Genomic DNA, 144,179 nt, shown 5'->3' with positions numbered 1-144,179 from the left:
GTGCTTGGCAAGACTTGGTTTTGCAGCTTTAGTAAAGCGAGTATTGTTGTCTGTTTCGGCACATGGCATTCATTAGTGCTAAGACACAGCCAGTAATTCTACAAGAAGTCTCATCTGCTGATATAAAACTCCAGTATATTAGAATCAAGGTTTTAAATTATTATCTTTTCCAAATGTTTATTAAAAATGGGTGCAAAATGTTAAATTCTTCTTTATGCATATTTTTTTCTGATATTCCAAAGGACAATGCTTAAATCCTTGGCTTAATCCTTGAGGAGATGTTTACTATTTTTGAGAGGGAACAAAATCCTCCTTATATGATTTTACCTGGAGGAATTTATTGATGATCAGTGTGGGGGATGTTTGGCTATATGAAAGATGTAAATCTTTCTATTCATGGTCTTGCAGCATCAGTTATTGATGATGTTATAAAACTATTGGCCATTCAGGTTAAATTATATATTCAAAGGATACTGGATTCATAGAATCATATGTGTAGTATGAACTTTCCAATGCATGTTGGAAGTGCTTCTAAAGAAAAAAACTGAGAATGACAAAATCCCTTTTCAGTTTCTGAAATTAAATTTGGATTTGTAGTTTACTTTCCTAGAGTAAACAGAACCTCAGTAATTTAAGAAAATGAGATGATGTTATATGAATTCAATTGAAAGAGTTCTGGAATTTTAATATTCCTCAATAAGCTTATACTCATCTGGCAAAATACCAAGGGAGCTGTGAGTCATTTTGCAACAAAAGATTTCATGATTTTAAGTTTTCAGAACTTGATGCTATTAAAGCAAAAAGTCAATGTCAACATGTGGTTTTAGGCTTAGGACTAACCTTATAATAATTTTCTTCTAAAAAGTCAGATTTTTGAAGTACTGGCATAAGGTCGGATTTTTTGAGGTATAATACATAATAAAATTTGCATTTTTGAGGTATGTCAGTTTTAGGTATACGGTATGAATTTTGATAAATACATGCAGTTATATAAAACCACCACAATGGAGATAAGAAAACATTTCCATCACCTAAAGGGTTCCCTCATGTGCTTTTATAGTCAATACCCTCCTACTACTCCTAGTCCCTGGTAGTTACTCATTGACCTATTTTCGTTTGATAGAGCTTTACCTTTTCCAGAATGTCAAACAGTTGAAGGTATGTAGTATGTAGTTTTAGCATAATGCACTTGAGATTCATATATGTTGTTGAATGTATCAGTATATTCCATTATATGAATGTACCTTAATTTTATTCACCAGTTGCATATTTGAGTTGTTTCCAATTTTGGCATTTGTGATTGAAGTTCCTGAAAATATTTATATATTGTGTGTATGCACATATACAATCCTTTGGAGTAATTACTGAGGAGTGGGACTGCTAGGTCATATGATACATATTTCTTTGTAACAAACTGTCAAGCTCATTTCCTAAGTGCATATCTAGCAGCAATTTGTGGTGGAATTTTGCATTTCTGCCAGTAATGTAAAAGATTTATAATTGCTTCGCATTCTTGCTATTTAACACTGTCTTTTGGAGAGAAGTTTGGGATTTTGATGAAGTTCAGTTAAACTTTTCTTTTGAACTCTGCTTCATGTGTATGTAATTGAAAGTTGCAAAGATTTTGAGATTTTTGCCCCCAACCCCCACCTGCTGCTTTTTTTTTGTTTTGTTTTAAACAACACTAGGGGATCTATCCCAGGGCCTCACACACACTGGGCAAGTAAGTACTCTACCACTGATTATGCTACACCACCAGCCCTTTTGTCATGTTTTCTTTTCAAATTTTGTAGTTATATAGTGCATACCTGTAATCCCAGTGACTCAGGAGGCTAAGACAGGAGGATCTTGAGTTTAAAACCAACTTCAGTAACTTATTGAGCAACTCAGTGAGACCCAGTCTCTAAATTATTTTTAAAAAATAATATATGTTTTATATATAAAATATAAATATATATTTTATGTTAAAATAAAACATATATAATATATATATGTGTATATATGTGTGTATATATATATAAAACAGGTGAGGATGTGTCTCAGTGGTACAGTGCCCCTGGGTTCAATCCATGGTACCAAAAAAAATTTATAGTTATAAGTTTTACATTTAGACCTATAATTGCTCTTGGGTTAGTTTTTTTGTATGGTATAAGAATATGATTGAGGTTTTTTTCTTTGCATATGAGTATTCAGTTGTTTTAGCATCATATATTGAAAAGACTACTCTGTCTCCATTGAGTTGCTCAAATCTTTTCATCTTCAGTGAAAATCAATTACTGTATCAGTGTTGGTTTATTTTGGGGCATTCTGTTTCATTAGTCTGTACATTTATTTTTTCCACTAGTACTCCCCATCATAATCATGGTAACTTTATAGTAGATTTAGACCATCAGAGAATGAGTCTCTCAGATCTTTTTTGAAAGCATTTGACTGTTCTCATTTGTGTTTCCATATAAATGCTAGAATGAGCTTTTCAACTTCAAAAAAAAGTTAAAAGCTTCTGTGACTGAGATGATTGTGTTGAATATATAGATTGATAAGGGGAGAACTGACATCTTTACAATGTTGAGTCTTCTTGTTCCTGTACATGATAATTTTCTATTTATTTAGACCTTTTGACTTTCCTTGTTATTGTTTTCTAGCTACCACAATGTACATATTACTCATATTCTGTTATTTTTTTTTTTTTACATATTTCATGGTTTTGGGTGCTATTATAAATGGTGCTTTAAAAAACAACATCTTTATTTTTATTTTAAGCTTAATTTGTATTGCATTTCAAACTACTTTTTAAAAAAGGATTATTGAGAAAAAAACTAAAAATCTGTACTTGAAGTTAATTCAAGTACAGTATTTTCAAAGGGGTTATGCCAATTTTTCCTGCCATCTTATTAGTTTAACCACGTACTTGACAATATTTTATCACCATTGATTTTTTTTCTAATCTACTTTTCTCTAGTGACAAAATACTCCATAAAATTTACCATTTTAATCACTTTAACTCTATAGTTCAGTGGCAATAAGTACATTCACATTGTGATGCAGCCGTCACCACCATCTATTTCCAGGAATGTTTCTTCCCAAATCTACACTCCATGGTCAGTTATTCCCCAGTTGTTTCCCATTGCTCAATCTCCTCAGCCCCAGGCATGCTGCTTTCTGTATCCTGAAATCTTTACTACTTTAGTTACCTCATATAAGTAGAATCAAACAGTATTTACCCTTTTGTGTCCTTTTTCATTTAGCATAATTTTTTCAGAGTTCATCCAAGTGATAGCATGTATGAGACCTCCAATTTTGTTCTTCCTTTTCAAGATAATTTTAACTATTTAGGGTCCCTTGAAATTCCATCTGAATTTTAGAATTGATTTTTCTATTTCTATAAATACTGTTGTTGGACTCTTGATAGAAATTGTATTGACTCTTTAGATCGGTTTGGATAGTATTGACATCTAACCCATGAACACAGGATGTCTTTCCACTTATTTGTGTCTTCTTTAATTTCTTTTGCTATTTTGTAATTTTCAGTGTTAAAGTCTTTTGCCTCCCTGGGTAAACTTTTTCCTACGTGTTTTATTCTTTTTGATGCTAGTATAAATAGAATTGTTTTCTTAATTTTCTATTTAGGTTGTTAAGAGTGCATAGATAAGCTACAATTTTTGTGTGTTTTATAATTTAATTAATTTACAAGTTCTTTTTCTTCTTTTGTGAAATCTTTAGTGTTTCTTACATATAAAAGCATGTCATCTGTGAATAGAATTATACTTCTTCCTTTCTGGTTTGGATGTATTTTATTTGTTTTTCTTGCTAAATTGTCCTAGGTAGTACTTCTGATACTATATTGAATAGAAGTGGTGAAAGCAGGCATTTTTGCCTTTTTCCTCATCTTTCAAGCTTTTTTTTTTTTTTTTTTTTTTTTAAATCAATATTTACCTGTAGTTTTCTTGTAATGTTTTTGTCAGGTTTTGGTGTCCAGGTGATGTTAGCCTGATAAAATGTTCCTTCCTTTTCAACTTTGATGGAGTTTGGGGGACGATTGGTTTTAATTCTCTAAATATTTGGTACAATTCCCTAGTGAAGCCTTCTTTTTTGGGCTTTGTTTTGGAAGTTTGTGATTACTAATTTAACATCTTTAATAGCTAATGGGTCTCTTCAGATTTTCTGTTTCTTTATGATTCAACCTAGGTAGGTTGTGTGTTTCTAGAAATTTGTCCGTTTCATCTAAGTTTTCAAATTTGCTGGGGTACAGGTGCTCATAGTACTCTTTTAAAGCTTTATTTATCTCTGTAAGATTGGTAGTGGTGGTCCCTGTTTTATTATGATTTTAGATGTTTGAGTTGTCTCTTCTTCAGTCTAACTGTAAAGATTTGTCTATGAGTTGATCTTTTTGAAGAACAAACTCTTTAGTTTTGTTGAGTCTCTATTTTGTTTATCTCTAATAATTATTCCTTTCTTTCTTCTGCTAGTTTTGAGTTTGATTTATTCTTTTTATCCCTAGTTTCTTAAAGTGTAAAGAGGGGGTTGCTAATTTGAGATTCATCTTTTTATTTACTTTTAAAATTTTTATTGGTACATTATAATAGTGGGATTCATTGTGACATGCATTAAACATAATTTGTTCTGTTCCCCATTACCTCCCTTTTCCATTCCCTTCTCCTTCCCTGGGTCTGCTTCCTCTACTCTGAGGTTGGTCTTTTGAAATGTAAGCATTTACAGCTGTAAATTTCCCTCTTAGCATTGCTCTCATTACGTGCCATAAATTTTGGTATATGTGTTTTCATTTTTATTTGTCTCAAACTATTTTATAATTTGCCTTGTGATTTCTTCTTTGACCCATTTGGTTTTTTAATATGTGTTGTTTAATTTTCAAAATTTGTGGATTTTCCATTTTTTCTTATATCATTTTCTAGTTGATTTTACTATTTTCTTATCATTTATTTAAAATATATTTGTGTCATTTTTATTTTATTAATTATATTTCTAATATTTCTATTTTAATTTCATCCCATTGTGATCAGAAAATATGCTTAGTATAATTTTAATTTAAAAAATTTCAAGACTTGTTTAATGTCCTAACATGTTTAATCTTGGAGAATATTATTTGTACACTTCATGAAAATTTGTGTTCTTCTAGGGGTGGCGGCATATGACTGTAATCCCAGTGACTTGGGAGGCTGAGGCAGGAAGATTGCAAGTTTGAGGCCAGTCTTAGCAATTTAGCAAGGACCTGAGCAACTTAGTGAGGCCCTGTCTCAAAATAAAAAATAACAAAAAGGACTGGGGATGTGGCTCAGTGGTTAAGTGCCCCTTGGTTCAATTCCCAATACCACAAAAAAAAAAAAAAAAAAAAAAAAAATTCGTATTCTGCCTTAGTTGGGTGAAGAGTTATTTATATGTCTGTTAAGTCCCATTGATTTATGTTGTTAAGTTCTTTATGTTCTTACTGGTATTTTGTCTGACTCATTATTTTAAGTATGATATTGAAACCTCCTGTTACTATAGAGCTATTTCTACTTCTAATTCTTTGAATGTTTGTTGAATATATTTAGCTGCTCTGATGTTTGGTGAACATTATAACTGTTATATCTTCCTGGTAAATTGATTATTTTATTGCTGTGAAATGTTTTTCTTTGTTTTGTAATAGTTTTTGACTTAACGTCTGTCTTGTCTGATAGTGATACAGCCCCACAGCTCTCTTTTGGTTACTATTTGCATGGACTTTATTTTTGTGTCCTTTCACTTTCAACCTATGCATGTCCTTATATCTAAAGTGAGTTTCTTGTGGATAGAATATAGTCCATTTTGCTAGTCTGTGTCTTTTGACTGGGGAATGTTATAATTTAGATATGGTTTGTCCCCTAGAGGTTCCTCCTCTTTCTCCTCTTTTTCCTTCCTCTTTGTCCTCCTCCTCCTCCTCTTCTCTTTCTCCTTCTTTGTCATATCCTTGTCTGTCATATCCTTCTTTGTTACTTCTCCTTCCTTCCTTCTCCACACAGGGTCCTGTTATCACGGAGCTATATCGCTATCCCCAACCCCCTTTTTGGAGACAGGTCTTGCTCACTAAGTTGCTGAGGCTGGCCTTGAACTTTTGATTCTCATATCTCAGCCTTCCAAATTGCCAGGATTATAGGCACATACCACTACACTGGATCAGGACTTTCTTCTTTTATAATCATTTAATACTATGTATTTACCTCTAGGTAAAGTTTCACAAGTTTTTATGTTTTATTTTAACTTAAATTCAATTAAAATTATGTTCTAATTTGCCTTGTGATTTACTCTTTGGCCCATAGATATTTGGGGTTATTATTTTTAATTTTTTAATGTTTGGGGGATTTTCTAGGTATCTTTTTGTTATTTTTTTGTAGATTAATTTCTTTGTTGTTAGGAACATTCTTTGTATGTTTTAAATTTGCCAAGGTTTGTTTTATGGCTCAGAATGTGGTCTGTCTGTGAGAACATTCTATGCACTCTTGAAAAGAAGCTGTTTTGCTATTTTTGGATGGAATAGTCTATACATGTCAATTGGATCATGTGTATTGGTTCCATTGTTTAAGTCTTCTATGATTTTACTGAATTCTGTTTACTTTTAATTTCTGAGAGAGGATTTTTGACATCTCCAATGAAAATGTGAATTCATCCATGTTTTTCAGCTTCTAAGAATGACTTTGTGTATTGGTGTTGACTGGGGATTTAATGCAGGGCCTCAGTGCATCCTGAGTGCATGTGCCATACCACTCAGCTATATCCTCAGCCCATGAAGTTTTAGATTCATATAGTTTTGACAAGTTGTGACAAGTTGTGTTGACAAGTACATAAATATTTAAGATTAATGTTTTCTTCTTGATTGAACCCTTTATCATTATGTAATTTAATTGTTCTTATTTATCTCTGATAATATTCCTTGTTCTGAAGTTTACTTTTTTTCTGGTGTTAATGTTAATATTTTAGTTTTATTTAAATTAGTATTAACATCATACATTTTTTTTCTGTTTATTTTTAATCAGTTTCAAATTTAAAATGATTCAAATGGTTGGGTCCTGCTGATTTAATCCAGTCTGATAATTTCTATTTTCTAATTGGTATGTTTTTAAAAATATTTTTAGTCATAGATGGGCACACTGCCTTTATTTATTTTTAATGTGGTGGTGCGAAGGATCAAACCCAGGCGAGTGCCTTAACCACTGAGCTACAACCCTAGCCCAATTTCCAAGACTTCTTAGGCTGATATAATGAAGGCCATTTGGGTGCTTTGGGAGAGCCAAGCTTTCCATATCCTTGAGTTCCACTTCTGTACCCCATCCTTTGAGTTAAAGTAACCTATTGTATTTGCAATATGTGCATCTACTTGTGTTTGTTTGCAAAACAACTGGCAGTGCTCTATACTCAGTGATAGCACCTGGAACTTTTACCAACTTTTCAAGAGGTCTCTGATTGCACCGAAAAGGTTTGTGGTGCTTATCATTATATGAAATAGCCCCTGTCCCTAAGCTTGAAATTTTGTTGGTCTCTGTTCTGTCTGAGACAAACTGACAGGAGGACAATATGTAGGGCAGCTTTCTACAATCAAACTTGGAATTTAACTCCATTGCATACCTTTCTAGCTTTTTGATATTGGTAAGTATTTCATCTCTCAGTGTGTTGCAATTAGGTTTAAATTAGAAAATGCCCACAAAATATTTTAAAGATGCTTATTTCTTAGATCTGATTGATAAAGGTAGTGATAAAAAGAATAGCTATGTGAGCATAGGTGATTACTAAATTTCTTTTAATATATTCTAATTTAAAATTGTTGTTGTAGTAAAATACATATAACATAGATTTTCTCATTTTTTTTACATTATGCTTTTTTTTTAATTAAAAATCATAAATTTACATAGGGCAATGTTGTTTGATTCATTGTTATTTTTTTTCCTTTCCTCCCCACCCCTCCCACCCCTCTTTTCCCTCTATACAGTCCTTCCTTCCTCCGTTCTTACCACCCTCCTTATCCCTAAACCTAAACCTAACCCTAACCCTAACGCTAACCCCTCCTACCCCCCATTATATGTCCTCATCCATTTATCAGTGAGATCATTCGTCCTTTAGTTTTTTGGGATTGGCTTATCTGACTTAGCATGATATCCTCCAGTTTCATCCATTTGCCTGCAAATGCCATAATTTTATCATTCTTCATGGCAGAGTAATATTCCATAATATATATATATATATATATATATATATATATATATATATATATATATATATGCCACAGTTTCTTTCATCAACTGAAGGGCATCTGGGTTGGTTCCACAATCTGGCTATGGTGAATTGAGCAGCTATGAACATTGATGTGGCTGTGTCTCTGTAGTATGCTGATTTTAAGTCCTTTGGGTATAGGCCAAGGAGTGGGATAGCTGGGTCAAATGGTGGATCCATTTCAAGCTTTCTGAGGAATCTCCACACTGCTTTCCAGAGTGGCTGTACTAATTGGCAGCCCCACAAGCAATGTATGAGTGTACCTTTTTCCCCACATCCTCGCCAACACCTATTGTTGCTTGTGTTCTTGATAATCGCCATTCTAATTGGGGTGAGATGGAATCTTAGGGTAGTTTTGATTTGCATTTCTCTTATTACTAGAGATGTTGAACATTTTTTCATATATCTGTTGATTGCTTGTACATCTTCTTCTGTGAAGTGTCTGTTCATTTCCTTAGCCCATTTGTTGATTGGATTATTTGTATTCTTGGTGTAGAGTTTTTTGAGTTCTTTATAGATTCTGGAAATTAGCGCTCTATATGAGGTATGAGTGGAAAAGATATTCTCCCACTCTGTAGGTTCTCTCTTCACATTACTGATAGTTTTCTTTGCTGAGAGAAAGCTTTTTAGTTTGAATCTATCCCAGTTATTGATTCTTGCTTTTATTTCTTGTGCTATGGGAGTCCTGTTAAGGGAGTCTGATCCTAACCCAACAAGTTGAAGGTTTGGACCTACTTTTTCTTCTGTAAGATGCAAGGTCTGTGGTCTGATTCCGAGGTCCTTAATCCATTTTGAGTGAGTCTTGTGCATGGTGAGAGATAGGGGTTTAATTTCATTCTGCTGCATATGGTTTTCCAGTTTCTCAGCATCATTTGTTGAAGAGGCTATCTTTTCTCCATTGCATATTTTTGGCCCCTTTGTCTAGTATGAGAAAATTGTATTTATTTGGGTTTGTGTCCATGTCCTCCATTCTGTACCATTGATCTACCTGTCTATTTTGGTACCAATACCATGCTGTTTTTGTTACTATTGCTTTGTAGTAGAGTTGAAGATCTGGTATTGCAATACCCCCAGCTTCGCTCTTTCTACTGAGGATTGCTTTAGCTATTCTGGGTTTCTTATTCTTCCAGATGAATTTCATAATTGCTTGCTTATTTCTGTAAGGTACATCATTGGGATTTTAATTGGAATTGCATTGAATTTGTATAGCACTTCAGGTAGTATGGCCATTTTGACAATATTAATTCTTCCTATCCAAGAACATGGAAGATCTTTCCATCTTCTAGGGTTTTCTTTAATTTCTTTCTTTAGTGTTCTGTAGTTCTCTTTGTAGAGGTCTTTCACCTCTTTTGTGAGATTGATTCTCAAGTATTTTATTTTTTTTTGATGCTATTGTGAATGGGGTAGTTTTCCTAACTTCTCTTTCTGAAGGTTCATCACTTATGTATAAAAATGCGTTGGATTTATGAGCATTGATCTTGTAACCTGCTACTTTATTGAATTCACTTATGAGTTCTAAGAGTTTTTTGGTGGAATTTCCAGGTTCCTCTAGATATATAATCATGTCATCAGCGAACAGGGATAGTTTGAGTTCTTCTTTTCCAATTCATATTCCTTTAATTTCTTTGGTTTGTGTAATTGCTCTGGCTAGAGTCTCAAGAATGATGTTGAATAGAAGTGGTGAAAGAGGGCATCCCTGCCTTGATCCAGTTTTTAGGGGAAATGCTTTCAGTTTTTCACCATGTAGAATGATATTGGCCATGGGCTTAGCGTAGATGGCCTTTACAATGTTAAGGAATGTTCCCACTACCCCAATTTTTTCTGGTGTTTTGAGCATGAAGGGGTGCTGTATTTTATTGAATGCTTTTTCTGCATGTATTGAAATAATCATGTGATTCTTAACTTTTAGTCTGTTGATATGGTGAATGACATTTATTGATTTCCTGATGTTGAACCAACCTTGCATCCCTGGGATAAAACCCACGTGATCGTGGTGCATTATCTTTTTTTTTTTTTTTTTTTAAGTTTTTATTTTAATTAAAAATCATAAATTTACATAGGGCAATGTTGTTTGATTCATTTTGTTATTTTTTCCCCTTTCCCCCTCCCCTCCCTCCCCTCTTTTCTCTCTATACAGTCCTTTCTTCCTCATTCTTACCACCCTCCTTATCCCTAACCCTAAACCTAACCCTAACCCTAACAATAACCCCTCCTACCCCCCACCCCCCGTATGTCCTCATCCGCTTATCAACGAGATCATTCGTCCTTTAGTTTTTTGAGATTGGCTTATCTCACTTAGCATGATACCCTCCAATTTCATCCATTTGCCTGCGAATGCCATAATTTTGTCATTCCTCATGGCGGAGTAATATTCCATTGTATATATATGCCACAGTTTCTTTATCCATTCATCAACTGAAGGGCATCTGGGTTGGTTCCACAATCTGGCTATGGTGAATTGAGCAGCTGTGAACATTGATGTGGATGTATCTCTGTAGTATGCTGATTTTAAGTCCTTTGGGTATAGGCCAAGGAGTGGGATAGCTGGGTCAAATGGTGGTTCCATTCCAAGCTTTCTGAGGAATCTCCATACTGCTTTCCAGAGTGGCTGCACTAGTTTGCAACCCCACCAGCAATGTATGAGTGTACCTTTTTCCCCACATCCTCGCCAACGCCTATTGTTGCTTATATTCTTGATAATCGCCATTCTAATTGGGGTGAGATGAAATCTTAGGGTAGTTTTGATTTGCATTTCTCTTATTACTAGAGATGCAATATCTTTTTAATATATTTTTGTATGCGATTTGCTAAAATTTTGTTGAAAATTTTTGCGTTGATGTTCATTAAGGATATTGGTCTGAAATTTTCTTTCCTCCATGTTTCTCTGTCTGGTTTAGGTATCAGTGTGATATTGGCTTCATAGAATGAGTTTGGGAGGGTTCCCTCCTCTTCTATTTCATGGAATACTTTGAGGAGTATTGGAATGAGCTCTTCTTTAAAGGTTTTGTAGAACTCGCCTGAGAACCCATCTGGTCCCGGACTTTTCTTTGTTGATAGGCTTTTGATGACCTCTTCTATTTCATTGCTTGAAATTGTTTTATTTAAGTTGTGTATGTCCTCCTTGTTCAGTTTAGGTAATTCGTATGTCTCTAGAAACTTGTTGAAGTCTTTGAGGTTTTCTGTTTCGTTGGAGTATAGATTTTCAAAATAGCTTCTAATTATGTTTTGTATTTCACTCGTGTCTGTTGTGATATTTCCTTGTTCATTCCGAATTTTAGTAATTTGAGTTTTCTCCCTCTTTCTCTTTGTTAGTGTACCTAAGGGTTTATCGATTTTGTTTATTTTTTCAAAGAACCAACTATTTATTTTGTTAATTTTTCCGATCGTTTCTTTTGTTTCAATTTCGTTGATTTCGGCTCTGATTTTAACTATTTCCTGTCTTCTACTACTTTTGGTGTTGGTCTGCTCTTCTTTTTTTAGGGCTTTGAGCTGTAGTGTTAAGTCATTTATTTGTTGATTTCTACTTCTTTTGTTGAATGGGCCCCATGAAATAAATCTTCCTCTAAGTACTGATTTCATAGTGTCCCAGAGATTGATATAATGTGTCTTTGTTCTCGTTTACTTCTAAGAATTTTTTTATTTCCCTCCTGATGTCTTCTGTTACCCATTCATCATATAATAGTGTATTATTTAATCTCCAGATATTGGAGAAGTTTCTGTTTTTTATTCTGTCATTTATTTCTAATTTCAATTCATTATGATCTGATAGAGTACAAGATAGTATCTCTATCTTCTTGTATTTGCTAACATTAGCTTTGTGGCATAAAACATGGTCTCTTTTAGAGAAAAATCCATCTGCTGCTGAGAAGAAAGTGTATTCGTTCTTTGTTGGATGGTATATTCTATATAAGTTGGTTAAGTCTAAATTGTTGATTGTGTTATTGAGATCTATGGTTTCTTTATTCAATTTTTGTTTGAACGATCTATCCAGTGGTGAGAGAGGTGTGTTAAAATCGCCTAGTATTATTGTGTTGTGGTCTATTTGATTTCTGGAATTGAGAAGGATTTGTTTGACGTACATGGATGAGCCAATGTTCAGGGCATAGATATTTATGATTGTTATGGCTTGCTGATTTATGCTTCCCTTAAGCAGTATGTAATGTCCTTCTTTATCCCTTCTGAGTAGTTTTGGCTTGAAGTCCACATTATCTGAAATGAGGATGGATACTCCAGCTTTTTTGCTGTGTCCGTGTGCATGGTATGTTTTTTCCCATCCTTTCACCTTTATTTTTTTTAATTTTAATTTTTATTTTTTTTTACATTTTATTGTAAACAAATGGGATACATGTTGTTTCTGTGTTTGTACATGGCATAAAGGCATACCATTTGTGTAATCATAAATTTACATAGAGTAATGTTGTTTGATTCATTCTGTTATTTTTTCCCTTCCCCCCACCCCTCTCACCCCTCTTTTCCTTCTATACAGAGCTTCCTTCCTCCATACTTGCCCCCCTCCCTAACCCTAACTCTAACCCTAACAGTAACCCTTCCCTCCCCCCATTATGTGTCATCCTCCACTTATTAGCGATATCATTCTTCCTTTGGCTTTTTGAGATTGGCTTATCTCACTTAGCATGATATTCTCCAATTTCATCCATTTGCCTGCAAATGCCATAATTTTATCATTCTTTATGGCTGAGTAATATTCCATTGTATATATATACCACAGCTTCTTTATCCACTCATCAATTGAAGGGCATCTAGGTTGGTTCCACAGTCTGGCTATTGTGAATTGAGCAGCTATGAACATTGATGTGGCTGTATGTCTGTAGTATGCTGATTTTAAGTCCTTTGGGTATAGGCCAAGGAGTGGGATAGCTGGGTCAAATGGAGGGTCCATTCCAAGTTTTCTAAGGAATCTCCACACTGCTTTCCAGAGTGGCTGCACTAATTTGCAGCCCCACCAGCAGTGTATGAGTGTACCTTTCTCCCCACATCCTCGCCAACACCTGTTGTTGCTCGTATTCTTGATAATCACCATTCTAATTGGGGTGAGATGGAATCTTAGGGTGGTTTTGATTTGCATTTCTCTTATTACTAGAGATGTTGAACATTTTTCCATATGTTTGTTGATTGCTTATACATCTTCTTCTGTGAAGTGTCTATTCATTTCCTTAGCCCATTTGTCGACTGGATTATTTGAATTCTTGGAGTAGAGTTTTTTGAGTTCTTTATAGATTCTGGAGATTAGTGCTCTATCTGAAGTATGATTGGCAAAGATATTCTCCCACTCTGTAGGCTCTTTCTTCGCATTGCTGATAGTTTCCTTTGCTGAGAGAAAGCTTTTTAGTTTGAATCTATCCCAGTTATTGATTCTTGCTTTTATTTCTTGTGCTATGGGAGTCATGTTAAGGAAGTCTGGTCCTAAGCCGACATGTTGAAGATCTGGACCTACTTTTTCTTCTATAATCTGCAGGGTCTCTGGTCTGATTCCGAGGTCCTTAATCCATTTTGAGTTTAGTTTCGTGCATGGTGAGAGATATGGGTTTAGTTTCATTCTGTTGCACATGGATTTCCAGTTCTCCCAGCACCATTTGTTGAAGAGGCTATCTTTTCTCCATTGCATATTTTTGGCCCCTTTGTCTAGTATGAGAAAATTGTATTTATTTGGGTTTGTGTCCATGTCCTCTATTCTGTACCATTGATCTACCTGTCTATTTTGGTACCAATACCATGCTGTTTTTGTTACTATTGCTTTGTAGTAGAGTTGAAGATCTGGTATTGCAATACCCCCTGTTTCACTCTTCCTGCTAAGGATTGCTTTAGCTATTCTGGGTTTCTTATTCTTCCAGATGAATTTCATAATTGCTTGCTCTATTTCTGTAAGGTACATCATTGGGATTTTAATTGGAATTGCATTGAATTTGTATAGCACTTTAGGTAGTATGGCCATTTTGACAATATTAATTCTTCCTATCCAAGAACATGGAAGATCTTTCCATCTTCTAAGGTGTTCTTTAATTTCTTTCTTTAGTGTTGTATAGTTCTCATTGTAGAGGTCTTTCACAAGTATTTTATTTTTTTCGAGGCTATTGTGAATGGGGTAGTTTTCCTAACTTCTCTTTCTGAAGATTCATCACTTATGTATAAAAATGCATTGGATTTATGAGCATTGATCTTGTAACCTGCTACTTTACTGAATTCACTTATGAGTTCTAAGAGTTTTCTGGTGGAATTTCCAGGTTCCTCTAAATATATAATCATGTCATCAGCGAACAGGGATAGTTTGAGTTCTTCTTTTCCAATTTGTATCCCTTTAATTTCTTTGGTTTGTGTAATTGCTCTGGCTAGAGTCTCAAGAACGATCTTAAGGAATGTTCCCACTGTCCCTATTTTTTCTAGTGTTTTGAGCGTGAAGGGGTCCTGTATTTTATCAAATACTTTTTCTGCATCTATTGAAATAATCATGTGATTCTTGACTTTAAGTCTATTGATATGGTGAATGACATTTATTGATTTCCTGATGTTGAACCAACCTTGCATCCCTGATCCTTTCACCTTTAGTCTATGGTTATCTGTTTCTATGAGATGAGTCTCTTGCAGGCAGCATATTGTTGGATTTTTTTTTTTAATCCAATCTGCCAGTCTATGTCTTTTGATTGATGAGTTCAGGCCATTAACATTCAGGGTTATTATTGTGATATGATTTGTATTCCCAGTCATTTGACTCATTTTTGTTTTTTGACATGATTTGGTTTCTCCTTTATTTGGCTATTCCTTTAGGCTAGTTCCTCCCGTTGCTGATTTGCATCACTGTTTTTCATCTCTTCCTCATGGAATATTTTGCTGAGAATGTTCTGTAATGCCGGCTTTCTTTTTGTAAATTCCTTTAGCTTTTGTTTATCATGGAAGGATCTTATTTCATCGTCAAATCTGAAAATAAGTTTTGCTGGGTATAAGATTCTTGGTTGGCATCTGTTTTTTTTCAGGGCTTGGTAAATGTTCTTCCAGGCCCTTGTAGCTTTTAGGGTCTGGATTGAAAAATCTGCTGATATTCTTATTGGTTTCCCCCGAATGTAATTTGATTCTTTTCTCTCGTGGCCTTTAAAATTCTGTCTTTATTTTGTATGTTAGGTATTTTCATAATAATGTGCCTTGGTGTGGGTCTGTTGTAATTTTGTATATTTGGAGTCCTATAAGCCTCTTGTACTTGGTTTTCCATTTCATTCTTCAAATTTGGGAAATTTTCTGATATTATTTTATTGAATAGATTGTTCATTGCTTTGGTTTGTTTCTCTAAGCCTTCCTCAATCCCAATAATTCTTAAATTTGGCCTTTTCCTGATATCCCGTAATTCTTGTAGATTCTGTTCATGATTTCTTACCATCTTCTCTGTTTGGTCAACTTTGTTTTCAAGATTAAATATTTTTTCTTCAATATCTGAGGTTCTGTCTTCCAGGTGTTCTATCCTATTGGTTATGCTTTCTATGGAGTTTTTAACTTGGTTTATTGTTTCTTTCATTCCAAGGATTTCTGTTTGTTTTTTTTTTTCAGTGTCTCTAACTCTTTATTGAAATGATCTCTTGCTTCCCGTATTTGCTCTTTTAACTGTTGATTGGTGCAGTCATTTAATGCCTGCATTTGCTCTTTCATCTCCTCCTTCAATGCCTGCATTTGCTCTTTCATCTCCTTGTTTGCTTACCTGATTGTTTTAATTATGTACATTCTGAACTCCCTTTCTGACATATCTTCTGCTGTGCTGTCATTGAGTTTTATTGATATAGTATCTAAGTTTGTTTGAGACATTTTCTTCCCTTGTTTTCTCATATTAGTCAGATGTCAGTGGGACTCTGTGCTATTGCAGATTTCCTCTATTTGCTTATAGTGTCCCTGTAGATTTCCAGTGTATCAACCTCCCAGCCTTCAGTAGCCTGAAGTCTTGGAGTAACTTGATAATGCAGTACTTCCGAAGAAAGCTGTCCATAGCCCACTACTGGTTCCAGGGCTTGGAGCCGGCTTTGTGTGGAAAGGCTCTCACTGGGGGGCCTGCTCCGAGAAGCTGGCCGTGTGGGAGGAGCCCACTGCTGGAGTGCCCAGGGCTGCCTGGAGAAGACTCGAGCTGCCCTGCCCTCCTCTAATAAGCCCCCCGAATCTGGGCCTGCTGCCCTGGCCGGGCTTCACCAGGTGGTGGAGACTCACCCCGTGGTTCTATTTTAGTCTGAGTTTCTCAATGCCTCCCCTTCTTGAATCCTGGGTTCTAGAGTGACTGGAGATGCAGTCACCCTCTAGTCCGCCATCTTGGATCATCCCGTTGAAAAAGCCTGTGGGCCGGAGGGGGGCAGGGCCGCCTGGAGAGGTCTCTGGCTGCCCTGCTCTGGTCCCAGAGGCTGCTTGCGGGTTGGAGGTCTCCGCTGGCTTGGGGACTTGTGGCTGGCTCTGTGTAGAAAGGCTCTCACTGGGCGGTCTGCCTCGAGAAGCTAGCCTGAAAAGGCACTTCCCGCCAGAGGGAGCCGGGCTGCCAGATTTTACCATTTTTAAGTGTACAATTCAATGGTATTAAGTACATTCACAACATTGTACAGCCATTACCACTGTCCATTTCTAGAACTTTTTTAGCATCTCGAACAGAAACTCTTTTTTCATTAAATTGTAACTTACCTCCTCCTTTCCTCCTAGGCCCTAGTAACCTGTTTTACTTTCTGTCTCTGTGAGTTTGCTGGTTCTAGCCTATTCTAGGTATCTTATATTAAGTGGAATAATATGATATTTATTCTGTGTTCAACTTACTTTAATTCTTTGTATTTTTAATTTATGCATTGAATATGGTGCTATTTGTCTTTTGTACTTCAGTAATTGCTTAGAATCAAGTGTAATAGTTAAAACCCAATAGGTACTATGTTAATTTAAGATGCTGTTAATAAAATCTGGTGAATATTATATGAGAGCAGTGAATTAGTTTGTTGCCTATGTATGAGTATAAATAGGTTTACTTAATTTATAGTTTTAAAACTATTCTTATGTTACATAGAAATGCTGGAGGTATTGTGGAATTCAAAATTTGGAGGGAGAATCATTTTATAAAGGCAGAAATATGAGTTTTCTCCTGGTACTGGGGATTGAATCCAGAGACATTTTACCACATCCCCAGTCCTTTTTAAATTTTATAATTTGACATTTTACTACATCCCCAGTCCTTTTTAAATTTTGTAATTTGAGACAGGGTCTCACTAAGTTGCTTAGGGCTTCATTGAGTTGCTGAGGCTGGTCTTGAACTTGTTATCCTCCTGCCTCAGCCTCCTGAGTCACTAGGATTATAGTGTGTGCTACCATGCCCAGGCAGAAATATATTTTAAGTGACCACTTGTAGAGTATTTGCCAAAGTAAGTTAAAATTCTGATGCATTGTTTTATACACCATGTTTGACTTGAAGAACTTTATTGTATTTCTTTCTCTTTGTAGAATTCTAATTCTCAGATGGATTTAAGCACTCAGGTAACTGATGATGATATTAATGAAATAATTCAAATAGATGGGACTGGTGATACATCTTCCAATGAAGAACTAGGAAGTATAAGGGATGTAAATGAGAATGAATTTATAGGGATTATTGATGCAGGAGATCTAAAGGTGCTTGAAGAAACTGGCAGTATATCAAATGAAGATTCAACTGCAAATAGTAGTGATGATGAAGATGCTCAAATAGATGTTGTGGAAGAGGTAAGGATTGCTTTTGAGCTGAGATTTTTATTAACTTACAACATTTGTGCTTGAATATATTTGGGAACCAAGAGCAATAACAATGTTTACTATGTCTTTAGTCTTTTTAAATGAGACTTATTTGTATGCTGGGGTTTAAACTTTTAATATTTAACTATAAATCAATATTAAGTGTTTAGGAATTGTCTTCTATATTTGTAGCTCTTGATTGGAGATAGTGGAAGGTTTAGGGGATGGAAGTGGAGGTTATGAAGGCAGTCTGTGTAGAAGTATACATTATCTGTTCTAATTCTAATAAATGCAAATCTGGGTGGAATATGGTAATAAAGAAGAATATAGGAGTATTAGCTATCATTTATGGTGGACTTACATACATATCATATAATATTAAATCTTATCTGCCTTATTTAATAGTTCCAGTCCTGTGGGTCTTATTACATCAATGAGAAAATTGAGATATGGAGAATTTGAGTAACTTGTATAAGATCAGTCATGTGATTATTAAGTGGCCAAGCTGGGATTAAAACTCAGGCTATTTGACTTTAAAGTATATACAATTCTGCCTAAGTTATTAATTTCTGTATGTCTCTCTATCTTTAAAAAATTTGAAGCATCATGAAATTTCCTAATGTGATCATCTTTCATCTTTAGGATCCTTTAAATTCTGGAGATGATGTTAGTGAGCAGGATGTGCCAGACCTGTTTGACACAGATAATGTAATTGTCTGTCAGTATGATAAGGTACTGTATTCATCTTTTGGACTTTGGGTTTATTAGTTGCATTTGTAATAGGAAGATTTTTAAAATGATGGGAAATATGATAGTGAGTTACAGTTAACTGTTAAATGAATCACAAAAACAGCTATTTAATTCTGTAAAGTTTTGATGGTGCATTTTGGGTCTAATACTGTGCTGTATGGTTGCTGTGGTACTAAAAAAAGTGATAGTCCTTGTCTTAAGGAGGTGACAGTCTTATTGAAACAAGATATTTCTTAGGGAATAATAGAATGACATACAATAAGATGGCAGGCAAATCAAAAGCTAAAATATGTGACAGGTAAACCAAATGCTAAGATGAGTGTTACATAAATCAAATGAGATATGTGGCAGACTGTGAGTCCTAAAAGTGGCAAGGAAATATAAGAAATCATTTGCAGTTTGGGTTCTCCACAAATCATTCATGGGTGATGTGGAGCTTTGGAATAGGGCTTGAATGATTTATAGGATATAGGTTAGTATAAAGGGTAGGCATTCATAGTAGAATATCCTGAGAAAGGCCAAGAAATGAATAGTTGTAGTATGTACAAGGGACAGTGAAGAGATAACTTTGGCTCGAGTAAGTATTCTTTTATTGTAAGTATTGTAAATGAAACTGGGCTGGGAGACAGAGTAGGGATCATGTTGAAATATCTTGAATGCTGGTTGGAGAAGTCTAAACTTGGTCTGAAGAACATTAACCTTATTGAAAAAATTGTAATTGAATTTAGAAACTGGGCATGTTTAATGATTTGGAAAAGGCTAATGGTAAGAAAAACATGGATAGTGTGGATATGAAGTAATTGAAGTCCAGATTAAGTTAGAAGTAAGATTAAGTAAGAAGACAGTAAAGTTAGAGGTTATGATAGAATCAGTGGAATTTTGTGTTAGATGAAGGTGCATTTCAAGTTTTAAGCTGAGAAAATAAGTTGGTAACAGTTTTTCTTTCTTTTCTTTTCTTTTTTTTTACAAAAACAGCTATGATTATTAAGTAACAGAATGGTCTTTAATTCATGAATATTTGTATTTTTTAATACTTGGGATATCATTAAAATATTATAAATTCATTCGTTTAGTGTATGGTTCAGTGTTTTTTAAGTATGTTCATGGATATGTATAACCATTAGTCAATTTAAAAACCTTTTTATCTCCTCAGAAAACTCCCCATGACTTTTTTTTTTTTTTATTGTAAACAAATGGGATACATGTTGTTTCTCTGTTTGTACATGGCGTAAAGGCATACCATTTGTGTAATCATAAATTTACATAGAGCAATGTTGTTTGATTCATTCTGTTATTTTTTCCCTTCCCCCCACCCCTCCCACCCCTCTTTACCCTCTATACAGTAGTTCCTTCCTCCATACTTGCCCCCCTCCCTAACACTAACTCTAACCCTTCCCTCCCCCCCATTATGTGTCATCCTCCACTTATCAGCGATATCATTCGTCCTTTGGCTTTTTGAGATCGGCCTATCTCACTTAGCATGATATTCTCCAATTTCATCCATTTGCCTGCAAATGTCATAATTTTATCATTCTTTATGGCTGAGTAATATTCCATTGTATATATATACCACAGCTTCTTTATCCACTCATCAATTGAAGGGCATCTAGGTTGGTTCCACAGTCTGGCTATTGTGGATTGAGCAGCTATGAACATTGATGTGGCTGTATGTCTGTAGTATGCTGATTTTAGATCCTTTGGGTATAGGCCAAGGAGTGGGATAGCTGGGTCAAATGGCGGGTCCATTCCAAGTTTTCTAAGGAATCTCCACACTGCTTTCCAGAGTGGCTGCACTAATTTGCAGCCCCACCAGCAGTGTATGAGTGTACCTTTCTCCCCACATCCTCGCCAACACCTGTTGTTGCTCGTATTCTTGATAATCGCCATTCTAATTGGGGTGAGATGGAATCTTAGGGTGGTTTTGATTTGCATTTCCCTTATTACTAGAGATGTTGAACATTTTTCCATATGTTTGTTGATTGCTTGTAGATCTTCTTCTGTGAAGTGTCTATTCATTTCCTTAGCCCATTTGTTGACTGGACTACTTGAATTCTTGGAGTAGAGTTTTTTGAGTTCTTTATAGATTCTGGAGATTAGTGCTCTATCTGAAGTATGATTGGCAAAGATATTCTCCCACTCTGTAGGCTCTTTCTTCGCATTGCTGATAGTTTCCTTTGCTGAGAGAAAGCTTTTTAGTTTGAATCTATCCCAGTGGTTGATTCTAGCTTTTATTTCTTGTGCTATGGGAGTCCTGTTAAGGAAGACTGGTCCTAGACCAACAAGGTGAAGATTTGGACCTACTTTTTCTTCTATAATCTGCAGGGTCTCTGGGCTGATTCCGAGGTCCTTAATCCATTTTGAGTTTAGTTTCGTGCATGGTGAGAGATATGGGTTTAGTTTCATTCTGTTGCATATGGATTTCCAATTCTCCCAGCACCATTTGTTGAAGAGGCTATCTTTTCTCCATTGCATATTTTTGGCCCCTTTGTCTAGTATGAGAAAATTGTATTTATTTGGGTTTGTGTCCGTGTCCTCTATTCTGTACCATTGATCTACCTTTCTATTTTGGTACCAATACCATGCTGTTTTTGTTACTATTGCTTTGTAGTAGAGTTGAAGATCTGGTATTGCAATACCCCCTGTTTCACTCTTCCTGCTAAGGATTGCTTTAGCTATTCTGGGTTTCTTTTTCTTCCAGATGAATTTCATAATTGCTTGCTCTATTTCTGTAAGGTACGTCATTGGGATTTTAATTGGAATTGCATTGAATTTGTATAGCACTTTAGGTAGTATGGCCATTTTGACAATATTAATTCTTCCTATCCAAGAACATGGAAGATCTTTCCATCTTCTAAGGTGTTCTTTAATTTCTTTCTTTAGTGTTGTATAGTTCTCATTGTAGAGGTCTTTCACCTCTTTTGTGAGATTGATTCCCAAGTATTTTATTTTTTTCGAGGCTATTGTGAATGGGGTAGTTTTCCTAACTTCTCTTTCTGAAGATTCATCACTTGTGTATAAAAATGCGTTGGATTTATGGGCATTGATCTTGTAACCTGCTACTTTACTGAAATCACTTATGAGTTCTAAGAGTTTTCTGGTGGAATTTCCAGGTTCCTCTAAATATATAATAATGTCATCAGCGAACAGGGATAGTTTGAGTTCTTCTTTTCCAATTCGTATCCCTTTAATTTCTTTGGTTTGTCTAATTGCTCTGGCCAGAGTCTCGAGAACGATGTTGAATAGAAGTGGTGAAAGAGGGCATCCCTGCCTTGTTCCAGTTTTTAGGGGAAATGCTTTCAGTTTTTCACCATTTAGAATGATATTAGCCATGGGCTTAGCATAAATGGCCTTTACAATGTTAAGGAATGTTCCCACTATCCCTATTTTTTCTAGTGTTTTGAGCATGAAGGGGTGCTGTATTTTATCAAATGCTTTTTCTGCATCTATTGAAATAATCATGTGATTCTTGACTCTAAGTCTATTAATATGGTGAATTACGTTTATTGATTTCCTGATGTTGAACCAACCTTGCATCCCTGGGATGAAACCCACTTGATCATGGTGCACTATCTTTTTAATATGTTTTTGTATGCGATTTGCTAAAATTTTGTTGAGAATTTTTGCGTCGATGTTCATTAAGGATATTGGTCTGAAATTTTCTTTCCTTGATGAGTCTCTGTCTGGTTTAGGTATCAGTGTGATATTGGCTTCATAGAATGAGTTTGGGAGGGTTTCCTCCTCTTCTATTTTATGGAATACTTTGAGAAGTATTGGAATGAGCTCTTCCTTAAAGGTTTTGTAGAACTCGGCTGAGAACCCATCTGGTCCCGGACTTTTCTTTGTTGGTAGGCTTTTGATCACTTCTTCTATTTCAGTACTTGAAATTGGTCTATTTAAATTGTTTATGTCCTCCTCATTCAGTTTAGGCAATTCATATGTCTCTAGAAACCTGTTGATGTCTTCGAAATTTTCTATTTTGTTGGAGTATAGATTTTCAAAATAGCTTCTAATTATGTTTTGTATTTCCATCCTGTCTGTTGTGATATTTCCTTGTTCATTCCGAATTTTAGTGATTTGGGTTTTCTCTCGTCTTCTCTTTGTTAGTGTGGCTAAAGGTTTATCAATTTTGTTTATTTTTTCGAAGAACCAACTATTTATTTTGTCAATTTTTTGTATTGTTTCTTTTGTTTCAATTTCATTGATTTCAGCTCTGAGTTTAACTATTTCCTGTCTTCTACTACTTTTGGTGCTGTTCTGTTCTTCTTTTTCTAGGGCTTTGAGCTGTAGTGTTAGGTTGTTTATTTGTTGAGTTTTACTTCTTTTATTAAATGCGCTCCATGAAATAAATTTCCCTCTAAGTACTGCTTTCATAGTGTCCCAGAGATTTTGATATGATGTTTCTTTGTTCTCATTTACCTCTAAGAATTTTTTAATTTCCTTCCTAATATCTTCTGTTATCCATTCATCATATAATAGCATATTGTTTAATCTCCAGATGTTGGAATAGTTTCTGTGTTTTACTCTTTCATTTATTTCTAACTTCAATCCATTATGATCTGATAGAATACATGCTAGTGTCTCTATCTTCTTGTATTTGCTAACATTAGCTTTGTGGCATAATATATGGTCTATTTTAGAGAAGGATCCATGTGCTGCTGAGAAGAAAGTGTATTCACTCTTGGTTGGATGGTATATTCTATAAATGTCCGTTAAGTCTAAATTATTGATTGTGTTATTGAGATCTATGGTTTCTTTGTTCAATTTTTGTCTGGAAGATCTGTCCAGTGGTGAGAGCGGCATGTTAAAATCACCTAGTATTACTGTGTTGTGGTCTATTTGGTTTCTGAAATTGAGAAGGATTTGTTTGACATACATAGATGAGCCACTGTTTGGGGCGTAGATGTTTATGATTGTTATATCTTGCTGATTTATGCTTCCCTTAAGCAGTATGAAATGACCTTCTTTATCCCTTCTGACTAACTTTGGCTTGAAGTCCACATTATTGGAAATGAGGATGGATACTCCAGCTTTTTTGCTGAGTCCATGTGCATGGTATGTTTTTCCCCATCCTTTCACCTTTAATCTATGGGTATCTTTTTCTATGAGGTGAGTCTCTTGCAGGCAACATATTGTTGGATCTTTCTTTTTAATCCAGTCTGCCAGTCTATGTCTTTTGATTGATGAATTCAGGCCATTAACATTCAGGGTTATTATAGAGAAATGATTTGGTTTCCCGGTCATTTGGTTCATTTTTTAAATTTTGTTTATTTATTTGTTTGACACAACTTGTTTCCTCCTTTATTTGACAATTCCTTTAGGATAATTCCTCCCTTTGCTGATTTGCTTCTTTGTTTTTCATCTCTTCCTCATGGAATATTTTGTTGAGAATGTTCTGTAATGCTGGCTTTCTTTTTGTAAATTCTTTTAGCTTTTGTTTATCATGGAAGGATTTTATTTCATCGTCAAATTTGAAGGTAAGTTTTGCTGGGTATAAGATTCTTGGTTGGCATCCATTTTCTTTCAGGGCTTGAAAAATGTTGTCCCAGGACCTTCTAGCTTTTAGGGTCTGGATTGAAAAATCTGCTGATATGCGTATTGGTTTCCCCCTGAATGTAATTTGGTTCTTTTCTCTCACAGCCTTTAAAATTCTGTCTTTATTTTGTATGTTAGGTATTTTCATTATAATGTGTCTTGGTGTGGGTCTGTTGTAATTTTGTGTATTTGGAGTCCTATAAGCCTCTTTAACTTGATTTTCCATTTCATTCTTCAGATTTGGGAAATTTTCTGATATTATTTCATTGAATAGGTTGTTCATTCCTTTGGCTTGTTTCTCTAGACCTTCCTCAATCCCAATAATTCTTAAATTTGGCCTTTTCATGATATCCCATAGTTCTTGTAGATTCTGTTCATGATTTCTTACCATCTTCTCTGTTTGTTCAACTTTGTTTTCAAGGTTAAATATTTTGTCTTCAATGTCTGAGGTTCTGTCTTCCAGGTGTTCTATCCTATTGGATATGCTTTCTATGGAGTTCTTAATTTGGTTTATTGTTTCCTTCATGTCAAGGATTTCTGTTTGGTTTTTTTTCAATATCTCTAACTCTTTATTGAAATGATCTTTTGCTTCCTGTATTTGCTCTTTTAACTGTCGATTGGTGCGATCATTCAATGCTTGCATTTGCTCTTTCATCTCCTCGTTTGCTTCTCTGATCATTTTAATTATGTACATTCTGAACTCCTTTTCTGTCATTTCTTCTGCCATGCTGTCATTGGGTTTTATTGATGTAACATCTAGATTTGTTGGCATCATTTTCTTTCCTTGTTTTCTCATATTGTTCAGGTATCAGTGGACCGCTGAGATATTGCAGATTTCCTCTGTTGATTTACAATGTCCCTGAAGATTTCTATATATATCCCCTCTTAGCCTTCAGTAGGCTGAAGTCTTGGAGGAAGTTGATAATGCGGTGCTCCACAAGGAAGCTGCCTCTCTAGGAGTGGTGGCCTTCAGGTGGGGTATATTCCCTGCTAGTGGGCAGAGGTGCCTCCACTTGTTGACCAATGGTCATCCAAAGGGGACCTAGGCTGTGGGCTGAGGCAAGGCCTGTTTGGGCCTGTGTCTCTGGTTTTACCTTCCTTGTGGGGAAACCTCACCAGGCAGGGAAGACTCACCCAGTGGGGAGGTCTCGCTGGTCAGTTTCCTCCTAGAGGTTCCCCTCAATTTACAGCTACTGCCTGGGCTGGGCTGCCTTCCTCTGCAAAGTTTCCAGGGGCCCGGCCCTACCTCCTGGGCCTGGGAGCCTCACCCTTCGCAGACGAATCTCCTTAGGCTGTCCCTCCTCAGAGAATTTGCCCATAGGCCTGGAACCTTCACTCCGCCCTAAGCCTGTCTCTGTGCGGCTCTTCCACCCAGAAGCCTCCTAGATCCTGGGACCCTGTTCTGCACCTAATCGCCTGGCTGCGTGGCCCCTCCTCTGAGCAGCCACCTGTGGCCCCGAACAATCGCTCTGAGTCCCAGAGACCCGCCACAGGCCTCTTCCTCCAGACAGCCGCCCAGTATGCCGGTGCGGTCACTAGGAGTCCAAGAAACTCACTTCGTGCCTCCTCCTCCCACCAACCACCCGTAGCCCGGGGCAATCAATAACTCCGAGTCGAAGTGACCCTCCCCGTTCCTCCTCCTTCTCCAGATAACCCCCCGGGTGTTCAGGAGCAGTCCCTCTGAGTGGCTCTGAATCCACGTGACCAGCTGCACGGGTCCTCTGGGCACCGCCCGGAGCTCAGGTGCGGCCACTCAAGACCAAGCGTCCCACCACGCTTCTCCTCCAGGCAGCCCCCCTGTGTTCAGGAGCTGTCACTTTAAGACCAAACAACTCACCACTCGCCTTCTCCTCTGAGCAGCCGCCTGGAGCGCTAATGCAGTCACTGCGAGTCCAAAGGACCCGCCGCGCTCCTCCTCCTCCTTCTCCTACTCCTCCGGGCAGGCCCCGGGGTTCAGAAGTGGTCAGAGTCCAAACAGCTCGCCACGCAGCCCCTTCTCTGGCAACCGCCTATAGCTCTGGTGTAGTCACCCGAATCCAAGCGGCCGCTCCTCTTCCTCCTCGTCCTCAGGGCAGGCCCCGGTGTTCAGAAGCATCGTTCTGATTCCAAACAGCTCGCCGCGCAGCTTCTCCTCTGGCAACCGCCTGCAGCTCTGGTGCAGTCTCTCCGAATCCAAGTGGCCACGCTCCTCTCCTCCTCCTCAGGGCAGGCCCCGGTGTCCTGAGTCCACACAGTTCTCCTCGCCACTCTTCCCCTGGGCAGCCGCCAGAGCCCCAGTGGCTGCTCCGAGTCCTAGCGCTGTGCCGAGCGGCCTCCTTATGGCGCTCCCAGCTGTCCGAGTTCACTGCTCCAGCGGGGGGAGGGGCGTCTCGCCGGCAGTTCTACTTCACAAAGTTTCCTGCGTTCTGGGACCCCCGTCCCATCCGGGATGCCCCCCCAGGGGGTGAGAGTCACCCGGCTGCTTTGAGTTGGTCCCAAGCGTCTCAATATCTCCTCTTTTGAATCCTGAGTCCTGGAGCAACATGAAATGCAGCCACCCTCTAGGCCGCCATCTTGAAAACCTCCTGAATGTGTATTTTTAACAAGACTTTCAGGTGATGTGAAATCCCTTAAACTTGGAGAAGCACTTTTTTTTTTAAGTGTGTTTTATTTTACTTTGATTAACAGATGAAATTTACCTTTTAAAATGTATAGCTTAACTCTCGGAGGAAAAGTTTGAAAATATTAACATGTACAATGAAAAGGGACTAAATGAAGGCATTGGTCTACATACTGGGTGAGAATTAGTGATTTCAGAGACCTAGAAAATATCTAAGATTATTATAAAGATTAAAGTAATAAGGATAATACTGGAAAAATTAATGGTGAAATGAAACATTTTAATAGGAATGACAGTATTCTGTCCTATAAATAGAACACTTTATGTGAAACCATTTGAACAGCCTATATCTTCATCTAACAGGTTAGTTAACTTTCTTACTGTGGCTTTGTCCCTTAGATGTTAGCACAGTGATTAATTGTAAGCTATGTAGTACAGTCTCTTTCTCACTCTATGTATATTTGGTTTGGTGTTTAAATAGTGCATACACCCGGTTAAAAATCAAAACACAACTAAAAGGTATACAATGAGGTCTGGTTCCCACTCCTTCACTATTTGTGTTTCCTTCTAGTAGCTCTTCTGATCCTGACTTGACTGCAAATAAGTAGTTATATTAGTTGTTAAATGTATTTTTAGAGTTTATTTAGTGTAAGTACAAAAGGTAGCATAGACAATACTGCATTATGTACCTTTGCTTTACTATTAACAGTGTCTCTCAGTTTTTTCTACATGAGGCTTTCCTCATGCTAATATTTTAATAGTTGTAGAACATTCCATTTTAGGGTTAAAATTTATTTAATTAATTTCCTACTGATGAATATTTATGTTTTAGTCTTTTGCTTTGAATTAACCTGTAGTGAGACATTTCACGTGTCTATAAACTTATCTGTTACATAAATGTACAGAAATGGAATAAGTAGGTCCAAGACAAATGTATTTGGTTAGACATTGCCACAGTGCTCTCCAAGGGGATGTTCGAGTATATATTTCCAAAATAGTGTTTGAGAGTGATGTTTTTCCTATACCTTGCCAATAGAATGTGATAAAAGATATTTGGATCTTTATTGTTATGAAAAGTGAAAAATGATATGCTGGTAGAATTTTTAACTTTCTATGTGTTTAAGGGCCATTTATATTTAGTTTTTGTGACCTGCTTGTTCATAACTTTGTCTTTTTGGTATATGTGCTGCCCAAATCAATACAACTTTTCTTGTTTTTTCTTCTTTTCTTTTTTTTGGGGGGTGGGGTTACTGGGGGTTGAACCCAGGGTCGCTTAACTACTGAGCCACATCCCCAGTCCTTTTAATTTTTTAATTTTGAAACAGGACTTTACTCAGTTGCTTAGGGTCTCACTGAGTTGCAGAGGCTGGCTTCAAACTTGGAATCTTGCTTCAGCCTTTTGAGTTGCTGGGATTATAGGTGTGTGCCACCACACCCAGCAACTTTTGTCTTTTTTAAAACGTTGAAATATTGGTTTCCTACTCAGTGACTTCTAAGAGCTCCATATCATGTTGAGGAATGTTATTAGCTTTTTGTTATACATGGAAGTAATTTTTCCTTAATCATTTACTTTCCTTACTTTTTCTTATGTGCAGATGTTAAATTTGTCAGTCTTTAATTTTATGACTTCTAAATTTTGAGTCAAGAATAGAGCTTCTTACCTCAAGATTTTAAAGGATTCACTCATGTTTTCTTCTAGTATTTATGTGATTTCTTTTTAAATATTCAAGTCTTGATTCATTTAGTGTCTGTATTAGCTAGTACCTCTAGAGTGTTTAAAAGTTGAATAGTAGTAGATAACCTTGTCGATGTCCTGACTTTCATGGAAATGCTTTTCAGTTTTCCCCACTGTATGTCACTGATGTTTGAGCTGAGATGTGTGTGTGTGTGTGTGTATGTAGGATAAAAAATAAATGATTCATTTTTTGGAGTAAAAAACCTCTAAAATGAATGAGTATTAGCAAATGAATTTTCAACATCACTGGAAATGATCATTATTTATTACCTTAGGTCAAGTAATATGTTTTTTAGATTAATAAATACCTAATTTGAACTATATTGAATTTGTAGAAATAATGTAGTCACTTGATTAAAGCTACCCGCTGTTGCAACTGTTCTTCTGATTCTAGTCATATTTTTTGACCTGTGCTGAATTCAGGATTCTGTTATCCCTATTGTATTACAAAGGGATTTTAAAGACATGAAAGTGAAAATTTGGGAATCAAACTCAAAAAAAAACTTCACATTATTAGGGAAATTCTAAACACACAAATAGGGATTTATACTTTGCATTTTCTTTTTTTCATTTTTTTATTTTTAAAATTTATTTTGATTCATTGTAAACAAATGGGGTACAACTTGTTTGCATTTTCTTATACTTCATAAAATGCACCTGAATACCAGTCACAATATCTATTCCTGGACTTGATTATTTATAGTCAAAAACTAGGTTTAAGTATTACCTTTGATCTCAGATCATATATTTCTATGACTTTTGAATCATCACTTGTAATTTACCAAGAGGTAGCAATGATTTTATGGTTTCTTACTTCTCGAAGTAGTAGGATTTCTTACTTTTTATTTTATCTATATCTAGACTGATTTATTAAATCTGAAGAACAGCCAACAGAATCTTAACAGATTTTAGGATGTATCTTCTGACTGTGCTTGGTGCTTTATTGTGACTTTCTTTTTCACGTTGAAACACAACTTTTTCAGTTTTGATAATATTAGCTACATTCTCTCTGTTTATTCCTTTGCAGACATATTGGACTCTTTACTATTCTTGAACAGTTCAGGCATGTCCCTTGTCAGGACCTTTCTCATCTGTGCCCTTTGTTTGAAGTGACTTTGAGTCAATACCTGCCTGGCTTTATCCCTTACCTTCTTCAAGTTGTTGCTTAAGTATCACCTCAAATGTGAATCCTACCCTGACTATCCTTTTTAAGATTGTAATTCCATCTTTACATTTGTGCTTCAGTTTCCTACTTAATTTTTTGTAGCACACTTAACCTTTTAATATTCTATATAATTTACTGATGTATTAGATCTCTGTCCCCCTTTTATTAAAATGTAAATTCATCAAAGGCAGGATTTTTTCCCCTGTATTTTATATATATAATACATGAAATCATTTCTAGTAGTCCCTCTATGTCTGCAGTTTCATCCTCCATGTGTTTAATTAACTATGAATTGAAAATATTTTTAAAATTGCGTTTTTACCAAACATGCAGACTTTTTTCCATCACTATTCCATAAACAATACAGTATAATTACTAAAGAGTATTTACATTGTATTAGGCATGTAAATACTCTAGAGATAATTTAAAATATATAGGAGGATATGCATAGGTTATATGTATGTATAAAACATATGTAATTATATATAAATATATGTAAATGTATATTCACATGTATATACACACATGCACCATTTTATATAAGGAACGCAAGTATCACCAGGTTTTTATATCTGTAGAGTCTGTGGAACCAGTACCTCAGGATACACTGATATTGAGGGATGACTGTATATATGATATAATATCTCCAGTGTCTAAAATAATGCTTAATATGTAGGATCTGGCTGTATCTTCAGTGCTTCAAACAGTATCTGACATATTCACTGTGAATAACTATCTCAAGGAGGTGTTACTTTTAAAGACCTCCTATTTAGGGTTAGAATAAACCTATTTACTATTTCAAAGACATGTAAATGATTTTTTTAACTTATAAAATTAATTTAGATTATTTTTCTCCCTCCAGATTCATCGAAGCAAGAACAAATGGAAATTCTTTTTGAAAGATGGTGTTATGTGTTTTGGAGGGAGAGACTATGTATTTGCAAAAGCCATTGGTGATGCAGAGTGGTAAATCTTATGAGCTCAGTACATCAGTTTTGTAAACATCAGTGGGACTATATTACATATTGTGAAACTTCCTTTTATTTTAAATATAGTCCATCAAGAGTTCACTATATGGAATTTAATAAAATTATAATTCAGATGCAGATGCAAATATGCAATTTTATATTTATTTTGTTTCCTGATTAAAGCCCCCCCATCATCTATACCATTATAAAGCTTATTTGCCTGAGGTGTGATAAAATATAAAGAAATGTCATATTTCTTCTTTTATACTTTTATTTTATTTAGTGGGTTTTTTTTTTAATGTGATGCTGAGGATGGAGCCCAGTGCACTCTACCACTGAGCTACAACCGCAGCCCTGTCATATTTCTTTATTGAAGTCAAATTTAAATCAAATTCCAGTGCCCCTTCATATAAAGTCAGTATCAGTTGTTAGATTGGGGCTAGCATTCCTCCCACTTCTGGTGAAACCATGTTGTAAAAGGTCCTGGGGAGTCTTTTCAGTAGTGGGACATTCAAAAAGGTTTCTCTGGGTCTTCTTTCTATATTGGTCACAGGTGATATGCTGATTATGCAGGCTCACCTGGTCCCTTGGAATCAGATGTCTGTGTCATTATTTAAATATGAAAATCTCTGCCAAGGTCAGGATCCCAGGAGCTAAGGATGAACCTCTCTAGTATTATGTGGCCAGGCCATGCTTTTTCATATTCCTGGGAAATTGTGAGGGATTTGGCTAGGGCCCTGTTCTACTCCTTGGATTATCAGACTTTTTCTTAATCATGGAAGATTTTCCCTTTCTCCTTACTTTTTTCTGTTGTTCTTAGTGTAAGGCCTCTTTGCTGGTGTAAGGCCTCTTTGCTGATTCTTTCACCTTCAGAGGAATATCTTTATTTCTTTTCCCATCATTGAGTTTAGGCTTTTAAAAATCAAAGTCAAGAAGAGATGTTTTCTTTAGGAATCTTCTGCTTTGGCCTGGCAATCGCTCTTGAGATAAAGAGACCTGTCTTCAAATCAGGGAAAGAAGACAAAACATAAATCTCTCTCTTTTTTTTGGCAACAATAAAAACAAAAGTAAATTCATATTCCAGTAAGCTATTTCATTACATTCTTTTCCTTATCAGATTCAAATCTCTCAAAGAAACATTTTCCCCATCACTCTACTTCTCCAAACAGGGGAGGACACATGGTTTCCAGGTCTAGGATTCTTAACTTTGGCCTTGGATAATATTTTCTGGAAGAGTTAAAAAAAAGCAGTGCAGGAATGACTAGGTTATAGTTTACAAAAGCTCTCTACAGATAGCTGTTTCTGGCTGGACACAAGGCAAATTCCAAAATTTATCTTTTGGAAAGCAGCCCCACTTGGAGGATTTAATTTATTCAAGCACTTGTTACACTTGGAGGATTTAATTTATTCAAGCACTTGTTATAATTTACCAGAGAGGCTCAACTGTTGGGTTATCTTATCAAAATTTGGACAAATCTCTTTGGACCTTGAACAACATGGGTGGGGTGTTTTCTTTGATTTAAAGTTGGCAACTGTGTGAGGATTAGGTTAGTACCAGTGAGTAGGCTGTTTCCCTGACCAGATTCTCCACTATGTTCTCTTTATTCTCAGAATGATATGCTTTTCCCTACCATCACTGCTACTTCAGACTCTGGCTCTTGAGAATTTCTAAGAGCTGAGGGTTCTCTTCCACGGTGTTGCTTACCATGAAGTATCTACATTCTTTAGATGGAAATCAAAGTCATTTATTCTTTGTGGGGGACTCTGAAATGTACTTCCTCTTCCCTGAGTAGTATACTTTCTATTCCTTTTGTTTCCTTCTTCCCAGGCCCATATGGTTACTCTGTATTTTCTCTAGGCAAACTTTATTGTAAATTAAGTGCTAAGTTAATTGATAAGATATACTCCCTGGAAACTGGGATTTAAAATTTCACTTTGTTTCAGTGAATTTTAAGTTATATTGTATTTGTCCTCTTTATGTAGAATTATATTATTAGGAAAAAAGTCACAGTGGTCCCATTTGTGTCTCTGAATGTCTTCATGCTCCTCATCTTTTAAAAATGTAAAAAATCAATTTAAAAGTAGGCTTATCACAAAACAAAGTCCAATAATAAATGTCCTTGCATGCTAATATAACTCATGATAGTTTTGGTAGTGACTAGAAAGAAACAGGATTTCACCAAATTATTCTGGATTTGGTGCCTGTTTATTAGCTCAGAGAATCCTAAAAAGACTTCTAGTTCTTGAGAGGTTGTCTAAACCAGTGATTTTCAACTTTTTGGCCAAGATCCACACTAAGAAATGTACTTTGACACCACAAATGCACACCAACACTCAGACACAAATGAAACAAGTTTCAGAAAATTGTGCTTGCCTTTAGCATATTGGCCTTCTACATTAGCTAATACTGTTTTTTTTTTTTTTTTTTTTTAAACTTGATAATCTCAACCAAGTTGATTTCATTACTTGCAGTTAAAAACATTTTTTGGCATGCTGGCAATCATATCTTTATTATTCAATGTGAATATGATAATATAGATAATTCAATTCTTATCAAGTTCATTCAGTATTTTATTTGCATTTTTGATTAATGTGTATTAATTATGCCTATTAGTGAGGTTTAGTGTGATATTTCAATATATGTATACAGTGTGCAGTGATCAGATTCACCCTCCCTTTATCCCCAACTCCTCTACCCTGCTTTTCAGCCTCTAGTAATCACTATCTTACATTCAGGTTAACCTTTTTTTAAATTTACACATATGAAAGAAAGATTTTTAACTTGTGTGAGACAGATTTCCATCTACTTTAGAAGAGAAAATTATTCTTTGAGCCCTAAAAGTTGAGAGTGTTAATCTGAGACTTCACTTTGCTATTATATAAATTTTAGGAAGCTCTGCATCATGTCCAAGGTAAATGTTTCTTATTGTATTTTATAACAAAATACTATTTTCTATATTCTTATAAAGACAGTGTCTTGGTAAATGTTGTCTTATATCCTTTTATAGATGAAGATGTCTTTTGTAGAAGTTATAGCTTGCTGTGTTAAAGATTTGTGAAAGTATCATGTATCTAACTCCTGTGCCAGTACACTTTGAGAATTTCTCAAAGTTTTTCTCATACTCAGCATCCTATAGTGATTTCTTAACATACTTTCTATCTCCCTGTAGGTCAAGAAGATCTTGTTGATTTTACATAGAGTTAATCTCTTAGGGACTAACTAACTGACCTTGCTTCCTTTATCTATTTTATTCAATGTGCAGAATACCTCAGTCAGTGCTATAGTATGTGTAAATAATCATCTTTACAGCTCAGACTTCATATAGCATTAGGACTCTAATTCTAACTGATGTACTGAGTTTAAGTTATTAAAATCGTATTGGAAAAACAGTAACTTTAGAATGAATAGCAATAGTTCATTGGGATAATAAGCAGGGAATTTAATAGGGGATTTTATCTGACTTATACTAATAGGTTAATATGCTGTTTTTCATGTAAATATACTCTAGGCCAGGAGGGAACTTTGTGACTTATAACTAGAAAGTTAAATTATAAGTTGGAAGCCTATGGCAATAAATCTTAGGGAAAATATATTAATTAAAATTAGAGTATTTCTACCTCATGCATAGGAAATACATTCCAAGACCCCAGTGGATACTTAAAACTGCAGATAATACCAAACCCTGTATAAACTGTTTTTATCCCTATGTGTTATTCATTGTTGCCACATAATACCAAAGTTAATCTGTCCTTCCATGTTTTATGTTCTGGTGCCTCCTTTACATCACTACTCTTGCATTTTGGGGCCATCATTAAATAAAGCAAGGTTTACTTAAATATAGGCATTGCCATATCATGTCAGTCAAACTGATAACCCAGACTGCTACTAAATAACAAATGGTATGTTGGGTGTTCATTGTGAATATTCTGGATAATAGGATAATTCAAGTGTTGGGTGGGATTGAGTATGATGGTATGAGATTTCACCACAGCACACAATTTAAAACTTGTGAATTTTTATTTCTGGAATTTTCCACTTAATATTTTCTGACTGTGGTTGATGTACATAGCTGAAACCACGGAAAGTGAAAACACAGAAAAGTGGGGATGCTTTGAAGAAAAGATTATTTCTAATTATGAATACATTTATTGAAATCATTGTGAGAGTCTTAATTTACATTCTTGAATAAACTAAAACAGGCCTTTACAACAAATGTAATAAATGGAGGGCAAAACACCAACTGTTTTAAAGTTACTTTGTAAATTTCATTGAGTTATTGAGTAACCCTTTTTAGCCATTTTATAACCTACCAGTAATAATATCCAACATCATAAAAAATGCAAGGAAGAAATATAAATCCATTAAGCATCCGATTTTTTTATGATTTAGATCTGAGAAATTATACAACATAAGAATACACATACTGTCTGTGGGAACATCACATAAAGAAAATGCTTCTTAACAAGGACAGTTTAATATTTCAGTTACAAAAGTGAATCAGTTTAAAAAAAAAATCTGGGCCAGGGTTAGTAGCTCATTGGTAAATTGCCTACTTAGCATGAGTGAGACCCTGAATCCAATCCCTAATACTGAAAAAAAAAAAAAAAGAAACCAAAAAAACTCAATCAACTACTGTAAGGCTTTAGTATAGATACAGTGAGAGAAACAAAGAAGTAAAAGAGACAAGTGTATCACTAAAGAAATTTGTAACATAGGTGAAATGAAGGATGGACTTGTAAACATAATTAGTAATACCCCAGTACAGGGTAGAAGGCAAATGAGTGATACAGATGATAAGTGCTACAGAGTCCAAAGAGAGAGACTATTGTGGAATATGTATTTATTATTTATGCTCTATTTTATTGCACATAAAAGAGGTGTCTTGACTACAGGGATTAGCAAGGGAGTGGATTAAGGAGAGTTTGATAAAGAAGATAAACCTATAGATGGAACTTTAAAGGAAGTAGAATAGAGAAACAGATAACGAATGTTATCAATATGGAAAGAATGGCATGGGCACCAGTATAGGGGGAAATATACGTTCGGCATGACTAGGGAAAAGGAACTGGAACAATTTGCTATATGTGGAAAAACAACAGGAGAAAAAAAAATGAGCAGATCTGTGGTTGGATTCTATAGCTCTCTGAATGTTAGTCTAGGACCTGAAACAAATTTATAGGTACTGATACATTACTTAGGAATTTCGTGCAGTCATGTAATAAGATGAAGAAGAATTTTAGGAAGCTGTAAGGGTGAGAATGTGAACATGAGGAAGACTGGATATGAATAAAAATTGGGGAGATATGGTAGTAGTCTTGGAAGAAGGGAAGATGGCTGAGGTATGGGTGTAGTACTACGGATACAAAATTAAAACTTGGTTTGAAGACAATTCAGAGGAATAGCTGGTAATTTCTAAAGATGGAAGGATATAGGAAAGAGAAAGAGGGAGGCAGTAGATTATGACTCCATATGTTAAAACTTAAATTATAATGTAGATAAAGGTCATGTTCAAAAGGTCATGAAAAGTATTTTCAGAGTATATGTATAATGACTTTGGGCTCAAAGTATTTAAGAATGGGTAAGTTAAATTAAGATTTTCCACTAGAATAGATTTAATTTTTCATTATTTTACTTTCTGCTTTTTTAAAAAAAATTACTTAGTTGTTTTGGTTCTTGGATTTATTATGAATAAAAAGTATATATGTAGTTAAATAGCAACATGATAAGTTGGTATTCTGCCATATTGCTGAGACAAATTCTAAAACACTAGCTTACAAGAGAGAAGACTGCATCTGAATAAAGTAACTGTTAGGGAGTTGAAAAGTAAGAAACATGAAAAACACATTATAGAGAAGAGATTTTATAAAGTTTATAGTCTTTTATAATTTTTATTTGAATCACATTACACGGTAGCATAAGAATTGAAAGCAAACTTGATGTGCTGAGTTTAGTGATGTTTAGATATGTATATAATGAAATGTTGAAGAAGACCTGAAATATAGAAATAGCCCAGATATCCATTGACCTGAAAATGCAAACAATCTTATTGTCATACACTGGAATACTAATCAGCAATGAAAAGGAATGAACTGATTCAGCAGTAAGATGAATGAATAGAAAAATAGTATGTTGGGTCAAAGAAGAAATACACAAGAGTGTAAACTGTATGATTCCATCATATGAAGTTCTAGAATAGGCAGAACTAATCTATAGGAACAAAATTCAGATTCATCAGTACTTTTAAGGGAGGGGATGAACTGACTGGGGAGGGAGGTGAGAGAATTTCTGATGGTGGTATTGTTCTATGTCTTGATAGAGATGTATGCACTTTTCAGAACCTTTTAAATGGTACATTTAAGATTTGTCCATTTCACCATATGTGAATTTTACCTAAAAAACCAAAATAAATAATGAACTGCTGTGAATATGAGTGCAGAAGTTTTAGGGCTGACAAGTACTGATGTCCTCTGCAAATTAGTTTGAAATCCATAAAAAATAAACTCTTCTGTGATGTTGAAAATGTTTTGTATTTGTGCTGTTCAATATAGTAATTACTAGTCAGCTGTGCTCATAAAGCACTTGAAATGTGGTTAGTGCAACTGTGAAACTACAATTTTCATGTAACCTTAATTTAGTCACACATGAATACTGGCTAGCCAGATTGCACAGTGCAGTCTCTTGAGTGTGTCTTTCTAACTATCTGGGGAAAAAAGACCAATTACTTTAAATTTTCAATCTGTTATGCACTACTGTTTTTATAGAGTGCAATAAAAATTTAAAAAATAAAATGAGAAAATCAAAGACATGCTAAATACCATCTCAATCTTTCTTAATATTAGATTTAACAAACAAAATCATTCTGTCAAAATCATTAAAAATATCTTAGCAGCCTCTGAATTTTACATCATCACATATCAATGACAAATAATTCCCAGATTGGCAATGATCATGGATCACAATTTGAGCTAGGTAAAAGTTTCTTGACCAACATACCTAAGAATAAATAATTTCCTAAAACCAACTCTTTATATTAAAGTTACTGGTTCAGGTAATTTACTGGTTTAGGTAATTTTTTTTTCAGACTTAGGTATAATTCAATAATGCACTTACTGATGTAATTAACATTCTTTGTAGCAAGTCTTGTCTAGGACAGCTGAGTATTGACAGTGCAACGTGGACAACTTCAAGGTTGACTGAGAAGGCTTATTTGATCCAGAGAAGCCATTTTTGCAGTTGGAGGTATAAACGGAAAATTCCTTCCTTCTATAAAGTTCAGCCCGACGTTTACAGCAGCCAAATTTGCTCAGCAACAGAAAGAAATCCCTTCGGAATGCCTTTGTGAAAATTGCATATAGAAATGGGTTGGCACAAGAATTAACTGGATAAAAAAGAACCAGTAAAACTTTAGAGTTGGTTACAGTGATCAGGGGCACTTTGAAGGCAGCCGAGATGGCAAAAAAAGAGATAGGTGCCATGCAGGTAAAGTCAGTGAAGATGAGGATTGCCATTTTCTTAGCAATCTTTGTGTCTTTGTTGGTAGCCATAAGCTCTGGATTTTGAACTGCAAAATAAATTTTAATGTAGCAAGCACAAATGATGATAAAAGCTACCACATTGAGTATCAGGATGGTTAATATGTAGACTTGCGAGAGAGTGGTTTCCACATCCATGGGGAGGCAAATGCTGACCTTCATGTAATTGCTGACACCCATGAGGGGCAACACAGCAATCAGAGTTGAAAAGAGCCATCCTCCAAGCATAATTGGAATGGCATGTCTCAATCGAAGCTTCTGGTCCAGCTGAACAGCATAGGTGATGGTGTGCCATCTTTCTAGAGTGATGACTGTAAGGGTGTAGACAGAAAGTTCACTTGCAAATATTGTGAAAAAGCCCGCAGCACTGCATCCACTCCCTGTCTGCCAATCTATGGCATGATTATAGTACTGGCCTTTTGTCTGGGAATCAACTGAGGCAATAAGGAGCAGATAGAGCCCCATGCAAAAGTCTGCAAAGGAGAGATTACACATAAGAAAACGGGGCACTGTCAGTTTGTAACGACTGGTCAGGAGAACAAAAAGGACAGTCAAGTTTCCCATGATGGCCAGGATGTTAATCAGCCAAATCAGAACTCTAAGGAAGTCGTAGCCCATAATATCTTCACAGGGATTAAAAGCATCTGGTTCAGGAGCACATCGGAGTGTCTTGGGTAAGCAGAAACCATAATCATAGTCCCAGCCACTCAGTTCACTCTCAGTAAAGATGGCAGAATAACTGTAAGAACAATATTGGCTTGATATAAACTTGAGATGTTTCTGTGATTCTGAATATTGAAAAAATTCATGAACCATTCTTACTGTGTTTTTAAAGCCTAAGAAACAAAGACACAGCACCCTCAGCCTTACGTTTATTTTTAAATTATCTGATTTAATAGAGTTACTTAAAAAGGGAATGAAAAGCCAATTAGACTATATAATATATATCTATTTAACACATTGATGGAAAGACTTAAAAACTGTTTACAGAGGATGATTTTCTTTGGAAAACAAATTTAGAGACATAATATACACTTGCTAAATCTAAGATAATCTTTTCTTGGCATTTTCTTAGCTATTTATCTCATTTAGTTGTCGACCAAATTGCTACCAAGCTTTTTATAGTAGGACACAAATGAGATAGGAAGGCTTTCAGTGTTAAAATCTACTGATGGACTTGTTTGCACTCAAGTCCCTGGCTAATCAAAATGAGGAATAGAAACCAAGGACAGATTACTAAAAACCCAGGAGCAGAGGAAGAATAGTCATGGACAAAAGGAAGAAGTAGTGAAAATAGATACTTCTTAGGAATATGAGGCAAAGACTATTCCTAGTGGAGGAACAGTATTAATTCGGCCATTCCATTCCAACCACATTGTGACTCCTCAAGTTCATGTGTTCATCCTCTCTTATGGGGCAGTTACATTACTTTTCTTCTTGACATCCTTTCTTCAACTTTAGTCCTCTCCCTATTCAAGTCTGTATATACCTCCTAAAGTGACCTTTTCTAAGTGACCTCCAAGGTCTGGGTCTAAATTACTTCCTTGGTTTGGGTTCTGTCTACTGCTTCAGTTTCATTTCTGAGAAGTAGTCATGATGTACAATTCAGAGCATGGACTCTGGAGTGAGATTGCCAGGGTTCAGTCCTGGCATAGCTGCTTCCAGGCTGCAGAAACCCTAGAAAGTTAATTAATATCTCTGTGCTTCAAGTTCTTCATTTGCCAAATAGGCATAATAATCATACCTTCTTTGTTAGAGTTATGCTAAGAATTAAATGCATTAAGATATGTAGAATGATTAGAAAAATTATTGACATAATACCAGGAATACCTATAATTATCACTTGCAAATCTCCTGTGCACTTTTGATCACATGGAATTACTTGTATGTCCCTGAATGAAGCAGTTCTGTTGTTTATTCCTCTTTGTATGTGTTGTTTCTTCTTCCTGGAATTTTTTTCCTCTCTGGTGATTTCCTCCTCATGCTTAAAGCCAAGTTCCTCTATGAAGGCTTTCTTGATTCCACTCCCCAAGGAGTTTATTATCTTTCCTCTCTGCTAGGGTTGCACTTAGTACTGTTGGAGTTATTAAAACATATTGCAATGAAGGGATGATACATGTCTGTCTTAATAGTCTCTTAGTTTCGGGAAGACAGAGGACTAAGGTCTTATTTATTTCTAAAATAACAGTGTTTAGCACAGTTTTGGCTCAGTGTCCTTTCAATAAATATAGAGTGAATAAATCTAAAGCACAACAATCCTGGCTCTGGAAGGAATTGATAGGGTACAGGGACAATGAGCATATCCTGCATGATGCATGTGGGCTCAACAAATCTTTTCTTTGATCACACTCTACTAATATAATCTTGAGAACTGGAAAAATGGGTATAATTTTTCTGTGAAGGCCATTACAAATATGTATTTCACCTTGGGGTCTCTCACATTAAAATTATTTTTCTCTACTTTTCAAACTTCTTATGTTCTGTTTTATGAAGTATGTATCTAATTTAGTGAGTGGTTGAAATAATATATTTGAGGAATACAATACTAAAAAAAAAACAAAACAATAAAAAATTTGTGATCTGTGACTCCGAAAATATATGAAAATATCATGGAGACCAGTTTGGAACTAGAGAAATGCTGTTTTATACAGAAGACTGCACAGAAACCTTATCTGTTTTATTATTAAATATCTTTAAAAACAGCACACTTGTCTTCATATGACAGGCATCTACATAATTATTTTTAATCTCTAAAGAGAAAAGATGGTTATAAAGAACTATTAAAATTAGCATTAGGCCCTTACACACCATCTCACTGAACCCTCATTTTATTAGTGAGTGACTTACCCAAGGTCCCACAGAGGGACAGGAGCAGCATGGGGTCTCCACATCCACTGTCTAGAGGCCTTTCTTCTACACCTCACTATCTGTTAGTGTTTCTCAAAGTGTGGTTCTCAGACCACCTGCATCAGAATCACCAGGATGTTTGTTAATCTGCAGATTCCTAGCTTCACTCTAAGCCCTTCACTCTGGGCTCTGTCCCTAGAAATTCAAATTTCTAGAGACAGAGCCCAGAAATATGCAATTTAAGCAGGTTCTCTGGATGATTCATATAAAATAAAGGTCAAAAATCAGGTAAAAATGTTTCAACTATCACTGCCTTGATTACCTTTACTTCTAATCAAAACTATTTCAGCTGCTAGAAGAAATAATTGAAAACTTCTATAAATTCTGCCATGATTTCTGAATAAATTAAAATCAATAAAAGTTTCAACTTGTTCCCTTCCCCCTTCCTCCTTAGTCCTCTGCCCTTTCTTCTTTTGCCTTACCTGTCATATGTCCAGCAGTTTTTCTCCTTAGCAATTTGTCTTCAGACCAAATACCCACCTGCTGCTACTAACACGTGTGTGTCCAGAGAGGGCTTCTGAGGGAAGCCTGTTGCCTACTGACAAAGCCCAGCATGGAACTGTTTTTAATACTGGAGGCCATGACAAGGAATGTGAAAGGACTCACAGGGGCTTTGTAGGATCCCAGTCAGAGGAGGCAGAAAGAACAGTAGCACCACTGTTCCAGTTACAATTAAGAAATAAAGGGAAAAGGTGGGAATTTTAGGACAATGGGGTCAACTACTGCAGTGAGTACCAATCTTATCTTGGGAGAACAGATAAGGCTTAGTGACTGGCTTTAGAATTCCTAAACCCCAGAGACTGGCTGTCCGGTGAGAAGTGTGAAGTAGGGGATTTATCATTAAAAATGTTTTCACAGGGAGCCATTTAACTTAGATTATATATGAATTTTGGGTAGTTTTGGGGATGCTAGAAATTAGGGGATTTGTCTTAAAGCAGCATTAGCATAGTAAATTTGAGGTTGCATGCTTATTTGGGAAAGCTTGGGGTGGGGGCTGATGAAGATTATTGAGCATGGGTGAAAGTTTCTCTTTTCCCTACAAAACGACCCTTTGTGCCACCATCGACTGAACCCAGAAATGGTTTCCCTTTGATGAGTGAAAAGTCATGCATTTGCCAGAGTCATGTGGAAGGTGTGATATTGAGAAGAGTGGGACCAGTGGGGGAAAGGAACATGGGAGGACAGTGTCAGACCCAAATGAAAGGAAATGAAGGAGACGGAATAATATCTATCCTAGGTGTTATCACATTCTTTTGCAACTCCTATCACTCTCATGGTTCTAAAAGACAAATAATATTTACATTGTTTTTCATAGATGAGGGCACAAGTCTCAAAAAGAAATTTAGTGTTCAGTTGTCCCTTGCATTGCAGGAACATTACTGTCAAGGAGTCATATCCAATTCTGAGGAACCTTGAAGCTTAGGCCTTCCACCATACCTCCCTGATGCCGCTGTATAATTCAGAGATTGATGGGGGTGGAGGAGAGAAGAGAAAATAATAGAAATTGGCAAGGTATCTTAGAGGGGCATCTGGTTTTGTCTAAGGACACATGGGAGGACTAATAATATTTCTAAATCTCAGTAAGTGTGGCATAGGGACACTGGGATTGTCTTTTGAAGTATGCTCTTTTACAGTTGAAGGTAAGTGAAATGCCAAGGCAACCAGTATTTAAAGCAGGAAAAATGTTAAAAATTAGTAGACTAGAAATATAGCTGTCCAGTGTATGATGGTGATGACATTAAGATTAATTTAATGCTCATGAGCATAGTGGTCAAGGTAGCTTAAGTCTCTTCGATGGGAATTGGTTACTTTCAGAAGCTATGTCTGCAATCAGTTTATCTTTGTGGAATGCTGATCATGTGACTAGTGAAAATTCCTACAAATGAAACATTATTTAGACCAGCCTTTAGTGACATCCAAATACCTGCAAATAAAACTAATTTTTTAAAAATTTAATATAAATGTAGAATGAACATTTAGGTACGTTTTAAAAATAGGCTTTGTTTTGTTTGTAAAAAATAAAACATTTGAGATACCTGTACAACTGACGCTACTTGCAAAAAGAATTTTCCATTTTAAACTATTAAAAAATACATGGCAAACATCCCCTAATTCTTTTATCAAAAGAAAGTCATTGGCACTGATAATAATAAGGCCTGCACAGAGCAAGACATGGCTTCCTGAGTTTCTTTGCATGCAAATACTTACAGTGTTTCATTATTTGGTTTTCTTACTGTGCTTTCACATTGTTTGGAAAAGTTTTCAAAAATGGAAAATGAAAAATTCTGTCTGAAAGAGAAGTGAAAAAAAAAAAGTTGAACTTTTGGTCTTTAAATTAAACCTAATCATGTCTATTTATGCTTTGTTCATCCAAGTTCTTTACCTAATACACCAGGGGACATGTTCTGCACCATTGTCCTAACTGAAACACTTCCTGAGGAGAGAGTCAAGCCTTCTGAGTTGTCATTAGTGAGCCTCCAGCTTAGATTGAGTGCTTCTGAATGCTGAATGTTTTGTGTGGGCTCTGGAAATGAAAATTCTTAAAATTGTCATAGTGAATCATGAATTTTTTAACTCTTATTAAAAGCTACCTTTATGGTCTATTAAAGTTTGCTCCTTACCAACTCTCCTGTCCATATTGGTCTTGATTAACAATCATTCAGAGTTCATGGTTTTGAATTATAACAGGGACTCTTCTTGTAAGGATTTGAAGATGTTGACATGACATTAGACTTTTTTTTTTCTTATGGGCAGAAACCTATGGGGGTGCTGCCTGCTCTTCCATCTTTACCTCTAAAAAGGTTAGCTTATGGAAAGGGTTCCAAAGAACATTTGAACTTACCTAAGGGAGTTTTTACCTAGGGATGAAATGTAGGGGACATATAAAAATGAATGAAGACTTAGGGGAAAGGAGAGCAGGCTCCTAGAGCATTAGCCTTCACTGAGAAGAAAGGCAGTCCAAACTGGACATTTCTCTTATGTTATTCTTCTGCAATATGAACAAGATAATTCCTTGTAGAAATAAGTTTACAAGAAAGCAGAAAGGTGGGGGACTATGTCAGCGTTATTCGATGTACCAGATTTTCAAAAAATCAACTTGTTATTTCGGACTAGGATTATAATTCCTCAAACTTGTATCAAATTGTGTGTGTGTGTGTGTGAGACAGAGAGAGAGAGAGAGAGACAGACAGACAGACAGAGAGATGCTGGCTTTGAGTATCTGACACTTAGAGATATTTTGTGGAAACGAATCCACAGTTAACAAGAAATGTGCATATTCTTGGTCTTCAAATGTTAATACTGGGTGCTGTCCACTCCATCTTCTTTCAAGTTTTAATCATAGATACCAAGGAAGTCTTGGGGGCCATCTGCCCAGGCAGCTGTGAGTTGTCCAGGCAGAGGGATGACTCAAAGTTTGCACAAACATCTCACAGGCCCAACTTGAGGCTCTCCATCCTCACTGGCATCCAAGGCTTTAAGCTTCAGGGGCACAGAGGGAGTTAGTTAAAGCTTGTAATTCCAATCCAGACAATCTCTGTGTAACTGCGTTCCTATCTTACCCTGATGCTGACCCATAATTGTGTAATCCTCCCCCTACCAGAAATAGTCTCTTTTGTCTACTGTAGTAAAAGTTTTTAAGTTTTACAATTTGATAATTTCAGAAGGGATGTGACTTCTATCCCATGTAGTGTAGGTATCCAGAATCAGCTTTACCAAACCTCAGCATCTCTGTTTTCTCCTAACTGGACACTCACCAGCTTTGCTCACCTTCATTTCATCCTTCACCCAGCAAATCTGAGTAATCTTGCTTCAAATTCTTCATTGCTTTTTATCCTCTAAACAACTTGGACTGGCACTCAGAACCCATCATGGCCCACCTCTCCCTGACTTCTCTCCTGACTCATTTTCCTCCACATACCCGTAAGTCTTCTTATTCTACTTTTTCTGAATGACATTCATCTAGTGTCTCATGTGTTTGCACTTTTATATGACAAATTCCATCTTCTTGGCATGCTTTCCCCCACATCTGCTCTCCAAGGCTCAGCACAAATCACCTCCTTTAGGAAGCTGTCCTTAAACCCTGCTGCCATTTAGAAACTCTTCCTCTGTGCTCCCAGAGCACTCTGCTGTATTCTCAACTTTGTTATAACATCTGCTATTTTTGTGTAGATACTGGGTCACTTGTGTATTGTCCCATACTCTGAGAGTTGAACTGAGCTCTTATTCATCTTTTCATCTTCAGACCTGATCCAGTGTTTGGAACACAGTAAATGTTCAATTAATGTTCATTGAAGCTCAGTTAGTGGTGCATAACTCTGAACACAGCAAGTGTTTTGTCTTCTCAGTCTACCTATGCAAGGCATACTTAATGCATGCTGATTGATTAGTTATAAATAAGTTGATTCCAAACAAAAGCAGTAGCAGCCTGGTGTTACTCTCTCAGTGCCTTATCTAATTAATTGAGAATATTTTCATAGGCTGCAAAAATAATCCTTCAGGGGAGTGGTTTTTTTTTTTCCTCCACTGTGAGTTGTGTCCCATTAGTGGGTCATGTAAACAATAGAATGCATCAAGACTGGCAGTGAAAACAAACATGAAATAGAATGGAGTATGACAGGAAGTATCAGAATATGTAACAGATTTAAAAGTTAAATATTGCTTTTTTAATTTCAGTTACACATGTGATAAGGTGCAGTGGGTGTTGCAGTGCATTGCATAAAAGGTATTTCTCACCGTGAGTCTCAGTCAAAAAAAATCTGGAAAACAGTCCTCTAAGGAGAGAATGAAATCTTACTGCCCTGTCACCTATTCTGGAGTGAACTGAATTAATAAGATGCCCTTTACTGGACATAAACTAGCCAGGAGTGTATACCCTTTCTATTTGCATGCTAAGTTAGTCCTTAGGGAATTCAACTTTCTTTCTGAAATGAACCATGCAGTTCAGTAAGAAATAACTTAAAAAAACCCCTTCTATAGTTTTTTTGGTCCATTTTTACTAAAGAACAAGATATTAGTTAATTTTTACTCTTCTTAACCTCCTTCCCCCAATTCTTTAAAAATGATGCTTTCTAATAAGAATTAGGACTAATTGATCTTTGAGATGCCAGTGTTAACACTCTGTTTTGTAATTGCTAAAGTAGGCCATCATTCAGTTAGCCCTGAACTGGCTATGAAGGTCTTCTGGCTACAGGATCAGTCAGTGATTTAGCAGCATTTTTTCTTTTCTTTTCTTTCTTTCTTTCTTTCTTTTTTTTTTTTTGTACCAGGGATTGAATCCATGGGTGCTTAACCTCTGAACCAAATCCCCAGCCCTTTGTATTTTTTATTTTGAGACAGGGTTTCACTAGGTTGCTTAGGGTCTTGCTAAGTTGCGGAGGCTGACTTTGAACCTGTCATCCTGCCTTAGCCTCCTAAAATGCTGGGATTACAGGTGTTTGCCACCACACCTGGCTGGCAGCATTTTTGGTGAGGAAACAGGGCAGCTCATTTTCTCATGTATCTGAAAGTGACCCCACAGTTATGGAGCTGGCCTGGAAGGCAGGGAGTAAAAGGGGAGATAAATGCCCACTAGAGTTGACCATCTTGAGATCAGACTTTCTTGCCCCAGCTGGGTTGGCTTTACCTTTTGCTTTTGCTAACTTTTTTTTTTTTTAATATTTTTTCAGTTGTAGATGGACACAATATCTTTATTTTATTTATTTATTTGTATGTGGTGCTGAGAATGGAACCCAGTGCTTCACATGTGCTAGGCAAGTGCTCTCCCTCTGAACTACAACCCCAGCCCTACTTACTCTTTTGCTGGCACATTCCTAAAAGCACAGCAGTGGCTGGGGTAAGTCAGTGTGGCATCCAGGAGATTGGTGAATTTTTCTCTCGATGGCATTTTTTTTAGAGAATAGGATGATGTGGCAATTAGCGTCTGAATGGACTCCAGGCCATAGCTAGGCAGGGCCTGTAATTTGGTGGAAGAATATCCCTGAACAATAAAAAGGGAAAAAGACTTTTTATTTATTTATTTTATACATTTTATTAAAAGAATGAAACCTCCCCTCACCAGTCTGTCATTCTAAGTTCTTAGAACTCTTTTCTCCATTTTTGTTTTTCCTTTACTTCTCTTAGTTACTCTCATTAAGATCTGAATTCAAAAAAGCTGTTCTGTTTTTTTTTTCCCCTCATATGCACTCCATTATTCTTTCTAAGGTTGAGTGCAACTCCTTGTATCTGCCATACATTCATCAGCATTTATTTTTTTAATATATATTTTTGTTTGTTCTAACTACTTATACATGACAGTAGAATGCATATTGACACATCCTATATAAATGGAGTATAACTTCTTATTCGTCTGTTTGTACATGATGTAGTTTTACACAGGCCACGTAATCATATGTGCGCATAGGGTAATAGTGTCCCATTCATTCTACTATCATTTCTACCCTGATGCCCCCTCCTCTCCCTTCACTCCCCTCTGTCTAGTCCAAATTACCTGTATCACCCGCCTATGAATTAGCATTCGCATATCAGAGAAAACATTTAGCCTTTTCTTTGGGATTGGCTTACTTTTGCTTAGCATAATATTCTCCATTTCCATCCATTTACTGGCAAATGCCATAATTTCTTTCTTCTTTATGGCTGAGTAATAGTCCATTGTGTATATATTCCACAGTTTCTTTATCCATTCATCTGTTGAAAGGTACCTAGGTTGGTTCCATAGTTTAACTATTGTGAATTGAGTTGCTATAAACATTCATATGGCTGCATCACTATAGTACACTGATTTTAAGTTTCTTGGGTATAAACCTAGGAGTGGGATGACTGAGTCAAATGGTGGTTCCATTCCAAGTTTTCCTGGGAATCTCCATACTGCTTTCCATAGTGGTTGCACCAATTTCAGTCCCACCAGTAATGTACAATCATTAGCATTTCTCTCTTCCCTCTCCGAACTCTCTTCTCCTATTCTCTTTCTCCTTTTTTCCACTTAGTAGAAGTGAAGTAACTACTTGCTTTCTGAGAAAGCAGGCACATGTAGTGACATCAGCTTTTGTGCTCTCTCCTGGGGGAAATATTCAGGACCTTGATGCCTTTGACTGATCCAGCCCTGCAGGAGAGGTTTTCATGAAACGTAGGCTGGCTACCCTATTAAGAACTGCCTTGTGGCATTAACTGTCATCGACCTGGGAAAATGAATGTTCTCTAGTGGCAGGCTGAATGCGTCTGTGCAAAGTAAACAAACACTGCCATGTACGCAGAGGTGTGGGAGGAAGTCTTGGGCTTTGCAAACAACCTGAACTCTTCAGATTTACTAGACTTGAGGTCATGTCCAAGAAAATTCCAAACATGTAAAATATCAGGAAGAAGAGGAGTCAGTGGGAATTTAGCAATTCTGCTCATCTTCTAGGTACTTGCTACTGATGCCTTTGAAACTTTCAGCAGCACAGCACCCCTCTGAAGTCTGCCCCAGTACTTGGTGCCTAGTGTGTGGTAGGGGATCAATAGGTGATGGATGGAACACGAACTTGACAACATGGAATGCAACTGGCATAGGCAGCAGATTTTACCTCAGCAGCTTCAGACTTCCCACTGCTTCTATGTCCTGGTTGATTTAGATAAATCAGTGTCCTCATTCTGCTTTATAGAGTTAATATCTCAGGTGTGTTAGGGATTGAGCACAGGGCTCTTTGCAGACTTGCTGTTGTTTTTTTTTTTTTTTTTTTTTTTTTTTTTTTCCTGAGTGTATATGTTTAAAATTAGGATCTTAGAAATGGCAAGGCCTTAGTACAGAGGATTACCTCTGATAGATTTCAGTTTCAGTGACAGATTGGGGTAGGGGAATTTTGGGGGGGTGCGTAGAAAGGACCCTTCCCAATCCTGGGGTGCAATGAGAACTCTTTCTTGGGAATGATGAGACCTTGGTCTGGCTCCACTGTTCTGGAAATGACAGCATAGGCATCTGCAGTGCCCATAGTCATTCCTAAGCAACCCACCAAGCAGTTCTTCAGGACTGTCACTCAGGGCTCTTCCAATCACGCTAACTTAGTCATGTTCTGTACTGAGCCAGAGGCAGCACTCTGTCCAGTGGCTGGTGGGGGGTGTAGAATGGAGAGTATTCAGCCTGCCAGACTGGTGTGCTTTGAACATGAGACATCTAGAAAAGATCCCCTAGGCCTAGTGGCCAGAAGCTGGGAGACAACGGAGAAAGCAATAGGCAGCAGGCACAAGCTAGAGGGTGCCTTAAGCAGGTAGAAGTCACGGGGTTGAATACAGTTAGGATAGATTGCGGCAGCAGTCAGGGAACAGAAAGGATCAGGAATTTTAGTGGTAGGTGTTGGGAAGAGTCAGAGGTTGATGGGGCAGAAATTAGAATGAATAGGCCCTGGAGCTAGGAGTGGATGGCACCAGGAGTTGGTGGTCCTGGGAGCTAGGCAGTGGCAGGATAGAGAGCAGATAGCAGGTAGGTGTTTGGAGGTGTAGACTTGACAATGGGAGGAAGTAGGGAGTGGATAAGAGTTTGGGGGTTATGGTGGTAGGAAGTAGAGTCCTGTGTTGATACTGGCAGGATCTAGGATATAAAGAATAACTCAGACAGTTCATATCCTTCCTCTTATCAAAATTATGATGCCTCCCCATCTCACTCAGAGAAAGGTTAAGTCTTTTTAGTGGCTACAAGACCCTATGACCCTGCTGTTTGTCACCTCTCTTGTCTTTATGTTCCCTTACTCTCTTCTTTGCTCCCTCTACCATGCTGGCCTCCTTGTTCTTCAAACACACAAGGCAGAATCCTGCCTCAGGGCCTTTGCTCTTGCTGTTCTCCCTCCTGGAATGCTTTCCTTCCAGATACACAACTTGCTCCCTCACTCCTTTCATACATGTTTGCTCAACTGATACTTTTTTGGGTAGTCTTCCCTGGCATCCTCTTTTAAAATGGTAACTCTGCTTCTCAAGAACTTCTCCCCTGCCCACCAACTGAATTTTTCACCTTCACAACTGACACCATTCTATGAAGGAGAAAGTGTTGTTTTATTCTATGCTATTTCCCTGTTGTGTAATCCAGTGCCTGGCACATGGTTTGGACTCACAAAGGAGTTATCGAACAAATGGAAGAATGATCATAAATAAACCAAGTTGCCCTGCTTTTTAGCACTTTTTTTTTTTTTTTCATTTAAAATGACATGCTCATTTATTGCTTTGCCTCTTTGTCGTTGTCTTCCTGTGTAGCTGTAATCTCTTTAAGGTCAGGGCCCAGAGCTGTTTTGCTCACCACTGTCTCTGCATCCTGGTGCATGGTGAGCAGTACAGGGTTGTGAATGAACGGCAGCACACTAGTGGGAAGTACTGGGCTGCGCCTCTGTGGAGAGGGTGAAGTGGTCTCCCATGTCAGAGCTGTACAGTGTCTGGAACCCTGCCTCTCTGAAGCCTGCTTGCAGCTGCAGTTCTCCTCTGTAAGGATGTTTCAGGTTTTTCAAGGCTTTGCCAGGAGACTACTGATTCACTTTCTTCTTCCTCCTAGTTTTCCCCACATGTCCTTCCCCTAAACCCCTATTAACTGAGGGGTTTTGCACCATATGAGAGTGTGACACACTACATGCCAGGGGGGACAAGTCAGAACTCTGGCCTTGGATTCCATGAGTAGATCCCAGGCAGGTAGCCATCCCCTCTGCTACCACACGAGACTACCCTCCATATTTGGTGTTAACGGATGAATTATGGTTCCCGCAAATTCCTATGTTGAGGTCTTAACCCCGAGTACCTCCAAATATGATCTTATTTTGGAGGAAAGCTCTTTATTTATTTATTTTTTGGTGTTTTTTTTTTTTTTTTTGGAACTGGGAGTTGAACCCAGGGCTTGTGAATGTGAGGCAGATGCTTTGCCGCTAAGCTACATCCCATATCCCAGCCTGAGATAAGCTCTTTATAAGGTAACCCAGGTAAAATGAGGTCATTAGGCTGAGCCCCTGTGCAGCATGCCTGTGTCCTTATAAAAAGGGAACATTTGAAGTCACACACACACACACACACAACACACACACACACACCACAATGCCGTCTGAAGCTTGGAGTTATGCTGCTGCAACCAGAAAGAACTACCAGAAGCAAAGAGAGACACCTGGAGCAAATTCTTCCCTCACTGCCCTGAGAAGGAACCAAACCTTGCGACACCTTGTCTTTGGACTTCTAGATTCTAAAGCCGAGAGACTATATGTGGTGCTTTATTTTTGGCAGCCCAAATACCTTTTCAGCTGCAGAGGCTGATGCCCTGTAAACCAGGCTGGGCATGATGTGGCTGAGCACACTGCACAGGCCTGTCACAGTACATTGGGTGGGAAAGGGAAGCAACACCTCTCTACTCACAAGATACTGGGCCCTGTGGCCCCCCGGAAGGCTCCATTGTGCATCTTCTCCAGGTGTACATTTTCTTTTAGCTCCTGTGGAGAAGAAGAGTTTCCTTAGTGGAGTTAGCACCTTATGTGTACCCACATATTTGAACAGAGTGCAGAGTAGGAGTGGGGGAAGGAAAACCTGTAGGAAAAGTGGAAAAAAGACATTACTAGGCCTTGCTGAAATTGTGAAATTGCTGGTGCATGTGTTTGCCCCACCTTTTCTCTGCAGTGTCTCCCTCACTTGTCCTACAATGCAGAACTCACTCCTCCTGTCCTGGAGTTGTGAGTTTGCTACCAGATGGGTGAGGCTGCTCCAAAAGGCCAAGGCTGGAGGGTTAACATGCAGCCTGCTCTGTCAGACTAGCAGCTGCAGCGATCTTGGAGGTCTCATAGTTTTTCATAGTAATACACTGAATTTTGCAAATACTTAAAAAAAGTAGAGCCTATTCAAAGTCAACCTTTTCATTATGTAAGTTGCATTCTTTTTCTTTCAGATTTGCATTTCTCAGGGGTGAGCATGGGGGTGGGATCACAGCCTGAGGAGACAATTGCCCCATACCCTGGGTGCCAGTCTGTACTGCATAGACAACCAGGTGTGTGTGTATTATGCAAACAGCAGTGCCTAGGGCCACTACTCTGAATGCTGTGGATGAATCCCAAAACTGCCAAGGCAGTAATGACACGAAGACTGTGTCCTATAGCTCAAAGCAGCTCAGGCTAAATTAGCCAAGAGCAGCACAGCCTGGTCCTGCTGCGAGCCTTCCTGTCCGGGCTCTGATATGGGGGGGGGGGGGGGGGGGTCTCTGAGTACCAGGCTTTTTGCTGGTTGGACAAGAGACTTATAAGAGGAGGCCCTGGGCTCAGGCCTGTGAACCTTCTTTTGAGTACTTTTTTCCTTTAAGAGTTGTGTCTAAAAGAACATTTTGGAGACCTTTAATAGTAGGCACAGTGTTTATGCATCCATTGTTGGTTGTGATGACTTGTACCATGGGAATGAGTCTTCTGCATTATCATTACAGTTGACACTCAAAACAAATACAAGCAACAGCCACTCCCTCCCCTGCAGGGAGACTGGAAATCTCTGGTGAGCAGCTCACGGCTTTTACATCTCCTTCACCAACTTTCTGCATGTTTCCACATCATGTCTGCCATTAGAAACTGCAAAAGCCCCTGTATCTCATTCTCTGGATGGTGTTTCCACATGCTTCTAATCAGCCTTTTCCTCGGAACCCTCAGCCTTTTCATCAGAATGCACCTGTCAGTCTCTCAGCCTCCCATCCCCTGGGTGCACTTTCACATTCAAAGAGATGAGGTTGTCAGAGTCAATTGCTGTTTAAAATCTAAATCAAAAGAAAATTTCCCTCCTAAACCTCCATGGTTCTTCTTCCTGATTCAGTTTGTTTTAATTATGTTCAGTTATCGTTATAAATCGTTGAAATGGGGCCCAGTGAGCAGATAATCCTCATGTCAGCCAGGTCAAATTAATTGTTTGAATTTCAGGACAGAGCATTTCACATGTTTTATTAAAACTCAGATCTTTCTGTGTACTGGTAACTCTGCCTTATGTTACTTTATCAAAAAATAAATCTATTTAGCAGTGTTTTCCTGGGGGTCACTTTTTGAGGATTCTTCCAAGTAACATGACCCACCGGTGTGAGAACCAGAGACAGGATGGTATTTTGAGGCACAGTGTGAGAACCCACAAGCTGCACCAAAGCCTCCCAACTCGTGTGCTCTGAGAACGGGAGGGACAGACTGCCAGATCCCTGCAGGTGTCTGAGGTGGGCTTCTGTCTTGCTCTTCTCTTCCCTGGCCATGCTTAGTGAGTGGCTGTCTGAGCATGTTGCAGACTTCCCTATCATTGCTCTGAACAACTCTGGGCAGGCTTATATATGAGGGAGGTGTCAGAAACTGGACTGAATGTAGAGATTAAAAATGTTGTTTTGACAGTTGGAAAACTACTTCCTTTGCCCTGTTTAAACTCTTCATTGTGTCTTTGTTCTGGAAGAGATTCACACTCCTTCCCCTGGCCCCCCAGTTCTCCAGGACTTGCTTCTGCTATTTCTCCAATCTTCATCTTACTGAAGATCTTCCAGCCATAGAGGCCTCTTCTCAGTTCTTGGTACTTACCAACTTCTTTTCTTTCCCAACTCTGGCCCTTTGCATACAGTGCTTCTGCTTTCAGTAATATCCTTCTCCTCACTATTGCCACAGTGACTCTTGTTATCCTCTAGGCTTAGCCTAAATATGTTCTTAATGAGGACTTCCACAACTGCCTTATCTAAGTCGGTTACCTTCTGTACTTTCTCAGATCTCAATACTGGGTTGTTTCCTTCATAGTGTATATCACTACTTATAATAATTTTGTTTATCTACTTACCTGCATTTTTGTCTGATTCCTCTACTAGCAAAGACAATTCATGAAGGCAGGGACTGTATCCACTCTATAATTGCAGCCCTAGCACCTAACAGAATGTCTTAAGATATTGGTGGTGCTTAATAAATGTTTGTCGAATGAGTACATGAATAAAATCAATTTGTGTTCTTGGCAATCTGATCTGTGTTTTTGGTTTCTTCTTTTTTATTATATGAGGTACAGGAGTATATGGAATTTTGGTTAATTGGACAGTCCATTTGGCACCTCTGTGACAACTGAGACACTATGGAGCATATAAATACTCCTTCCTGCTGTTTACCCTGACCTCCCAAAGCAGTGCTCTGCAGGTTTTCCTCCCACCTGTCTTTGATCTTGCTCTGGCTTCTCTTCCTCATCTCTTGTTTCTCCCTAATTGCATGTGCAGTCCTCTTATTTTCTCCCTTGCCTAGGTGACATCAGTCATAGAGGACTTCAACGACCCTCTATTCAGAAGACCCCAGCATTTGTGTCTGTAGTCCTGTCCTGTCTCTTCCAGCCTTCTGTCCTTCCTGCTAATACATGAACTTTCTGTAAGCCCCCTTCTCATAGTTCCCATCTCAGAACTTTCAGTGCCTTCTCATTTCTACAGAAGAGAGTCCAAATTCTTTACTCTGCCATCCAAGGCTCTTCCTTCTTTGACCCTAACTCATTTTCACAACTTTCTACACAGTACCATTTGTTGGTTTACGAACACATCCCTTTGCTTCCTTCTTTTCTCTGGGCTGTTCTTTCTGCCTTCTGCCTGGAATGCATCTGTCTGCTGTCATTGCCTGCCCAAATTAGACCCAACTTAAAGCCCACCTCTCACCAGGCTTGCTGTAACTTCCTTTCCTCCTGTCTTTGAAATCTCAGGGGACTCACCTCTATCAGCTCAGGCACCACACTTGCTTTCTGTTTTAGCTATTACTTAGTGTACAGATTATGTACCATTTGGAAATGCCTCTTCGTTGGCTGTAAATGCCTGTGGGCCAGACTCCAGGGATTATTCATCTTTATTTCCTTTCAAAATATAGCATGTTCCTCCAAACACAGCTGATGCCTGCTAGACCTTTGTTGAGTGAATGGCAGAATGAGGCCTCTGAGACTATTGGACCAGGAGAGGCTATACATGCCTCTGATCTGTGTTTCGTAGAAACAGATTCAATTGGCCAGAGTGAATCCTTCATCAACTCCAGGGTCTTGTTAATCAACCCTTCATTAAATGAAGCCAAGAAGAAAATGAGGACAGATTCAGTCCATGATTGAAAGGAAAATTTTTTAAAAGCTACCATGTCATGAGTACTTAGTATGTACCAGACTCTCTGCTGAGCTCATAAAATATAGCCTAATTATTTATTCATCACTAATTATAAATATAATAAAAATTAAATAAAGGACATACTATATGCCAGGTACTGTGTTAAGTACTGAGGATACAAAACAAACCTTCCATTTTGTTGGGGGTATCCTCAAGTCTCTTAGCAGCTCAACTTTACTAATGAGTATACTGCAGCTTAGAGGGGCTCTGGAACTTTCTCAGGCTTATAAAGCTGATGAATAGGGGGGTTGGAGTTTGAGTTCCAGTCAGTGACCCGTAGGCCTGTTCTCTTAACCACCAAATTATATAGTATCAATGCAATAGGGCCTTTGGTTTAATATCTATAGTTAAAATAATTAGTGTATCATATAGAGTTGTGCTACTTAACTTCAACTGGCAGTGCCAGCATCTCCTGGGAGCTGGTTAAAATTGCAAATTCCCACACCTCACCTAGATCCACTGAATCAGTGCCTGTTGGGTAGGGCCCAAGGAATCTGTGTTTTGAACAATCTGCAAGTTATTCTCATGTGTGTTCAAGTTTGAGAAGCAATAGTGGTTTATAGAAATGACTTCTTTAAAAGCCTTTTTTATTCTTTCTGAATTTTGGCTTCAATCTAGCTTTTCATGTGCTCTTAGGTTTTGCTCTGCACAACTGTGTGGTGTTTGGCACCTCACCCTGTACCTGTGATGGGTCACATTTCCCCAGGGGATTGGGCATGTGCCACTCTTCTGTAAGAGGAGCCGGGGGGGGGGGGGGTTTTGAAAGTATGAAGGGGACAATGAATGGGATCATTTCTCCTGAGGCTGTTAGACTGGGGATTAGGGTGGGGTGAGTTCCCTCACCTGGGAACAGGGGCTTCCTCCTCCTGAGTATGTGGAAGACAGCTTCTCTGGGAGGGGATGTTGTGACTAATTAGGCTGGTAAATGATGTCACCCGATTTCTCTGCAGTGAGGCCTGGGGAAGAATTTCCTTCTGAATCATATATCCTCTAACACACCATCAACCTGAGCCGAGGGGGCTCGAAGGGGAAGCTGTACAATGGAGGAGGCATCAAGTAGGGTGTTGAATATTTCAGCAAACTGTCAACTTCAATGTATTGCGGGCTGCATCTGTCTTTGAAATCAGGGTGCTCTGGGGTTTCCAGACAGCCGGTTGCCTAGTAACATGTGTGAAACACTGAGGACTAGCCACTTGAAAGTTTATTTTTGCCCTGAGTTAGTTGCTGAAGATTGAATGTGATCTGGTAGCCAGAGTGATATTTCATTTTATTCATGAGTTAGGGAAATAAGCACATACTTACAGTGAAATTAGCGTCGTTCCATTGAACGCATGACTTTGTACTTCTTCAAATCCATTTCCATATAGTTTGCTGAAGGAGGGAGGAGAGAGGATTAGAAATGGGAAGGAATTGATAGAAACCCAGTTTGGAAGCACACATTCTTCCTCCTGTGACATTTATTACTGAGATAATCACTGGCATTCACAATATCTAGCTCTGTTCCTCCAACATTTTAGATTCTAAGGGCCTGCAGGGAAGAAGCTGTTCTTTGTACTTTGTTTTTTCCTCTACCTCCTCCATCCCCACCACCACTAATTTATTAAGTGTTTATTAAGTGCCAGATACTTGACCAGCCATTGTATGCCTATTTTATGATTTAATTTTCATCATCATTTCCATCATCCTGAAAAGAGAGCCAAGTGTCAGTGCTGCTGTGCAGCTTGCTTATTATGAAAGAGAAGTGGTAGCAGAGCTGGGATCTGAGACCAGAGCTGACTCAGCCTTTGGATTTGTGGCCCTGTGTGGGCTGTTGACTCTCTCGGCTGCTGAAAGCAAGGGCAGAGCAAGGCTCAAGCATTGAGCCACTTCTTCTCTTTCTTGGATGAGTATGTGGTTTTGTGGATGCCAGAGTTGGTTCTAAGGCCAAGAAGATGTAAACATCTGTAAACAGTTCTGTGAGACCCAATAGTGGACAGTGAAATCAATTTAGTTGAGTGCCATCAGCATGGTAAAAGTGAAATAGAGTAGAAGAGAACAAATGGAAATTTTTATGGTGTATTGTAAGTAGTTAGGGTAGAAATGTTTATGAAATGTCATTTTCACCATTTTTGTGGCATACACATGAGAACATGCTCAACACATATGCGTACATACATGCACACACTTCTACCCAGACTGACATAAGAGAATCCTTAGAACACAGACATTGACAAGTATGAGAACCAGAAAGGGTCTGGAGGGACTCAAGAGCACCCCCTCATTTTATAAAAAAGGAAATAGGCTCAGTGAGGGAAAATAACTTCTCTAAAGTCCACAGTTGGCAGGAATGGGACCAGAATACACTTTGTCTGGGGCCACTTTAAACACATCAGTTTTGCTGGTTGTTTTTGCCTCCCACCCCTAAATCCTGAAGGTCATCTTGCTGTCTTCCTACAAGATTGAGTTCAATGTCATATTCTTACCTTGGCTGCTCTATTTAAAATACCAATCTCCCATCCCCAGAATTCCTTATCTCCCTTCCCCAATTTATTGTTTTCATTATCTGACCTATGATGATAGTTTACTTATTTACTTCTTCCCCACTATAGCACAAACTTCATGGAAAAAATAATTTTAAATTGCTTTGCATCTAGCATATCTTCCACATTTATAATAGTGCTTGGCATCTGCAGTATTAGAATAAATATATGTTAAATGAATTGGATGAACAAGTGGGTTTATGTAAGAAGAATCTCTTACTTTTGATCATACCCAAACAAATTGGAAAGCCACTGTCTTACATGTGATATTCATATGGGTTCTTTGTGAATGATGATGTAAGAACTCGGGTGAGAAAAGACTGGGATGCAATACATGATTAAGCATCCCATGTCTGGCAAGATCTAGCCTCTTCTCCAGGGTTACTGGCAACTGGATGACCATTTTAGGGAATAGGCTTAGGGAGTGACTTGAGAAATGACTTAGACACATGCTCCGCTCCACCACTCCTACTCCAGGTGACTTCTGTCCATGGGGCCAGGGTTTTCTCTAGACTTTGTTAAACAAAATGAACAGGGATTTTTACCTTGAGCTATATATGAATGTGTATAATGTTTATGTGTGTCATATGTATATACACATATAATGTAAGTATGTTTGATTTCTTCTCTTCATATCACACCTGACAAACCAGCAAATAAATAGAGGTGGTACTCATGTTGAGGTATGACATTTGAACTACAAAATTCAGAAAATATAAATCAGATATTAAAAAATGATTCTGAAATCCTTCTCATGAGATTGAGTTCAAAGAGAGCAAGGGAGCTTATTTATTTCTTAAAATCCCCTTATATATCATAGAGGTCAAAAAAGGGAACCTGAAGGCTCAAAACATAAATGATGAAGAAATTGAAATGTTGATTATCCTGGTTTGATCAGTATACATTGTATACTAATCATGTATTGAAATATCACACTATACCCCATAAATATGTACAATTAATACATGTTAAAACAAACAAACAAACAAACAAACAAAAAACAAAAACACAAACCTGAGGCTTTACATGCTGCCTGGTACCTGGAAGGAGCTGTCCGTGGTCTGGCCGAAGCGGTAGCTTCGCCCTTCCATGGCAGGGAGAGCCTCCCTGGTTTCCCTTGCTCTCACCTCCTCTCCTCTAGGATTCCTGAGTTTACAGCTTCACATATTAACTCGTAAATATGATCTGCACTGGATTATTAAATGCCATTTTCTGATGGTTTTCCTCAACTTTTTTGAAAATTGATTTTTTAGCATCTAGGCCAGTATTTGTCAGAGCATTCTTCTGCATCCACTGAATCAGAATCACTTGAATTTATTTGTCAAAAATGCAGAATCAGGCCTATTGACTAGGGGCACTACAGACCCACTGAATTGGGGTCTGGTAGTGGTATTCAGGACTATACACATTTGTAACAAATGGTCTCACTGAGTGGCAGCCATACCAATTTGGAAAACCCTCACCATAGAATATGTCATGGTATGATGATGGTCTCATTATTTCCAGGGTGCAAATCAGATGGTCTTTTGCCCAGTATTAAGTCTAGAGTCATTGCTTTCTCTGCCTTTAAGTGATGGAACTACATTTCTAGTGAATGAAAAAAAAGTAGCTCTTCCTCTGTTTTGTGTAAAGCAAAGCCACTTGCAGTTGTCTGAATGGCCATTCCCCTTCATTTCTGTGTGCTGCTCTGATCATAGTTTTGATACATTAGGTTACCTTTTCTTGTTGGATTCATAATGTCATTGCTTTAAGTGAAGCCTCATGGTTAAGTCTACAAACATTGAGCTCAAATGCCTGGGTTTCAATTTCAGCTGTGCTATTTACAAACTGAGCTAACTTTTGGCAAGTTACTCACCTCTCTGTGTTTTAGTTTCTTAATCTTAATCTGTTTTGGAGGTTAGAGGGGTAAACATACGTAGAACACTTAGAAATAAGTTCCGGGATACAGTAAATGCTTAAGTTGGTCTTATTATAACTGTATTTTTCAGTGGTCTCCAGCCCTCTGACAGGAACAGAGGGAAAAAATTCTCCCTTTCCATTCTCTGGGCAGGATTTGCATGAACTTCAGGCAACCTGTTTAATTAAACTGTTTTTTTCTTTCTTTGGGGTAGGTGCCATTTTGTTCTTGGGTAGAGCAGACCGGGTCAGTGACTGGGGCTGCTCCAAATGTCTTCCTTCTCTGAGGGCCCTCAAGTCCCTTTTGTCTGAGCTAGTATCATGGATGCTTTTGCATTTATATAATTTTCATGTCCTTTTCTTTCTCTTTTAATAGCCCAGGTCCTGTGTGTCCCAATTTTCCAAAGACTGGCTCACTATTTCCTTTTCAGCTGCTCCTCCTCTTTGTTTTCCCAGTAGCACACAATGGCATGTGCTGCCTTGTTTTGATGAAGAGAGTGGCTTCCTCTCTTAGGAGGAATTACACATGTGAGTGGGAGCCCTTGGGCTGTCCGGCCAGCACAGTGCCTCCAGTGCTCTTTCAAAACATCCAGAGATACTTCAGATAAATTTTTTTCTAAGACCTCATGGTGTCAGAATGAAATGAGAGGGGCTCCCTTTGCCCAGAGGATTCTGTCAGGGGCATAGAAATGGAGGTTTCCCTCTCACTCCTCTATCACAAATAGCTGCCCCTTGCTTGGGAGCATTGTCTAAGTTCTCTCTTCAAATGTCAGTAATTGCAAATCAAGCAGAGTGAATGGCATCTTTTTATTCAAAATAATATTTGGGCTTTAGAAATTAATCACAGATGATATCCCACTGCTGAATGCTGCCTTATTACCAACATTATTCCCGGGGTTCTAGAAGTACTTCTGGGATGTGCGCTTCTACATTCTGCTGTAGTTTCCTTTTGGATCTTGTAGTCACCTAGTTTTGGGATGATTTCAAAGAAGGATTAATTTATGTTTGCAGGTCTTTGAGGTGTCAGAAAGTGGCCCTGTTGCAGAAGGACAATACACAGTGTCTTAGAAAACATGTCTTCTGTTTAGATATCTATAAACAAATTGAATCAAATAACGGTATGTAGCTTCTCAGGTGGCATGTTTGCTGAAGACATTCTGTGTCTGAAGTGTTCCCCAGGTATGAAGAAACTTCTCTAGTAGATGTACTGGCAGTGGTTGTGTGGCTGACTGTTGCCCTGTCATTGCTATGTGCTGCCATGATGCTAGCTCTGATTGTATGTCAAGGTGCCCCCTTTTCTTTTTCTTTTTTCTTTTTTTTTTTTTTTTTTTTTTTTTTTTGCGGTACTGGGGATTGAACTCAGGGCCTTGTGCTTGTGAGGCAAGCACTCTACCAGCTGAGCTATCTCCCCAGCCCAAGGCACCCCCTTTTCTGTGAGTGTCGGTATCTTTGTAGCAAGGAAATTCTGTCCCTGACATAGACCAGCCTCCTGTCTTTCAACAGCACTGAGTTTTCATGTTTCTCTTCACCTTAGCCAAGTTCATGCCAACTTATATGACTTTACCATATATAGTAATAAAGAAGGTGACAGGCATCAAAAAGAATGATGACAGTAATAGATTCTGATATATTGAATACATTATCTGAGAAATCCACATTCCATAGTAATATTTAAAAAGAGCAAGGGAGAGAGGGTAATAGAAACACAACAAAGGAAGCCACATTTTTGTAGACATGCTGGCTAATAAATACAGAGGAATGCTAGGATGTAAAAATTACTATTTTGTAACTTCCTTTGAAATAACCTGAGTAGTCAGCTGATGTCGAAAGATAGTTAGCCAACTGAAAATCCCACCAACTCAGGGTATCCCACTATGGTTTACTTATAAATGACAAAGGGTAAAATGTGTTCTTACAATAGAGGTCTGGCAGTCAACATCTTAAGCAAGTAGTCAACTGATGGTACGGCGTGCCTTCTTGGTTTGATGCAGTGAGAGACATATCATTCCCTTTTCAGTGCTCTGATAGAACTATCTGGACTGAATCTAGTCATGGCAATACAGTCAGATGAATTGAGACAGCCTGAGTTCCTCAGCAGGTTCAGTGTCATACAGAACAGAGAAAGAAGTGGAAGAGGTATGGAAGATGAGGTTGAGAGGACTAAGTATCAGACATAACAGCAAAAATACAATGTATAAACTTTGGATTCTAAATTTGAAAAACCTATACAAGACATTTTCACTTAAGTATGGGTTGTAGGCTAGGTGATGTCATTAAATTCTCAGTGATTTTTTAAAAAATTGTTCTAATTAGTTATATATGACATCAGAATGCATTTCAATTCATTGTACATGAATGGGGCATGACTTTTCATTTCTCTCGTTGTACATTATGCATTCATATCATTGTGTGATCACACAAGTACCTAGGGTAAAGCTGTCAATCACACTTTGACCATCTTTTCCACTCCCCCTGCCCCCTTACCTCCCCTCATGCCCCCCTACCCAATCCAAAGTTCCTCCATTCTTCCCTTGCCTTCCCCCTCATTATGTGTCAGCATCCACATATCAGAGAAAACATTTGGCTTTGGTTTTTTGGGATTGGTTTGTTTCACTTAGCATGATATTCTCCAACTCCATCCATTTACCTGCAAATGCCATAATTTCATTCTCCTTTAAAGCTGAGTAATATTCCATTTTTGTATATATATCCCAGTTTCTTTATCCATTCATCTATTGAAGGGCATCTAGGTTGATTTCATAGCTTAGCTATTGTGAATTGAGCTGCTATAAACGTTGATGTGGCTGCATCACTGTAGTATGCTGATTTTAAGTCCTTTGGATATAAACCAAGGAGTGGGATAGCTAGGTCAAATGGTACTTCCATTCCAAGTTTTCTTGGGAATCTCCATACTGCTTCCAGAGTGGTTACATTAATTTTCAGTCCCACCAGTAGTGTTTGAGTGTACCTTTTTCCCCACGTCTCACCAACCCAGTGATTTTCATAAGGATAAAGGTACTTTGTGGAGGGGGGAGTTACATGCTAACATGTAATTAAATGTCATTATGTCTATAAATTTCTCTTGGATGGTTTGGCAAAAGGGAAATGTATATGCTCTCATATAGAGACGGAGTAGCTGTGGCATGCTGGTAATAGATGATGGAATGTAGGTAAGGTGTATAGTATATTAATCATACCATTCTTTTTATTTCTTAGTGGAAAGACAAATGGAAAGTCATGTGTCTTATAAGTCATGTAATAGTTGATGAATCTAGGTGAGGTATATGTTAATCATTTTGTTCTTTCTATTTGTTAGTGGAAAGACAAATGTAAGGTCATGTGTCAGTTAAAAACTTTTAAATAAAAAATATTCAAAAGGAGATGATAGCTGGGCACAGTGGCACATGCCTGTAATCCTAGCAGCTCTGGAGGCTGAGGCAGGAGGATTGTGAGTTCAAATAAGAACTCAGTGAGATCCTGTCTCTAAATAAAATACAAAATAGGAGTGAGAATGTGGCTCAGTGGTTGAGTGCCCCTGAGTTCAATCCCTGGTACCCACCCAAAAAAGGAGATGATGAGACAGTGTTTTCAGTATGGTCTAAAATAACTGATCTGCTCTGGGTTGCTGCATACTAATTATAATAATTGGATCTGTATAAGGAGGCATTCATAATTCCATTAAATAGACAGAGATGCAGGCACAGAGATGCGGCCTGACTTGGCTAAGAATGCTTGACTGGTTAGATGCAAAGCCAGGACTAAAACCTAAGCTTCTATTTCAACACCCACAGTCTCTCTACTATGGCTTGTCATGGGTGCAGCCAGGAATCTTGCTTTGCTTTGCTAGACACCCCTTCTCCATGACTTTCCCTTGTCTTATTAGATTTCAGACGTGAATAAAGGTTGCCTCCTTTTTGAGACTGGTATGACCAATCATCCAGAATATTTTAAAGGTGGTGCAGTTAAGTGCTACTCATTTGCAGTGAGGTGGGGTGGATTTCAAGGTGGCCTCTTCAGAAGATTTAATGAAAAGCCAAAGTGGCTATAAAGGGACATAAGAGTATAATGCATAGTTTTAGCATTAGCCCCACTGAGCTTCTCCTGCATCAAGTAAAGTGTTTTGTTTTCATTAAATGAGCTCACAGTTGGTAAAGGATTTAGGTGGGGTGAGGGCAGGATAGGTTCCACTAAAAGCAAAATTTCAAATACTACTAATATTGAAAAGAGAAGGCTTGCTTTCATTATTTTCTAATTAAGGAGTTGAACTTTATAGCTGGGAAAATAAAGCTTTCCTCTTTAAGTGTAATTCCCTTTATCCAGCAGAGTGCTCCACATGATCCTTCACTCACAGAAGGACCCATTGATCTGAGAACAAGTGCCAAGCAAATGACTAATCACTCCCCTTCCAGATGAAGGACCAAGACTGAGAAGGGGGATGGAAGCACAATGCTTCACAGGCCCTCTGGGAGAGATGAATTTGAAGTCCTCATTAACTTCAGAGGTGGGGTAATTACACTGGGCTGGCATGTATTATTCCTCTTAAACTCATAACCAACACAAGTTAATGTCCCTGTAAAAGAATGCCATGCAATTCTTGTGAATACACACTGAAATGTGGTGTCTGAAAGGACTCTTTGGTTTTTTCCTCAGTTAGTTGGGGTGGCCCTGTCTTGGAGCTCAAGTTCCCTGTGGATTATCCCAGCACAGCCCTCATGTCTCTGCCCTTTCATTCCTGCTTCACTCCCTCCAGTCTCTGCATATTTACCAATGGTTCTTGATTATTTAGGATAAATTGATGGGAGTCTTGAATATTTTGATCTTTGAATAAAGGCTACTATATTGAGTGGTTTCTTCTTAATCTTTTCAGAGTTTCTTCCAAGCCTTGTGCTTTATCTTGGCACTCAAAACCCCTACAATCCCGTGTCCTTTCCACCCTAACCATTTATCTGAAAACATCTTCCATTCCTTAAGCAGGATGTTCCCATGCAGGTGTGAGCCTCACCCTGGCCATGCTCTTGCTCCTGCTATTTCCTTATTCCCCTGTCTCTGATCTCTGTAGTGGTACCACATAGCGGTAAAGAACATCCCCCCAAAATCAAAGGCCAAATGTTTTCTCTGATTAGTAGATGTCGATCCATAATGGGGGGAGGGCAAGGGAAGGATAGAGGAACTTGGATAGGACAGAGGGAAGGGAGGGGAAGGAAGGGAATCTGGGGTGAGAAAGATGGTGGAATAAGACAGACATTATTTATCCTATGTACTTGTATGATTTCATGAACAGTGTGACTCTGCATTGTGTGCAACCAGAGAAATTGAAAGTTGTGCTCCATTTGAAAAAAAAAAAGAACACGTGCCAATAAAAGCCGTAAATATTAGAATGGAGGAGGGGAGTTGGTATGCATGGGATGTATGGAATAAAAAAAGAATATGCCCTGTGGAACCAGATTGCCTGGTTCCAAATCTTGGTCTCAGATAAATAATTAAGCTCTTCATGCCTTGGTTTCCTTATCTAAAAGTGTGCCTGAAGGTCCTTACCACATAAGGTTGCTGTGGAACTTAAATGAGTTTTTAAAAGTACTTAAAACAGTCCCAGGCATTTAATAGTGCTGTATAAATATTAGCTACTTTTAATACATTTACTCATACAAATACTACTGAATCTATGAGGTACAATTCAAGTCTCAGCTTCACTATGTAGTCTTCTTGGAGTTCTCCAAACCAAGAGAAATTCTCTGAGAACTTATTTCTAAATACCACCATACACTTGGAGGGGAATATCTACTGGCTTGTATTATTCTTTTGCTATTTCATGTCCCCCCACCATCACTGAGTTTATAAGCTTCTTAATGACATGAATATTGTCATGTCTTGTGTGTTCTCAATAGAGACATTGTGAGACTCAAAAGTCATAAGGCATGTGGTCTCTCCTCCCTCAGAGTTCATGCTGTGAATACCCTGTGGAAACAGAGGATGTGGGAATGATGTATAATTCCAAATTTATTATGCAGTGGTGAGTTGGAGACAATTTATAAACAGCTGGCAGAAGCCATGGTGTTGTGAGGGAAATGGCAGGAGTTGAAAAACTGTAGAAAAATATTTCTGGGATTCCTAGTGTTCAAGAGTTGCTAGTAAGGATTTGAGTTATTTTGAAATTAGTGTTGGTTGCTGCTCTGTATCCTTTTATTGCAATATTCTGAGCTGGGGTGATGTTAGTCACAACTTTGTAACATGGTTGATTATATGTATAAATTGTAGTCATACAAAGTAAAAGTATCATACAAATGCAGTGTGCTATTGATACCAATTTTTAAGATCCATTGCTATAAAATGGAGTTAAGATATCTCTCCTCTTGCTTTTACATTTTTCTCTTCACTTCAGGGTCATTCCAATCCATATTCTCTCTCTCTCTCTCTCTCTCTCTCTCTCTCTCTCTCCTCTCTTTCGCTCTCTCTTAAGGTGAGCTTATTTATTGCCTCATCACAATCCTGCCATGGCTGTAAGCAAGGCAGAAAGAATGACAGGGATGTGTATGTGGGGAACAGAAATGAGTATGTGTCACTGGGAATATGGGTCACATGAGACATGGTGCTCAGGATGCTGCTTCTGAGTGGTGGGCAAGGGAGAGTGTCCTATGTGGAGATGGATGGCAGGGTTCTAGAGTAAAGGAAGTCACTGTAAAAGGGATGGCACTTAGTACAGTACCTCTCAAATTATGATTACATGTGACTTTCTTGGGATCCTGTGAAAATACAGATTTTGAATCAATTGGTCTGGATGGGTCTGAGAGTCTGTATTTCTAACCAGCTCTCAGATGATGCTGAAGATGCTGGTTTATGGACCATACTTTAAATAGCAGGTCCTTAGGAAACACCATGAAAAGGAGAGGGCCTGTGAGCCTGGTAACCTAAGAGTGCTTGTCAAATGAAATGGCATAATTTTTAAGCATCATGGAATGGAGGGCCTGGGCATTGATGGTGTGCTTCAAAAATAAAGTAAGAAGGATCCAAGGGTAGGTGAAAAATCAGAGGGAAAGAACAAGGTCCATTGATGAACTACTCTACCTACTTGAAGAGTATCCTTCCAAACTCTGCTCAGTTGAAACCTGGAAATTTCTCTGCTTTCTTTTAACCAGGGCAGCCATACCCCTCTAGGCTGTGTATTCCCAGCCTCCGAGCATTCCACTGATTCAGTGAACAATTTTACCACTTGGAAATTTAGTTCTGTAAATCTTCAGGACCCATTTGATTAATTTTAAACCAAAGTGATTTGTTAGTTGTCCTATGAACATATAACCCAAAGCAGTCCTACACCCTCCCTGGACCCTTGGCATTTTAGGTTGAGAAGGATGTCACCAGTCAGTGAAGAATGTGTTAAAACATGAGAAAGAGCTCACCTCAAGCCAGAAGTGAGAATATCAGGAGGCTGTGTAGCAGAATGAGTTTCTGGGAGTTTACTCACAGTGTTATGGATTCGTTATTCATCCCTTGGAAAGCATTTCCTGGTATGGTGGTTATGTATAAGTTATCACAAATTTCCCTTGAGGAAATAAATGAGAAATATTACTTTCCAAATTTTAGCCGCAAATAGGAAACTGTTACACATAGCAATCAGCCTGGTACTTACAGAATGAAATTAAATTCCAAGGAGAAGATCTTCGTAACATCTGGAAGCATTCGAATGCCTGTGTTACAGATGCTCCTGTGATTCAGGGCAGATGGTGATGTGGGCAGACAGATTTCCATCTACTTTAGAAGAGAAAATTATTCTTTGAGCCCTAAAAGTTGAGAGTGTTAATCTGAGACTTCACTTTGCTATTATATAAATTTTAGGAAGCTCTGCATCATGTCCAAGGTAAATGTTTCTTATTGTATTTTATAACAAAATACTATTTTCTATATTCTTATAAAGACAGTGTCTTGGTAAATGTTGTCTTATATCCTTTTATAGATGAAGATGTCTTTTGTAGAAGTTATAGCTTGCTGTGTTAAAGATTTGTGAAAGTATCATGTATCTAACTCCTGTGCCAGTACACTTTGAGAATTTCTCAAAGTTTTTCTCATACTCAGCATCCTATAGTGATTTCTTAACATACTTTCTATCTCCCTGTAGGTCAAGAAGATCTTGTTGATTTTACATAGAGTTAATCTCTTAGGGACTAACTAACTGACCTTGCTTCCTTTATCTATTTTATTCAATGTGCAGAATACCTCAGTCAGTGCTATAGTATGTGTAAATAATCATCTTTACAGCTCAGACTTCATATAGCATTAGGACTCTAATTCTAACTGATGTACTGAGTTTAAGTTATTAAAATTGTATTGGAAAACAGTAACTTTAGAATGAATAGCAATAGTTCATTGGGATAATAAGCAGGGAATTTAATAGGGGATTTTATCTGACTTATACTAATAGGTTAATATGCTGTTTTTCATGTAAATATACTCTAGGCCAGGTGGGAACTTTGTGACTTATAACTAGAAAGTTAAATTATAAGTTGGAAGCCTATGGCAATAAATCTTAGGGAAATATATTAATTAAAATTAGAGTATTTCTACCTCATGCATAGGAAATACATTCCAAGACCCCAGTGGATACTTAAAACTGCAGATAATACCAAACCCTGTATAACTGTTTTTATCCCTATGTGTTATTCATTGTTGCCACATAATACCAAAGTTAATCTGTCCTTCCATGTTTTATGTTCTGGTGCCTCCTTTACATCACTACTCTTGCATTTTGGGGCCATCATTAAATAAAGCAAGGTTTACTTAAATATAGGCATTGCCATATCATGTCAGTCAAACTGATAACCCAGACTGCTACTAAATAACAAATGGTATGTTGGGTGTTCATTGTGAATATTCTGGATAATAGGATAATTCAAGTGTTGGGTGGGATTGAGTATGATGGTATGAGATTTCACACAGCACACAATTTAAAACTTGTGAATTTTTATTTCTGGAATTTTCCACTTAATATTTTCTGACTGTGGTTGATGTACATAGCTGAAACCACGGAAAGTGAAAACACAGAAAAGTGGGGATGCTTTGAAGAAAAGATTATTTCTAATTATGAATACATTTATTGAAATCATTGTGAGAGTCTTAATTTACATTCTTGAATAAACTAAAACAGGCCTTTACAACAAATGTAATAAATGGAGGGCAAAACACCAACTGTTTTAAAGTTACTTTGTAAATTTCATTGAGTTATTGAGTAACCCTTTTTAGCCATTTTATAACCTACCAGTAATAATATCCAACATCATAAAAAATGCAAGGAAGAAATATAAATCCATTAAGCATCCGATTTTTTTATGATTTAGATCTGAGAAATTATACAACATAAGAATACACATACTGTCTGTGGGAACATCACATAAAGAAAATGCTTCTTAACAAGGACAGTTTAATATTTCAGTTACAAAAGTGAATCAGTTTAAAAAAAAATCTGGGCCAGGGTTAGTAGCTCATTGGTAAATTGCCTACTTAGCATGAGTGAGACCCTGAATCCAATCCCTAATACTGAAAAAAAAAAAAAAGAAACCAAAAAAACTCAATCAACTACTGTAAGGCTTTAGTATAGATACAGTGAGAGAAACAAAGAAGTAAAAGAGACAAGTGTATCACTAAAGAAATTTGTAACATAGGTGAAATGAAGGATGGACTTGTAAACATAATTAGTAATACCCCAGTACAGGGTAGAAGGCAAATGAGTGATACAGATGATAAGTGCTGCAGAGTCCAAAGAGAGAGACTATTGTGGAATATGTATTTATTATTTATGCTCTATTTTATTGCACATAAAAGAGGTGTCTTGACTACAGGGATTAGCAAGGGAGTGGATTAAGGAGAGTTTGATAAAGAAGATAAACCTATAGATGGAACTTTAAAGGAAGTAGAAAGAGAAACAGATAACGAATGTTATCAATATGGAAAGAATGGCATGGGCACCAGTATAGGGGGAAATATACGTTCGGCATGACTAGGGAAAAGGAACTGGAACAATTTGCTATATGTGGAAAAACAACAGAGAGAAAAAAAAATGAGCAGATCTGGTTGGATTCTATAGCTCTCTGAATGTTAGTCTAGGACCTGAAACAAATTTATAGGTACTGATGCATTACTTAGGAATTTCGTGCAGTCATGTAATAAGATGAAGAAGAATTTTAGGAAGCTGTAAGGGTGAGAATGTGAACATGAGGAAGACTGGATATGAATAAAAATTGGGGAGATATGGTAGTAGTCTTGGAAGAAGGGAAGATGGCTGAGGTATGGGTGTAGTACTACGGATACAAAATTAAAACTTGGTTTGAAGACAATTCAGAGGAATAGCTGGTAATTTCTAAAGATGGAAGGATATAGGAAAGAGAAAGAGGGAGGCAGTAGATTATGACTCCATATGTTAAAACTTAAATTATAATGTAGATAAGGTCATGTTCAAAAGGTCATGAAAAGTATTTTCAGAGTATATGTATAATGACTTTGGGCTCAAAGTATTTAAGAATGGGTAAGTTAAATTAAGATTTTCCACTAGAATAGATTTTTAATTTTTCATTATTTTACTTTCTGCTTTTTTAAAAAAATTTACTTAGTTGTTTTGGTTCTTGGATTTATTATGAATAAAAAGTATATATGTAGTTAAATAGCAACATGATAAGTTGGTATTCTGCCATATTGCTGAGACAAATTCTAAAACACTAGCTTACAAGAGAGAAGACTGCATCTGAATAAAGTAACTGTTAGGGAGTTGAAAAGTAAGAAACATGAAAAACACATTATAGAGAAGAGATTTTATAAAGTTTATAGTCTTTTATAATTTTTATTTGAATCACATTACACGGTAGCATAAGAATTGAAAGCAAACTTGATGTGCTGAGTTTAGTGATGTTTAGATATGTATATAATGAAATGTTGAAGAAGACCTGAAATATAGAAATAGCCCAGATATCCATTGACCTGAAAATGCAAACAATCTTATTGTCATACACTGGAATACTAATCAGCAATGAAAAGGAATGAACTGATTCAGCAGTAAGATGAATGAATAGAAAATAGTATGTTGGGTCAAAGAAGAAATACACAAGAGTGTAAACTGTATGATTTCATCATATGAAGTTCTAGAATAGGCAGAACTAATCTATAGGAACAAAATTCAGATTCATCAGTACTTTTAAGGGAGGGGATGAACTGACTGGGGAGGGAGGTGAGAGAATTTCTGATGGTGGTATTGTTCTATGTCTTGATAGAGATGTATGCACTTTTCAGAACCTTTTAAATGGTACATTTAAGATTTGTCCATTTCACCATATGTGAATTTTACCTAAAAAACCAAAATAAATAATGAACTGCTGTGAATATGAGTGCAGAAGTTTTAGGGCTGACAAGTACTGATGTCCTCTGCAAATTAGTTTGAAATCCAAAAAATAAACTCTTCTGTGATGTTGAAAATGTTTTGTATTTGTGCTGTTCAATATAGTAATTACTAGTCAGCTGTGCTCATAAAGCACTTGAAATGTGGTTAGTGCAACTGTGAAACTACAATTTTCATGTAACCTTAATTTAGTCACACAATACTGGCTAGCAGATTGCACAGTGCAGTCTCTTGAGTGTGTCTTTCTAACTATCTGGGGAAAAAAGACCAATTACTTTAAATTTTCAATCTGTTATGCACTACTGTTTTTATAGAGTGCAATAAAAATTTAAAAAATAAAATGAGAAAATCAAAGACATGCTAAATACCATCTCAATCTTTCTTAATATTAGATTTAACAAACAAAATCATTCTGTCAAAATCATTAAAAATATCTTAGCAGCCTCTGAATTTTACATCATCACATATCAATGACAAATAATTCCCAGATTGGCAATGATCATGGATCACAATTTGAGCTAGGTAAAAGTTTCTTGACCAATATACCTAAGAATAAATAATTTCCTAAAACCAACTCTTTATATTAAAGTTACTGGTTCAGGTAATTTACTGGTTTAGGTAATTTTTTTTTCAGACTTAGGTATAATTCAATAATACACTTACTGATGTAAAACATTCTTTGTAGCAAGTCTTGTCTAGGACAGCTGAGTATTGACAGTGCAACGTGGACAACTTCAAGGTTGACTGAGAAGGCTTATTTGATCCAGAGAAGCCATTTTTGCAGTTGGAGGTATAAACGGAAAATTCCTTCCTTCTATAAAGTTCAGCCCGACGTTTACAGCAGCCAAATTTGCTCAGCAACAGAAAGAAATCCCTTCGGAATGCCTTTGTGAAAATTGCATATAGAAATGGGTTGGCACAAGAATTAACTGGATAAAAAAGAACCAGTAAAACTTTAGAGTTGGTTACAGTGATCAGGGGCACTTTGAAGGCAGCCGAGATGGCAAAAAAAGAGATAGGTGCCATGCAGGTAAAGTCAGTGAAGATGAGGATTGCCATTTTCTTAGCAATCTTTGTGTCTTTGTTGGTAGCCATAAGCTCTGGATTTTGAACTGCAAAATAAATTTTAATGTAGCAAGCACAAATGATGATAAAAGCTACCACATTGAGTATCAGGATGGTTAATATGTAGACTTGCGAAAGAGTGGTTTCCACATCCATGGGGAGGCAAATGCTGACCTTCATGTAATTGCTGACACCCATGAGGGGCAACACAGCAATCAGAGTTGAAAAGAGCCATCCTCCAAGCATAATTGGAATGGCATGTCTCAATCGAAGCTTCTGGTCCAGCTGAACAGCATAGGTGATGGTGTGCCATCTTTCTAGAGTGATGACTGTAAGGGTGTAGACAGAAAGTTCACTTGCAAATATTGTGAAAAAGCCCGCAGCACTGCATCCACTCCCTGTCTGCCAATCTATGGCATGATTATAGTACTGGCCTTTTGTCTGGGAATCAACTGAGGCAATAAGGAGCAGATAGAGCCCCATGCAAAAGTCTGCAAAGGAGAGATTACACATAAGAAAACGGGGCACTGTCAGTTTGTAACGACTGGTCAGGAGAACAAAAAGGACAGTCAAGTTTCCCATGATGGCCAGGATGTTAATCAGCCAAATCAGAACTCTAAGGAAGTCGTAGCCCATAATATCTTCACAGGGATTAAAAGCATCTGGTTCAGGAGCACATCGGAGTGTCTTGGGTAAGCAGAAACCATAATCATAGTCCCAGCCACTCAGTTCACTCTCAGTAAAGATGGCAGAATAACTGTAAGAACAATAGCTTGATATAAACTTGAGATGTTTCTGTGATTCTGAATATTGAAAAAATTCATGAACCATTCTTACTGTGTTTTTAAAGCCTAAGAAACAAAGACACAGCACCCTCAGCCTTACGTTTATTTTTAAATTATCTGATTTAATAGAGTTACTTAAAAAGGGAATGAAAAGCCAATTAGACTATATAATATATCTATTTAACACATTGATGGAAAGACTTAAAAACTGTTTACAGAGATGATTTTCTTTGGAAAACAAATTTAGAGACATAATATACACTTGCTAAATCTAAGATAATCTTTTCTTGGCATTTTCTTAGCTATTTATCTCATTTAGTTGTCGACCAAATTGCTACCAAGCTTTTTATAGTAGGACACAAATGAGATAGGAAGGCTTTCAGTGTTAAAATCTACTGATGGACTTGTTTGCACTCAAGTCCCTGGCTAATCAAAATGAGGAAATAGAAACCAAGGACAGATTACTAAAAACCCCATGGAGCAGAGGAAGAATAGTCATCGGACAAAAGGAAGAAGTAGTGAAAATAGATACTTCTTAGGAATATGAGGCAAAGACTATTCCTAGTGGGAGGAACAGTATTAATTCGGCCATTCCATTCCAACCACATTGTGACTCCTCAAGTTCATGTGTTCATCCTCTCTTATGGGGCAGTTACATTACTTTTTCTTCTTGACATCCTTTCTTCAACTTTAGTCCTCTCCCTATTCAAGTCTGTATATACCTCCTAAAGTGGACCTTTTCTAAGTGACCTCCAAGGTCTGGGTCTAAATTACTTCCTTGGGTTTGGGTTCTGTCTACTGCTTCAGTTTCATTTCTGAGAAGTAGTCATGATGTACAATTCAGAGCATGGACTCTGGAGTGAGATTGCCAGGGTTCAGTCCTGGCATAGCTGCTTCCAGGCTGCAGAAACCCTAGAAAGTTATTAATATCTCTGTGCTTCAAGTTCTTCATTTGCCAAATAGGCATAATAATCATACCTTCTTTGTTAGAGTTATGCTAAGAATTAAATGCATTAAGATATGTAGAATGATTAGAAAAATTATTGACATAATACCAGGAATACCTATAATTATCACTTGCAAATCTCCTGTGCACTTTTGATCACATGGAATTACTTGTATGTCCCTGATGAAGCAGTTCTGTTGTTTATTCCTCTTTGTATGTGTTGTTTCTTCTTCCTGGAATTTTTTTCCTCTCTGGTGATTTCCTCCTCATGCTTAAAGCCAAGTTCCTCTATGAAGGCTTTCTTGATTCCACTCCCCAAGGAGTTTATTATCTTTCCTCTCTGCTAGGGTTGCACTTAGTACTGTTGGAGTTATTAAAACATATTGCAATGAAGGGATGATACATGTCTGTCTTAATAGTCTCTTAGTTTCGGGAAGACAGAGGACTAAGGTCTTATTATTTCTAAAATAACAGTGTTTAGCACAGTTTTGGCTCAGTGTCCTTTCAATAAATATAGAGTGAATAAATCTAAAGCACAACAATCCTGGCTCTGGAAGGAATTGATAGGGTACAGGGACAATGAGCATATCCTGCATGATGCATGTGGGCTCAACAAATCTTTTCTTTGATCACACTCTACTAATATAATCTTGAGAACTGGAAAAATGGGTATAATTTTTCTGTGAAGGCCATTACAAATATGTATTTCACCTTGGGGTCTCTCACATTAAAATTATTTTTCTCTACTTTTCAAACTTCTTATGTTCTGTTTTATGAAGTATGTATCTAATTTAGTGAGTGGTTGAAATAATATATTTGAGGAATACAATACTAAAAAAAAAACAAAACAATAAAAAATTTGTGATCTGTGACTTCCGAAAATATATGAAAATATCATGGAGACCAGTTTGGAACTAGAGAAATGCTGTTTTATACAGAAGACTGCACAGAAACCTTATCTGTTTTATTATTAAATATCTTTAAAAACAGCACACTTGTCTTCATATGACAGGCATCTACATAATTATTTTAATCTCTAAAGAGAAAAGATGGTTATAAAGAACTATTAAAATTAGCATTAGGCCCTTACACACCATCTCACTGAAACCCTCATTTTATTAGTGAGTGACTTACCCAAGGTCCCACAGAGGGACAGGAGCAGCATGGGGTCTCCACATCCACTGTCTAGAGGCCTTTCTTCTACACCTCACTATCTGTTAGTGTTTCTCAAAGTGTGGTTCTCAGACCACCTGCATCAGAATCACCAGGATGTTTGTTAATCTGCAGATTCCTAGCTTCACTCTAAGCCCTTCACTCTGGGCTCTGTCCCTAGAAATTCAAATTTCTAGAGACAGAGCCCAGAAATATGCAATTTAAGCAGGTTCTCTGGATGATTCATATAAAATAAAGGTCAAAAATCAGGTAAAAATGTTTCAACTATCACTGCCTTGATTACCTTTACTTCTAATCAAAACTATTTCAGCTGCTAGAAGAAATAATTGAAAACTTCTATAAATTCTGCCATGATTTCTGAATAAATTAAAATCAATAAAAGTTTCAACTTGTTCCCTTCCCCCTTCCTCCTTAGTCCTCTGCCCTTTCTTCTTTTGCCTTACCTGTCATATGTCCAGCAGTTTTTCTCCTTAGCAATTTGTCTTCAGACCAAATACCCACCTGCTGCTACTAACACGTGTGTGTCCAGAGAGGGCTTCTGAGGGAAGCCTGTTGCCTACTGACAAAGCCCAGCATGGAACTGTTTTTAATACTGGAGGCCATGACAAGGAATGTGAAAGGACTCACAGGGGCTTTGTAGGATCCCAGTCAGAGGAGGCAGAAAGAACAGTAGCACCACTGTTCCAGTTACAATTAAGAAATAAAGGGAAAAGGTGGGAATTTTAGGACAATGGGGTCAACTACTGCAGTGAGTACCAATCTTATCTTGGGAGAACAGATAAGGCTTAGTGACTGGCTTTAGAATTCCTAAACCCCAGAGACTGGCTGTCCGGTGAGAAGTGTGAAGTAGGGGATTTATCATTAAAAATGTTTTCACAGGGAGCCATTTAACTTAGATTATATATGAATTTTGGGTAGTTTTGGGGATGCTAGAAATTAGGGGATTTGTCTTAAAGCAGCATTAGCATAGTAAATTTGAGGTTGCATGCTTATTTGGGAAAGCTTGGGGTGGGGGCTGATGAAGATTATTGAGCATGGGTGAAAGTTTCTCTTTTCCCTACAAAACGACCCTTTGTGCCACCATCGACTGAACCCAGAAATGGTTTCCCTTTGATGAGTGAAAAGTCATGCATTTGCCAGAGTCATGTGGAAGGTGTGATATTGAGAAGAGTGGGACCAGTGGGGGAAAGGAACATGGGAGGACAGTGTCAGACCCAAATGAAAGGAAATGAAGGAGACGGAATAATATCTATCCTAGGTGTTATCACATTCTTTTGCAACTCCTATCACTCTCATGGTTCTAAAAGACAAATAATATTTACATTGTTTTTCATAGATGAGGGCACAAGTCTCAAAAAGAAATTTAGTGTTCAGTTGTCCCTTGCATTGCAGGAACATTACTGTCAAGGAGTCATATCCAATTCTGAGGAACCTTGAAGCTTAGGCCTTCCACCATACCTCCCTGATGCCGCTGTATAATTCAGAGATTGATGGGGGTGGAGGAGAGAAGAGAAAATAATAGAAATTGGCAAGGTATCTTAGAGGGGCATCTGGTTTTGTCTAAGGACACATGGGAGGACTAATAATATTTCTAAATCTCAGTAAGTGTGGCATAGGGACACTGGGATTGTCTTTTGAAGTATGCTCTTTTACAGTTGAAGGTAAGTGAAATGCCAAGGCAACCAGTATTTAAAGCAGGAAAAATGTTAAAAATTAGTAGACTAGAAATATAGCTGTCCAGTGTATGATGGTGATGACATTAAGATTAATTTAATGCTCATGAGCATAGTGGTCAAGGTAGCTTAAGTCTCTTCGATGGGAATTGGTTACTTTCAGAAGCTATGTCTGCAATCAGTTTATCTTTGTGGAATGCTGATCATGTGACTAGTGAAAATTCCTACAAATGAAACATTATTTAGACCAGCCTTTAGTGACATCCAAATACCTGCAAATAAAACTAATTTTTTAAAAATTTAATATAAATGTAGAATGAACATTTAGGTACGTTTTAAAAATAGGCTTTGTTTTGTTTGTAAAAAATAAAACATTTGAGATACCTGTACAACTGACGCTACTTGCAAAAAGAATTTTCCATTTTAAACTATTAAAAAATACATGGCAAACATCCCCTAATTCTTTTATCAAAAGAAAGTCATTGGCACTGATAATAATAAGGCCTGCACAGAGCAAGACATGGCTTCCTGAGTTTCTTTGCATGCAAATACTTACAGTGTTTCATTATTTGGTTTTCTTACTGTGCTTTCACATTGTTTGGAAAAGTTTTCAAAAATGGAAAATGAAAAATTCTGTCTGAAAGAGAAGTGAAAAAAAAAAAGTTGAACTTTTGGTCTTTAAATTAAACCTAATCATGTCTATTTATGCTTTGTTCATCCAAGTTCTTTACCTAATACACCAGGGGACATGTTCTGCACCATTGTCCTAACTGAAACACTTCCTGAGGAGAGAGTCAAGCCTTCTGAGTTGTCATTAGTGAGCCTCCAGCTTAGATTGAGTGCTTCTGAATGCTGAATGTTTTGTGTGGGCTCTGGAAATGAAAATTCTTAAAATTGTCATAGTGAATCATGAATTTTTTAACTCTTATTAAAAGCTACCTTTATGGTCTATTAAAGTTTGCTCCTTACCAACTCTCCTGTCCATATTGGTCTTGATTAACAATCATTCAGAGTTCATGGTTTTGAATTATAACAGGGACTCTTCTTGTAAGGATTTGAAGATGTTGACATGACATTAGACTTTTTTTTTTCTTATGGGCAGAAACCTATGGGGGTGCTGCCTGCTCTTCCATCTTTACCTCTAAAAAGGTTAGCTTATGGAAAGGGTTCCAAAGAACATTTGAACTTACCTAAGGGAGTTTTTACCTAGGGATGAAATGTAGGGGACATATAAAAATGAATGAAGACTTAGGGGAAAGGAGAGCAGGCTCCTAGAGCATTAGCCTTCACTGAGAAGAAAGGCAGTCCAAACTGGACATTTCTCTTATGTTATTCTTCTGCAATATGAACAAGATAATTCCTTGTAGAAATAAGTTTACAAGAAAGCAGAAAGGTGGGGGACTATGTCAGCGTTATTCGATGTACCAGATTTTCAAAAAATCAACTTGTTATTTCGGACTAGGATTATAATTCCTCAAACTTGTATCAAATTGTGTGTGTGTGTGTGTGAGACAGAGAGAGAGAGAGAGAGACAGACAGACAGACAGAGAGATGCTGGCTTTGAGTATCTGACACTTAGAGATATTTTGTGGAAACGAATCCACAGTTAACAAGAAATGTGCATATTCTTGGTCTTCAAATGTTAATACTGGGTGCTGTCCACTCCATCTTCTTTCAAGTTTTAATCATAGATACCAAGGAAGTCTTGGGGGCCATCTGCCCAGGCAGCTGTGAGTTGTCCAGGCAGAGGGATGACTCAAAGTTTGCACAAACATCTCACAGGCCCAACTTGAGGCTCTCCATCCTCACTGGCATCCAAGGCTTTAAGCTTCAGGGGCACAGAGGGAGTTAGTTAAAGCTTGTAATTCCAATCCAGACAATCTCTGTGTAACTGCGTTCCTATCTTACCCTGATGCTGACCCATAATTGTGTAATCCTCCCCCTACCAGAAATAGTCTCTTTTGTCTACTGTAGTAAAAGTTTTTAAGTTTTACAATTTGATAATTTCAGAAGGGATGTGACTTCTATCCCATGTAGTGTAGGTATCCAGAATCAGCTTTACCAAACCTCAGCATCTCTGTTTTCTCCTAACTGGACACTCACCAGCTTTGCTCACCTTCATTTCATCCTTCACCCAGCAAATCTGAGTAATCTTGCTTCAAATTCTTCATTGCTTTTTATCCTCTAAACAACTTGGACTGGCACTCAGAACCCATCATGGCCCACCTCTCCCTGACTTCTCTCCTGACTCATTTTCCTCCACATACCCGTAAGTCTTCTTATTCTACTTTTTCTGAATGACATTCATCTAGTGTCTCATGTGTTTGCACTTTTATATGACAAATTCCATCTTCTTGGCATGCTTTCCCCCACATCTGCTCTCCAAGGCTCAGCACAAATCACCTCCTTTAGGAAGCTGTCCTTAAACCCTGCTGCCATTTAGAAACTCTTCCTCTGTGCTCCCAGAGCACTCTGCTGTATTCTCAACTTTGTTATAACATCTGCTATTTTTGTGTAGATACTGGGTCACTTGTGTATTGTCCCATACTCTGAGAGTTGAACTGAGCTCTTATTCATCTTTTCATCTTCAGACCTGATCCAGTGTTTGGAACACAGTAAATGTTCAATTAATGTTCATTGAAGCTCAGTTAGTGGTGCATAACTCTGAACACAGCAAGTGTTTTGTCTTCTCAGTCTACCTATGCAAGGCATACTTAATGCATGCTGATTGATTAGTTATAAATAAGTTGATTCCAAACAAAAGCAGTAGCAGCCTGGTGTTACTCTCTCAGTGCCTTATCTAATTAATTGAGAATATTTTCATAGGCTGCAAAAATAATCCTTCAGGGGAGTGGTTTTTTTTTTTTCCTCCACTGTGAGTTGTGTCCCATTAGTGGGTCATGTAAACAATAGAATGCATCAAGACTGGCAGTGAAAACAAACATGAAATAGAATGGAGTATGACAGGAAGTATCAGAATATGTAACAGATTTAAAAGTTAAATATTGCTTTTTTAATTTCAGTTACACATGTGATAAGGTGCAGTGGGTGTTGCAGTGCATTGCATAAAAGGTATTTCTCACCGTGAGTCTCAGTCAAAAAAAAATCTGGAAAACAGTCCTCTAAGGAGAGAATGAAATCTTACTGCCCTGTCACCTATTCTGGAGTGAACTGAATTAATAAGATGCCCTTTACTGGACATAAACTAGCCAGGAGTGTATACCCTTTCTATTTGCATGCTAAGTTAGTCCTTAGGGAATTCAACTTTCTTTCTGAAATGAACCATGCAGTTCAGTAAGAAATAACTTAAAAAAACCCCTTCTATAGTTTTTTTGGTCCATTTTTACTAAAGAACAAGATATTAGTTAATTTTTACTCTTCTTAACCTCCTTCCCCCAAATTCTTTAAAAATGATGCTTTCTAATAAGAATTAGGACTAATTGATCTTTGAGATGCCAGTGTTAACACTCTGTTTTGTAATTGCTAAAGTAGGCCATCATTCAGTTAGCCCTGAACTGGCTATGAAGGTCTTCTGGCTACAGGATCAGTCAGTGATTTAGCAGCATTTTTTCTTTTCTTTTCTTTCTTTCTTTCTTTCTTTTTTTTTTTTTGTACCAGGGATTGAATCCATGGGTGCTTAACCTCTGAACCAAATCCCCAGCCCTTTGTATTTTTTATTTTGAGACAGGGTTTCACTAGGTTGCTTAGGGTCTTGCTAAGTTGCGGAGGCTGACTTTGAACCTGTCATCCTGCCTTAGCCTCCTAAAATGCTGGGATTACAGGTGTTTGCCACCACACCTGGCTGGCAGCATTTTTGGTGAGGAAACAGGGCAGCTCATTTTCTCATGTATCTGAAAGTGACCCCACAGTTATGGAGCTGGCCTGGAAGGCAGGGAGTAAAAGGGGAGATAAATGCCCACTAGAGTTGACCATCTTGAGATCAGACTTTCTTGCCCCAGCTGGGTTGGCTTTACCTTTTGCTTTTGCTAACTTTTTTTTTTTTTTTTAATATTTTTTCAGTTGTAGATGGACACAATATCTTTATTTTATTTATTTATTTGTATGTGGTGCTGAGAATGGAACCCAGTGCTTCACATGTGCTAGGCAAGTGCTCTCCCTCTGAACTACAACCCCAGCCCTACTTACTCTTTTGCTGGCACATTCCTAAAAGCACAGCAGTGGCTGGGGTAAGTCAGTGTGGCATCCAGGAGATTGGTGAATTTTTCTCTCGATGGCATTTTTTTTAGAGAATAGGATGATGTGGCAATTAGCGTCTGAATGGACTCCAGGCCATAGCTAGGCAGGGCCTGTAATTTGGTGGAAGAAATATCCCTGAACAATAAAAAGGGAAAAAGACTTTTTATTTATTTATTTTATACATTTTATTAAAAGAATGAAACCTCCCCTCACCAGTCTGTCATTCTAAGTTCTTAGAACTCTTTTCTCCATTTTTGTTTTTCCTTTACTTCTCTTAGTTACTCTCATTAAGATCTGAATTCAAAAAAGCTGTTCTGTTTTTTTTTTCCCCTCATATGCACTCCATTATTCTTTCTAAGGTTGAGTGCAACTCCTTGTATCTGCCATACATTCATCAGCATTTATTTTTTTAATATATATTTTTGTTTGTTCTAACTACTTATACATGACAGTAGAATGCATATTGACACATCCTATATAAATGGAGTATAACTTCTTATTCGTCTGTTTGTACATGATGTAGTTTTACACAGGCCACGTAATCATATGTGCGCATAGGGTAATAGTGTCCCATTCATTCTACTATCATTTCTACCCTGATGCCCCCTCCTCTCCCTTCACTCCCCTCTGTCTAGTCCAAATTACCTGTATCACCCGCCTATGAATTAGCATTCGCATATCAGAGAAAACATTTAGCCTTTTCTTTGGGATTGGCTTACTTTTGCTTAGCATAATATTCTCCATTTCCATCCATTTACTGGCAAATGCCATAATTTCTTTCTTCTTTATGGCTGAGTAATAGTCCCATTGTGTATATATTCCACAGTTTCTTTATCCATTCATCTGTTGAAAGGTACCTAGGTTGGTTCCATAGTTTAACTATTGTGAATTGAGTTGCTATAAACATTCATATGGCTGCATCACTATAGTACACTGATTTTAAGTTTCTTGGGTATAAACCTAGGAGTGGGATGACTGAGTCAAATGGTGGTTCCATTCCAAGTTTTCCTGGGAATCTCCATACTGCTTTCCATAGTGGTTGCACCAATTTTCAGTCCCACCAGTAATGTACAATCATTAGCATTTCTCTCTTCCCTCTCCGAACTCTCTTCTCCTATTCTCTTTCTCCTTTTTTCCACTTAGTAGAAGTGAAGTAACTACTTGCTTTCTGAGAAAGCAGGCACATGTAGTGACATCAGCTTTTGTGCTCTCTCCTGGGGGAAATATTCAGGACCTTGATGCCTTTGACTGATCCAGCCCTGCAGGAGAGGTTTTCATGAAACGTAGGCTGGCTACCCTATTAAGAACTGCCTTGTGGCATTAACTGTCATCGACCTGGGAAAATGAATGTTCTCTAGTGGCAGGCTGAATGCGTCTGTGCAAAGTAAACAAACACTGCCATGTACGCAGAGGTGTGGGAGGAAGTCTTGGGCTTTGCAAACAACCTGAACTCTTCAGATTTACTAGACTTGAGGTCATGTCCAAGAAAATTCCAAACATGTAAAATATCAGGAAGAAGAGGAGTCAGTGGGAATTTAGCAATTCTGCTCATCTTCTAGGTACTTGCTACTGATGCCTTTGAAACTTTCAGCAGCACAGCACCCCTCTGAAGTCTGCCCCAGTACTTGGTGCCTAGTGTGTGGTAGGGGATCAATAGGTGATGGATGGAACACGAACTTGACAACATGGAATGCAACTGGCATAGGCAGCAGATTTTACCTCAGCAGCTTCAGACTTCCCACTGCTTCTATGTCCTGGTTGATTTAGATAAATCAGTGTCCTCATTCTGCTTTATAGAGTTAATATCTCAGGTGTGTTAGGGATTGAGCACAGGGCTCTTTGCAGACTTGCTGTTGTTTTTTTTTTTTTTTTTTTTTTTTTTTTTTTCCTGAGTGTATATGTTTAAAATTAGGATCTTAGAAATGGCAAGGCCTTAGTACAGAGGATTACCTCTGATAGATTTTCAGTTTCAGTGACAGATTGGGGTAGGGGAATTTTGGGGGGGTGCGTAGAAAGGACCCTTCCCAATCCTGGGGGTGCAATGAGAACTCTTTCTTGGGAATGATGAGACCTTGGTCTGGCTCCACTGTTCTGGAAATGACAGCATAGGCATCTGCAGTGCCCATAGTCATTCCTAAGCAACCCACCAAGCAGTTCTTCAGGACTGTCACTCAGGGCTCTTCCAATCACGCTAACTTAGTCATGTTCTGTACTGAGCCAGAGGCAGCACTCTGTCCAGTGGCTGGTGGGGGGTGTAGAATGGAGAGTATTCAGCCTGCCAGACTGGTGTGCTTTGAACATGAGACATCTAGAAAAGATCCCCTAGGCCTAGTGGCCAGAAGCTGGGAGACAACGGAGAAAGCAATAGGCAGCAGGCACAAGCTAGAGGGTGCCTTAAGCAGGTAGAAGTCACGGGGTTGAATACAGTTAGGATAGATTGCGGCAGCAGTCAGGGAACAGAAAGGATCAGGAATTTTAGTGGTAGGTGTTGGGAAGAGTCAGAGGTTGATGGGGGCAGAAATTAGAATGAATAGGCCCTGGAGCTAGGAGTGGATGGCACCAGGAGTTGGTGGTCCTGGGAGCTAGGCAGTGGCAGGATAGAGAGCAGATAGCAGGTAGGTGTTTGGAGGTGTAGACTTGACAATGGGAGGAAGTAGGGAGTGGATAAGAGTTTGGGGGTTATGGTGGTAGGAAGTAGAGTCCTGTGTTGATACTGGCAGGATCTAGGATATAAAGAATAACTCAGACAGTTCATATCCTTCCTCTTATCAAAATTATGATGCCTCCCCATCTCACTCAGAGAAAAGGTTAAGTCTTTTTAGTGGCTACAAGACCCTATGACCCTGCTGTTTGTCACCTCTCTTGTCTTTATGTTCCCTTACTCTCTTCTTTGCTCCCTCTACCATGCTGGCCTCCTTGTTCTTCAAACACACAAGGCAGAATCCTGCCTCAGGGCCTTTGCTCTTGCTGTTCTCCCTCCTGGAATGCTTTCCTTCCAGATACACAACTTGCTCCCTCACTCCTTTCATACATGTTTGCTCAACTGATACTTTTTTGGGTAGTCTTCCCTGGCATCCTCTTTAAAATGGTAACTCTGCTTCTCAAGAACTTCTCCCCTGCCCACCAACTGAATTTTTCACCTTCACAACTGACACCATTCTATGAAGGAGAAAGTGTTTGTTTTATTCTATGCTATTTCCCTGTTGTGTAATCCAGTGCCTGGCACATGGTTTGGACTCACAAAGGAGTTATCGAACAAATGGAAGAATGATCAATAAATAAACCAAGTTGCCCTGCTTTTTAGCACTTTTTTTTTTTTTTTCATTTTAAAATGACATGCTCATTTATTGCTTTGCCTCTTTGTCGTTGTCTTCCTGTGTAGCTGTAATCTCTTTAAGGTCAGGGCCCAGAGCTGTTTTGCTCACCACTGTCTCTGCATCCTGGTGCATGGTGAGCAGTACAGGGTTGTGAATGAACGGCAGCACACTAGTGGGAAGTACTGGGCTGCGCCTCTGTGGAGAGGGTGAAGTGGTCTCCCATGTCAGAGCTGTACAGTGTCTGGAACCCTGCCTCTCTGAAGCCTGCTTGCAGCTGCAGTTCTCCTCTGTAAGGATGTTTCAGGTTTTTCAAGGCTTTGCCAGGAGACTACTGATTCACTTTCTTCTTCCTCCTAGTTTTCCCACATGTCCTTCCCCTAAACCCCTATTAACTGAGGGGTTTTGCACCATATGAGAGTGTGACACACTACATGCCAGGGGGGACAAGTCAGAACTCTGGCCTTGGATTCCATGAGTAGATCCCAGGCAGGTAGCCATCCCCTCTGCTACCACACGAGACTACCCTCCATATTTGGTGTTAACGGATGAATTATGGTTCCCGCAAATTCCTATGTTGAGGTCTTAACCCCGAGTACCTCCAAATATGATCTTATTTGGAGGAAAGCTCTTTATTTATTTATTTTTTGGTGTTTTTTTTTTTTTTTTTGGAACTGGGAGTTGAACCCAGGGCTTGTGAATGTGAGGCAGATGCTTTGCCGCTAAGCTACATCCCATATCCCAGCCTGAGATAAGCTCTTTATAAGGTAACCCAGGTAAAATGAGGTCATTAGGCTGAGCCCCTGTGCAGCATGCCTGTGTCCTTATAAAAAGGGAACATTTGAAGTCACACACACACACACACACACACACACACACACACACAATGCCGTCTGAAGCTTGGAGTTATGCTGCTGCAACCAGAAAGAACTACCAGAAGCAAAGAGAGACACCTGGAGCAAATTCTTCCCTCACTGCCCTGAGAAGGAACCAAACCTGCCGACACCTTGTCTTTGGACTTCTAGATTCTAAAGCCGAGAGACTATATGTGGTGCTTTATTTTTGGCAGCCCAAATACCTTTTCAGCTGCAGAGGCTGATGCCCTGTAAACCAGGCTGGGCATGATGTGGCTGAGCACACTGCACAGGCCTGTCACAGTACATTGGGTGGGAAAGGGAAGCAACACCTCTCTACTCACAAGATACTGGGCCCTGTGGCCCCCCGGAAGGCTCCATTGTGCATCTTCTCCAGGTGTACATTTTCTTTTAGCTCCCTGTGGAGAAGAAGAGTTTCCTTAGTGGAGTTAGCACCTTATGTGTACCCACATATTTGAACAGAGTGCAGAGTTAGGAGTGGGGGAAGGAAAACTGTAGGAAAAGTGGAAAAAAGACATACTAGGCCTTGCTGAAATTGTGAAATTGCTGGTGCATGTGTTTGCCCCACCTTTTCTCTGCAGTGTCTCCCTCACTTGTCCTACAATGCAGAACTCACTCCTCCTGTCCTGGAGTTGTGAGTTTGCTACCAGATGGGTGAGGCTGCTCCAAAAGGCCAAGGCTGGAGGGTTAACATGCAGCCTGCTCTGTCAGACTAGCAGCTGCAGCGATCTTGGAGGTCTCATAGTTTTTCAATAGTAATACACTGAATTTTGCAAATACTTAAAAAAAGTAGAGCCTATTCAAAGTCAACCTTTTCATTATGTAAGTTGCATTCTTTTTCTTTCAGATTTGCATTTCTCAGGGGTGAGCATGGGGTGGGATCACAGCCCTGAGGAGACAATTGCCCCATACCCTGGGTGCCAGTCTGTACTGCATAGACAAACCAGGTGTGGTGATTATGCAAACAGCAGTGCCTAGGGCCACTACTCTGAATGCTGTGGATGAATCCAAAACTGCCAAGGCAGTAAGACCCGAAGACTGTTCATATAGCTCAAAGCAGCTCAGGCTAAATAGCCAAGAGCAGCACAGCCTGGTCTGCTGCGAGCCTTCCTGTCCGGGCTCTGATAGGGGGGGGGGGGGGGGGGGGAGGGGTCTCTGAGTACCAGGCTTTTGCTGGCTTGGACAAGAGACTTATAAGAGGAGGCCCTGGGCTCAGGCCTGTGAACCTTCTTTTGAGTACTTTTTTCCTTTAAGAGTTGTGTCTAAAAGAACATTTTGGAGACCTTTAATAGTAGGCACAGTGTTTATGCATCCATTGTTGGTGTGATGACTTGTACCATGGGAATGAGTCTTCTGCATTATCATTACAGTGTGACACTCAAAACAAATACAGCAACAGCCACTCCCTCCCCTGCAGGGAGACTGGAAATCTCTGGTGAGCAGCTCACGGCTTTACATCTCCTTCACCAACTTTCTGCATGTTTCCACATCATGTCTGCCATTTAGAAACTGCAAAAGCCCCTGTATCTCATTCTCTGGATGGTTGTTTTCCACATGCTTCTACTCAGCCTTTTCCTCGGAAACCCTCAGCCTTTCATCAGAATGCACCTGTCAGTCTCTCAGCCTCCCATCCCCTGGGTGCACTTTCACATTCAAAGAGATGAGGTTGTCAGAGTCAATTGCTGTTTAAAATCTAAATCAAAAGAAAATTTCCCTCCTAAACCTCCATGGTTCTTCTCCTGATTCAGTTGTTTTAATTATGTTCAGTTATCGTTATAAATCGTTGAAATTGGGGCCACGTGAGCAGATAATCATCATGTCAGCCAGGTCAAATTAATTGTTTGAATTTCAGGACAGAGCATTCACATGTTTATTAAAACTCATATCTTTCTGTGTACTGGTACTCTGCCTTATGTTACTTTATCAAAAAATAAATCTATTTAGCAGTGTTTTCCTGGGGTCACTTTTGAGGATTCTTCCAAGTACCATGACCCACCGTGTGTGAGAACCAGAGACAGGATGGTATTTTGAGGCACAGTGTGAGAACCCACAAGCTGCACCAAAGCCTCCCAACTCGTGTGCTCTGAGAACGGGAGGGACAGACTGCCAGATCCCTGCAGGTGTCTGAGGTGGGCTTCTGTCTTGCTCTTCTCTTCCCTGGCCATGCTTAGTGAGTGGCTGTCTGAGCATGTTGCAGACTTCCCTATCATTGCTCTGAACAACTCTGGACAGGCTTATATATGAGGGAGGTGTCAGAAACTGGACTGAATGTAGAGATTAAAAATGTTGTTTTGACAGTTTGGAAAACTACTTCCTTTGCCCTGTTTAAACTCTTCATTGTGTCTTTGTTCTTGGAAGAGATTCACACTCCTTCCCCTGGCCTCCCAGTTCTCCAGGACTTGCTTCTGCTATTTCTCCAATCTTCATCTTACTGAAGATCTTCCAGCCATAGAGGCCTCTTCTCAGTTCTTGGTACTTACCAACTTCTTTTCTTTCCCAACTCTGGCCCTTTGCATACAGTGCTTCTGCTTTCAGTAATATCCTTCTCCTCACTATTGCCACAGTGACTCTTGTTATCCTCTAGGCTTAGCCTAAATATGTTCTTAATGAGGACTTCCACAACTGCCTTATCTAAGTCGGTTACCTTCTGTACTTTCTCAGATCTCAATACTGGGTTGTTTCCTTCATAGTGTATATCACTACTTATAATAATTTTGTTTATCTACTTACCCTGCATTTTGTCTGATTCCTCTACTAGCAAAGACAATTCATGAAGGCAGGGACTGTATCCACTCTATAATTGCAGCCCTAGCACCTAACAGAATGTCTTAAGATATTGGTGGTGCTTAATAAATGTTTGTCGAATGAGTACATGAATAAAATCAATTTGTGTTCTTGGCAATCTGATCTGTGTTTTTGGTTTCTTCTTTTTTATTATATGAGGTACAGGAGTATATGGAATTTTGGTTAATTGGACAGTCCATTTGGCACCTCTGTGACAACTGAGACACTATGGAGCATATAAATACTTCTTCCTGCTGTTTACCCTGACCTCCCAAAGCAGTGCTCTGCAGGTTTTCCTCCCACCTGTCTTTGATCTTGCTCTGGCTTCTCTTCCTCATCTCTTGTTTCTCCCTAATTGCATGTGCAGTCCTCTTATTTCTCCCTTGCCTAGGTGACATCAGTCATAGAGGACTTCAACGACCCTCTATTCAGAAGACCCCAGCATTTGTGTCTGTAGTCCTGTCCTGTCTCTTCCAGCCTTCTGTCCTTCCTGCTAATACATGAACTTTCTGTAAGCCCCCTTCTCATAGTTCCCATCTCAGAACTTTCAGTGCCTTCTCATTTCTACAGAAGAGAGTCCAAATTCTTTACTCTGCCATCCAAGGCTCTTCCTTCTTTGACCCTAACTCATTTTCACAACTTTCTACACAGTACCATTTGTTGGTTTACGAACACATCCCTTTGCTTCCTTCTTTTCTCTGGGCTGTTCTTTCTGCCTTCTGCCTGGAATGCATCTGTCTGCTGTCATTGCCTGCCCAAATTAGACCCAACTTAAAGCCCACCTCTCACCAGGCTTGCTGTAACTTCCTTTCCTCCTGTCTTTGAAATCTCAGGGGACTCACCTCTATCAGCTCAGGCACCACACTTGCTTTCTGTTTTAGCTATTACTTAGTGTACAGATTATGTACCATTTGGAAATGCCTCTTCGTTGGCTGTAAATGCCTGTGGGCCAGACTCCAGGGATTATTCATCTTTATTTCCTTTCAAAATATAGCATGTTCCTCCAAACACAGCTGATGCCTGCTAGACCTTTGTTGAGTTGAATGGCAGAATGAGGCCTCTGAGACTATTGGACCAGGAGAGGCTATACATGCCTCTGATCTGTGTTTCGTAGAAACAGATTCAATTGGCCAGAGTGAATCCTTCATCAACTCCAGGGTCTTGTTAATCAACCCTTCATTAAATGAAGCCAAGAAGAAAATGAGGACAGATTCAGTCCATGATTGAAAGGAAAATTTTTTAAAAGCTACCATGTCATGAGTACTTAGTATGTACCAGACTCTCTGCTGAGCTCATAAAAATATAGCCTAATTATTTATTCATCACTAATTATAAAATATAATAAAAATTAAATAAAGGACATACTATATGCCAGGTACTGTGTTAAGTACTGAGGATACAAAACAAACCTTCCATTTTGTTGGGGGTATCCTCAAGTCTCTTAGCAGCTCAACTTTACTAATGAGTATACTGCAGCTTAGAGGGGCTCTGGAACTTTCTCAGGCTTATAAAGCTGATGAATAGGGGGGTTGGAGTTTGAGTTCCAGTCAGTGACCCGTAGGCCTGTTCTCTTAACCACCAAATTATATAGTATCAATGCAATAGGGCCTTTGGTTTAATATCTATAGTTAAAATAATTAGTGTATCATATAGAGTTGTGCTACTTAACTTCAAACTGGCAGTGCCAGCATCTCCTGGGAGCTGGTTAAAATTGCAAATTCCCACACCTCACCTAGATCCACTGAATCAGTGCCTGTTGGGTAGGGCCCAAGGAATCTGTGTTTTGAACAATCTGCAAGTTATTCTCATGTGTGTTCAAGTTTGAGAAGCAATAGTGGTTTATAGAAATGACTTCTTTAAAAGCCTTTTTTATTCTTTCTGAATTTTGGCTTCAATCTAGCTTTTCATGTGCTCTTAGGTTTTGCTCTGCACAACTGTGTGGTGTTTGGCACCTCACCCTGTACCTGTGATGGGTCACATTTCCCCAGGGGATTGGGCATGTGCCACTCTTCTGTAAGAGGAGCCGGGGGGGGGGGGGGGGTTTGAAAGTATGAAGGGGACAATGAATGGGATCATTTCTCCTGAGGCTGTTAGACTGGGGATTAGGGTGGGGTGAGTTCCCTCACCTGGGAACAGGGGCTTCCTCCTCCTGAGTATGTGGAAGACAGCTTCTCTGGGAGGGGATGTTGTGACTAATTAGGCTGGTAAATGATGTCACCCGATTTCTCTGCAGTGAGGCCTGGGGAAGAATTTCCTTCTGAAATCATATATCCTCTAACACACCATCAACCTGAGCCGAGGGGGCTCGAAGGGGAAGCTGTACAATGGAGGAGGCATCAAGTAGGGTGTTGAATATTTCAGCAAACTGTCAACTTCAATGTATTGCGGCTGCATCTGTCTTTGAAATCAGGGTGCTCTGGGGTTTCCAGACAGCCGGTTGCCTAGTAACATGTGTGAAACACTGAGGACTAGCCACTTGAAAGTTTATTTTTGCCCTGAGTTAGTTGCTGAAGATTGAATGTGATCTGGTAGCCAGAGTGATATTTCATTTTTATTCATGAGTTAGGGAAATAAGCACATACTTACAGTGAAATTAGCGTCGTTCCATTGAACGCATGACTTTGTACTTCTTCAAATCCATTTCCATATAGTTTGCTGAAGGAGGGAGGAGAGAGGATTAGAAATGGGAAGGAATTGATAGAAACCCAGTTTGGAAGCACACATTCTTCCTCCTGTGACATTTATTACTGAGATAATCACTGGCATTCACAATATCTAGCTCTGTTCCTCCAACATTTTAGATTCTAAGGGCCTGCAGGGAAGAAGCTGTTCTTTGTACTTTGTTTTTCCTCTACCTCCTCCATCCCCACCACCACTAATTTATTAAGTGTTTATTAAGTGCCAGATACTTGACCAGCCATTGTATGCCTATTTTATGATTTAATTTTCATCATCATTTCCATCATCCTGAAAAGAGAGCCAAGTGTCAGTGCTGCTGTGCAGCTTGCTTATTATGAAAGAGAAGTGGTAGCAGAGCTGGGATCTGAGACCAGAGCTGACTCAGCCTTTGGATTTGTGGCCCTGTGTGGGCTGTTGACTCTCTCGGCTGCTGAAAGCCAAGGGCAGAGCAAGGCTCAAGCATTGAGCCACTTCTTCTCTTTCTTGGATGAGTATGTGGTTTTGTGGATGCCAGAGTTGGTTCTAAGGCCAAGAAGATGTAAACATCTGTAAACAGTTCTGTGAGACCCAATAGTGGACAGTGAAATCAATTTAGTTGAGTGCCATCAGCATGGTAAAAAGTGAAATAGAGTAGAAGAGAACAAATGGAAATTTTTATGGTGTATTGTAAGTAGTTAGGGTAGAAATGTTTATGAAATGTCATTTTCACCATTTTTGTGGCATACACATGAGAACATGCTCAACACATATGCGTACATACATGCACACACTTCTACCCAGACTGACATAAGAGAATCCTTAGAACACAGACATTGACAAGTATGAGAACCAGAAAGGGTCTGGAGGGACTCAAGAGCACCCCCTCATTTTATAAAAAAGGAAATAGGCTCAGTGAGGGAAAATAACTTCTCTAAAGTCCACAGTTGGCAGGAATGGGACCAGAATACACTTTGTCTGGGGCCACTTTAACACATCAGTTTTGCTGGTTGTTTTTGCCTCCCACCCCTAAATCCTGAAGGTCATCTTGCTGTCTTCCTACAAGATTGAGTTCAATGTCATATTCTTACCTTGGCTGCTCTATTTAAAATACCAATCTCCCATCCCCAGAATTCCTTATCTCCCTTCCCCAATTTATTGTTTTCATTATCTGACCTATGATGATAGTTTACTTATTTACTTCTTCCCCACTATAGCACAAACTTCATGGAAAAAATAATTTTAAATTGCTTTGCATCTAGCATATCTTCCACATTTATAATAGTGCTTGGCATCTGCAGTATTAGAATAAATATATGTTAAATGAATTGGATGAACAAGTGGGTTTATGTAAGAAGAATCTCTTACTTTTGATCATACCCAAACAAATTGGAAAGCCACTGTCTTACATGTGATATTCATATGGGTTCTTTGTGAATGATGATGTAAGAACTCGGGTGAGAAAAGACTGGGATGCAATACATGATTAAGCATCCCATGTCTGGCAAGATCTAGCCTCTTCTCCAGGGTTACTGGCAACTGGATGACCATTTTAGGGAATAGGCTTAGGGAGTGACTTGAGAAATGACTTAGACACATGCTCCGCTCCACCACTCCTACTCCAGGTGACTTCTGTCCATGGGGCCAGGGTTTTCTCTAGACTTTGTTAAACAAAATGAACAGGGATTTTTACCTTGAGCTATATATGAATGTGTATAATGTTTATGTGTGTCATATGTATATACACATATAATGTAAGTATGTTTGATTTCTTCTCTTCATATCACACCTGACAAACCAGCAAATAAATAGAGGTGGTACTCATGTTGAGGTATGACATTTGAACTACAAAATTCAGAAAATATAAATCAGATATTAAAAATGATTCTGAAATCCTTCTCATGAGATTGAGTTCAAAGAGAGCAAGGGAGCTTATTTATTTCTTAAAATCCCCTTATATATCATAGAGGTCAAAAAAGGGAACCTGAAGGCTCAAAACATAAATGATGAAGAAATTGAAATGTTGATTATCCTGGTTTGATCAGTATACATTGTATACTAATCATGTATTGAAATATCACACTATACCCCATAAATATGTACAATTAATACATGTTAAAACAAACAAACAAACAAACAAACAAAAAACAAAAACACAAACCTGAGGCTTTACATGCTGCCTGGTACCTGGAAGGAGCTGTCCGTGGTCTGGCCGAAGCGGTAGCTTCGCCCTTCCATGGCAGGGAGAGCCTCCCTGGTTTCCCTTGCTCTCACCTCCTCTCCTCTAGGATTCCTGAGTTTACAGCTTCACATATTAACTCGTAAATATGATCTGCACTGGATTATTAAATGCCATTTTCTGATGGTTTTCCTCAACTTTTTTGAAAATTGATTTTTTAGCATCTAGGCCAGTATTTGTCAGAGCATTCTTCTGCATCCACTGAATCAGAATCACTTGAATTTATTTGTCAAAAATGCAGAATCAGGCCTATTGACTAGGGGCACTACAGACCCACTGAATTGGGGTCTGGTAGTGGTATTCAGGACTATACACATTTGTAACAAATGGTCTCACTGAGTGGCAGCCATACCAATTTGGAAACCCTCACCATAGAATATGTCATGGTATGATGATGGTCTCATTATTTCCAGGGTGCAAATCAGATGGTCTTTTGCCCAGTATTAAGTCTAGAGTCATTGCTTTCTCTGCCTTTAAGTGATGGAACTACATTTCTAGTGAATGAAAAAAAAGTAGCTCTTCCTCTGTTTTGTGTAAAGCAAAGCCACTTGCAGTTGTCTGAATGGCCATTCCCCTTCATTTCTGTGTGCTGCTCTGATCATAGTTTTGATACATTAGGTTACCTTTTCTTGTTGGATTCATAATGTCATTGCTTTAAGTGAAGCCTCATGGTTAAGTCTACAAACATTGAGCTCAAATGCCTGGGTTTCAATTTCAGCTGTGCTATTTACAAACTGAGCTAACTTTTGGCAAGTTACTCACCTCTCTGTGTTTTAGTTTCTTAATCTTAATCTGTTTTGGAGGTTAGAGGGGTAAACATACGTAGAACACTTAGAAATAAGTTCTGGGATACAGTAAATGCTTAAGTTGGTCTTATTATAACTGTATTTTTCAGTGGTCTCCAGCCCTCTGACAGGAACAGAGGGAAAAATTCTCCCTTTCCATTCTCTGGGCAGGATTTGCATGAACTTCAGGCAACCTGTTTAATTAAACTGTTTTTTTCTTTCTTTGGGGTAGGTGCCATTTTGTTCTTGGGTAGAGCAGACCGGGTCAGTGACTGGGGCTGCTCCAAATGTCTTCCTTCTCTGAGGGCCCTCAAGTCCCTTTTGTCTGAGCTAGTATCATGGATGCTTTTGCATTTATATAATTTTCATGTCCTTTTCTTTCTCTTTTAATAGCCCAGGTCCTGTGTGTCCCAATTTTCCAAAGACTGGCTCACTATTTCCTTTTCAGCTGCTCCTCCTCTTTGTTTTCCCAGTAGCACACAATGGCATGTGCTGCCTTGTTTTGATGAAGAGAGTGGCTTCCTCTCTTAGGAGGAATTACACATGTGAGTGGGAGCCCTTGGGCTGTCCGGCCAGCACAGTGCCTCCAGTGCTCTTTCAAAACATCCAGAGATACTTCAGATAAATTTTTTCTAAGACCTCATGGTGTCAGAATGAAATGAGAGGGGCTCCCTTTGCCCAGAGGATTCTGTCAGGGGCATAGAAATGGAGGTTTCCCTCTCACTCCTCTATCACAAATAGCTGCCCCTTGCTTGGGAGCATTGTCTAAGTTCTCTCTTCAAATGTCAGTAATTGCAAATCAAGCAGAGTGAATGGCATCTTTTTATTCAAAATAATATTTGGGCTTTAGAAATTAATCACAGATGATATCCCACTGCTGAATGCTGCCTTATTACCAACATTATTCCCGGGGTTCTAGAAGTACTTCTGGGATGTGCGCTTCTACATTCTGCTGTAGTTTCCTTTTGGATCTTGTAGTCACCTAGTTTTGGGATGATTTCAAAGAAGGATTAATTTATGTTTGCAGGTCTTTGAGGTGTCAGAAAGTGGCCCTGTTGCAGAAGGACAATACACAGTGTCTTAGAAAACATGTCTTCTGTTTAGATATCTATAAACAAATTGAATCAAATAACGGTATGTAGCTTCTCAGGTGGCATGTTGCTGAAGACATTCTGTGTCTGAAGTGTTCCCCAGGTATGAAGAAACTTCTCTAGTAGATGTACTGGCAGTGGTTGTGTGGCTGACTGTTGCCCTGTCATTGCTATGTGCTGCCATGATGCTAGCTCTGATTGTATGTCAAGGTGCCCCCTTTTCTTTTTCTTTTTTCTTTTTTCTTTTTTTTTTTTTTTTTTTTGCGGTACTGGGGATTGAACTCAGGGCCTTGTGCTTGTGAGGCAAGCACTCTACCAGCTGAGCTATCTCCCCAGCCCAAGGCACCCCCTTTTCTGTGAGTGTCGGTATCTTTGTAGCAAGGAAATTCTGTCCCTGACATAGACCAGCCTCCTGTCTTTCAACAGCACTGAGTTTTCATGTTTCTCTTCACCTTAGCCAAGTTCATGCCAACTTATATGACTTTACCATATATAGTAATAAAGAAGGTGACAGGCATCAAAAAGAATGATGACAGTAATAGATTCTGATATATTGAATACATTATCTGAGAAATCCACATTCCATAGTAATATTTAAAAAGAGCAAGGGAGAGAGGGTAATAGAAACAACAACAAAGGAAGCCACATTTTTGTAGACATGCTGGCTAATAAATACAGAGGAATGCTAGGATGTAAAAATTACTATTTTGTAACTTCCTTTGAAATAACCTGAGTAGTCAGCTGATGTCGAAAGATAGTTAGCCAACTGAAAATCCCACCAACTCAGGGTATCCCACTATGGTTTACTTATAAATGACAAAGGGTAAAATGTGTTCTTACAATAGAGGTCTGGCAGTCAACATCTTAAGCAAGTAGTCAACTGATGGTACGGCGTGCCTTCTTGGTTTGATGCAGTGAGAGACATATCATTCCCTTTTCAGTGCTCTGATAGAACTATCTGGACTGAATCTAGTCATGGCAATACAGTCAGATGAATTGAGACAGCCTGAGTTCCTCAGCAGGTTCAGTGTCATACAGAACAGAGAAAGAAGTGGAAGAGGTATGGAAGATGAGGTTGAGAGGACTAAGTATCAGACATAACAGCAAAAATACAATGTATAAACTTTGGATTCTAAATTTTGAAAAACCTATACAAGACATTTTCACTTAAGTATGGGTTGTAGGCTAGGTGATGTCATTAAATTCTCAGTGATTTTTTAAAAAATTGTTCTAATTAGTTATATATGACATCAGAATGCATTTCAATTCATTGTACATGAATGGGGCATGACTTTTCATTTCTCTCGTTGTACATTATGCATTCATATCATTTGTGTGATCACACAAGTACCTAGGGTAAAGCTGTCAATCACATTTGACCATCTTTTCCACTCCCCTGCCCCCTTACCTCCCCTCATGCCCCCCTACCCAATCCAAAGTTCCTCCATTCTTCCCTTGCCTTCCCCCTCATTATGTGTCAGCATCCACATATCAGAGAAAACATTTGGCTTTGGTTTTTTGGGATTGGTTTGTTTCACTTAGCATGATATTCTCCAACTCCATCCATTTACCTGCAAATGCCATAATTTCATTCTCCTTTAAAGCTGAGTAATATTCCATTTTGTATATATATCCCAGTTTCTTTATCCATTCATCTATTGAAGGGCATCTAGGTTGATTTCATAGCTTAGCTATTGTGAATTGAGCTGCTATAAACGTTGATGTGGCTGCATCACTGTAGTATGCTGATTTTAAGTCCTTTGGATATAAACCAAGGAGTGGGATAGCTAGGTCAAATGGTACTTCCATTCCAAGTTTTCTTGGGAATCTCCATACTGCTTTCCAGAGTGGTTACATTAATTTTCAGTCCCACCAGTAGTGTTTGAGTGTACCTTTTTCCCCACGTCCTCACCAACCCAGTGATTTTCATAAGGATAAAGGTACTTTGTGGAGGGGGGAGTTACATGCTAACATGTAATTAAATGTCATTATGTCTATAAATTTCTCTTGGATGGTTTGGCAAAAGGGAAATGTATATGCTCTCATATAGAGACGGAGTAGCTGTGGCATGCTGGTAATAGATGATGAATGTAGGTAAGGTGTATAGGTATATTAATCATACCATTCTTTTTATTTCTTAGTGGAAAGACAAATGGAAAGTCATGTGTCTTATAAGTCATGTAATAGTTGATGAATCTAGGTGAGGTATATGTTAATCATTTTGTTCTTTCTATTTGTTAGTGGAAAGACAAATGTAAGGTCATGTGTCAGTTAAAAACTTTTAAATAAAAAATATTCAAAAGGAGATGATAAGCTGGGCACAGTGGCACATGCCTGTAATCCTAGCAGCTCTGGAGGCTGAGGCAGGAGGATTGTGAGTTCAAATAAGAACTCAGTGAGATCCTGTCTCTAAATAAAATACAAAATAGGAGTGAGAATGTGGCTCAGTGGTTGAGTGCCCCTGAGTTCAATCCCTGGTACCCACCCAAAAAAAGGAGATGATGAGACAGTGTTTTCAGTATGGTCTAAAATAACTGATCTGCTCTGGGTTGCTGCATACTAATTATAATAATTGGATCTGTATAAGGAGGCATTCATAATTCCATTAAATAGACAGAGATGCAGGCACAGAGATGCGGCCTGACTTGGCTAAGAATGCTTGACTGGTTAGATGCAAAGCCAGGACTAAAACCTAAGCTTCTATTTCAACACCCACAGTCTCTCTACTATGGCTTGTCATGGGTGCAGCCAGGAATCTTGCTTTGCTTTGCTAGACACCCCTTCTCCATGACTTTCCCTTGTCTTATTAGATTTCAGACGTGAATAAAGGTTGCCTCCTTTTGAGACTGGTATGACCAATCATCCAGAATATTTTAAAGGTGGTGCAGTTAAGTGCTACTCATTTGCAGTGAGGTGGGGTGGATTTCAAGGTGGCCTCTTCAGAAGATTTAATGAAAAGCCAAAGTGGCTATAAAGGGACATAAGAGTATAATGCATAGTTTTAGCATTAGCCCCACTGAGCTTCTCCTGCATCAAGTAAAGTGTTTTGTTTTCATTAAATGAGCTCACAGTTGGTAAAGATTTAGGTGGGGTGAGGGCAGGATAGGTTCCACTAAAAGCAAAATTTCAAATACTACTAATATTGAAAAGAGAAGGCTTGCTTTCATTATTTTCTAATTAAGGAGTTGAACTTTATAGCTGGGAAAATAAAGCTTTCCTCTTTAAGTGTAATTCCCTTTATCCAGCAGAGTGCTCCACATGATCCTTCACTCACAGAAGGACCCATTGATCTGAGAACAAGTGCCAAGCAAATGACTAATCACTCCCCTTCCAGATGAAGGACCAAGACTGAGAAGGGGGATGGAAGCACAATGCTTCACAGGCCCTCTGGGAGAGATGAATTTGAAGTCCTCATTAACTTCAGAGGTGGGGTAATTACACTGGGCTGGCATGTATTATTCCTCTTAAACTCATAACCAACACAAGTTAATGTCCCTGTAAAAAGAATGCCATGCAATTCTTGTGAATACACACTGAAATGTGGTGTCTGAAAGGACTCTTTGGTTTTTTCCTCAGTTAGTTGGGGTGGCCCTGTCTTGGAGCTCAAGTTCCCTGTGGATTATCCCAGCACAGCCCTCATGTCTCTGCCCTTTCATTCCTGCTTCACTCCCCTCCAGTCTCTGCATATTTACCAATGGTTCTTGATTATTTAGGATAAAATTGATGGGAGTCTTGAATATTTTGATCTTTGAATAAAGGCTACTCTATTGAGTGGTTTCTTCTTAATCTTTTCAGAGTTTCTTCCAAGCCTTGTGCTTTATCTTGGCACTCAAAACCCCTACAATCCCGTGTCCTTTCCACCCTAACCATTTATCTGAAAACATCTTCCATTCCTTAAGCAGGATGTTCCCATGCAGGTGTGAGCCTCACCCTGGCCATGCTCTTGCTCCTGCTATTTCCTTATTCCCCTGTCTCTGATCTCTGTAGTGGTACCACATAGCGGTAAAGAACATCCCCCCAAAATCAAAGGCCAAATGTTTTCTCTGATTAGTAGATGTCGATCCATAATGGGGGGAGGGCAAGGGAAGGATAGAGGAACTTTGGATAGGACAGAGGGAAGGGAGGGGAAGGAAGGGAATCTGGGGGTGAGAAAGATGGTGGAATAAGACAGACATTATTTATCCTATGTACTTGTATGATTTCATGAACAGTGTGACTCTGCATTGTGTGCAACCAGAGAAATTGAAAGTTGTGCTCCATTTGAAAAAAAAAAAGAACACGTGCCAATAAAAGCCGTAAATATTAGAATGGAGGAGGGGAGTTGGTATGCATGGGATGTATGGAATAAAAAAAGAATATGCCCTGTGGAACCAGATTGCCTGGTTCCAAATCTTGGTCTCAGATAAATAATTAAGCTCTTCATGCCTTGGTTTCCTTATCTAAAAGTGTGCCTGAAGGTCCTTACCACATAAGGTTGCTGTGGAACTTAAATGAGTTTTTAAAAGTACTTAAAACAGTCCAGGCATTTAATAGTGCTGTATAAATATTAGCTACTTTTAATACATTTACTCATACAAATACTACTGAATCTATGAGGTACAATTCAAGTCTCAGCTTCACTATGTAGTCTTCTTGGAGTTCTCCAAACCAAGAGAAATTCTCTGAGAACTTATTTCTAAATACCACCATACACTTGGAGGGGAATATCTACTGGCTTGTATTATTCTTTTGCTATTTCATGTCCCCCACCATCACTGAGTTTATAAGCTTCTTAATGACATGAATATTGTCATGTCTTGTGTGTTCTCAATAGAGACATTGTGAGACTCAAAAGTCATAAGGCATGTGGTCTCTCCTCCCTCAGAGTTCATGCTGTGAATACCCTGTGGAAACAGAGGATGTGGGAATGATGTATAATTCCAAATTTATTATGCAGTGGTGAGTTGGAGACAATTTATAAACAGCTGGCAGAGCCATGGTGTTGTGAGGGAAATGGCAGGAGTTGAAAAACTGTAGAAAAATATTTCTGGGATTCCTAGTGTTCAAGAGTTGCTAGTAAAGGATTTGAGTTATTTTGAAATTAGTGTTGGTTGCTGCTCTGTATCCTTTTATTGCAATATTCTGAGCTGGGGTGATGTTAGTCACAACTTTGTAACATGGTGATTATATGTATAAATTGTAGTCATACAAAGTAAAAGTATCATACAAATGCAGTGTGCTATTGATACCAATTTTTAAGATCCATTGCTATAAAATGGAGTTAAGATATCTCTCCTCTTGCTTTTACATTTTTCTCTTCACTTCAGGGTCATTCCAATCCATATTCTCTCTCTCTCTCTCTCTCTCTCTCTCTCTCTCTCTCTCTCTCTCTCTTTCGCTCTCTCTTAAGGTGAGCTTATTTATTGCCTCATCACAATCCTGCCATGGCTGTAAGCAAGGCAGAAAGAATGACAGGGATGTGTATGTGGGGAACAGAAATGAGTATGTGTCACTGGGAATATGGGTCACATGAGACATGGTGCTCAGGATGCTGCTTCTGAGTGGTGGGCAAGGGAGAGTGTCCTATGTGGAGATGGATGGCAGGGTTCTAGAGTAAAGGAAGTCACTGTAAAAGGGATGGCACTTAGTACAGTACCTCTCAAATTATGATTACATGTGACTTTCTTGGGATCCTGTGAAAATACAGATTTTGAATCAATTGGTCTGGATGGGTCTGAGAGTCTGTATTTCTAACCAGCTCTCAGATGATGCTGAAGATGCTGGTTTATGGACCATACTTTAAATAGCAGGTCCTTAGGAAACACCATGAAAAGGAGAGGGCCTGTGAGCCTGGTAACCTAAGAGTGCTTGTCAAATGAAATGGCATAATTTTTAAGCATCATGGAATGGAGGGCCTGGGCATTGATGGTGTTGCTTCAAAAATAAAGTAAGAAGGATCCAAGGGGTAGGTGAAAAATCAGAGGGAAAGAACAAGGTCCATTGATGAACTACTCTACCTACTTGAAGAGTATCCTTCCAAACTCTGCTCAGTTGAAACCTGGAAATTTCTCTGCTTTCTTTTAACCAGGGCAGCCATACCCCTCTAGGCTGTGTATTCCCAGCCTCCGAGCATTCCACTGATTCAGTGAACAATTTTACCACTTGGAAATTTAGTTCTGTAAATCTTCAGGACCCATTTGATTAATTTTAAACCAAAGTGATTTGTTAGTTGTCCTATGAACATATAACCCAAAAGCAGTCCTACACCCTCCCTGGACCCTTGGCATTTTAGGTTGAGAAGGATGTCACCAGTCAGTGAAGAATGTGTTAAAACATGAGAAAGAGCTCACCTCAAGCCAGAAGTGAGAATATCAGGAGGCTGTGTAGCAGAATGAGTTTCTGGGAGTTTACTCACAGTGTTATGGATTCGTTATTCATCCCTTGGAAAGCATTTCCTGGTATGGTGGTTATGTATAAGTTATCACAAATTTCCCTTGAGGAAATAAATGAGAAATATTTACTTTCCAAATTTTAGCCGCAAATAGGAAACTGTTACACATAGCAATCAGCCTGGTACTTACAGAATGAAATTAAATTCCAAGGAGAAGATCTTCGTAACATCTGGAAGCATTCGAATGCCTGTGTTACAGATGCTCCTGTGATTCAGGGCAGGATGGTGATGTGGGCAGAGAGTGGGTAAAAGTGATTGTCATTAAGGCATAAAGATGAAAAGGTGTAGAAAGGCACTTTACAAATACTATTTTTCACATTAAATAACAAAATACTGAATTTGGCTTTTATCAGTAACATTTCTAGCTAATGAAGACTGTAAGAATTTAAAGGGCCCCTACTGCTCTGGAGCAGTTGTTCAAATCACACCTATTTAGAGATCTAGGGATTGGAACCAAACTTTCAGGTCTTTTCCATTGTATTTCCAATCTGTCTTTTCCCATTAAATCAATTGTATTTTCCTATTATATTACATTCTGTTTCCTTCCGGTAATTTGTTCTTTCCATGCCCTTGATAGTTACAGAAAGCATCCCTCTCTTTTGGAGCAGGTTTTAACTCAAACACTTCAGGAAGATTAATCTCGTGAGAAATTCATATCCCTCATTATTATCTACCCTCATTATTTATCTACCTTGCAATTCAGGAAGTTCTTCCTTGTACCTCATTGAAACCATTGTACATTCTTGTGGTGTTTGGAGCCACTCAAGACTCCTCTTCTTTTCCTCCAGTCTTTTATTTAACCTCCAAAGAAGAGAGAGGCTTAAGTGACAGGTAAAATTGAACTTTTTATTGTAAGAATGGACTCCTTCAGAGGCATGCAGACAGTTGGATTTCCCCCAACTGAGTTTTAAATTCACCAGACCTGGGCTCTGGACAACTGATAGGAACTTCTGGTACCCTGGTGACAATGAAACAAAGCCAGGTTTCCTTTCTGGCTCTTGGTCTCCTTTTTACCCATAACTCTTGAATGAATGAATGAGATAAAGGAGCTCAAACTGAATTCATATCCTATCTGTGACCTGGGATAGTAGCTTGAGCTAAGTTTGGGCAAGTAGATTTGGATTGGGGGAACACCACACTTTTGGGTGAAAATTCTATTTAATAGATACTATCTCAGATAATAAGGGGCAGTAGTGGGCAGCAAATTTGGTTCTGGATTATTTTTATTTTCTTCCACAGTGATCGATACTGCAGGATGCTTACATGCCTCCAGGTCTCCTGAAGCTGGGAAAAGCAGAACACCAGGGTTGGAATTGTCTATTGTTAGAGTTGCCAAAGGAGCTATGCCAGTTCTAGCAGCAGCTCCAACAAGAGGCCTGGGAGCAAGACAATGGTGTGGACCACCAGAGAGATGTCCCTTCCCTGGCCCTTTACTTTTCTTTTCTTGGGTGGTGGTGGAAGTAGACTTTACATCCTCTGTGGTGTTTATGAAATTTAATTTTTTAAAAAGAAGAGAGAGGATTATCTATATTAAGAGGACTTAAATTTTTCTGTGTGAGGGAGGACTTCATAGGTAAGAAGCTCTGTTAGTGATCAATTTATAGACTATATCAAATTTCAGGAATTTTGGCAATGTTGGCAAGGACAATTGCTGTTGGACTACATTTGTACTCAATTTATCATGCTAACCAGTAACATTGGTATGATTTAATGGGAAAAAGAAAATAATGATTTAGTTTATTTCTCACAGTGCCTACCTCAAGGCTGTACTTAAAAAGTTTTCACTTGACAAATGAATGAACAAATAAAATAAAGGAGATAACATAATTCTCAACCAGCAACTACAGCCAAATCAGAATTGCCTCTCCTATTTTCATCTACTATCCCTTCACCTTAGAGAGTCTGATGTACCCTTTTTGGAATATTGTGATCCCCTCCTATCCCAAGATCAACTTTGAAAATCACTGTAAATGGTGATGTTCTTCTCAGGTGTTTGGGACAAAAAAATTGTTGGGAACCACTTCCATGTATGCAGAAGAACCCAGCATGGTGGCCAGTAAGAAATGCTGATTAAATCAAGTTTAAATCAGAAGGCTAAAGAGGAGGAACATGCAAATAATACTGGGTATATGGTTTAAAAAATCTTTCTCAGCCTTTTAATTGTTTGGGTTTTCATCAGATGCCCATCTTCCCCTTCCCAAATGGTTAAAAAGGAAAATTTCTCACAGGTATTTTAACCGGGGAAGATTTGTAAATGCACCAGGCTCAATGTGTACCAGGTTTTTGGTGTTCTGGATCAGTCTGTAAAGAGAGGGGGAAACAGGAAGCAGTTTAATTGATGGGTATTGTTTGGAATGCATGAGACTGTGATCACCAGAGGTTGCTGCCTGAAAATGGCATCAAAAAAATCGAGCAAATTTCATGTGCTTGAGAGGATTCCTGAGACTCTGGAGGTGGAAATGGTTTGGTGAGGACCCATTGGTTATTTCAAGGGAGCTCTGCTCAAACCTTCTGAAGAGGTGGGTGCAGGTATCATAGTGGTATACCTCTACCCTTACCTCCTGTCTCCCATCAGATAGTTCTGACATTCAGGGCTCCTGGCCAAGTAGATCCTGTCCCATTATGGAGCCTGGGTTGGTGAGAGATCTGCACTCAGGAGAGAACAAATTAGTCACCCTCCTCTGCAGGCAAATTAGTCCTCTTCATATTGAACTGGCAACCACACTGAGCTATTTTCCAGAAGGGCACCCAGTGTATGGAACAGCACAGGGTAGAGGCTAGGGGTTTGGATTTTTGGAAACTTAGGCATAGTGTATAGATAATTTGCTGTGTGATGATGCCCAGCTTCCCTTAGCTAGTGTTTGCTTCTGCAAAATTGAAATAATAATATGTCTTCTTCCTATCTCACAGGTCGGTGGGTTTTGAGTAATAGACTAGGTAGAGATAATCTGAGGCATTTAATTTGAGCCATGATACCACAGTGGTGTTACTGCCCTTCCCCCTATTCCATCAATGCCTGTGACCCTGTAAGAAGTAGCCACAGTTGTTGAGTCCTGTCTACTTTGGATTTAATAAAAGACCAGTAAATAGCTATGGCTTTCTTAACCTAGGTAATAACCACCTGAATACATGATAATAACTCTTGTTCTATAGAGAAATAGAGTATATTGGTTAGGAATATGTACTCTGGGACCAACTGTTTTTTTTTTTTTTTTAATTCTGATTTTACTAATTGTATGACCTTGGAGATATCACTTAAAGCTCTCTGTGCCTTGGTTTCCTCGTAGGGTATATTTGAAGAAGAGTAAATATGGGTGTCTAGTTCACAGCAAGGCCTTATCTGGTGTTAATAATTATTGTTAGAGTCAAAATTAGGAAGTTCAATGATTCGTCCCTAGTCACACAGCTGAAAAATAGCAGAAATTGAGCATGACCCAATTTTATGACTCCAAGTCTAGTGCTATAGTTATCCACCATTGGCATATATTTCCACATAAAAGATGGTAATAGTCATCTAATTTTTCAGTGTGAGTGATATTTTGTGGTAATTATTTTTTCAATAACCAACTCAAGTAGTCATGAGCCACAGGGCATTATATGGGTGAGATGGAAGAGACTTTTTACCTCTTAAAGATCTCTTAGGGTCTTACCTTAGACCATTTATTCATATGTTCATTCACTCAGTGTACATGTATTGAATGACTACAAGAACCATTCTAGAGACTGGGGATACAGCTGTGAAAAATGCAAAAAGAGTGTGCATTGAGCTAGCATTCAAGTTTCAGGGACTTCTTTGGAAATCCATAAATTTTACCTTTAGAGTGTTTTATTTTTCTTTGTGTTGATAAATGTTGCTTTGCATCACGGGAAGCTTTATTATCATTAGTTTCCCTGGTGGTTCTCAATATAGTATGTATTTCAGCATTACCTGAGAAGTTTGTTAAAACTACAGATCTCCAGGTCTGTAGAGCACTGTCATTTACAGCTACAAATGGGCCCTATGCACAATTCAGCTTCAAAGCCAAGTCCAGACATTATTGTTTGCACTAAGGTGCCCATTATTTTGAATATTTCTGTAGTCATTTGGTGAGTTAGTATCACCACCCTGGCTACACTATCATCTCCTAGTGGATATTTGTATTTTAGCTCCTCTGCATTCCAGTGGTGCTTGGCTCAGAACTGGACACATGGTGGGTACTCATATAGTTATGGATTAATTATTCTTTTTAGATAAGTATTCACGGGAACATTTATAGGAAGACCTTGTGGTATACCAGAAAATACATGAGCTTTGAAGAAAGATTGAAAGGGTTGAATTCCAGCCCTGCCATTGTCTAAAGTTACATTGGTCAAGTTGTGGCACTTCTACCAGCCCCCATTCCTTTATCTGGGCTACAGGGATAATTATTTCACTCTGCAAGGTGACTGTGAGAATTAATGACACAACCTAGGGGAAATGCCAAACATAAGAGCTCAAAAAATATCCAGTGCTGCCACATGTCCCCTTCACTTACTTTTGACACTCCTACACAGGGAAAATTGAGTGCTCTTTGCTTAGGTTGTTAAGAGGTCTGGTTTGGAAGTCATGCAACCCTGTTCCTAGTCCAGCTCTGGAATAACTTGCTGTGTGACAGCAGGCAAGTTAGTTGACCCCTTTGGGTCACAAGTTCGTCATGTGAAAACTGAATTGAGTTGGACTTCTCCCATCCTCTTTTTGAAATTAAGAGAAAATGATAAATTGGAAGGGGTTACTTTAAAACGTTAATTTCAAAACATCACAATAGCACGCCAGCAAAATACAGCATGTCCAACATACACAGGCTCAATACATGGCTTTTCTTGGTAGGTATTCAAGAAGCATTTACTGACAGAAAGAATATGCCAGAACAGCCCCCAGTGAACCAGTTCATGATCTCTAAGCTCCTTTCCAAAATTTCCAACTACCCCAAGTACTCTATACCTTCCCTTCCATAAGGCAAGAGCTACTTGGCAGAACTTCACAATGTCAATTTTAATTTCCAACATTGTGTTGTGATGTTTCAGGGTTTATACAGCTCCCAGGAAGAAGCAGTTGTCACCATGGCAACCTTCAGGCCACTGCAGCGAGAGAAATTAGTGCCTGCCCAGACCTAGTAATTGCTTAGTCTTTTCCTCTTGGATTCCTAGCAGTGGATGCTTGAATACAAATACCAAGTGGGCTCCAGCCAGCAAGGGTAATAGTGTACAGCAATAAACTATCTGTTAGCTGATGCTTACATTTCAGACAAATTGAGGAGGTTGTCAAAGGCATTAGCTTCTATCCTTTCCAGGGAATCACTCTGAGAGATTTCTCTGGGGAGAGGGGGAAAAAAAAGTGAAAAAAAGAGAAACATGAAAGAAATGATTATGTCTACATAATAATGAGGTATATGTGTGTGTGTAACCCAACAACTAGGTACTTCATTGTGTCCCTCTGGAAAAGAACAGAATGTGCAAGTTCTGCTTACATCATGAAGTACTAACATTTCCCTTTAGAAGCGCTGATGGGTGTCTACAACCCAGGTGCAGTTGAAATGTAAGTTTCGGTAACCCCCATTTATATGACAGGCTTTTCTCTTGTTTATCTATGAGTCAGAATCACAGATTTGTTAGAAGTGGATAGGCCCTTTGAGAAAAATCTAACCAGACTCCCTTGTTTTATAACTGTGGAAATTGGGGCCCTGCAAGGAGAGGCAGATAGTATTTATGTGGTTTCCAGACTAGGATTAGGAACACTGGGATCCCAATTCCATCACTGTACTGAAGCTTTAATTTGGGCTGAATTAGTTGTTTCACAAATTCTTTTTCTTCTTGGTTCCAGGGATTGAACCCAGGGGCACTTAACCACTGAGCCACATCCCCAGACCTTTTAAATGTTTTATTTAGAGACAGAGTCTCACTGAGTTGCTTAGGGCTTCAGTAAGTCTGAGGTTGACTTTATACTCAAGATCCTCCTGCCTCAGCCTCCCGAGCTACTGGGATTACAGGTGTGTACCACCACACCTAGCTATTTAATAACTGTTAACCTTGATTTCCTAAAACCCTCTCCTGAGGCCATTGGCAATGGTTAACCTCTGCATATGGCATCCATCATGGATAATAATTATCCTTTTCCTTGACTATTTTTCTTATTCTGTGAGTCAGTCAAGGACAAAAAAAAAATTGATTCCCTTCTGAATCCCTGGTAGTTCATATTGCCTGGTGCATAGAGAATGAATGAATAAATGAATGGGCTAGTGAATAAACTTACTTTTTAAAGACACAAACATAAAGCAACCATCTTTGTCATATACCATCCCTAAGCATGTCAGTAATGTCAGTGTTACCCAAAAATCCCTACATGAGCTATCATTTGCTGCCAGCTGAGATAAAAGTCTCAAATTCACAAATTGTACATTTGTGTATTTCTAAGGTTAATGCTTACTGAACGCTTCAGACTTGATGAGAGCTTTAGCTCATAGAAAGGCAGAGCCTAAGGCAGTTAATGTCTTTTCTGAACAACACAGAAATGGATTGCCTGGGCTGATTCATCTTATTCCTACCTAATGTTTGCTTATTTAACTGCGTGAGTGCTTTTCTTAGTAGGAGGTCTTAATGCATTAAAAGTTATTAAAACTCAAAATTTAAACTTGAGAGCAGGCAGAAGAACATGGGTTAGACTCTAACTGACATGTCTGAAACCTGTAGCAAATATACTATAAGATGCACTATTCTTGAGTTTATTTTTAATATTCTCACAATTCTTAGTTTAATATTCTCATTGCTTCTATCTTTTTCAGTATAGAATGTTAATAATTTAATAATGGGAATATTAAATGCCCTAAAGAGCAGCAGAGATGCCCAGGGAGCTAGGATTAACAGTGCAGCATCTTCTTTGGAGATGTAAATCTGCCTGAAAAGTCCAATGGATTGTTAAGATTAGAGATGCCCTATAGGAACAAAATGATCATCCTTTGACTCTGGCTAGCATTAAGGAGGATTCTGGAAAGTTTTTTCTCCTGAGAAAATTCTCTTTTTATGTATAGAGTCTTTGACCCTGGAAGCTGAAACCCAGGGACAAACGATTGAACTTACCTCTGACAGACATGAAATCACACTGCATTATCAGGCTGCTTTACACTTTTGATAAATGCCTTTTATCAATAAAGCTATAAATACTGTGTTTTTATAATATACTTATTATATTTTAGATACAAAGATTATCTTCTGATGCACAATAAACTTCCAACACATTTCTTCTGTGTGGGAGTTATCTAAAAATGTGACACTAGGGAATAGCTGTTCTAGTAGAAGAATTTTTATGATTGAAATCTATCTTCTTTGTTACTTAAAAAGTGTATCATCACTTATCAAAATGCATTCAATTCTTTGAACCAAGGTTAATTATCTGGATTTTAATGACTCTTGAAAATCCTACCTTTTCTTCAAAGGCTCCTAGATATTATTTGTATTATGAAGATAAAAATATTTGGGTGTCCTAAACACCATTTCTCTCCTAGAAAAATTATTCCTTTTTGATTGTATTTTTTTAGGATAAATTCATTATTTCTATTATGAATGTCTTTTGATATGCAATATCTTACTTACATTTTTACGACCTCATTAAGTCCTCTGAAAGCTTGAGATGGAATTACTTTGACAGGGAGATAGGTGAGTGAGCTAGAAAAGAAAAATGGAAAACCAAGAGTTTAAGATTTCAGACTGACTTCCTTAAGTTTGTAAACAAAGTGTGCATGTGTGTGTATGAGTGTGTGTGTGTGTATGTGTGTGTGTGTGTCTACAGAGACAACAATGACTAGATGCAGGTTGAGAATTCTAACATATGAATTAAGAGATATGCTATGACTCATTCTTGGTCTTCATCAAAGCATGTGTAATTGGGTGGTTAAAATCATGAACACTGGAATCAGATACATCTGCGATCAAATCCCCACTGTCCCACCTCCTGATTATGTGACCCTGAGCATGTTCTTTAAGCTCTCTGTTTCTTTTGTCATCAACAAAATTGGAATAGCAATTCCCATTACACAGGATTGTAGTAATTAATCAAGACTACCCCTGTAAAGGACAAGGCTTGGCACCAAGTAAACAGTTAATAATGGTTTTAGAGTGCTCTTTTAAGTCTGGTTGGGAGGATGAAATAAGAAGCTTTTTTGGATACAGTGGAGAGATGAATGGTGAAAATACAATTGGAAACCATGCAGGTAGGAGAAGGGAAGATTCCGTAAGGACATGCCCCTTTCCACCTATCCTTTCTTCCTCAGGCAGTCATTTCAGTATAATCCCAATCAGACCACTCTGCTCCTATGGTTTTATTCACATGGGTATCTCATGTCATTTGGGAGAATGTTTATGAAAGCATTTCCTTCAGGCATTTCCTGACATCTACAGGAACAACTTCATTATTCATAAAATTGAGGTGAAAGCTGTATAAGACATAGGAGTTGGGAAAAGAGCTACACTTGGCAACAGGAAAGCCAGTTCAAGATGACATGGGAAGGTTACAGATCTTGAGGTTAAGATGATGCATAAGAAAGCTTCTACAAGTTAGGGATGAACATTCAACCATTTATTGAGCATCTCTAATGGTTCAAGATTTTGGTCTCAGGACTGGCAGAGAAGAAGGGAGTGGATCAGGACATTTCAAGTGGAAATCCAAAGACTATCAGGTTGTATGAGAACAAAGGGTGGAGATGCTGGCTCAGTTTTTCACATGTCTACACAGTAATGACCACCTTAGCTCTCAAGAAGAAACAAGTCCTCTATGATGAGCAGATTTCAATCAGTGAGGTGTTGGAAAGAACTTGCTATGATGTAAGTCTGTCACACACACCCACATATAACTTTATTTTATCCATGCAATAATGGTGGGAAGGGATATTTCCCTTTTGATAGTAGAAAAAATTGGATCAGACAGAAATTAGGTACTGTGGACAAGGTAACAAGCAAGCAGACTGACTCTGAATGCCTTTTCCAATGTGCAGTACTGGGCTAAATGAAGCAAGTGATTCCTAACCCATTGTCTGTTGGTGAGTAAGGTGGAAGGACAAGCACTCCATCCTTGCTTCTTTTGAAAGGAAGCATGTCACACTCTCTGTTCCTCTCTCAGAGCAGCTTATCAGCAATTCCTCTCTTGGAGCTAATACAGAGGAGTTTTAGAGATTTCAGAAGAGTGCTTTCATTCAACAGTTTCTTAGAAATGATACAGCCTAGAGAAAATAATCCAAACCTGGTCCTCTGATTCTGTTCCTGATGACTGTCCCACCAAGCACATTGGTCAAAACCCAAAATTATTATTCCCTGAGAAGAACAGGGACAGTGGAGGGAGAAATCTTCTTGCCATGGCATGCTTGCTTCCTATATTTCTTCTGGAATCATGTGTACTTGGCTTACTGATTAAAAACACAGTTTTATTGCTTTCTGCACTGCCAAGCCAATAAATTTCCAGAAGAGAAAGCTGTATTCTACTGTACCCCATGCAACATCAATAAAACTGACAGCCAAATTCTGATTCCAGAATCTTTATTGCTGGGGATAATGCAGTGCAGAACATATTTTGGAGAGTGTTTACATAAAAGCTTCAACCAAACCCTTCAGAGGTGTTTATTCATGTAAATGGAACCCAGAAGCTGGTGCCTCTCAACAGGCGGTCTGTGCCCCTAAATGGGAGCTTGCTACTCCCAGAGGAGCACTTTGGTTCAGATTTATTCGGGGGGGGGGTGTTGCCTGAGCTCTTGATTGATGTATGGATGAAGGATGAGGAGCAAAGGTCGGACAGGAGTCAGAGAAGCTACAGATCATACACTGGCTGTCCCCAGTGACTGTGGAACAGCCCTGGTGCAAGATGAAATTTTGTAGAGTTGATGCCTATGCTGCAGAACAGGAAAGGCAGCTATGATGAGAGTAAAAATAAGAGTCCCCACCATAAAAGGGACACCGATCAAACAGCAGACAGCTCTGTGGATGTGTCTGGGTGGAGCAAGAGGCCTGAGACCAGAGAGTGGGGAGAAGAGAGGGGTGAGGCAGGTACATTGTGCTTTTCACAGCAGATGTGTCCCCATGAGACACTATGGAGAATGTGATTCTGTGAATCCAAAGCATTTTTCCCATTGCTTAATACTTTTATTTCAGGAAATCTCGTTTCCATTTTTGATTTGTCTTCAACTGGAACAGTACCTCAACATTCAATTATCGTTTGCCATATTTAAATTTATTTGTGGTTGTCTTGGTTTTTTAAAACTATATTTTATTTTTAAATAACATGTAGTAATTGTCAATATTTATGGGGTAAAGCGTGACATTTTGATGCACCTGTATAATGTGTAATGACCGGATCAGAGTAATTGGCATATCTATCACCTCAGACGGATACCTTTTCTTTGCGTTGGCAACATTCTAAATCCTATTAGCTATTTTGAAATTTAAATGAATTATTGTCAACCATAGTTAACCCACTGTGCTATAGAACATGAAAAGTGATTCCTCCAGTTCAGACATGATTTTTTAATAACCATTGGCACTATACTCCCTTTGTAGGTGCTTCCTTCTCTGATGGATGTCTCTTTTGTTCTTCCCATGATGCCAGACACTTTTAGCAATGTGAACAATTATTGAAATAATCCTACAATTCCATTCCTGTATACATCTCAGAGATATTTTTAAACTAATCCCTAAGAGAACCTGTACAAGAATTTTCTTGACCACATTGTGGCATCAGGGAGTTAGGTGTCCCTTCCTGGGTAAGGATGCAGTTACAATGTACACAGTAAATACCTAACCAAATAGGTGAACACTTGGAAGCTGAAGGCACACAGAACAGTATGGGTGGATCTTAGAATCATGGGATTGAGAGAAACAACTAATGTGATATATATATAACGCTATTTGCAGAAATCAGCTTCATGCACACCAGACATTGGACATTTTAGAATAAAACACATGAAATATATTAGGATTGGTTGTCTATGGTGAGCTCAGGAACAAACGTGGGAGACGGGGATAAAATAAATAATTAAAAGCAGATGAGGGCTATTATAATTTGGATCGGAAATGACAACCCCCGCTACCACCAAAATAAAAGCTCATGTGTTGAAAGCTCAGTCCCCAATTATAGCAGTGTTCAGAGGTAGACATTGATTGGTCATGAGGGCTGTAACCTCAACTAATGGATTTATAGCTTAATAGGCTACTGGGGGGGGGGGTGTTGGAAACTTTAGGAGGTGGGTCTTGTTGCAGGAAGTAGGCCACTGGGGCATGTCCTTGAAGGGTAAATTTTGTCCCTGGCCTCTTTTTTTCTTGTTCTTCCTCTCTATTTCCTGGCCTGCATGAGGTAAGCAGTTGTGCTCCATCACATGTTCACTCCCACGTTGTTCTACCTCATCACAGGCCCAAAGGTCATGGAGCCAAGTAACCATGGTCAGAAACCTTTGGAATCATGGACCAAAATAAACCTTTCCTCCTTTAAGGTGCTTTTCTCAGATTTTTTGTCACTGTGACAGAAAGATGACTAGTACCAGGATGTTGAATAGACCAATGATAATGTTATTTGAATAAAAAACTATTATCTTTAACCCTCTGTACCTGAGACAAATAGAAAAGTCTTATTTTGATATGCTGCCTGACACCCTCCCCCATTCCTTCTTCTTTCTTTCTTTCTTTCTTTCTTTTTTTTTTCTTAAGTTAGGCATATACATATTCCAAGAATTCTGTGAACTTCAGGACTCTTGTAGAAAGGTCTAATCAATATCATTTGATAGCAGAAGCTAAGGAGAGAGGGAGAAAAAAGCCCAAAGGAAGGGCATTTCAGCAGCTCTGCTGTTCTCCATCCAAAGAGAGAATGCATAAAGCAAGGGAAAATAAAGGAAGGACACTATCTTTCTGTCTCAAGCAAGAGGGTGACACTCTAAAATGTACATCTCAGATGGGTGGCAAAGAACCAGGATTACTGAGCAACATGTGGTTGAACTGTCAGGGTGCAGAGTTGTCTCTTGAAAAATAAATGGGATGGCTATGGAAAAATATAACTGTGGAACCATGGAACTACTTATATGTACTACACTTCACAGTCCTTTGACAGTTTTAAACTTTGATTTTTAAATGAATCAATAATACGGTGTAGGTGGCACCTGAATTATGGCCAAACCCCATAATCCATAATTCATAATTGCCCAAGTGACTTTGCCATAGAGGTTGAAACAAAGGCTTAGATGGGATGACTAAAGCTGCCTTAATGTCATAAGCTCTGAGATGTCCAGCTACTCATTAATCCCATCTATCTGCAGGTCCCCAACTCTTCCATTTGTGGACCAGAGTTGAAGAAGAAGCAGTCTCTACAGCTTAGGGTTGGAATGAAGTCACCTCACCCTAGTCTGGGAATCTTTTGGTCATGACTGGCGAATCCCTGGGCATGGTCTAAACTGGACCACAGGGAGCAGGAATGCACTGGCAGGGCTACCTCCATGCCATGTTGGTGTTTGCTTTTGTCTTGATTCCTAATCCTGTAGCTATCCCCAGAGTCCATCTGGAAGTGGGGCTCCAACTAGTTCCTGCATTCCGTTCTTCCCAATCACCTGATTCCCAATCCCTGCATCTCTGTTCCTAAAAGGAAACTGCTGCTCCAGACCAGTTCCTAGTTGCTATCTTGTTAAAATCAACCTAGTATCTCTCACTACTGAATTCAGACTTTCAAATTGGGCCCCCTGGCACAGATAGGGACTTTGTGCTGGGACTACCTAGTATAGTTGGGTTAATTCCTCTAATGGATGCTCTGGTGGGCTGCCAAAATTACCCTTTAGGACAGAGGCTCATTCTCCCAGCTTCTGGGAGAGTGAGTGGCAGAAACCCTTAACTAAGTTACTCTCCTGGAATTACACTTTCATTCTAGGATTGCTACCTCACCAAGGATCATGTCTTCTTTCCTGAGCAGCCCTCATCCAATGACTGATCAGTGTGTGGAATAAAGTTGTGGCCCTCTTATTTCACGGTGGGATTACTCAAAACAATTCTATCTTCAAGCTCCTTCTAATAACTCCTTCACCTCGGCAACTGACGCCATCCCCATTCTAGCCAACCCAAATTGCCAATCGCCTGGTGTATCTGTGCCAGAGTAGAGCAATGAGGAAATTTACAGGATTCAGTTGTCTAATTAGTTTGAAAATAATGTCAGTTTATGCCCTCCTTTGTCATTCCTAATGTATCCTAGGTCCTCAGAGATGGGGCTTGGATCCTCCTTCTTTTTGGCACAGTGGACCATGGAAGGAGTCATTTTGTCCAGTTCACTAACTCGTTAACTAACTCTGAAAACTGGAGAGCTTCATTACTCTCCAGAAGGGCTCTTGTGTCTCCTCTTCAAGGAAACTGGTGGTTTGGAAATCTTTGCTTATAAAAACCTATCAATTGAGAGACATTTGCATTATTAAAGGGTTCATTGTTCTGCAGAAGGATTCACTGTGGGATTCCTTTAAATAGCAAACTCCCTAGATGAATGGAAAATAGGGTTCAATAGATACACACATTCTCTCTTTCTCTCTTTAAAGACAGGTATTGCATAAAGTAAATTATAACCATAGGGCTCTCACCTCCTCTTGGTTTCTAAGAGTGCAAACTGGTTCCCAGGCAGGACCACCCTCTGAAGCCCACAGGCTGAGCAGCTCCAGAGAGAGAAGAGAGCCAGGGAAGACATCCAGTGTTCATCTGGAATCCTCAAAGCCTGGGTATGTGTGTATCTTTGGTACCTTGCTTTTCCTCTGTCCAACACATGGCAGAAGTGAAATATTTCTATTTACTACCTTCTAATTGTTTAAGAAAACCATCCATATTATTGATTTAAGACAGCTACAAACATCCATCCATTTTCCACAGATGATTAGTTTATTGCCAGGGCTACACCCTGAATTTTAAAACAGTATAAAAACAAAGGGAGGGAAAAAGAAATTAGAGAAGGTCAAAGCTTTTTTTTTTTCCCCCTAATGAACTTGTTGAAATGGGAGGGGTTTTGTTTGAAATTTGAAAGAATGGTAATATTTTTATATTTATTACATAAGATCTTATTCTACATTTAGCAGAGACTTACAAATTACTGTGTTTTTTTCAAATCTGCTCACTAATTATAATAAACCTGTTTTAATCTTGGAATGAAATAAAAATGACTTTCCCCTTTTCAAATGATTTTAAACTTTGAGCTCTCCTAGGCATAAATCTATTTAGTAACTTCATTATGGGGTATGTCTTCATTTATTAGCCTCTTCAGTATTTACCTAGATGAAGCTAAGGCTTCAGTATTAATTGAAATATGAAGTCAGTATAGATGGACATCCAATATGTTAAACTTTACATCAGAAAATTTTAGAATGTTCTTTAAAAATACAGCCGATGGTTTTGATTATTGGTTGAGTACAGCTTGAAGCACTGATTGTTTTAGGATCATGGAGTCAGAGTGAAGGGGCTGCTTACAAGTCCTTTGGTCCAAGCCCCTATTTTACAGAGGAAAAATCTTAAGTGAGAAAAGGTGAAATGACTTCCCTGAAACCACATGACAATTTTAAGGGCAGAGTTGGACTAGATCAAGGTCACTTCTTCCTAGTCCACTGTGGTGTCCTTTGCCAATCAAATCACATCTGCATGTTCACTTGGACTTTGTTGATAAACCCTATTACACAGTTCTTTCTTCTTCCTGTGAAAAACCTAGCCTCAGGTTATTGAGGGGTTGTGCCCAGGCTTCAACTTGAGGATGCACATTCTATTCTTGAATCTTTGGAGACTGCCAGAATATTTTTTCTCTCCTTATTCTGTCCTCCTTTGTGCTTAATGTCAACATCGTTTTTGCCCCTGCACTTATTTGAAAATTTCCCAGGTGCTTATGTAACCATGCCTTCTGTCCCACCATTGAACACTTGGTCTCTTGTGGATTCTGCTTTCTCGCTCTTGTTTCTTGGTTCCAGTTGTTTATTCCTTACCCACTGCCACTTCTGGCCATTCTTTTCCCAACCTTGACTATTCTAGGGCCCCTAATTTGCTTCCCTTTACTCCATTCTGGCTCTTCTCTGCCTGGTCTTGATTACTCTTTCTGATAGCTCCCTCTATGTCACTCAAGTCACTCCAGTCTCTTCCATGCTCCCCCTTGGCTCCTGCAAATGTCTGTCTTTCATTCAGTTCTCAATCTTCATTTGTCAGTTATATCACACACTCTTCCCTTCATGTAACCAGTATATTAGACTTGTACTGTTCAATGTGCCAGTCTGAATTGAGATAAGCTGTAAGTATGAAATAAATACTAGGCTCTGAAGAATTGGTGAGAAAAAATAATGTAAAATACCTTGTTAATAATTTTTGCATTGATTACATGTTGACATGATAATATTTTGTCTGTACTGGATTAAATAAAATATATATTACCATTAATTTCACCTTTCCAAAAACTTTTCCAATGTAGGTACCAGAAATTTAAAAATTATTCTTGGGACTCATATCTTATTTCTACTAGACAGTTTCACTAGACAGACCATTTGTGCTTCTCGAACTCACCTCACATTTTCCTGACTTCATTCACACTGTTGTTACCTCTACGTGACACATCTCCAGTCTTCTCTGCTGGTCAAATTCTACTCTTAGTTAAAGGCCCATCTCAGGTTATGTATTTGAGGAATATATCTTCCATATACAAATGCAATTGATTTCTCTCTTGACAGTACATGTGCATAGAGTGCAGACTTTGGAACCAGAATGTCTGGCTTCAAATCATGGCTTCATTTAAATCTATGGAACGTGATAAACCTGTACATTTTTTAGCTGAAATAAGAAAATGTTTATATAATACTGGTACAACATCTAGCATAAGATAGTAATTCAGTAACTAGTTTAATTCACAACAACTCATTGTGAAAAGTTTAAGCTACGCCTCATGACGACTCTACTCACTTGGCAGGTGATAGGATAGGTAGGTGGGTTCTGTACCTTGGAATTGACTTTTTCATGAGTCACCTGTCAGCCTATAAAGTACCTATGACTCTTGACTCTTGCCTCTCAGACTCTTGCCTCTGACTCTTGACTCCCACTGATTATATATAGGACAATTGTGAGGAAGGTTAGACATTCCCATTTGGTACCTTTCTTTTGGCTTAAGATAAGCCCCTGGTATCAATAGGCTCCTGATAGCCTTTTAGAGAAATGATAAAGAACAATCTTTCATTAAATATTTCAACTCTAGCAAGCCATTCTGCAGAGTTTACATTTGCTTATTGATTTTAAAAAGTTCCATCAGTTGAAACCTTCCCATTGAAAAGCACAATTCGAGTGACTCTCCACCAAGACAGCCATTCCAGAGCACCAAAGAAGCTGCTGTGTGGAGTTTGTGAATTGTCATGTTAAGAAGATTCCCTGGGTAATGGATTTTCCAAGTCATTTGTGCAACAACTAAATTAAAAGTAAAAAGCCTCAGAGGAAAATGGTAAACATAACTAAGCCCTTACTCAAAACCATTTAAAGTTTTCTAAAGACACAAAGCAAAATAACCCACTCTAACCCTTAATTCGTCCAGCAATAATGTAACATGACAAGAATAACTCTGGTAAATAAAACTACATGTTGAATTCTCCCTGGGGAATGTCTGTGTCATTTGTAATGATTTCTCAAAAATATTTTTCAGAAGCAGAGAATATTATGTTGTCAGGGCAGTGACATTGCAGATATGCTTCAGGAAGCTCTTTCATTACAAGCTTCTTTGCTCGCTACTTAAAAAGTCTTTTTTTTTTTTTTTTTTTTCCTTCTCTTTTGAGTGAGCATGTAAATGCTGGTTGCTACTGATATACCACATACTTTTAATTAAAGGTTGGGTTTGAAATACCTGAAATTAGTGGAATGTGTGCCTTCACTTTTCACTAATTTATCTATTCTGGTAGACACCAATTTGTGTGGTTTCTTGGTTCAAAAATCTCCCTTCTTCTGGAAGCATAGAAAAATCTCACTGACTGAGCAGGCTGATTCTGTGCTCCAGGCTGGGGTTGTGTGTGTGTGTGTGTGTGTGTGTGTGTGTGTGTGTGTTTTCTGGAAATTGAAAACTTATAATAGACAGAGAGGAGAAGTCTTTGGAACTGATTCATTTAAAAAGTGGAATCTAGAGAAAAGTTCCTGACCTCCTGTTGCTAGGATTCCAGATTCTCTCTGGTTCTTACTGGCATCCTTCTACCTCCTTATCCTTCTAGTGAGTTCTTCTCTTATGATTAAATTTGTTAAAGTTGATTTCTAGTGCTTGCAAATGAGAAAAGCCTTAACTAGAACCCCACACCAAATTTCCATGGTGTATTCTACTGTTCCATCAATCATGTGTTTATAACACAGAGCACATGCTGATGGCCAGAATAGATTTTGAGCTGTGCTTTCCTAGCAACCTTTCTAAGCTGTATCAAAGGCCAGTTCTGAGTTTATGGGGTCACCACATTTGCTTGTTGGCTTGGCCACCTGCTGTGATAGGGTGAGCCTTGAAGAATTGAGACTCCGCTAAGTTTCCTTTGTTGCTGTGGCTATAACGGATGGCTTCCTACTCTGATCTCCTACCTAGTTTTTGGTCTTAGTTTTTATCACCTTCTGCATTTCCTGCAGTTATTTGAGAACTGGGCCTTCATCTCCTATGTTTGAAAGACTATAAGCTCCTGGAGGACAGGGATAATGTCTTTGGATCCTATGCATTTCAGAGCATAGTTCCTGAGTGGTGAGCAAGTCCAATCTGAAGATTTTTCTGTGTCCAGTCTGAGATTTAGTGTGGGGAACAGGGGAAGGAAAAGATCCAGGACGGGCTTGGGTGCCCTACTGTGAAGATAGGACTAGAAAACAACCTATAATAGGTATTAGAAGGGAGGTTTCAGAGGCAATGCAGTTTGGGCTGAAAAGGCCAGAATATTAGACTCCAGACAATAATGACCTCTGCTATTTTGACATTCTAATTTATTCACCCACAGGTTGAGAAGACCTAGTGGGTAATTTTCTCTAATTAGCACCTTCCAGGAACAAAACTCTTTTTTCAGGTTTGCCTGTGATAGAGGATAGATGTTACTGTTCAACCTCATATATGGGCGGTGGGTTTTTTGGTCTTCTTTGCCTCATCAGATTGTTACATTAACACTTTGTAGTTATGTGAAACCTTTATTTCCTGCTACTTTTTGGCACTATTGTCTTATTTATTCTCATCACAGCAGGTCCCCTTCAGAGGCAGCAGTCACCACGCTGCTTTTAAACATGGCATAGAGATTTGATCACCAGTGAAAACCTATACTGAAAATTAGGGAATGGCCTGGCGCTAGAACTCAGGTCTGCCTGGTATTTGTTTTACTGATCAATTAAGATAATTTGAGGCCTGTGTTAGACCCTACCCTCTCACACCTGAGTTCCCTTTCCGTGTGAGCTCAGGAATGTTGTGTGCTGCTTTTCATGAGGATTTAGGAACTCATTGCATCAGAGGACAAATGTAACAGCAGAAAAGGATAAAACCTTCATTCTGAAAGTTGAGTTTTATTTATAAATTGGGCTTTTCTGAGCTTAGCTCAGGTGGCATTACAGGGTTACGGTACAGGACCACACAGAGAGCAGCTGTGAGTGATGCTGCCTGGGAGGGGGGTGACATCTCCCAGTGAGGTGGAAACTGGGAGTAATGAGGACCCTGTGGAGAAGTTGCTAGAAGCTGCCCACCAAGTCACAGAGCCCACCTGACTGGTGAGTAGGACTATTTTAATTTTTTTCTCTGTACAGAAAAAACTGATGGGAAATTTGCTAAAATTGGCTTTAAGTGTTTGTTTGTTTGTTTTTCTTGAACCAAGGGGGACTGCAGGAACAGAGCACGTATGCCCCATGGTGTCCACCTTCTCAGGTTGGCAAATGAGCAATAGGGCCTCTCTCTACTACTGTGACTGAACTGGCTTTAAAACCTCACATGTTCTGGGCATAGTTGTGTATACCTGTAATCTCAGCTACTTCGGAGGCTGAGGCAGGAGGATTTCAGTTTTGAAGCCAGCCTGGGCAACTTAGGGAGACCTGTCTTAAAATAAAAAGGGAGAAGGGCTGGAAATGTAGCCCAGGTTCAATTCCCAGGACTGCAACAACAACAAAAGTCCCATGAGTAAGATCAGAGCTATATATGCACTGTTTGGTGCAGCCATTCTGGGAGATGATAGTTTGAAAAGAGACTCTGTTGCCTCATTTCAAGAAAGAAGTCAATGGTGGAGCATACTTATAACCCCAGCAACTCAGGAGGCTGAGGCAGGAGGATTGCAAGTTCAAAGCGAGCCTCAGCAACTTAGGGATTCCCTAAGAAACTTAGTGAGGACTGTTTAAAAATTAAAAAATAAAAAGGACTGGGGATATAGCTCAGTGACAAATTGTCCCTGGGTTCAATCTCTGGCATAAAACAAATAAATAAAGCCAAATCAAAGGACTTGGGAAGAAGATAGAGGTGTGTAAAGGAGCAGAGCTGATCCCTGAATTAATCTGATTTACTGCTTTTGTAATAAAAACAATAAGGAAGAAAAAGCCCAAAGAATCACTGCTCTCTAAGGGAGGGCTGGGTCCAATGCCAAAGGGATCTGGGCATGAACTTTTTTGGCTCTATACTTCCACTGAGATTTTGGGAACTCTTGTTTGTTTTTTAGTGTCCTGCTAGTGGACATCATTCACTTTCTCCAAGAGGATGATTTTTAAACTAATAAAATTTGGTCTTTCTAAAGCTTCCTATAAGGAGTCTGTTTATTAGCACAACCAGGCTTAAGAATTGCCTCAAAAACATGGCTGGGAGGGCCAAATCAGAACTGAGGTTCAAGATCAATCCCTACCTTGCACCTTTTTGCTCTGTCTTCCCCTCCCTCCCTCCCTTCCTTCTTTCCTCTCTTCCTTGCTTCTTTGCTTTCTACCAGAGGAAGTGAAGTAAATTTGGATATATTTTTTTTTGGTCTGGCCCAGCTGCAGAGAAGTTAAGTCAAGCTATTCTTCTTGCAACAGCTTGATAGGTTTCTCTCTGTATTATTGCTGCTTTCCTAGGAGCTGTTACCTGGTATCCTGCACTGGAAACCCATCTATCTTGATTCTGGCTCCCTTGGCATTTCTGTTTGTTTTGGTTACATTTTTTTTTTTTTTAAATGGATCTTGGGCTGGGGATTGAGCTTTCCCTATTGAGAGGGTTAAAAACAACCAACCAAAATTAAAACATCTAGATGGGATATACTAATAAAGGTAAGCTCCAGGTCTGCTTCTTTGCAGCTGGTATGTCTGCTATTTCCCATTTAAAGGACAGACTGGGAGCCTGCAGATTCTAGGACCTGGATGTTGACATAAACAGTGACAGGAGGAACTCCCTCCACTTCCTATAGCACCCTTTCACCTTCCCATTCTTAGGATGGAGATTTAAAAAATGATGCTTAAATGTGGTATCAAGCTAGTTAACACACATGCTTCCTTTTTGCATCAATTTCTTGTTCCTTTGTAGTTTTCTGCTTAGTTTAGTCATCACGTAGCTCAGTAAACACTTTGCATGTATCATAATACATGCAAAATTCTGGGAATCCTTCCTTGATTAAGACCTCTTTAAGTAGTTCTCACTCTAGTACATTGATTCAAAACTAAGGACTGAAGGAGGATTTTGCCCTCCAGAAGGTGTTTGGCAAATATCTAGAGATATTTTTCATTGTCACAATTTGGGAGGGCAGTGCTACTGGCATCTAGTGGTTAGAGGCCAGGGATGCTGTTGAACAAAACAGTCCCCCACAACAAACAGTTATCTGGCTGCAAGTGTTAAGGTACTGAGGGTCAAAAATCTGCTCTAGTAGAAAAGGTACACATTGAACAGATGGTTACATTATGGTATGTACAAAAATATGTGCAAAAGTGCATGCAAATACAGGTTATGAAAGCAAACCTATCAGGGGAGAAGCTGGAGGCTGGGAGTGGGGCATGGGGGTTCTAGGTGGTGGATATCTGGGAAGGCTTCATGGGGAAGTGACTCCTAATCATGGTTTTAATGTCTTTGCAACCAGCCATCCAAGATGACTTCTATTGAAAATTTATTATTGGTCAAGAATTACATAATGGAATTTGTTTTCTCTTTGAACAGCCTTCTGAGAAATTATTCAAAGATTTCAGATGGCTTTTTATCTTCCCGTAAAAAAATGTCTTCCCCAGAGAATCTGGGAGAAGCATGAAGAGGGAAGAATCCATTCAACCTTTATTTATTTATTTATTTATTTATTTATTTTTTGCTTTTCATCAAGGACTCTTCTGAGTGAGTCTTTTTCCCCTTCTTTCTTTCAAGGTTTCAAGGTTTCCTCACACTTGGCCCATGAAGTCGTCCCTTGGGTTCATCATTCTATGGCGACTGACCTATTCTCTGAATCCTTAGAGGCTTGTCTTCTCTCTTCCCACCTAGACTAGTCCCTTGGGCTGTGTTGCTACTCCAAGGACAGGAGCCACAACCTCCACGTGTGCATACTTCTACAGCATTGAGTGCTCTTTGGGACCCTGACTTCCACTGGAGGTAGAAGGAAGAGGAAGACACTCAGGAAGGATGTCAAGAGTGAAACATTTTCCTGGGACTCTGGACTGGTGGATACACACATTTTATCCTTGCAGAGTCTCTGGATTGTGTCTTATAATATAGTCTAAAGGTTTCATTTCTGTTTAGCAGGCACAACATTCAAAATATAAATTGCCATAATTATTATTAGCATTTTCTTACTAACAGATTTTTCAGAAGCTGTTTCCATATCAAGCAGATCAACCTTTCTGTTGTCATAGAGACAAAGATCTTTATATAACCATGTGCAAGGTGAGATTTTTTTCCCCTCTTCTTTTTCTCTTTCCATTTGCCTGGAACTAATAAGAAAGAGAAAGAAAAGGAAAAATTTTAAAATCAATTAAAACAAGTGAAAATATAGGCTATTTCTTGTATCATATTTTAGATTTTAAATACCAGTGTTGTTAATAAAATATGGAAAGGGAGGAAAGAGATGAACAATTTAAGTAGTGTCATTTTCAAAATTTTCAAGCAGGGGGCCTGTCCAATGACAAGCAATTATAATTCTTGCACTTGTTTCTTCTTTTAAAACCAAATAGTGAACTCTAGATGAAGGTCTTAGAAGACAGAGTTATTGAGACCCAAAATGATGAAAGCATAAACTGCCATTTACTGAGGGATGCTGATGAATTTTAATGTCCTCTGAGGTACTTGCTTTCTCCAACCCCCAGATTCTAGGGTGGTCCCCTTCTCTCTGCAGAGCCAACTCCTATGGGTAAGTAAGGGTAAGACTATACTCTCCTCATAATTTCAGTTATTTTATTTTTATGAACTCCTGATAACTTGTTATTCACAGCATTTTCTATCTTGTAATGATTATTTACTGTTTCATTCACTCATCATCAAGAACAGGGGCATCAGCACGAGCCCGTCCATTTTTCCTCTCCTTTGCCTTAATATTGAGTGATCCTTTATGCACCATCTTCATTCCTCAGGACACAGAGCTATCCCTGCTCTAAAATCAACTACTCCCTTATATTCTTAAATCACTGCTTCCCTCCTTCCTTCTTGAGATCTTCCTCCAATAAATATGACTCTTCATCACTTGTGTCTTCGGTCTGTCTTCTCCATGGATTCCTTCCTCTGTTCCTCTTTGCATAAAACAAACTTTCCTCCATTTTGCTTATTTTCATCTCTCTCTGATTTTAAGGTTTTGATTTTACTGCCTTTTTGCAGTAGGTAGGTGTTGTATATGTGGGTGGATGGGCAGAAGATTGGGAAGGAAAATATATGACTGCAGGAAGTTTAAAATATACTTCTTGCTCTCCAAGAAGATTATTATATATGAAGAACAATGCCTGGGCATGGTAGTACATATCTGCAATCCCAACAATTTAGGAGGCTGAGGCAGGAGGATTGTTAAGTTCAAGGCCAGTCCAGCCACTTGGTGAGGCCCTAAACAACTTAGTGAGACCCTATCTCAAAACAAAAAATACAGAGGGCTGGGGATGTGGGTCAGTGGGTAAGTGCCCCTGGGTTAAAAAAAAAAAAAAAAACAGACAAGCCAAAAAACAAAAAACAAAAAACAAAACAAAAAAAAAATCAATGCCCTGTTTTTCAGACTTGAGCATGCATCAGAATCACCTAGGGGAGTTGCCAAAATGCAGACTACTGTGTGCTACCTCCAGGTGATTTGGATTCTGTACATTGGAGTGGGGCCTGAGAGCCCAGGTCTAACATTTCGTGGGTACTCATGCTACTGGGCCAGATCACACTTTGAGAAACATTGCCTTGAAGTAATAACCTTCCTATTGCTTCCTATACATTTATCTAGTCATGTGGCTGTTGTAGTCACTGTGTTATACCAAAAGTTATCTTACATAGGCTCTGTGTTTATTAGATTCTCACTTGAAAGACACCTCTCAGTCATCTGGTCTACAGGAAACATGACCTTATGAAGGTTACCATGCTTGGTTCAAGGCTCTAAATATCTAGGAGAGGATGTTGGGAGGCCAGGGTAGATGCTAAGATAGGGCCTGCAGATGGAGGAAGTAGAAAACTTCTCTGGAATACCTTGTGGGTTGTAAAGAGCTTCAGAACCTGGTGAATGAACTCCCGTTTGAGAACCAGACTTCCCAGCTATACTTTTATTGTATGGGTCTCCTACTTCTATGCCTCACTCTAGTCAGCAACTGTAAAATCTTGAGGGCGAACTGAGGATGTAGCTTAGAGGTATAGCACTTGCCTAGCATATGCCAGTCCCTGAGTTCAGTCTCCAGTACTGCAAAACAATATGATTCAGAAATAAAAGTTGGGTTAGGGACATAGGTCAGTGATAGAGTATGAGACCCTGGCTTCACTACACACAAACATATATACACACACACACAATCTTTTGATGGGTTCTCGGCTTCTTTCAACCATCCTGTGGAATAATGAGATAGAGTATTTTTTTTCCTTTCAGCTTTTTTTCAGGGAAAGAGTCCCCTCCTGAGGCCAGTGTAAGTGTGGCAACATTTGGGGGGGGGGGGGGGGCATTGTGAGATCTCAGTGAAAAGCTGAATCCCAGGTGAGCTAGGATTTGTCTCACCCATCCCTTTCCCTTCTCCTGCCACAGACTTTTCTCCACCCAGTACCAAACTTGGAAAAGTTGAAAGTTTTTTTGTTTTTTGTTTTTTTTAAATTAAGGAAGATTTAATTTTCTTACAAAGAGATCTAAAAAAGATAATATAAAGATAAAGATAAAGTGCTATCTTTGCTACTCTATAGCTATGGGACCTTGAGCAAGTTATTCTATCTCTCTGGATCACAGTTTCTTCTAATCTGTGGAAGCACTAGGCAAGTGGAAATGGCTATTAGTGGCACAGTCATTCATAAGAGCAATTCAGGAGGCTTGTCACGGAAGGGCAAGGGCTGGAACTTGGAAGGCAGGTTCCATGGATTTGTTGATTGATTGAAACAAATTCTATCAGCATGGTCATCACCTTCAGGGAATGGAGCTGACAAGATAATTAATGGAAACTAATTAATATAAACCCCTCAACCCTTTATCTGTTTCTCTCAACCACAACTATTCCCAGAAGGCCATTAATTCTTCCACAGGGAAAAGTCCAGCACTGTGGGGAGGGCGAATCCCTCCATGAACAGACCCCTGGACTTGCAGCTGGGTCCCAAAGGAGATGGGGAGTGGTCTCTTTCCTTCTCCAACATAGAATCCAGTCACCTCAAATAGTTAAAACATATTGAAGACCTCCACTGGCCTGGTGTGTTTTGGATGCCATCCCCCAACATTTCTTTCCTAACAGTTTTATTGGGATGTAAATCATGTAAGATAAAATCCACCCATTTAAAGTGTACAATACCATGTTTTTTAATATGTTCATGTGCAAACATTACCACAATCTAATTTTAGACATTTTTCCTCATCCCAGACCCACACCTGTTAGCAGTCACCAGTTGCCCCCAACTTGTTCAACCCCTGGGAACTTCTGATCTACTTTCAGTCTATCAGGCCATTCATATAAATAGAATGATGTGATATGTGGAACCTCTCTCTAAATCTAAGAAAGGAGACCTAAGGGTCCTCGCCTCCTCTTTACCCTATGACTTCAACAAACAGCCTCCTGCACTTGCTTGCTGATACATACATTCCCTTAATCATGTCTGTGGGTGTGGAGGTGGGGGCATGCTAGGAACCAGACACAGGCTTTGGTTGCTTAGCTTACTAGACTGAAGTATAAGAATACCTGGGGCAGGGGCAGGGCAGGGATTTGTATGCTCACCAGGATAAGGCAGAGGAGGTGGGCCTGCCAGCATCCCTGTTGACAAATCAAGTCACCCTGCCCTAGGGGCTGAGCACTTCATTCTGGCACCACAGGGTGCCAGAGCCCACCGACCCGGCTGGCCCAGGCTCAAACACCACATAAAGGCTTCTCTGGCAGAGACCACTGCTGATAACAGAGCAATGCACCCATCTTCCCTTCAGCAGAGGCAGAAAGCAGGACTTCTCTTGGGGCTTCTGGACTGTTCCATACTCCCTGCCTGGGTCTCAAACATGAGGAAAGTGTGAGTCTGGACTACCAGGGGCACCAGGTGACAGACAACTCTTAGGAATATCATCCTAAAGGGGAAGTTTGATAAAGCATTTTTCTCCCAACTTCCAGCAAAGAGAACTAAGGGAGTAAGCAGGGCAGGTGGCCTGGAGTGAGCGAGGGTCCTGCATGGAAGGGCAGCGCCGAGTACTCACAGTCGGGTGAGGCCGGCCCGCGGGCCGGGGCAGCGCAGGGCGCTGTCGGGCGCGCAGTTGCAGGGCTCCGGGCAGTGCGCTCCGCGCTGCGCTTGGGACAGCGGCCGCAACATCAGCAGCAGCAACAGCAGCGCCAGCAGCGGCCGCCGCGCTGGGGAGCGATGTCCCATGGCCAGGGAGCCAGAATGCCGGCTCCTGCGCCTGGGCCAGTGTCCTGGACAGCCCCCGGGGGCGGCCCGCGTCCGCCGCCCGCCCCTTGGCCTGCCCTCCCACCCACCGTCCCTTGGCCCGCCCCTGCTCTCCCCTCTCACCGCGCCCCATCCCGAGTCCCTGCTCCCCGGATCTGGAACCTTGGCGATGCCCCATCACCGCCTTTCCGTTGCTTTCAGTAACCCGTCCTGTCCTCTACACTCGCAAATGGTCCCAGTTTTAGGAGGCAGAGTGATCTGTGGCGAATGCTTTGGGTAAAGAGTGGGCAGTTCTCAATTCTGCTCTGCTGCAGAATTGCAGTAGTGAAGTTGGGTGATCTGTGGCACTTCCGGAACCTGTTCCACTTCATCCGTGAGTAGGTCAGATGGATAATTGCAAACACACGTCGGAAGGGGTGAAAGTGCCTGCTCAGAAGCTTCTCCTCTACTTCAGGCCCAAGCCAGATCCTTGTCCCTTCTCCCCCAAGTCCCTTCTCAAGGCAAGTTCTCACTCCTCCCAGCTTCCCCAGTGATTCCTCTGCATTTCTCTTGTTGTAACTGCTCTCCCCTTTACAGTACAGCTATTTGTGACTGACTTATATCTCCACTAGACTGTGAGGTCCATGAGAGCAAAATTTAATTCAGATTTATTTTTGTATTCCTTCTACTTCTATTAAATCTTCACATACCCCAGCTGCCCCATTGGAAGGCCCAATATAGACCCTGTGACAGGTGCTCTGCCTCACATCATGTCAAGCTTCATGTCAAATTAGCAGGACTTTTACAGTAAGAAAAAACGTGCCCTGAGAGTTAATGTGACTGCCCTGGGGGCGGGTGTGTGTGTTGTGAGGTGGGGGCTTGGTGGCGGAGAAAACACAACTTGTAAATAGAGAAACTCTGATTGAACTCTTAGCTGTATCTCCCACTGTCTCTCATCATTGCTAACACTGCCATATGTTTTACATACCAAGGGACTTTGAAAAGAGATATCAGATTTTATGGTAACCCTGCGATGCATAATTTTGCCTCTGATTTGATCATTAAACATTGTTCCTTCCAAGGATTTTGTTTAGACTCTGAAAATCCCAGAAGTTTTGCTTAAAGAAGTAGACTTTGAGGGCGGGGAGGGTGTCTAAAGCTCTCAAGACAGGAAGCATAAGAGCAGATTTATTTCTGAAGCTGATTCTCAAAGATAGGCTCCTTCAGTCACCAGTCTTTTGGCCAAGGATGGTTGATTATTATTGTTTTAGAAAATAATTTGGCTTTGCCCCCATTGGCTTAATGACACAGAATCATTGCTTTTGTCTATAATATGGTCTTCTCTGGCTCTTCCTTTTAAATTGCTAATCTGATGACTTCTTATACTTTCATACCTCTGCATATGTTTTTCTTAATATTTGAAATGATTTTCTCTTCTTTTTCCATTATTCCATTAGATAGACTCCTGGTTGTAGTTCTAGACTCAGGTTCAGATCTGTAGCAGATGCTTAAATTATGTGAAGAACTTAACATTGTTTGGTTTATTCTCAGCCACACTGGATCTATCTGCATAAATATAAGTAATTATCCATGACTACTTTGGGGTCATATTGTCTTTTCTTTTTTAGCTTTGTCTGTCAGATTTTGGTGGGAAAGTTGAGGTAGCACTGAACTTTTCAAATGATTCCACTGTGTGACCTGAATAGCAGGAATCAAACAATGAGTAATTCAAGGTGGCTGAGTGGAATTTGTTTTAAGTCTCATGTTTTATGTGGTGTTTTCCTTTTACTCCATAGCTTATCTGTTGTGTATATAAAAAATGGACATTTTCAACTATGATTGAATATTTGAGAACAGTGGATATTTCAGGAGGAATTATTTATGCACTCTGGTAAGAGAAGGACTGGGCACTTAGTACACTTGAATTTTCCTTCTTGCTCAGTCATCTGCCATGTTACTTGATCTTTGGTTTCTTCATCTGTAGAAGAAAGGGATGATTTCATAACCCCTAAGGCTCTTTTATCTGTAAAGTGCATGGACTTAGGGAGCAACTCCTGTGGTATTGTTGAGAGGAGAAATTGGGATGTGTACATTAACTCCTTGTAGTTCATCTTGTATTAAAATTAAAATCCTGTTTATAAAGAGGTGAGGTTGTTCTTGTGGAAGAAAACTCACAACTATAATGAGTTTTCATAAACTTTGCTATCTATGATTAATTTCAGTTGGATCTTAATTATCACCAGTCAATTCTTGCAATGTACCCATTATCAGAATATCACATCATATTGCTTGTTATATATTTGTTACAATGGAATTCACCTTTTCTACTCATTAATATGTGACCTACTTAGAGTGAGTATTTTTAAATCTGAAGGACTTCTGTTTTATATAACTATGCCTATAGCTACTTTTGCCACAGAACTTCAAAACAGCATGGCCCATAGGATCGCTAATTACATTTTACTGACAAAATGAAGTTCATGGAATTCACAAGAAGTTTATCCCACCTTAGAGAAATGAAGATATCTGACACTACTACCAGAAATCCTAATTAAACTCCCCAAAGTTTTAGAAGAGAGTTCATGTTTTAGGTTACAGAAGTGTCATTTACAAAGCTTAGACAACAGATTCCTGGGACTTCCTGAAAAAGATTCTAATTCAATAGATATGCAACGAGGTCCATGTATTTGCATTTTAATAAGCTCTCCCATGTAATTTTGATGTATAGGGTTCCCAGAGCACAATTGGAGGAACACTAAACTAAATTTGCCTTAGGAAGACAAAGTTCAAGAATCCTTATGAAGAACTTTGAAGGAAGTCTAAGTATTTTGATGCATTATTAAAAAAAATGCAGGTTTGTGTGTGTTGTATGTGTTTAAATATTTAAAATTATTCAATTGGTTATGTAGCTGAGATTTTTTTTCTTTGAGTAGCAGTCTATTTATTTATTTTTCTATTTATTTATTTTTCAAATAAGCAATATACAAGATCATAGAATTATTTTCTTTATGTCTTTCCAAGTCAAAACTCAATAGCACTTGATGTCTCACTAAGATATACTTGTGTCATAAACAGCTAAGAGTTGGAGGAAGTTAACAAAGTAATAATACTAATAAATAATAATAATAATAATAATAATAAACACTTAAGTAGAATAGACAAGGTTTTCTGATTCTTAACACATACCCTGTTCAAGTATTAGCTGATATTGCTAGTACTATAGCTGATATTGCTTCTCTCTTAAAAGCAGTGATTTTACTTATCTCTTGGAAGAAAAGGTGAATAAGGGGTAAAGAAAGAAACAAAAGTATGAAGAAAGATAAATACATTCTACCTTTGAGCTGATCACCTTGCTATATGAAACAAAATCCAAACCCAAACAAGGAGAACAAAAAAGATGACCCCTAAAAGTTATACTCTGAAATTCCATGCAAACTTCCTTCCTGTTGCTTGCTTGGAAATTTCTTCTGCATTTTACTGCCTACATAGCATGAAACCAGAGATGTGATCAATTGTGATTGATTCTTGTGGGAGAGGAACCTGGGGCTCCCATAAGCACCTGGATCTGGTCCTGGGATTGGGTGGGGATTGGAATGTGATGACTAGTCTGGGACACAAGAATACTTCTCTGGGACTGATGGGGAGAGAAAGAGCTTGAGAAAAGGCCTTGTCTTTTTTGATTATGTTGCTGGAAGAATTTGAATAAATTTGGTGTTTGCTGTTCTTGTCTCATTGGAAAAGCCTGTCTGCCCTGGCAATGACTAAAGCTCTGGAGATGACAATACAGATGAGAAGCATGGTGGCAAGCAATACCCTTTGACCCCACGGAACTGATCATACCTGAGGCCAGTTCCACCTTCAAGTTCAAGTAATGAACCAAAGCATTTTCCCTTTACTTAAGCTAGATGGTAGAGTTGGGTTTCTGTCACTTGCAGCCAGAAATCCTGATTTCCCTTATCAGCCATGCTGTGATTTTATTTGACCTGTCTACTTTTCTCACCTCTTACCAGAGAGGAAAGAAATGGTCTTTTTTTTTTTTTTTTTTTTTTCCCCCCTTATCTCTGTCACAGGACTCTTCACATCCTCAGTGAATTTTTCCCCATTGTATCACTCTGGTTCTGGGAATAAATAGTTGAATGAGTGAATGAATGAATGAGTGATTGAGTGCACAAAAGGTAATATTAAGTACCATGTTTTTCCCTTTCTTTGGTAAACTGCATTTTACTAAATAATTCACCAAACATTCTTTTCTTGTTTTTTGGTAAGGCCTTTTAATAAACTGTGACCTTGATTTAAAAATTAAACTTCACAAGAAAAGAGAGAAAACTTTCTGAAATTCTGATATAAATCACAGGGAAATAGGATTTGATGTAGAATTAATCAAAGTGTGTACCACAGGATACCTAATGGTTCCCTGCCATGCTAATTGGTAGTATTTAGGAAAAAAAAAAAAAAAAAATCAAAGCCCAAGAAAATTAAGGTAAGTTTAGTCTAAAAAGTTAAAGAAGGTACTTCACTAGAGAGTTTCTAATAACTTTTAATATGCATTCTTCTTCTCTAAGGTCACAGTACATGCAATGGACTGGTGTTTCTTTTATTTATTTATTGGCTATTTTTTTCCCATAGCTTCATTGAGGTAAAATTGAAGTATAATAAAATGCACATATTTGAAGTATGAATTTGATCGACTTTGACATGTATGTAACCAATACAATTAATATAACAAGCATTTCCACTGCTTTTTTTTTTTTAATTTGAAATTATGCAGACCGTGTTTCCTGCATGATTTATTACATTAGGAATCAGTCACCTTAAGGTATATAGAACCCCATCCCCACATGTCAACTATTTCAAAATTAAATGGCACACATATAAATATCTCAGAGATCAAGGAAGAAAGCACAAGAAAAGTAAATAAAAAGTGCTTTGAACTAAGTGATAATAAAAGCCTATAGCTACTTTTGTCTCTGGGATGAAACAGTACTCAGATGTACGTTTATAACTTAAGTACTTGTATCAGAAATAAGTTAGAATAACAATCAAACTACTTTCAAATTATGTAGTAGGAAGGAAAAAAGAAGAGTAGGAGCAGAAATACATGAAACAGAGAAGAAATAATACAGCTGAAATTTGATAAAAATCAAACAGTTCTAATCAAGAAAAAAACAAGAACACAAAAATTAATATCAATGAAAATGGAGTCATCAAAATAACCCTACAGATATTAAAAATATATGAAGGTAATATTACAATTGTATGCCAACATATGTGATAGCTTACATAACATGGTCTATATTAGAGAAGGATCTGGGTGCTGCTGAGAAGAAAGTGTATTCAGTCATTGATGGGTGAAAGAGTCTACATGTCTGTTAAGTCTAAATTATCAATTGTATTTTTTACTTCTGTAGCTTCTTTATTTAGTTTTTGTTTGGAGGCTCTATGTAGTAGTAACAGAGGCATGTTAAAGTTACCCAGTATCATCTGTTTGATTCTTAAAATTGAGAAGGGTTTGTTTGATGTACATAGATGTTCCATTGTTTGGGGCATAAATATTTACAGTTGTTATGTCTTGTTGATGAATAACAAACACCCTTAAGCAGTATGAAGTGTCCTTCTTTGTTCCTTCTGATTAACTTTGGCTTAAGGTCTACTTTATCTGATATGAAGAATGAAACCCCTGCTTGTTTACATGATCCATATAAGTGATATGTTTTTCCCCAACTTTCACCTTCAGTCTCTGAATGTCTTTTCCTAGGAGGTGAGTCTCTTGAAGACAGCATATTGTTGGGTCTTTTTAAACAATCCAATCTGCCAGTCTGTGTATTTTGATTGGTGAGTTTAGGCCATTAATGTTCAGGGTTATTTGTATTCCTGGTCACTTGTGTTTATTTCTAGTTTTTAATTTGAATTATTTTTCTCCTTTGATTGACTATTCCTTTAGTGTAGTTCCTCCCTTTGCTGGTTTTCATTTTTTTTTTTTAATTTCCTCCTCATGGAATATTTTGCTGAGAATGTACTGTAGTGCAGGCTTTTTATTATTATTATTATTTTTATTTAGCTTTTAATTTTTTACAGACTGCATTTTGATTTGTTGTACACAAATGGGGTACATAATTTCATTTCTATGGTTGTACACAATGTAGATTCATACCATTTGTGTAATCATACATGTACATAGGGTAATGATGTCTGTCTCATTCCACTATTTTTCATACCCCCCTCCCTCTCATTTTCTTCTACATATTCTAAAGTTCCCCCATTCTTCTCTCATTCCCCACCCCCACCCCCATTATATATCATCTTCCACTTATCAGGGAAAACATTTGGCCTTTGGTTTTTTGGGCTTGGTTTATTTCATGTAGTATCATATTCTCCAATTCCATTCATTTATTTGCAAATGCCATAATGTTATTCTTCTTTATGGCTGAATAGTTCCAGAGCCAAAAACATACAATGGAGAAAAGATAGCCTGTTCAACAAATGGTGCTGGCAAAACTGGAAATCCATATGCAGTAAAATGAAATTAAACCTCTACCTCTCACCCTGCACAAAACTCAACTCAAAATGGATCAAAGACATAGGAATTAGACCAGAGACCTGCTCCTAATAGAAGACAAAGTAGGCCCGAATCTTCATCATGTTGGTTTAGGTTCAGACTTCCTCAGTAAGACTCCCAAAGCACAAGAAATCAAAGCAAGAATCAATAAATGGGATGGACTCAAACTAAAAAGCTTTTTCTCAGCAAAGGATACAATCTAGTGCAAGCTTTTGAGTTGCAAACTTTTTAAACTTTTGTTTGTTGTGAAGGTTTTCATTTCATTTTCAAATCTGAAGCTTAATTTTGCTGGATATAGGATTCTTGGTTGGCATCCATTTTCTTTCAGAGCTTGGTATATGTTATTCCAGGACCTCATAGCTTTGAGGGTCTGGGTTGAGAAACCAGCTGATATCTGAATAGGTTTTCCCCTCTATATAATCTGATATTATTCTCTCACAGCTTTTAAAATTCTATCCTTATTCTGTATGTCAGGCATTTTCATTATAATGTGCTTGGTGTGGGTCTGTTGTAATTTTGTATATTTGGGGTCCTGTAAGTCTCTTGTATTTGATTTTTCATTTCATTCTTTAGGTTTGGGAAATTTTCTGATATTATTTCATTGAAAAGATTGTGCATTCCTTTTTTTTTTTAATCTCTGCACCTTCATCTATCCCAATAAATCTTAAATTTAGTCTTTTCATGTTATCCCATAGTTTTGTAAGTTCTGCTCATGATTTGTTAACATCTTCTCTCCATGGTCAACTCTGTTTTCAAGATTATATATTTTGTCTTCATTGCCTGAGGTTCTGTATTCCAAGTGGTTTTGTCTGTTGGTGATGCTTTCTATTAAATTTTAATTTCTATTAAATTTTATTTGTTTCCTTCACTTCAAGGATATCTGCTTTTTTTTTTTTCCAGAATCTCTCTCTCTTTATTGAAGTGATCTTTCACTTCTTGTATTTTCTCTCTGATTTCATTTTTTATACTGTTCTTTACTTTGCAGATAAGTTTATGTACATTCTAAACTCCTCGTCTGACATTTGTTCCACTGTGGTGTCAATAGATTTTGTTATTGGAGTATCTTGGTTTGTTTGGGGCGGTTTGTTCCCTTGCTTTTTCATGTTGTTTATGTGTCTACCCATGTAACAGTATGAATCTGAGGCAGTTGAGTGGGCTGTGGGCTTATAGTGTCTCTGAAGGTTTCTAGTACCTAACTGTTTAGGGGGAGACAAATAATAATAACAACCAATGCCAAAAATATAGAGCATTAAACCAAATAGTTCCTACTATGATGTCTACAATGTTAATTATCACAATAAACAGAAATGATATGATCAGTTATTGCCTACAATAAACAACAAGTTTGCAGAAGGGTTTACAATTTCAAATGGTGGATAGGAAGAGAACAGAAGTGATATAGGATATGATGATTATGAGGGAGGAGGAGAGAAGAGGAAGTAAAAAATTAAAGGAAGAGTGAAAGAGAACAATAGAGATTGGCTGTTAGCAGAAGAAAGGAGAGAATCAAGGGAAACAGAAGAAAAAATATATAAATAAAAATTTAAAAAAATAAAAGAGTACAAAACAAAGCTAAAATATACTAATCAAACATACTAGTTCATAAAAATTAATCCATGAAAAATAACTGGCTTCAAAAATGCAAGAAATGAGAGAAAAATATGAATATTTATACATGTCCATGTACCAATAAGGTCAAATTAAACAGAGAAAAAGAATTTAAAAAGAAAAGATCTTGATGAAAAGTTAAAGAATTCTTTCCATTGAAGTTCAGAAGATTCTTAATTTCTCTCCTCAGCAGTTTTAAGTGGAGTCATCTGGAGTTGAAGGCGCCACCCTTGGGATTGCTGAGTGAGAGAAGTAACCTCATAGGCAGAATTCCTGGAGGCCGGGGTTAGATGTAGGTGGGCTCCAGGCTCTTCGCTGAATGCCAGTTGGTCTGGAGATTTTAAATCAGCACACCTCCAGCATGCTGGTCCATGCTGCAAGACTGAACCCCAGGGGTCTCCCCTGGGCTCCACTTGTGTGGTGGGGAACCTAGTTCTTAGTCCCCTGTGTCACCTGTGGACTCCACATTTCTTGGTCTTGGGGCCAGTCTCCAAACAATCTCTCTAGCTCCTGCCCTTCTGAGTTCCTACCCAGATGTGTCTCTCCCACCGGCTCCTCCAAATAGTCGGATTGGAGGGCAAGGGGTAGAACTGGTGGCTTTCCACGATCAGTGGAAACCTCTCTCCTTGTTTGATTTTTTCCTGATCACTTAAGCACACTCTTTGTCATGCAGTGTGTGTTTCCTGGGCCTGAATTTCAGGCCAAACTCGGGTTTGCCAGGAATCGGCCCCCTCAGCTGCCAGCCCCTGTGCAGTTGCTGCAGAATGATTCCTTCCTTTGTCTTCTGCACACTGCCTAGAGAGATGGTGGTTTCTTTCCCGAACACGGATATTGTGCAGCATGTCTTTCAGGTTTGCTGGGCAATGTCCTTGATCTCTAAACACCTGGGACTCCCCCCAAAATGCAGGTACTTTTAATTCTCTTATCCCTCCACTGTGCTCATGAGGGACCACTGTGGCTGGTGCTTCCAGCCTAGCCATGGCAGTGTCTGTGTTGCTGGGGATTTCTTCCTTATTTTATTGTATCCAACCTCCTGAGTCCATGATCTGCTTTGAATGTCCAGTTTTAAATTCCAGTAAAGTCCCCCCACTTTTGTTTTTTTGTTCACCCAGCTTGCTGAGAAGCTGCTTGTCTGCTTTCTTTGTTTCACTTCAGGGAGCAGCCAGGAAAGTGACCTCCTCTATTCCACCATCTTGAAATTCTCCTGGACTGGTATTTCTCTGAGACACACTTTTAAAAATATTGATTTGGGAATACACTTTGAGAAAATGGATTTATTCACACATTGTAGTTACTTGGGTTTTATGGCAGAGAACTCTTCCACTGGGTTGGAAACCAGAACTGCCCTTAGCATCTGTACAGCAGATCAATGTATAGACTTTGTGTTGAATGGTGGATCATTTGGATCCCTCTACTCCCCTTCTTCCCTTGATGTCTAGAAATTCCAAAGTTATCAATGTATCCCATAGGTTAAGAACCTCCTTTTCCAGATTCTTTTATGAAAATGAACATATAGCACAGGGTGGCAGCACTTTGAGTCAATTATATCTTTATCTGAATGACCTATTTTTCGGATAATTTTTGAAGACTTTCCCAGGTGGTGTGGGGACACTGGACCTATGGAGATTAGGTGTGGGTCCCTGGGGAAAGGAGGAGTCTTCATGAGAAGCTTCTTCCCATCTGAGCTGTGCCAGAAGCAGACCCTATGCATGACTTGCCCTCAGATGCATTCAGAATAGAGAGTAGGGAGAGTGAAAAACTGTTATGCTTTTCTTCTGGCTGTTTTGAGTGGATGCAGTGCCCTCTTCTCTCTCCCTTTTCCCCTCATCCTGTTTGGGGCTGCTTGCTCTGGTGCCAGCTCTATTAGAGATGCACTGCCCCTCTTCCTGTTGCTGATAATATCTGTCACATTGAATTATGCCTTTTGGACATCATGTGTCATGTAGACAAACAGAGGCCAGCCATTACCCCAGGGCTTGCAAGGTCTTTATCAAAAGGGAAATCTCCTCCAAAGAGTAGTTTTAGAATAGCAGGCAGTCCTGTACCATGCATTTGGGGCTGACAGCCTGAAAGAATGGTACTCCTGTTTTCAGCAAAAGGGATATAGTGATAACTGCTTTGCAACAGGCTGAGAGTGCCTGGGAGGGACAGGAGGGATAGACGCCCAGGACTGCTGTTTAGGATGCACACAGTTGAGATGTGATCCTTGCCTGGAGATATCTAGGAGGCAGCTGAACCCCACTGGTGCAGAGCAAAGGAAACACTGAAATGGGAGGGACAGATCTGGGAATCCTACATCAGTGGTTGTCAAACTTGCTGTAGAGAAAGGGACTGGACCATGTGCTCTCATCTGTGTGGTTTGTTAAGTCTCCTTTACCAAGTCTCTCTCTACTTCTTGCACAGGCCTGAACTTCTGTTTCTGGAGGACCAATGCTTTTCTTTGTTCAAGGAGAGGCTTTGCGACCTTCACACTATGTGCTAATGATAAGGGTGATTTCAATATCTGTGAGGGACAAAGGCTGCAGCAGGGGGAGGCTGAGTACACTGAAATCTAGCTCCTTCTTAAGTGCACTCAGACTGAGTCTAGATTCTCATTTTAAATGATCTCCATTGCTTACTTCTGAATTCTCTCTCTTTTACTGAAAAAAAAAAAAAAAAATCAAAGGGCTGAAAGAGGCTGGGCATTGCCCTCTAATTTATCCTCTTGCCCTCTATCTGCAACATCAAATCATTCCAGTGAAGTATGTCTCTCCTGTTTTTAAGCACCAGAAGAGAATGTTCTTCAACATGCCTCAATCATACATTCTTCATCTGACAAGTTCATCCCAAAAATACCTCTTCAAGCTAAACTTCCTAATTTCCTAACAATTTTATAGTCAGTTTCTTATTGGATTGCCACTAGAGATTAAGAAGTTTAATCATAGCCCTTTAGAATTTTTACCTGAAAGCTCTAACTAGGTGGGGGATGATCATCTAGCCCTCTTTAATTGATGAAACTCAGAGGTCTAACAACATGCTCAGGGGTCTACGAACTTAGAAACCGATGGCTACCCTTTGTAGGTCTTGGGTTGTGCATCTGGAAAGTGAGGATCCACCTCTCTCCTCCTCAAAAGGGTATGGTAAAGGACCCAGGAAGATAACATGAAAAAAATTCTCTGGGAATATAAACAAGTTCCAGGTATTATTTAAATATTTCTCACTTTTCCTCTTGAGTCTTCTTTGCATTTTTTAACCCTCTTCTTCTACAGCACTGGCTTTGACACCTCATGATATTTCCATCAGAATCCTCACAGCCTTCCTTCTCTTGCCACCTAGCTTGCGACTCTGTTCAATCCACAGAGCAGAGTTTCCAGTGGTTAGGTCTAAGGGATGGACTGGCCTGTGTGGACTCAGGTTCCTGACTTTCTTTTCCTCCTTTATAACCTACTAAATCTACACAGATATGTGGTTTTCAGTTGGGGGTCCTCCAGCCCCTTCCCCAACTAGGGCACTTTTGGCAGGGACTGCAGTCATCTTTGGTTAAGTGTCTGGAGTCTATTTTGGTTGTCAATAGTGGTGGGGTGGTGTTACTGTCATGTAGTGGGTAGATCCAGGGGTACTGCTAAACATTCTACAATGCACAGGACATCCCCAGCACAACGAAAAAAATTATCTGGCCTAAAAGATCAGTAAATGTTGAGGTTGAGATACTGCTGTATATTAAAGCTCAATAACTTCATTTTCATTTTCCTATTTGAAATGTTATCAGGAATAAAGGTATAATTGATATACAATAACATGCACATATTTGAAGTGTATAATTTGATGAGTTTGGACATCTCTACATGTGAAACCATCATTACAATTAAGAAAATGAACATATCCATCACCCCCAAAAGATTTCTCCTGTCCTTTTGTAATTCAGCCCTGCTCTTCCCACCCATTCACTTGCTGTCTCTAGTCAATCACCAATTTTGCTTTCTGTCTCTATTAATTAGCTTGCATAGTCTAGAATTTGATGTCAATGGAATCATACAGCATGTTCTTTTTGTTTGGTTTCTTTCACACAGCATGATTGTTTTGAGATTATTCCATGTGTTGATAAGCTACTTATTCTTGAAATAAACTTGAGGTAAGCTTATGGTTAAGAACAAAGGGTTATGACTTCTAGGTTCTTGGTCACCACTAGACACTCTTTTGATGATGTTATTTCCTGGATGGGATGCATCAATTACTGTTCCATATATTTTTATTTTTGTTTTGTTTTTATAATCACCTTCCTTATCATGGCCCTCATTAGTTGGCTGGTGAACTACCTCAGTGGCTCTTTACAGGAGACTGCTGGTCACTTGTGTCTGCTCCCTTTCATTCATGAAATTCTATTCTTCTTTCCTCAAAAGAATGTCAAAGATCTAAATTGTGGGGTACCAGTTTGAGAAGTGCTGACCTGACATAGATATTTTGTTTTAAAAATTCTACGTTTTACTCTTCATTATTGTATAGTACACACACAGAGGAATAAATTGTGAGACACCATCTGTGGGCTGCACTGATTACCTGGATTTTTTTCACTTTGTTGCTCAGAATTTTTGTCGGAATAATATCCAGGTAATGGATAAGTGTTTAGTAATGGGATGGATTCTTTGACCAGAGACTTTACAAAGACCCTAAAAATATTAGTTGATAATAAGTGAACTCAGACATTTTAATGAGAATTATGTAATAATTTTTGTAATAACTAGTTTGCTGAGATGTTTTGTGCTCCTCCTGTCAGTTTATTACCTAGATAAGCTCTGTTCTGTTGTGATGGTCATTAGTCATTTTTCCCACCTAGTATGCTCTTCATTTGTTAAGAGCACTATTTTCTGCAGGGGGCAGGGCTGGGGGTGGTTGAAGGGACTTTCCATTTTCTCTTTAATGTGTTTATTTGACCTATGGATTTGAGCGCTCCTTGGCCTTCAACCCCTCTATCCAGGAGACACTGAGAACATAACCTGGGTTAGGCCTAGTAGATTCTCTCCTGGGAGTTTAGTTTTCAGTGAATTGACTTGTGGACAGAGGTGGTGGAGATGAGTCATTCTTCTTCCTTCTGTGAGATTCTGACTGAAATTCTGGGAACTGTTCTTTTCCTGTCCTTGAGGACTGATTGTTCAGATCTTCCTTCAGTCCTAGGACATTACCCAATGTTCTTTCCTCCCAATAAATTATTATTATTTTGTCTATACTTTTTCAGAGTCAGTTTCAGTTGCTTTCAACCAAAGAACCTGATGGTTATAACAAAGTCTCTCTACTTTTCTTCCTGCATGTGGTCTTTTCTGTTCTTTGCTCCATTTCCCCAAAGTGGAAAGAACTACTTTTTCTTTTCCTTTTAGCAAGCAGATTGACTTCCTAATTGTGGTTCTAGTAAGAGACTGCCCTACCTCAACTGGCCTTGGTGACCTCATTGAAGAGACTCTGATGAATACCGTTGAAAATAATAAGTGGAGAAGAAAAGTGATTTCCTTGGAGTCGAATAAGACACCATGTCTGGGGAAGAGGCAGTGAGAAAGTTCAGAAGAATTGGGCTCAGCAATGGGACAGCCCCTTGCCTAGAGTGGTGACAAGATTTTCAGGGTGAAGGAGGCCTGACTTTAGGCCCTGGGATTCCAATGGTAAAAACTCCTTTCCTTCCAGTCAAAGACATTAGATTTCGAGCGTTTCTTCCTCATGGACTGGGGTGATGAGGTTGTCAGTAAACGACCATGAAGGAGAAGAGAACGGAGGTTTAATTCTGATTTTTTGAGCACTTGGAAGTCTCCTGGTCTCTGGAGAGACCCTGAGGTGAAAAGAAATGCTAGTAATGCCTGAGATTGAGACTCTTGCAAACCTAGAAGGATAAAAACTGAAATGGAAATTAATTTGATTTGATGAAAATAAAGAATTAAATTTTTTTTACATGCTTCAGTTTGTAGGTTGAGATTCATAATGTCTATAAGCACTTAAAAAATTCTTATCCATATAGTAATGAGTTTATTGAGTTCCAACTCTATTCCAAACATAAATAAGACTGTGGGTGAAGAAAAGACTTAAGTGGCCCTACTTCAGTCTTTCAAGAACACATAGCTTAGTTGAAAAGAAAAGCCTCAAACAGCTAGGAGAAAGTTAATACTTATGAGAGATAATCATCAGCCTGACAACTTAAGAGCTACCACTTGGACCTAATTAGTAAATGAATGGCTATATTCATCAACTATAACATTAAAGGGAAGTGGGAGAAATAAAGAAAACAGCAACAATAATTTAATAGCTTTTGTTCCTCTAAGGGTGAGTTTGTAGGGCTCATTGTTCTGAAGAAAGAAGTTTGTTTCTGCAGCTTACCACTTCCTAGGGATCCTGTGCTTCACTAGCCTATGGTTTCAAGGGTTCCTCTTCCAGAAGAGGGGTCAGGTCAACTCTCATGTCTTGCAACTCTCATAATGCGCTTAAAGATGTTTTGTACTTGTCCTTTCTCCTCTTCCCAGATATATAGCACTTGTCCAGGTCAATGTCAGAGGAGCTTATGTTGCTTTTAAGCAATAAGACCCAGCGGGCAGGGAATTGCTCAGGGATTAGGGAGACTCAAAGTGGCTTTGTGTGTCAGGGACACAGGCCTCTGCTTCCATGTCTATATCCAGCACAAGGTTGTTTGAAAGCCTTGCTTTAAAAAAATCTGAAGTTAAGCCCAACATGGAGCTCTTGGCTCTGATATAAGCAAGGTGAAGAGATGAGATGACATTCCGTGGAGTCCCAGGCTGTGAGGCAGAGTGAGTAGGAAAGGGATTTGAGTCAATAGTGTGAAATTAGTCCTAGGACATTCTTGGATGAGACATAATTAGTCTTTCTGGAGTTGGTTTTATTACCATGGCTTTGCAGTAAAGTGACTAAAAGCATAAAGGTAGACCTTTAATCAAAACCAAATATCCTACATTTGTACATTAAGGAGTGGTCTGTGGCTTTAAAAAAAGAATTGTCACCTTTATAACAATTCACAGTGAAGTCCATTTATAGGGGCATTGAGTTTTAATTTTAAAGAAGAGTTTAGTTAGTATAATGTGATTGCATTTTCTGCTTTTAAGAACAGTGTTGGTTGCAGAAAGGGAATTCTGCGTATCTTCTTGTTCATTCCTCTTTTACCTCTTTATCCACTCTTCTTTTCCCTATGAAAATTGTGAAGATAATATTTACATGGTGCTTAACAGATGTTTAAGATCTGAGCTGAAAATTCAGATTGATAACAGCTTATTGCTAAAGCCAGTTTCATCCTCCAGTGGCTAGTGGACTGGGTGGGGTGAGACCCATGTTCTGATCCAGGTTTTTTCCTCTTAATAGGTGTGCCCCTTTGGGCCAGAGTCAGAATTGTAGAGCCTTGTATAGGAATGAAATTAGGAATTCTTTAGTTGGACCTTCTTTTGATGAAGGCGGTTCATCTATAGTATCCCCGATTGGTGAGTACCTACTTTCTTTATTTCCTGGGCTTCTGTGTGTCCATCTGTACAATGAGGGGAATTGATCTCCAACTTGAATAACCTTCAAGGTGGAGCTGGGCCAGTAGTGTCCGGAAAGTAGTGGCCAGGTCTCTGGAGACATAATGACAAAACAGTTAGGCAGAGGCCAAGCTGTTGATGTAGTGTCTAAGTGAGAACCTCTGGGAAATGAGACTCTATATATCTTCCTTCTTCATGGGTCCACACTCGTGATGAATAGTGAGGAAAATTTCCCAGACTTTGAAACACTTGGATTTAGTGTGGATCTGCTGATGGCTCTTTAAAAACCTCAATGTTTTTAAAGGAGGATAAAGTTGGGATGTCAAATGAGCTCTCTTATTTGAGCTGAGTAATTCCAAGATTGTGTAGATTGCTGGGCTCTTTCTCTTTGCTTTGCATCCTATCTCCTTCTTCCCTCCTCCTCCCTGCTTTTCTTTTCTTTTTTAAAAATAGCGTGCAAACCTCAAGGGCATGCGGCTGGATCTGGTTGAAATCAGCTGAGTGTTTTCAGGATTTATCTGAGGAAGAGACCTTGGGTCATTGTCATGGTAATTTTGATAATCCTGATAGTGTGCAGATGTGGCTATCCAGAGTGATCTGAGAGTGCCTCCCATTCTTCCAGCCTTAGCCACTGCTTGGGGTAAATGGGGCCTGCTTACTGTTTTTTGTAATCTCTGTGCAGAAAACGTGTTCTCAAAATTTGTTATAAAAATTCTGAGTCAAAAAAGTTTTATCAAACACTTTATCTGGAATGAGAAAAATTCTCTGAAAGGGCTGGATGAGTCACTGGTAGGACTGGGCAAATAACCCATTTCTGAGTGTACTACATTTCTTCCTTACTCTCTTGGAGCACATCTATTTACCCTCTCCAATCCTGTGTTCCTCCCCCTACCCCTATCTGCGCTTATATCTAGAGTATGGGCTTCTCAAGGCCCCGAATCTTTTCCAATTTAGCTCTTGATGTCTTCAATGCTCAGTGCTCTGCCAAGGCACTTCATAGGAATTCAGTAATGTTTGTTGGATGATTAAAATGTTGGCATAAGATGGCAAAAAGATGTACATGGCCACTCCTGGTGGATAGAGACTGAATAAATATAGGAATGAGTAGCAAGAAAAGATGGACTTCCAGTTCAGAAGCAAAGCTGGTGGGGCAGGATGAAGATGCTGTGCTTTGAGTGTTAGCCAGGGCTCTTTAGCATGGAATTGGTACCATGAAGATCAATTCCAAGAAAACTGTATCTTGTTTAAAGACCTATGAAGAACTAGACTTGGAAAGAGCTTGAAGCAATGAGTCTAGAAATGGAGTGTGAACCTGCCTCTTCCAAAAAAGGGTAAGTCAATACTAGGGAAGTTCATTCTTCTGACTGGAAGCATAGTCTGAGAGCGATTCATATGCCTAAAGAATTGGTTGTCAACTTGTACATGAATGTTTATGGCAGCATTATTCATAATAACTAAAAAGTGGAAACAACTCAAGTTTTCATCAACCGATGAATGCATGAACAGTATGTGGTACTGATACACGCACAGCATGGGTGAACTTTGAAAACATTATGCTAAGTGAGTGAAG

The 144,179-nt window shown here is 38.8% G+C and overlaps 3 protein-coding genes across 7 annotated transcripts in view; 1 reads left to right on the top strand and 2 right to left on the bottom strand.

The window, feature by feature from the left end:
• The window catches only part of GTF2A1L (general transcription factor IIA subunit 1 like), a 121,603-nt gene extending 90,319 nt beyond the window's left edge, over nt 1-31,284 (top strand). For all 4 annotated transcript variants that reach the window (XM_079111630.1, XM_079111632.1, XM_079111633.1 and 1 more), the window contains 3 exons: nt 17,698-17,955; nt 18,607-18,696; nt 30,608-31,284. In XM_079111630.1, the coding sequence (XP_078967756.1) occupies nt 17,698-17,955; nt 18,607-18,696; nt 30,608-30,715 (456 nt within the window). In that variant the 3' untranslated portion in view covers nt 30,716-31,284. The remainder of the gene's footprint in view (nt 1-17,697; nt 17,956-18,606; nt 18,697-30,607) is intronic.
• Nucleotides 31,285-37,457: 6,173 nt separating this feature from the next.
• Nucleotides 37,458-67,403, bottom strand: LOC306643686 (lutropin-choriogonadotropic hormone receptor-like; the record flags this gene model as incomplete). The annotated part of the gene is given in 9 exon segments (XM_079109925.1): nt 37,458-38,985; nt 43,362-43,442; nt 46,946-47,126; nt 47,129-47,130; nt 51,504-51,577; nt 56,548-56,549; nt 56,552-56,616; nt 67,120-67,197; nt 67,285-67,403. Coding segments are annotated over 9 exon segments (1,755 nt in total). The 3' UTR covers nt 37,458-37,832.
• A 4,234-nt stretch (nt 67,404-71,637) lies between these two features.
• LOC306644577 (lutropin-choriogonadotropic hormone receptor) lies at nt 71,638-126,967 on the bottom strand (the record flags this gene model as incomplete). Of its 2 annotated transcripts, none has more annotated exons than XM_079111626.1 (11): nt 71,638-72,856; nt 77,233-77,313; nt 80,823-81,008; nt 85,386-85,460; nt 90,433-90,501; nt 101,011-101,088; nt 101,177-101,251; nt 103,273-103,347; nt 106,303-106,377; nt 108,652-108,723; nt 126,798-126,967. In XM_079111626.1, 11 exons carry the CDS (start codon nt 126,965-126,967, stop codon nt 71,671-71,673), a joined length of 2,142 nt encoding a protein of 713 aa, XP_078967752.1. In that variant the 3' UTR covers nt 71,638-71,670. The 2 variants fall into 2 exon arrangements, with proteins under 2 accessions (XP_078967752.1, XP_078967753.1); XM_079111627.1 differs by having other exon boundaries at nt 72,019-72,428.
• Nucleotides 126,968-144,179: the final 17,212 nt, after the last annotated feature.

The sequence above is a fragment of the Sciurus vulgaris genome (genome assembly GCF_902686455.1).
Source record: "Sciurus vulgaris genome assembly, chromosome: 14".
In the NCBI taxonomy this organism is placed as follows: Eukaryota; Metazoa; Chordata; class Mammalia; order Rodentia; family Sciuridae; genus Sciurus; species Sciurus vulgaris.
The sequence above is the reverse complement of the archived record's forward strand: the minus strand, read 5'-3'. Positions and strand labels throughout refer to the sequence as shown.